Here is a 131,618-nt window from a genome sequence, read left to right on the forward strand (position 1 = left end):
TGGACCTTTAATAGACACAAGTATAAAGGAAACTATTAGTGTTAAGCAGCCAACTTCAATGTATTAAGACAGAAAAAAACACATTCAGCAGTAGTTGCAAAAAGGTGAAAAGAAAGACGAACATGTTATAAGCGCTCTACACTCAGCGGATTATCTGATGACAGGTGAGGGTTTCAGGATTATAAAAGATGCATACAATACATCTTTTGAAAAAATTTAGCTCTTTAATGGTCATCTTAACAAAGAAAACAAGTTACAGCTCAAAATTAATTATCACAACTTTCTCATTTCAACAATAAAAAAATCTTTTTCTTGTGCAACGAAGAACATTTTATAAAATGCAACTGTACCAGTAAAAACAGGAAGAGGGCATCTGTTGTCACATCTTCCCAGAGATCTCGGGAGAATGTAACTAAACAGGCACAAGGGCCCAGAATCCTCTGTGCTGCTCAGCCTGAGGTTGGTGTAGTGGTATATTTGTCCCAACACGAGTACACGAACGCATTTTTGTCTGCAAAAGATAACCATGGAGACATACTGGTCTACATTAGGTGCACTGTTTTTATTATTTGGTGTATTCAGGGACTCTTCTGCAGGTTTCTCTGGAGAACCTGGTATGCTAATTTTGTTCTACATATACACGTGTTTAATGTATAATATACCGTGTTTGCTATTTCCATCTAAAAGTGCACATTTGTTTATTCAACCGAGTTAAAAATCAGGCAGTTTAGTTCATGTTAAACCAGCTTATTTTCATGTGAGTGTCTGTCAAAATGGACCTGCCTGTGTGCCTCCTGTTATCAGTAAGACTAAGAATGTTCACTCGAGAATATGTTAAATCTTCCCAGGGAATGAGGAGATGTAGAGCTCAAGCCTGGACAGTTTATCAATGAGCAACAAACAATGTCATTAACTCACAAGACATACTTTCTGTCTGAAATGTTAACTTCTACTGCTGTTCTACAAGGCTTTGCATGTATTTCTTTCATTTTCCCCTAAGCAGAGATGCAGTGTCCTGTCCCAGATGGGCCCAGTCATTGTGGTATATTTTGCTCTCATGACAGTGACTGTCCAGGTGGTCAGAAGTGCTGCTCCATTGGGTGTGGTGTAGACTGCACTGTACCAATATTAGGTAAGATATAATCAAACTGGCAACACCCCCAGATTCTCTCCCTATACTCCTACCAGAACATTTAGCAATTTAGTGCTTTCTGACAGTGAAACCAGGTGGCTGTGGTCCCAGCTTCTACGTTGCTTATGGGAGGTCCTGCTCTCATGATGGTGATTGTCCAGGAGAACAGAAGTGCTGCAAGTCAATCTACGGTCTGAAATGCAAATACCCTCAATAACTGGACAATGAGAAAATGCAACATGCATCCTTGGATGAACTTGTTTGGTTTCTCCAATGCTACATTGATTAAAATGTTTGTGCATTACTTATATGTGTGTGGGTGTTTTTCTACTTTGCCATATGGCTGATAATATGTATTTCATCTGTATCTGTAAATGGAAATGAGAGCACAGAGCAAGGTTGTCTTACAACTTTACATTCGGCTTGATCATCTTTCCCCATGCCTTTTCTGCTCAGTCTCAACAGCAAATATGTAATAATTAAGTTGGGTCACTTTTAAATGTACTAGTGTCACAAATCTGTAGGTGCAAATAGTGAGATGGAAATGCAAAATGTCTCATACTTTTTTTTTTTTTTAATTTGCCCTCTATTAAGTCGTGTACATGTAAACTTCACTGAGTATATCATTCAATTAAAACCCAAGCAATACATACACTTTTAACCATAATCATTCATGGGACTGGGTGGGAAGCAGAATCGTGCAGTATCTGGCCTTGATGAGTCTCAAAGTGCATGCTCTTGCACAAAGATACACAGATTTGCACCTCCTGCCACTACTTCCTTTCTGCTTTTAAGCATTTGTGGCCAAATGAGCATCTGGAAAGTGGGCACATTTCTGTATAAACACTTATTGTCACAAATTTCAAAACTTCAGCTTCAAAGATAACTTCAAATGATCATACCACGCTGCTGTGTGCCTGCTGACTTTGGAAAAGTGGTAAAAAGGGAGCGACATCACTTCTCAGACGCAAGCACACAAGGTTATGGCCAGTGCTCGTACTTGAGACATGTAAATGAGGCTGGAGATGTTCATCGTACTCTGATCATGGGAAAATCCAGAGTAACTCCAATTAAGGTGACGACTATTCCCAGGCAACAGTTGACAGCTGCCGTTGTGTCAGTTGCAGCAAGCAACACCTTGAAAGAGGAACTTGGATTGGCAGACATTGATGAATATTTCTGGACCTATTCCAAAGTGGTTCTGGGATATGTAAATAATGAGGCACGTCGTTTCCACACATTCGTGTCAAACCGGATACAGAAAATACATCTGAGTACAACTCCTTAGCAGTGGAGATACGTCTCTACTAATGAGAACCCTGCAGACCTTGCGTCAAGATGTTCAACTGCAAATGAGATTCTCACATCCAACTGGCTCACAGGACCTCAGTTTCTATGGAAGAAGGAGCTACAACCAGCTGTAGATGTCATCACAGAAATGCAGATCGGAGATCCTGAAGTCAAAAGGATCCAGACACTAAACACACAAACAGTAGAGAAAATGAGGCTTATAGATCGACTTTCAAAGTTTTCTTCATGGTCAAAAGTCACTCTGTTGCTCGTCTCATCCGTTGTGCTAGAGGAGATAAGTCAACAGATCTTAGCAGAGTACAAGAACGAGAGGATGCACAGTGTGTCATTATAAAAGACTTACAGAGACAAGTGTACTCAGAAGAGATACGGTTGCTGAGTAAGAAGACTCAACTTTCTCCTCAGAGCAAACTTTACAAGATGGATGCCTTTCTTGATCAGGATGGACTCCTCAGGGTGGGAGGAAGACTGAAAAATGCATCTCTCCCTACCACAGTCAAGCATCCAGTGATAATCCCTGTGTTGTCCTCACTGCAGTGTATTAACTGAAGCTATCCAACAAGTTAAAATCTGATGCAATAACCAGGAGTCTGTACTGTAGTTAACATTTCACTGTTGTTTACTTGAAGAATCCAGCATCACATGGCAGAGTGAAAATTGCAACAAACAAAGTTTGACTGTTTTTAACATAAAGTTTAGCTTGACATGAAGTCTCATGAAATATCCTTGTAAGTACATGTAAATAAAAACGATCTTTTAAACCTATTTATTACCTTCTCTTTCAACTTTATACTTAACTTAATCCATTAATTATTTAACTTGAATAATGAAATTTAGTTACGACTTTACTTCTAGCATCGTTCACGGTCAGGAATACTTAAAGTGGAATTCACCTTTAGCCATCGTGCACTATTAACATGGATAATGTACTCTTACTTGGTATTTTACTTTAAAAAAAAAAAAAGATTTTGCGTTATTTTGTAAAATTGTATACAATTGCGTCTTGAGCCGTAATTTTCACTACTGTATTGATTGGCTCAACTAACCAGAATGCATTGCGTGTAACCAGGCCGTTGCCAACTTGCCATACCAACGCGACAAGCCGAAGCAACTTGCAGAGCGGAGAGACAGCGATAGAGACAGCGATAGAGAGATAGAGACAGCGAGATAGATAGATAGATAACGCGGACCACGCCAAGATCCGTATATGCAGTGAACACTTCAGCCAGGAAGACTACGATGACTGCTTTTCAGCTCAGCTGTTGGGTAATGCCGGTTCGCAGTCCAGAAAACTGAAACCAGGTGCGTTACCCAGGATTGCCATGGCTACATTATTAAAGTTGAGTTTTACCATAGAGTTGCGCACAGTCATCACGGTGCACTTAGGAGAAAGATGGGGATGAAACTTTGGTCATTTCGATGGCGAGATGATATTGCCTGTGTTCGATGGACGAGTAGCCTACGGCAAGTCAAAATGTGAATTCATTGTGCTCCTCCGCGATCTTGTAGCCATTTTCGGCATATTTATTTGAGGCAAAAATGAACCATTGTCATCCTCCACAACCACAACAGTTGGACTTTACACGCATCAATGCGAATTGCACACACAAATATCCGACTACGGATAGTCCAGTGTGTCAAAATACATTATGTACATCCATACTGCCATCATTTGTATGTGTTCTTGCGCCCTCTTGTGTCATCAAAGTGACATAACCGTTGTAGTTTGTTATTTTTTCTTCCGGTGATTTCATGACGCATCAAATCACCATTTCTAAAAAATGAAAAGGTTTTATATTTAATATGAAGACATAATACCCAGTGGTAGCACAATTCACTATTATATTATGGTCAAATATAGTGATTGGGCACGATGTTGTTTAAAGGGTGAATTCCACTTTAAGTAGAAACCGTTTTTGGCACATCTGAACTGAGTAGGAAGTAACTGATGACAAGGCAGGAAGTGGTAAGGAAGTTACAGGAAACCGTATCAAAATAAAAGGTGTCATTATAAAGGTCTTTATATATATATATATATCGCCCTAATGGCGACACACTCCCCGCCTGACCACTGTGAGGTCACTACACAAGCATTAACATTAAACTCAACTAAGAACTGCATCTGAAACATCAGTCCTTGCGCAGAAGCAAAACAGTTTCGGTCACTGGTCTAAGGTAAGTTTTTGATTGTCCTTGTTTTGCTGTCTTTAATTCCACCTTACGGACTCTTCCATCTGTTCCTGGAATAGCCTTTGTGACTACTGCCAAAGGCCAGTTGTTGCGGACAACTTGGTTGTCTTTGAGGAGGACGATGTCACCGTCTTGCAGACTCTGGTGGGACCTTGTCCATTTCTTGCAGCCTTGTAGGGTTGACAGGTACACTTGTCTCCAACGGTTCCAGAACAAGTTGGATAAGGCTTGTACTTGTCTCCACTGCTTAGTGAGGAAGTCCCTGTCTGTGAAGTCACCTGGAGGTGGTGGGACGCTGACTTTCTGCGTTAACAGCATCGATGGTGTGAGGATGTATGGATTCTCTGGATCATTCGATACTGGAACTAATGGTCTTGCATTCAGAATTGCAGTCGCTTCTGCCATTAGTGTGCACAGAACCTCATGAGTTAGGCGAGTGCTGTGATCACGGAGCATTGAATCCAGGATTCTTTGAGCTACCCCAATGAGGCACTCCCATGAACCCCCCATGTGTGAGGCATGAGGCGGGTTAAACACCCAGGAGCATCCTTGTTGGTGCAGGTACCTCTGCATCGCGCTGTCTGGTTGATCTGCACTCAGCCCGAGTTCTTTACAGGCCACAATAAAATTTGTGCCGCAGTCTGACCTCAGTTGTTTGGCTGGCCCTCTTATGGCTAAGAAACGCCTGCGTTTATGCAGCTTGAGGTGTCCATTGAGGTAATCACCTCGACGTGAACTGCTCTGGAGCTCATGCAGCAGAATAGTATGGCCCAGCACTTGCTCTCAGGTTGCGTCCCTCTGGTGCGTCTGGTGTGAACATGCCAAGGTCCGAAGACATCCAGGCCCACATACGTGAAGGGAGGGCAGGTTGTAAGGCGCTCTGCGGGCAAATCTGCCATTTGTTGTTCCTGCATCCGTCCTCTAAGTCTGAGACAGGTGATGCACTTGTGAATAGTTGAGTTAACAAGCCGCTTGCCTCCCAGGATCCAGAGCCCAGCAGCTCGTACAGCACCTTCTGTTAAATGCCCAAGTAACTGCTGACTCCCAGACAGCTGCTACGGCTTCAGCTTCTGCTGCTTCACGGCATATGGCTAGTGTTTCAATCTCAGTCTCTTTTTTAACTTTTTCTATCCTAGCTTTGGCTTCTTGCTCAGCATATTCGGCACGCACTTTTGCAGCTGCTGCTTTTGCTCGTGCGCAAAGTAAAGCATTGGTTGATGAGGCAGATGAATGAAAGCTGCTTCCACTTCTGCTTGATTTATTAGATCTAGTTTCCATCTTGACTCGATGTTCAATGCTAACTTCAAAGTCTTTTCACTGTGTTGTCTTCACTGCAGTGTATTAACTGAAGCTATCCAACAAATTAAACTCTGATGCAATAACCAGGAGTCTGTACTGTAGTTAACATTTCACTGTTGTTTACTTGAAGAATCCAGCATCACATGGCAGAGTGAAAACTGCAACAAACAAAGTTTGACTGTTTTTAACATAAAGTTTAGCTTGACATGAAGTCTCATGAAATATCCTTGTAAGTACATGTAAATAAAAACGATCTTTTAAACCTATTTATTACCTTCTCTTTCAACTTTATACTTAACTTAATCCATTAATTATTTAACTTAAATAATGAAATTTATTTACGACTTTACTTCTAGCATCGTTCACGGTCAGGAATACTTAAGTAGAAACCGTTTTTGGCACATCTGAACTGAGTAGGGTCTTTCCTCTCTTCGCAGTGACACCGAAAAATCGCAACCATGGCAGATTCAATGTCTCAATGTGTCCTGGTGGCGGTTTTCAAGCTTGTGTTGGTAGGAGACGGAGGCACAGGAAAGACGACTTTTGTGAAAAGGCACATTACAGGAGAGTTTGAGAAGAAGTATGTAGCTACTCTGGGAGTAGAAGTGCACCCACTGATGTTCCACACCAACAGAGGACCCATCAAGTATAATGTGTGGGACACAGCCGGTCAGGAGAAGTTTGGTGGCCTTAGAGATGGATATTATATTCAAGCTCAGTGTGCCATCATCATGTTTGACGTCACTTCTCGAGTCACCTACAAGAACGTGCCCAACTGGCATCGTGACCTGGTCCGTGTGTGTGAGAACATTCCCATTGTCCTTTGTGGCAACAAGGTAGACATCAAAGACAGAAAAGTCAAAGCTAAGAGCATTGTCTTTCACCGCAAGAAGAACCTGCAGTACTACGACATTTCTGCCAAAAGTAACTACAACTTTGAGAAGCCTTTCCTGTGGTTAGCAAGGAAGTTGATTGGTGACCCCAACCTGGAGTTTGTGGCAATGCCCGCCCTTGCTCCCCCAGAGGTCCAAATGGACCCCAGCCTGGCCGCTAAATATGAGGAAGAGCTTCAAGTTGCATCACAAACGGCACTCCCAGACGAAGAAGATGACCTCTAACCTGTTACCTGTGCGCCCCACCCCTCCCTTTCCCAGTTGTGGACAGGAAATTGTCTGAGTTTTGCCCCTTTACTGTAAAATCCCTTTTCAGATTTTTTTATTTTTGAATTTTTTTGTTTTAAAACTAAGAAGAAAAAAACTTGGTGCAAAAGTCGTGGTTCTAATTTCACTGTATGACACACCCAACCCCCAGTGTTGTTGTTGGCATGGCAACATGCTACTCTCTACGTCAAGCACCCTCCACTGCATACACCCAGCTCACATAATGCTGTTGTATGGTGTACTGGAAGCACTAAGGGGACTAAACTTTGAATAAAAACATCATCAATACACAAAAAAAAAAAAAAAAAAAAAAAAACTGAGTAGGAAGTAACTGATGACAAGGCAGGAAGTGGTAAGAAAGTTACAGGAAACCGTATCAAAATAAAAGGTGTCATTATAAAGGTCTTTATATATATATATCGCCCTAATGGCGACACAATCCCAAAGGATCATCACATTTCCAGAACAATAATAGCTCATTGTCATGAAAAGGTGCAACATCAAGGCAAAGGTATGACTATTAATGAGCTCAGAACACAGGGATATTGGGTTCAAGGAATGAACAGAGCTGTGGCAACTTACCTTCATCAGTGTGTTCGATGCAGAAAACTCAGAAGGTTCACAGAGGAATAGCAGATGGCAGATCTACCATCAGAGCGTGTGGATCCATCACCACCATTCACCTACTGTGGAATGGATTGTTTCGGTCCATTTCTCACCAAACAAGGACGCAAAGTGCAAAAACGATATGGTCTCCTTATCACATGCCTCAGCTGTCGAGCCATCCACATCGAAATGTTGGATGACATGTCAACTGATTCCTTCATTAACGGACTGCGTTGTTTTATTGCCATAAGAGGGGCAGTGCGTCAGATAAGATCTGATCAAGGAACTAATTTCATGGGAGCAAAGAATGAACTAAAAGAAGCTCTCAAACAAGTGGATGCTGATCATCTGACCACGTTTTTAGCAGAGAAACAATGTGATTTTCTCATGAACACTCCCCATGCTAGCCATGTAGGAGGTGTTTGGGAACGACAGATCAGGACAGTGAGAAATGTTCTCCGTTCCACTCTCTCACTCTCATCAAGCAGACTAGACGATGCCTCTCTGCGAACATTCTTTTATGAAGCTATGGCTATTGTGAAGAGTCATCCATTGACGGTTAACAATCTGAGCGATCCAAATAGTCCAGACTGTTTATCAAGATCCTAGAATGCTTATAATCCTAGTACATTAGCTCCTACACTTTTTTTTTTTCTCACTGATAAATTTGTTTTAAAAAAGTCTCTTCCACAAATTATCTCTGGACAATTAACTTCTTTGGACACTGTGTTGATTAGAGTTTCCACACATGTAATTCACATCAGGAGGCCATATAAGTCAGTCTCAGGAGTAGAAAAAGAAATTGGTTTATTCAAACAAGTAGAGGCTCCACGGTAGAGTGTGCAGGAGAAAGGATTTGATGCAATATGTGACCGTGTAAAGGGTTCGTGATTTGTCAATAGACAATAGTGTCTCAAGCTAATAATTTTCTCTCCTGGACATCATGAAAAACATTTTACTTGGGAACTAGCAGGGGGAAATGTCCACAATATCCTGTTGATTGACCTGTGCATATCTAAATTGTCAAGAAAAATTTCAAGGCTTCAGATAATACAGTATGTAAAAATGGCTTACATTGTTATTCCCTCTATTCTTAGTGTGACTTACGAGTCTGTCGTTGTTTTATTTTCAGTTTTAATATAAAATCAAGGAAATCAGAGTAAACACAAAAGAAGCCATTGACATTAAAGGATACAAACATCAATAAACATAAACATTTGAATACTATTTTAAATACAAACAAAATAACAAAAAGAAATTAGATCCTTTTTTGAATAACTTTGGATTAACTGATGACAGGTGAGGGATTCAGGATTAGTATAAAAGATGCATGAAATACATCTTTTGAAAAAATTTAGCTCTTTAATGGTCATCTTAACAAAGAAAACAAGTTACAGCTCAAAATTAATTATCACAACTTTCTCATTTCAACAATAAAAAAATCTTTTTCTTGTGCAACGAAGAACATTTTATAAAATGCAACTGTACCAGTAAAAACAGCAAGAGGGCATCTGTTGTCACATCTTCCCAGAGATCTCGGGAGAATGTAACTAAACAGGCACAAGGGCCCAGCATCCTCTGTGCTGCTCAGCCTGAGGTTGGTGTAGTGGTATATTTGTCCCAACACGAGTACACGACCGCATTTTTGTCTGCAAAAGATATCAATGGAGACATACTGGTCTACATTAGGTGCACTGTTTTTATTATTTGGTGTATTCAGGGACTCTTCTGCAGGTTTCTCTGGAGAACCTGGTATGCTAATTTTGTTCTACATATACACGTGTTTAATGTATAATATACCGTGTTTGCTGTTTCCATCTAAAAATGCACATTTGTTTATTCAACTGAGTTAATAATCAGGCAGTTTAGTTCATGTTAAACCAGCTTATTTTCATGTGAGTGTCTGTCAAAATGGACCTGCCTGTGTGCCTCCTGTTATCAGTAAGATTAAGAATGTTCACTCGAGAATATGTTAAATCTTCTCAGGGAATGAGGAGATGTAGAGCTCAAGCCTGGACAGTTTATCAATGAGCAACAAACAATGTCATTAACTCACAAGACATACTTTCCGTCTGAAATGTTAACTTCTACTCCTGTTCTACAAGGCTTTGCATGTATGTCTTTCATTTTCCCCTAAGCAGAGATGCAGTGTCCTGTCCCAGATCAGCCCTTCAGTCATTGTGGTATACTTTGCTATCATGACTTTGACTGTCCAGGTGGTCAGAAGTGCTGCTCCATTGGGTGTGGTGTACAGTGCACTGTACCAATATTAGGTAAGATATAATCAAACTGGTAACACCCCCAGATTCTCTCCCTATACTCTTACCAGAACATTTAGCAATTTAGTGCTTTCTGACAGTGAAACCAGGTGGCTGTGGTCCCAGCTCCCCAGTTGCTCGTGGGAGGTCCTGCTCTCACGATGGCGATTGTCCAGGACGCCAGAAATGCTGCAAGTCAATCTACGGTCCTAAATGCAAAAACCCTCGATGATTGGACAATGAGAAAATGCATCATGCATCCTTGGATGAACTTGTTTGGTTTCTCCAATGCTACATTGATTAAAATGTTTGTGCATTACTTATATGTGTGTGGGTGTTTTTCTGCTTTGCCATAAGGCTGACAATATGTATTTCATCTGTATCTGTAAATGGAAATGAGAGCACAGAGCAAGGTTGTCTTACAACTTTACGTTCGGCTAGATCATCTTTCCCCATGCCGTTTCTGTTCACTCTCAACAGCAAATATGTAATAATTAAGTTGGGTCACTTTTAAATGTACTAGTGTCACAAATCTGTAGGTGAAAATAGTGAGATGGAAATGCAAAATGTCTGATACATTTTTTTTTTTAAATTTGCCCTCTATTAAGTCGTGTACATGTAAACTTCACTGAGTACATCATTCAATTAAAACCCAAGCAATACTGTACACTTTTAACCATAATCATTCATGGGACTGGGTGGGAAGCAGAATCGTGCAGTATCTGGCCTTGATGAGTCTCAAAGTGCATGCTCTTGCACAAAGATACACAGATTTGCACCTCCTGCCACTACTTCCTTTCTGCTTGTAAGCATTTGTGGCCAAATGAGCATCTGGAAAGTGGGCACATTTCTGTATAAACACTTATTGTCACAAATTTCAAAACTTCAGCTGCATCTTTGTTGGATTGATATTAGACGAAACGATTGTTTTTGGATTACAGTATCTCTGCATTAGATAAACTTATGAATATGTGCCCTTCCTGCATGTTTACACTTTAACGTGAAAATAACTAGACCAGCAGATACCTCCAGTGCCTAAGTAACCGGAAGTTGTTCACTCTCAAAAAGGCGACTAAATCATGCCTGTAAAAGTCATTCATCAATGTGACCTCTTTATGACTGACAACATCATTCCACCTTAGGTCTGAAATATTGAGCAGTTGAGCAGAACTGCTCAATATGCTTGAGCAGTAGTAAATATCTGCTTTTTTTGCTCTTTGAGTGTGGAGCATTTTATTCATATTTTTACCAATTAACAAAACTGTTGCAATTCACATTTTCTGGAATATATTAACGATACATGCATTGCCATAGCTTATTTGATAGACAAATTCATACATATCCTACGCTATTCTATTGGGTCAGTAACAGGGTCTTGAACTAACCTCCCAAGGATTAGCAGTGCCGGACCTTTTAATTGTTCCCTGAACAGCACATGCAAGCAATAATCTACAAAATGAACCAAAGGAGCTTTAATAACCAACATATAGAACAAAAAAAAAAAAAAAATGGTGCTTTTTGCACAATTGAATATGTTTAGGATCTCCAAAAGTTAGAATGTTTGAAGTAAATTTGTAGTAGAAATTAAACAACTGAGTTGCTCTTGGACTCACTGGGCACCAAACTTTAGGAGGTTATTTTGGAACCCAGTGATGATGTTCCTCCACCCCATGGACATCAACTCTTCCTTCTCTTCATCCCAACATCGAGGTTTGAGACTGATCTTTCTTGGTTCAGGGTGATCAATCTCTGATGGTCCTGTGGCAGCGGATGAATCACTCATGGAATCCTTATGGATCATGGAGTCGTTATAAAAGAAATCTTTTCCTTCACACTTTGCTACTTTGATCGTTCTCTTGTTGAATAGCGCTCAACCTCTTCAAGGCCATGCCTCTACAGAAAAGCAGATTTAGTCTGTCCTCATATGGAAAAAATGACATCTATGTCTGAAGAAATCTACATTCTCATCTTCTCCAACACCTGACTCTACGTGGCTTTCGGTAAAGTCAGTAACATAGACACTCACATGCGTTTTCCAGGCTCGGTTTGTTCAATCAAGATCAGAAGTAAAACTATATTTATGTTATCAGTTTAATCACAGCGACAAAGATGAAGACCACATGCCTCTTTATGGGGGATTGAAGTTCTGATAAATTAAGGGTTCAGAACCTTTTTTGTTGGCCATTTGCTTGAAAAACAAACAGCTTGCAGCTACCCAAATTTTCCCAATATGTGGAGTGCCGATTTAACTGTTGGGTTTGTTTTCTCTCAGTCTGGCAGAATTGGGAACATGTTTGTCTGCACAAAAGTGGGAACTACGTAGGAAGTCAGTCATGTTTCAGCTCAGATGTGATTTATCACTGCCAGAAAACAGAACATAAATGTTTGTCAGTTTATTAAAAATGCGATTATACTAAAGCTGAGTCACAGGAACTGTACAGACTGTAACATTTCACATGCTACTCTCTCAGAATTAAGTTTAGAAGAGCATGACAGAGCACAGTGTCCAAAAACTCCAGTTACTATAAGATAAACTGAAACCTCATTAACTGATGAGTTATTAATGATTGGTATATTTCAACGAGCCAAAGCATTTTTATTATGGAAACGTTCAGACGGTGGCATATAACATTCAAGCATGCATCCAAAAGTCAGTTCAAATTACATGTATGTATGGGGGCCGTTTCCTTTTTTTTTTTTTTTTTAAATATCAGTAGTTCAAAATAAGCAATGTCTTTGCTTAAAGATATGGTCAGCAAAAAACAAACAAAAAACAATGTTCATGTCTTGTCAATAGTTTTGTCAGGTGGGCAATAAAAATCCACAAGGGACAGTTAAAAGGTCGGACTGTTAGTGCTTTTGAAATGCAATGTTTGGCTTTTGGAAACCTGATCACCGAGTCTTGGCTGAGGCTGTTTTTACAAAAAGAAAATGTCATTCTGACAGAGTCACTGTGACTTAATGTGCCATTTTATCTTATCTCACTTGGTGGGGAGATGGCAAACAGCAGGTCAGAAGCACAGAGGAAGAGTAAAGGTAACAATCTTTCTGCATGGGCTGACACATGAGTGGAGATAAATTGGTCTCAACATAACTAGAGTAATTTACTTGTTTGAAACAGTAAAATTACGTCTCAGTTATGGTATGAACTAAAGTTACTGTTTTAAACATCCTCAAAACCATCAACCCAAAACACAGATTTAGTCACCACAGCATCTCATACAGCCTTTGTTCCTTCTACTCATCAGAGAAATCCAAAGGTTTGACTTTCTATCAAAAGAGGACAAACATCTTTCTTTTTTTCTTTCTTTTTTCCCAATAAACCCAGCAGGAAATCATCCTGAATACATTAATATTGAATAAAATGATTTGTCCTCTTCCATTTGAGGTGGGAAAAAAAAACTCAAGTTGTTCTTTAAAACATTCAGTTTTTCAGTTCTTCCCTGAATATTAACTGTTTTCCAGTGGTTTCACCAAAAAGGAAAAAGTGTTTTTTTTTAAGAAGTCAGTGGGCCCTATTATGCGAACTCATAGCGGTGGCACACCCCTCATCTTGCGGATGATGTTGGCTATCCACTTCGCCAGGCCCGGGTTGGGCTCTTCTATCTGGAAGCTTCGAGTCAGTAGATTGTAGAGGGAGCCGTAGCCCACTGCCACAACAGTGCAGGTCAGGCAGATGACATTATAAGGCATGCTGAAGTCTGGAGTAGGCAAGTTGACCAGCAGAGGCTCCGTGTAGACACGCACAAAGTAGCTAGACTCCTCTTTACAAGGGAAACTGGTGGGAGATGAGGAACCTCAATGGTTATTTGATTTTCCAGACAAAAAGTGCACAAATAGCAAGCAGCAAAAAGTATTTCCACGAGTCAAAAAAAATAAAACTATACTTACAAGCTGCTGAAAAGTGGTTGTTCCTGAGTGATGTTTGTATCCATGGCGACAGCGCTTGGTACAAGAGAGCTGATAATTGAGGACCTAAATGTAAAGAAACAAATTTTTCTTGTTTTGAATGTCAGTAAGTCAACACTTTTTACTAAAAATCCCCATATCAGAACTATATATTCATATGTCGCTTCAAAGACAAAATTTCAAGATGAAGTTCAAACATGTGTCTGGAAACAGTCAAAAAATGCATACCCAACATAGAAGCCATGGTTGGGATCTGGTGTGTACTCAGTCCATTTAAGCAGAGCCCTCTCAAACTGCACCGTAACCTCGGTAACGGAGTGAGGTTACGGTCATTTGCTCTCCTGGACATCATGAAAAACATTTTACTTGGGAACTAGCAGGGGGAAATGTCCACAATATCCTGTTGATTGACCTGCGCATATCTAAATTGTCAAGAAAAATTTCAAGGCTTCAGAGAATACAGTATGTAAAAATGGCTTACATTGTTATTCCCTCTATTCTTAGTGTGACTTACGAGTCTGTCGTTGTTTTATTTTCAGTTTTAATATAAAACCAAGGAAATCAGAGTAAACACAAAAGAAGCCATTGACATTAAAGGATACAAACATCAATAAACATAAAAATTTGAATACTATTTTAAATACAAACAAAATAACGAAAAGAAATGAGATCCTTTTTTTGAATAACTTTGGACCTTTAATAGACACAGGTATAAAGGAAACTATTAGTGTTAAGCAGCCAACTTCAATGTATTAAGACAGAAAAAAACACATTCAGCAGTAGTTGCAAAAAGGTGAAAAGAAAGACGAACATGTTATAAGCGCTCTACACTCAGCGGATTATCTGATGACAGGTGAGGGTTTCAGGATTAGTATAAAAGATGCATGAAATACATCTTTTGAAAAAACGTAGCTCTTTAATGGTCATCTTAACAAAGAAAACAAGTTACAGCTCAAAATTAATTATCACAACTTTCTCATTTCAACAATAAAAAAATCTTTTTCTTGTGCAACGAAGAACATTTTATAAAATGCAACTGTACCAGTAAAAACAGCAAGAGGGCATCTGTTGTCACATCTTCCCAGAGATCTCGGGAGAATGTAACTAAACAGGCACAAGGGCCCAGAATCCTCTGTGCTGCTCAGCCTGAGGTTGGTGTAGTGGTATATTTGTCCCAACACGAGTACACGACCGCATTTTTGCCTGCAATAGATATCAATGGAGACATACTGGTCTACATTAGGTGCACTGTTTTTATTATTTGGTGTATTCAGGGACTCTTCTGCAGTTCCCCCTGGAGAACCTGGTATGCTAATTTTGTTCTACATATACACGTGTTTAATGTATAATACACCGTGTTTGCTGTTTCCTTCTAAAAGTGCACATTTGTTTATTCAACCGAGTTAATAATCAGGCAGTTTAGTTCATGTTAAACAAGCTTATATTCATGTGAGTGTCTGTCAAAATGGACCTGCCTGTGTGCCTCCTGTTATCAGTAAGATTAAGAATGTTTACTCGAGAATATGTTAAATCTTCCCAGGGAATGAGGAGATGTAGAGCTCAAGCCTGGAAAGTTTATCAATGAGCAACAAACAATGTCATTAACTCACAAGACATACTTTCAGTCTGAAATGTTAACTTCTACTCCTGTTCTACAAGGCTTTGCATGTATTTATTTCATTTTCCCCTAAGCAGAGATGCATTGTCGCAACACAATTGGGCCCCCAGGGGGGTGTGTTGATCTTTGCTCTAATGACAGTGACTGTTCAGATGGTAAGAAGTGCTGCCCCACTGCGTGTTGGTATCAGTGCGTTGTACCAACATCAGGTAAGATATAATCAAACTGGCAACACCCCCAGATTCTCTCCCTATACTCCTACCAGAACATTTAGCAATTTAGTGCTTTCTGACAGTGAAACCAGGTGGCTGTGGTCCAAGCTTCTACGTTGCTTATGGGAGGTCCTGCTCTCATGATGGTGATTGTCCAGGAGAACAGAAGTGCTGCAAGTCAATCTACGGTCTTAAATGCAAATACCCTCAATAACTGGACAATGAGAAAATGCATCATGCATCCTTGGATGAACTTGTTTGGTTTCTCCAATGCTACATTGATTAAAATGTTTGTGCATTACTTATATGTGTGTGGGTGTTTTTCTACTTTGCCATATGGCTGATAATATGTATTTTATCTGTATCTGTAAATGGAAATGAGAGCACAGAGCAAGGTTGTCTTACAACTTTACGTTCGGCTTGATCATCTTTCCCCATGCCTTTTCTGCTCAGTCTCAACAGCAAATATGTAATAATTAAGTTGGGTCACTTTTAAATGTACTAGTGTCACAATCTGTAGGTGCAAATAGTGAGATGGAAATGCAAAATGTCTCATAAATTTTTTTTTTTTTAATTTGCCCTCTATTAAGTCGTGTACATGTAAACTTCACTGAGTACATCATTCAATTAAAATCCAAGCAATACTGTACACTTTTAACCATAATCATTCAAGGGACTGGGTGGGAAGCAGAATCGTGCAGTATCTGGCCTTGATAAGTCTCAAAGTGCATGCTCTTGCACAAAGATACACAGATTTGCACCTCCTACCACTACTTCCTTTCTGCTTGTAAGCATTTGTGGCCAAATGAGCATCTGGAAAGTGGGCACATTTCTGTATAAACACTTATTGTCACAAATTTCAAAACTTCAGCTGCATCTTTGTTGGATTGATATTAGACGAAACGACTGTTTTTGGATTACAGCATCTCTGCATTAGATAAACTTATGAATATGTGCCCTTCCTGCATGTTTACACTTTAACTTGAAAATAACTAGACCAGCAGATACCTCCAGTGCCTAAGTAACCGGAAGTTGTTCACTCTCAAAAAGGCGACTAAATCATGCCTGTAAAAGTCATTCATCAATGTGACCTCTTTATGACTGACAACATCATTCCACCTTACGTCTGAAATATTGAGCAGTTGAGCAGAACTGCTCAATATGCTTGAGCAGTAGTAAATATCTGCTTTTTTTGCTCTTTGAGAGTGTGGAGCATTTTATTCATATTTTTACCAATTAACAAAACTGTTGCAATTCACATTTTCTGGAATATATTAACGATACATGCATTGCCTTAGCTTAATTGATAAACAAATTCATACATATCCTACGCTATTCTATTGGGTCAGTAACAGGGTCTTGAACTAACCTCCCAAGGATTAGCAGTGCCGGACCTTTTATTGTTCCCTGAACAGCACATGCAAGCAATAATCTACAAAATGAACCAAAGGAGCTTTAATAACCAACATATAGAACAAAATAAATAAATTGGTGCTGTTTGCCCCATTGAATATGTTTAGGATCTCCAAAAGTTAGAATGTTTGAAGTAAATTTGTAGTAGAAATTAAACAACTGAGTTGCTCTTGGACTCACTGGGCACCAAACTTTAGGAGGTTACTTTGGAACCCAGTGATGATGTTCCTCCACCCCATGGACGTCAACTCTTCCTTCTCTTCATCCCAACATCGAGGTTTGAGACTGATCTTTCGTGGTTCAGGGTGATCAATCTCTGATGGTCCTTTGGCAGCGGATGAATCACTCATGGAATCCCACTTCTGACAGTCATTATAAAAGAAATCATTTCCTTCACACTTAGCTACTTTGTTCGTTCTCTTGTTGAATAGCGCCCAACCTCTTCAAGGCCATGCCTCTACAGAAAAGCCGATTTAGTCTGTCCTTATATGGAAGAAATGACATCTGTCTGAAGAAATCTACATTCTCATCTTCTCCAACACCTGACTCTACGTGGCTTTCGGTAAAGTCATTAAAGGTGGGGTATGAGATCTTGGAAAAACGGTTCCTGCAAGCTATATTTTTGAAAATACACAACCTTGCCTCTCCCTTCAGCCCACCCCTCGAAACCATGCCTTCAAAACACATGAACGAGTCACGAGTCTGTGAACGCGCAGGGGGGAGGGGGGAGGGGGGCTGACGGTTGATTGGCATGTCAGAATCCAATAGAAGTAACTCTCATCATTACTTCTATTGGTCAGACATTTCCTCTTGCTACACCCTCTACAATGGACTAAAATATTTATTTTTTTCCAAACATTCTATTTTAGTGGGTGCAATGGGGTCGTGAGGAGGTTTTCAGACAATATGATAAAAAATGCTCCAGAAAACATCTCATACCCCACCTTTAACATAGACACTCACATACGTTTTCCAGGCTTGGTTTATTCAATCAAGATCCGAAGTAAAACTATATTTATGTTATCAGTTTAATCACAGCGACAAAGATGAAGACCACATGCCTCTTTATGGGGGATTAAAGTTCTGATAAATTAAGGGTTCAGAACCTTTTTTGTTGCCCATTTGCTTGAAAAACAAACAGCTTGCAGCTATCCAAATTTTCCCAATATGTGGAGTGCCGATTTAACTGTTGGGTTTGTTCTCTCTCAGTCTGGCAGAATTGGGAACATGTTTGTCTGCACAAAAGTGGGAACTACGTAGGAAGTCAGTCATGTTTCAGCTCAGATGTGATTTATCACTGCCAAAAAACAGAACATAAATGTTTGTCAGTTTATTAAAAATGCGATTATACTAAAGCTGAGTCACAGGAACTGTACAGACTGTAACATTTCACATGCTACTCTCTCAGAATTAAGTTTAGACGAGCATGACAGAGCACAGTGTCCAAAAACTCCAGTTACTATAAGATAAACTGAAACCTCATTAACTGATGAGTTATTAATGATTGGTATATTTCAACGAGCCAAATCATTTTTGTTATGGAAACGTTCAGACGGTGGCATATAACATTCAAGCATGCATCCAAAAGTCAGTTCAAATTACATGTATGTATGGGGGCCGTTTCCTTTTTTTTTTTTTTAAATATCAGTAGTTCAAAATAAGCAATGTCTTTGCTTAAAGATATGGTCAGCAAAAAACAAACAAAAAACAATGTTCATGTCTTGTCAATAGTTTTGTCAGGTGGGCAATAAAAATCCACAAGGGACAGTTAAAAGGTCGGACTGTTAGTGCTTTTGGAAATGCAATGTTTGGCTTTTGGAAACCTGATCACAGAGTCTTGGCTGAGGCTGTTTTTACAAAAAAAAAAGTCATTCTGACAGAGTCACTGTGACTTAATGTGCCATTTTATCTTATCTCACTTAATAATAATAATAATAATAAATTTTATTTATAAGGCACTTTACATTTACAATAAAATCTCAAAGTGCTACAGTGGGATAAAAGACAAATATTCGGTTCAAAAGCAGGGACAGTAAAATGCAAATAAAATACACAAATAAAAGTAGTGAGTCCTTTAAATGCTAAAACGAAATAAATACAGGACAGAGCATTCAAAGGGAGATCATTAAAAACATTGGGTAAAAAGAAAGGTTTTCAGGCCTGTTTTAAAGTGTTCCACAGTCTGTGGAGCCCTCAGATGTGGAGGCAGAGCGTTCCACAGCCGAGGGGCAGCGCAGGAAAAGGCCCGGTCTCCCATGGTGCGGAAGCCAGTTCTGGGAGTGTGAAGAAGGTTGGTGTTGGAGGAACGGAGAGAGCGTGAAGGACAGTGAAGGGTGAGAAGGTCTTTTAAGTAAGATGGAGCATTACCATGCAGGCAGTGGTGGGGAGATGGCAAACAGCAGGTCAGAAGCACAGAGGAAGAGTAAAGGTAACAATCTTTCTGCATGGGCAGACACATGAGTGGAGATAAATTGGTCTCAACATAACTAGAGTAATTTACTTGTTTGAAACAGTAAAATTACGTCTCAGTTATGGTATGAACTAAAGTTACTGTTTTAAACATCCTCAAAACCATCAACCCAAAACACAGATTTAGTCACCACAGCATCTCATACAGCCTTTGTTCCTTCTACTTATCAGAGAAATCCAAAGGTTTGACTTTCTATCAAAAGAGGACAAACATCTTTCTTTTTTTCTTTCTTTTTTCCCAATAAACCCAGCAGGAAATCATCCTGAATACATTAATATTGAAGAAAATGATTTGTCCTCTTCCATTTGAGGTGGAAAAAAAAAACTCAAGTTGTTCTTTAAAACATTCAGTTTTTCAGTTCTTCCCTGAATATTAACTGTTTTCCAGTGGTTTCACCAAAAAGGAAAAAGGTTTTTTTTGAAGAAGAAGTCAGTGGGCCCTATTATGCGAACTCATAGCGGTGGCACACCCCTCATCTTGCGGATGATGTTGGCTATCCGCTTCGCCAGGCCCGGGTTGGGCTCTTCTATCTGGAAGCTTCGAGTCAGTAGATTGTAGAGGGAGCCGTAGCCCACTGCCACAACAGTGCAGGTCAGGTAGATGACATTATAAGGCATGCTGAAGTCTGGAGTAGGCAAGTTGACCAGCAGAGGCTCCGTGTAGACACGCACAAAGTAGCTGGACTCCTCTTTACAAGGGAAACTGGTGAGAGATGAGGAACCTCGATGGTTATTTGACTTTCCAGACAAAAAGTGCACAAATAGCAAGCAGCAAAAAGTATTTCCACGAGTCAAAAAAAATAAAACTATACTTACAAGCTGCTGAAAAGTGGTTGTTCCTGAGTGATGTTTGTATCCATGGCGACAGCGCTTGGTACAAGAGAGCTGATAATTGAGGACCTAAATGTAAAGAAACAAATTTTTCTTGTTTTGAATGTCAGTAAGTCAACACTTTTTACTAAAAATCCCCATATCAGAACTATATATTCATATGTCGCTTCAAAGACAAAATTTCAAGATGAAGTTCAAACATGTGTCTGGAAACAGTCAAAAAATGCATACCCAACATAGAAGCCATGGTTGGGATCTGGTGTGTACTCAGTCCATTTAAGCAGAGCCCTCTCAAACTGCAACGTAACCTCGGTAACGGTCATTTGCTCTCCTGGACATCATGAAAAACATTTTACTTGGGAACTAGCAGGGGGAAATGTCCACAATATCCTGTTGATTGACCTGCGCATATCTAAATTGTCAAGAAAAATTTCAAGGCTTCAGAGAATACAGTATGTAAAAATGGCTTACATTGTTATTCCCTCTATTCTTAGTGTGACTTACGAGTCTGTCGTTGTTTTATTTTCAGTTTTAATATAAAACCAAGGAAATCAGAGTAAACACAAAAGAAGCCATTGACATTAAAGGATACAAACATCAATAAACATAAAAATTTGAATACTATTTTAAATACAAACAAAATAACGAAAAGAAATGAGATCCTTTTTTGAATAACTTTGGACCTTTAATAGACACAGGTATAAAGGAAACTATTAGTGTTAAGCAGCCAACTTCAATGTATTAAGACAGAAAAAAAACACATTCAGCAGTAGTTGCAAAAAGGTGAAAAGAAAGACGAACATGTTATAAGCGCTCTACACTCAGCGGATTATCTGATGACAGGTGAGGGTTTCAGGATTAGTATAAAAGATGCATGAAATACATCTTTTGAAAAAACGTAGCTCTTTAATGGTCATCTTAACAAAGAAAACAAGTTACAGCTCAAAATTAATTATCACAACTTTCTCATTTCAACAATAAAAAAATCTTTTTCTTGTGCAACGAAGAACATTTTATAAAATGCAACTGTACCAGTAAAAACAGCAAGAGGGCATCTGTTGTCACATCTTCCCAGAGATCTCGGGAGAATGTAACTAAACAGGCACAAGGGCCCAGCATCCTCTGTGCTGCTCAGCCTGAGGTTGGTGTAGTGGTATATTTGTCCCAACACGAGTACACGACCGCATTTTTGCCTGCAATTGATATCAATGGAGACATACTGGTCTACATTAGGTGCACTGTTTTTATTATTTGGTGTATTCAGGGACTCTTCTGCAGGTTTCTCTGGTATGCTAATTTTGTTCTACATATACACGTGTTTAATGTATAATACACCGTGTTTGCTGTTTCCTTCTAAAAGTGCACATTTGTTTATTCAACCGAGTTAATAATCAGGCAGTTTAGTTCATGTTAAACCAGCTTATTTTCATGTGAGTGTCTGTCAAAATGGACCTGCCTGTGTGCCTCCTGTTATCAGTAAGATTAAGAATGTTTACTCGAGAATATGTTAAATCTTCCCAGGGAATGAGGAGATGTAGAGCTCAAGCCTGGACAGTTTATCAATGAGCAACAAACAATGTCATTAACTCACAAGACATACTTTCAGTCTGAAATGTTAACTTCTACACCTGTTCTACAAGGCTTTGCATGTGTTTCTTTCATTTTCCCCTAAGCAGAGATGCAGTGTCCCTACATACATGGGCGGCCCGTGCATTGTGCTGAACTTTGCTTTCGTGACAGTGACTGTCCACGTCGTCAGAAGTGCTGCTCCAATGGGTGTGGGCATCAGTGCACTGTACCAATATCAGGTAAGATATAATCAAACTGGCAACACCCCCAGATTCTCTCCCTATACTCCTACCAGAACATTTAGCAATTTAGTGCTTTCTGACAGTGAAACCAGGTGGCTGTGGTCCCAGCTTCCCAGTTGCTCGTGAGAGGTCCTGCTCTCACGATGGTGATTGTCCAGGACGCCAGAAGTGCTGCAAGTCATTCTACGGTCTTAAATGCAAACACCCTCAATGACTGGACAATGAGAAAATGCATCATGCATCCTTGGATGAACTTGTTTGGTTTCTCCAATGCTACATTGATTAAAATGTTTGTGCATTACTTATATGTGTGTGGGTGTTTTTCTACTTTGCCATATGGCTGATAATATGTATTTTATCTGTATCTGTAAATGGAAATGAGAGCACAGAGCAAGGTTGTCTTACAACTTTACATTCGGCTAGATCATCTTTCCCCATGCCTTTTCTGCTCAGTCTCAACAGCAAATATGTAATAATTAAGTTGGGTCACTTTTAAATGTACTAGTGTCACAATCTGTAGGTGCAAATAGTGAGATGGAAATGCAAAATGTCTGATACATTTTTTTTTTTTAAATTTGCCCTCTATTAAGTCGTGTACATGTAAACTTCACCGAGTACATCATTCAATTAAAACCCAAGCAATACTGTACACTTTTAACCATAATCATTCATGGGACTGGGTGGGAAGCAGAATCGTGCAGTATCTGGCCTTGATGAGTCCCAAAGTGCATGCTCTTGCACAAAGATACACAGATTTGCACCTCCTGCCACTACTTCCTTTCTGCTTGTAAGCATTTGTGGCCAAATGAGCATCTGGAAAGTGGGCACATTTCTGTATAAACACTTATTGTTACAAATTTCAAAACTTCAGCTGCATCTTTGTTGGATTGATATTAGACAAAACGATTGTTTTTGGATTACACCATCTCTGCATTAGATAAACTTAAATGGTAAATGGTAAATGGACTGTACTTGTATAGCGCTTTTCTAGTCTAGCTGACCACTCAAAGCGCTTCTAACTACATGCCACATTCACCCATTCACACACACTCATACAGCACGTCTATGTCTATACACACACTACGTGCTTTCTAATCATTCACACACACATTCATACACCGATGGATTTATCGGTAGGCAACGTGGGGTTCAGTGTCTTGCCCAAGGACACTTCGACATGTAGCCCGAGGAAGCCGGAGTCGAACCACCGACCTTCCGATTGGTGGGTGACTGCTCTTCCTCCTGAGCTACAGCCCATTTGCTTGAAAAACAAACAGCTTGCAGCTATCCAAATTTTCCCAATATGTGGAGTGCCGATTTAACTGTTGGGTTTGTTTTCTCTCAGTATGGCAGAATTGGGAACATGTTTGTCTACACAAAAGTGGGAACTACGTAGGAAGTCAGTCATGTTTCAGCTCAGATGTGATTTATCACTGCCAGAAAACAGAACATAAATGTTTGTCAGTTTATTAAAAATGCGATTATACTAAAGCTGAGTCACAGGAACTGTACAGACTGTAACATTTCACATGCTACTCTCTCAGAATTAAGTTTAAAAAAGCATGACAGAGCACAGTGTCCAAAAACTCCAGTTACTATAAGATGAACTGAAACCTCATTAACTGATGAGTTATTAATGATTGGTATATTTCAACGAGCCAAAGCATTTTTATTATGGAAACATTCAGACGGTGGCATATAACATTCAAGCATGCATCCAAAAGTCAGTTCAAATTACATGTATGTATGGGGGCCGTTTCCTTTTTTTTTAAAATATCAGTAGTTCAATATAAGCAATGTCTTTGCTTAAAGATATGGTCAGCAAAAAACAAACAAAAAACAATGTTAATGTCTTGTCAATAGTTTTGTCAGGTGGGCAATAAAAATCCACAAGGGACAGTTAAAAGGTCGGACTGTTAGTGCTTTTGGAAATGCAATGTTTGGCTTTTGGAAACCTGATCACCGAGTCTTGGCTGAGGCTGTTTTTACAAAAAGAAAATGTCATTCTGACAGAGTCACTGTGACTTAATGTGCCATTTTATCTTATCTCACTTGGTGGGGAGATGGCAAACAGCAGGTCAGAAGCACAGAGGAAGAGTAAAGGGAAGAATCTTTCTGCATGGGCTGACACATGAGTGGAGATAAATTGGTCTCAACATAACTAGAGTAATTTACTTGTTTGAAACAGTAAAATTACGTCTCAGTTATGGTATGAACTAAAGTTACTGTTTCAAAACATCCTCAAAACCATCAACCCAAAACACAGATTTAGTCACCACAGCATCTCATACAGCCTTTGTTCCTTCTACTCGTCAGAGAAATCCAAAGGTTTGACTTTCTATCGAAAGAAGACAAACATCCACTTTTTTTCTTTCTTTTTCCCCAATAAACCCAGCAGGAAATCATCCTGAATACATTAATATTGAAGAAAATGATTTGTCCTCTTCCACTCAAGGTGGAAAAAAAAAACCTGAAGTTGTTCTTTAAAACATTCAGTTTTTCAGTTCTTCCCTGAATATTAACTGTTCTCCAGTAGTTTCACCAAAAAGGAAAAGGTTTTTTTTGAAGAAGAAGTCAGTGGGCCCTATAATGCGAACTCATAGCGGTGGCACACCCCTCATCTTGCGGATGATGTTGGCTATCCGCTTCGCCAGGCCCGGGTTGGGCTCTTCTATCTGGAAGCTTCGGGTCAGTAGATTGTAGAGGGAGCCGTAGCCCACTGCCACAACAGTGCAGGTCAGGCAGATGACATTATAACAACTCAGAATACAACAGAGACCAGAGCGGTTTAGGCCCAAAATACATCTGTGATATGTTCAGAGAATATAAACCCAGCAGAGCTCTTAGATCCAAGGACTGAGGTCAGCTGGTCCAGTCCAGAGTCCAGACTAAACATGGAGAAGCAGCATTTAGCTGTTATGCTGCAAACAAGTGGAAACTGCCAGTGGAGATTAAACTTTCACCAAATGTAGACATTTTTAAATCCAGGTTAAAGACATTTCTTTTCTCATGTGTCTATGCATGAAATATCTTTTAACTTATCTAGACTGTTGCCTGTTTTTAAATTAATTTAAATGATTTTATTTGTTTCTCTTTATATTCTTTTATGTATTTTTAATGCTTCTTGCACTCCCTGCTGCCATGCTTTTATTTTATGTAAAGCACTTTGAATTGTTTGTACATGAAATGTGCGAAACAAATAAATTTGATTTGATTTGATTTGATAGAGGCTCCACGGTAGAGTGTGCAGGAGAAAGGATTTGATGCAATATGTGACCGTGTAAAGGGTTCGTGATTTGTAAATAGACAATAGTGTCTCAAGCTAATCATTTGCTCTCCTGGACATCATGAAACACATTTTACTTGGGAACTAGCAGGGGGAAATGTCCACAATATCCTGTTGATTGACCTGTGCATATCTAAATTGTCAAGAAAAATTTCAAGGCTTCAGATAATACAGTATGTTAAAATGGCTTACATTGTTATTCCCTTTATTCTTAGTGTGACTTACGAGTCTGTCGTCGTTTTATTTTCAGTTTTAATATAAAACCAAGGAAATCAGAGTAAACACAAAAGAAGCCATTGACATTAAAGGATACAAACATCAGTAAACATAAAAATTTGAATACTATTTGAAATACAAACAAAATAACGAAAAGAAATGAGATCCTTTTTTGAATAACTTTGGACCTTTAATAGACACAAGTATAAAGGAAACTATTAGTGTTAAGCAGCCAACTTCAATGTATTAAGACAGAAAAAAAACACATTCAGCAGTAGTTGCAAAAAGGTGAAAAGAAAGACAAACATGTTATAAGCGCTCTACACTCAGCGGATTATCTGATGACAGGTGAGGGTTTCAGGATTATAAAAGATGCATAAAATACATCTTTTGAAAAAACTTAGCTCTTTGATGGTCATCTTAACAAAGAAAACAAATTACAGCTCAAAATTAATTATCACAACTTTCTCATTTCAACAATAAAAAAATCTTTTTCTTGTGCAACGAAGAACATTTTATAAAATGCAACTGTACCAGTAAAAACAGCAAGAGGGCATCTGTTGTCACATCTTCCCAGAGATCTCGGGAGAATGTAACTAAACAGGCACAAGGGCCCAGAATCCTCTGTGCTGCTCAGCCTGAGGTTGGTGTAGTGGTATATTTGTCCCAACACGAGTACACGAACGCATTTTTGTCTGCAAAAGATAACCATGGAGACATACTGGTCTACATTAGGTGCACTGTTTTTATTATTTGGTGTATTCAGGGACTCTTCTGCAGGTTTCTCTGGAGGACCTGGTATGCTAATTTTGTTCTACATATACACGTGTTTAATGTATAATATACCGTGTTTGCTATTTCCATCTAAAAGTGCACATTTGTTTATTCAACCGAGTTAATAATCAGGCAGTTTAGTTCATGTTAAACCAGCTTATTTTCATGTGAGTGTCTGTCAAAATGGACCTGCCTGTGTGCCTCCTGTTATCAGTAAGACTAAGAATGTTCACTCGAGAATATGTTAAATCTTCCCAGGGAATGAGGAGATGTAGAGCTCAAGCCTGGACAGTTTATCAATGAGCAACAAACAATGTCATTTACTCACAAGACATACTTTCTGTCTGAAATGTTAACTTCTACTGCTGTTCTACAAGGCTTTGCATGTATTTCTTTCATTTTCCCCTAAGCAGAGATGCAGTGTCCTGTCCCAGATGGGCCCAGTCATTGTGGTATACTTTGCTCTCATGACAGTGACTGTCCAGGTGGTCAGAAGTGCTGCTCCATTGGGTGTGGTGTAGACTGCACTGTACCAATATTAGGTAAGATATAATCAAACTGGCAACACCCCCAGATTCTCTCCCTATACTCCTACCAGAACATTTAGCAATTTAGTGCTTTCTGACAGTGAAACCAGGTGGCTGTGGTCCCAGCTTCTACGTTGCTTATGGGATGCCCTGCTCTCATGATGGTGATTGTCCAGGAGAACAGAAGTGCTGCAAGTCAATCTACGGTCTGAAATGCAAATACCCTCACTAACTGGACAATGAGAAAATGCATCATGCATCCTTGGATGAACTTGTTTGGTTTCTCCAATGCTACATTGATTAAAATGTTTGTGCATTACTTATATGTGTGGGTGTTTTTCTGCTTTGCCATATGGCTGACAATATGTATTTCATCTGTATCTGTAAATGGAAATGAGAGCACAGAGCAAGGTTGTCTTACAACTTTACATTCGGCTAGATCATCTTTCCCCATGCCTTTTTTGCTCAGTCTCAACAGCAAATATGTAATAATTAAGTTGGGTCACTTTTAAATGTACTAGTGTCACAAATCTGTAGGTGCAAATAGTGAGATGGAAATGCAAAATGTCTGATACATTTTTTTTTTTAAATTTGCCCTCTATTAAGTCGTGTACATGTAAACTTCACTGAGTACATCATTCAATTAAACCCAAGCAATACTGTACACTTTTAACCATAATCACTCATGAGACTGAGTGGGAAGCAGAATTGTGCAGTATCTGGCCTTGATGAGTCTCAAAGTGCATGCTCTTGCACAAAGATACACAGATTTGCACCTCCTGCCACTACTTCCTTTCTGCTTGTAAGCATTTGTGGCCAAATGAGCATCTGGAAAGTGGGCACATTTCTGTATAAACACTTATTGTCACAAATTTAAAAACTTCAGCTGCATCTTTGTTGGATTGATATTAGACAAAACGATTGTTTTTGGATTACAGCATCTCTGCATTAGATAAACTTATGAATATGTGCCCTTCCTGCATGTTTACACTTTAACGTAAAAATAACTAGGCCAGCAGATACCTCCAGTGCCTAAGCAACACGAAGTTGTTCACTCCCAGAAAGGCCAGTGAATCATGCCTATAAAGGTCATTCATCAATGTGACCTCTTTATGACTGACAACATCATTCCACCTTAGGTCTGAAATATTGAGCAGTTGAGCAGAACTGCTCAATATGCTTGAGCAGTAGTGAATATCTGCTTTTTTTGCTCTTTGAGTGTGGAGCATTTTATTCATATTTTTACTAATTAACAAAACTGTTGCAATTCACATTTTCTGGAATATATTAACGATACATGCATTGCCTTAGCTTATTTGATAGACAAATTCATACATATCCTATTCTATTGGGTCAGTAACAGGGTCTTGAACTAACCTCCCAAGGATTAGCAGTGCCGGACCTTTTAATTATTCCCTGAACAGCACATGCAAGCAATAATCTACAAAATGAACCAAAGGAGCTTTAATAACCAACATATAGAACAAAAAAAAAAAAAAAATTGGTGCTTTTTGCACAATTGAATATGTTTAGGATCTCCAAAAGTTAGAATGTTTGAAGTAAATTTGTAGTAGAAATTAAACAACTGAGTTGCTCTTGGACTCACTGGGCACCAAACTTTAGGAGGTTACTTTGGAACCCAGTGATGATGTTCCTCCACCCCATGGACATCAACTCTTCCTTCTCTTCATGCCAACATCAAGGTTTGAGACTGATCTTTCTTGGTTCAGGGTGATCAATCTCTGATGGTCCTGTGGCAGCGGATGAATCACTCATGGAATCCTTATGGATCATGGAGTCGTTATAAAAGAAATCTTTTCCTTCACACTTTGCTACTTTGTTCGTTCTCTTGTTGAATAGCGCCCAACCTCTTCAAGGCCATGCCTCTACAGAAAAGCAGATTTAGTCTGTCCTTATATGGAAAAAATGACATCTATGTCTGAAGAAATCTACAGTCTCATCTTCTCGAACACCTGACTCTACGTGGCTTTCGGTAAAGTCAGTAACATGGACACTCACATACGTTTTCCAGGCTCGGTTTGTTCAATCAAGATCAGAAGTAAAACTATATTTATGTTATCAGTTTAATCACAGCGACAAAGATGACGACCACATGCCTCTTTATGGGGGATTAAAGTTCTGATAAATTAAGGGTTCAGAACCTTTTTTGTTGGCCATTTGCTTGAAAAACAAACAGCTTGCAGCTACCCAAATTTTCCCAATATGTGGAGTGCCGATTTAACTGTTGGGTTTGTTTTCTCTCAGTCTGGCAGAATTGGGAACATGTTTGTCTACACTAAAGTGTGAACTACGTAGGAAGTCAGTCATGTTTTAGCTCAGATGTGATTTATCACTGCCAGAAAACAGAACATAAATGTTTGTCACTTTATTAAAAATGCGATTATACTAAAGCTGAGTCACAGCAACTGTATAGACTGTAACATTTCACATGCTAATCTCTCAGAATTAAGTTTAGAAGAGCATGACAGAGCACATTGTCCAAAAACTCCAGTTACTATAAGATGAACTGAAACCTCATTATCTGATGAGTTATTAATGATTGGTATATTTCAACGAGCCAAAGCATTTTTATTATGGAAACGTTCAGACGGTGGCATATAACATTCAAGCATGCATCCAAAAGTCAGTTCAAATTATGTATGGGGGCCGTTTCCTTTTTTTTTTTTAAATATCAGTAGTTCAATATAAGCAATGTCTTTGCTTAAGGATATGGTCATCAAAAAACAAACAAAAAACAATGTTCATGTCTTGTCAATAGTTTTGTCAGGTGGGCAATAAGAATCCACAAGGGACAGTTAAAAGGTCGGACTGTTAGTGCTTTTGGAAATGCAATGTTTGGCTTTTGGAAACCTGATCACCGAGTCTTGGCTGAGGTTGTTTTTAAAAAAGAAAATGTCATTCTGACAGAGTCGCTGTGACTTAATGTGCCATTTTATCTTATCTCACTTGGTGGGGAGATGGCAAACAGCAGGTCAGAAGCACAGAGGAAGAGTAAAGGGAAGAATCTTTCTGCATGGGCTGAAACATGAGTGGAGATAAATTGGTCTCAACATAACTAGAGTCATTTACTTGTTTGAAACAGTAAAATTACGTCTCAGCAGTAAAGTTACTGTTTCAAAACATCCTCAAAACCATCAACCCAAAACACAGATTTAGTCACCAAAGCATCTCATACAGCCTTAGTTCCTTCTACTCGTCAGAGAAATCCAAAGGTTTGACTTTCTATCGAAAGAAGACAAACATCCACTTTTTTTCTTTCTTTTTCCCCAATAAACCCAGCAGGAAATCATCCTGAATACATTAATATTGAAGAAAATGATTTGTCCTCTTCCATATGAGGTGGAAAAAAAACTCAAGTTGTTCTTTAAAACATTCAGTTTTTCAGTTCTTCCCTGAATATGAACTGTTCCAGTGGTTTCACCAAAAAGGAAAAGGGTTTTTTTGAAGAAGAAGAAGTCAGTGGGCCCTATAATGCGAACTCATAGCGGTGGTACACCCCTCATCTTGCGGATGATGTTGGCTATCCGCTTCGCCAGGCCCGGTTTGGGCTCCTCTATCCGGAAGCTTCGGGTCAGTAGATTGTAGAGGGAGCCGTAGCCCACTGCCACAACAGTGCAGGTCAGGCAGATGACATTATAACAACTCAGAATACAACAGAGACCAGAGCGGTTTAGGCCCAAAATACATCTGTGATATGTTCAGAGAATATAAACCCAGCAGAGCTCTTAGATCCAAGAACTCAGGTCAGCTGGTCCAGTCCAGAGTCCAGACTAAACATGGAGAAGCAGCATTTAGCTGTTATGCTGCAAACAAGGGAACAAACTGCCAGTGGAGATTAAACTTTCACCAAATGTAGACATTTTTAAATCCAGGTTAAAGACATTTCTTTTCTCATGTGTCTATGCATGAAATATCTTTTAACTTATCTAGACTGTTGCCAGTTTTTAAATTAATTTAAATGATTTTATTTGTTTCTCTTTATATTCTTTTATGTATTTTTAATGCTTCTTGCACTCCGTGCTGCCATGCTTTTATTTTATGTAAAGCACTTTGAATTGTTTGTACATGAAATGTGCGATACAAATAAATTTGATTTGATTTGATAGAGGCTCCACGGTAGAGTGTGCAGGAGAAAGGATTTGATGCAATATGTGACCGTGTAAAGGGTTCGTGTTTTGTCAATAGACAACAGTGTCTCAAGCTAATCATTTGCTCTCCTGGACATCATGAAAAACCTTTTACTTGGGAACTAGCAGGGGGAAATGTCCACAATATCCTGTTGATTGACTTGTGCATATCTAAATTGTCAAGAAAAAATTCAAGGCTTCAGATAATACAGAATGTTAAAATGGCTTACATTGTTATTCCTTTTATTCTTAGCGTGACTCACGAGTCTGTCGTTTTATTCTCAGTTTTAATATAAAAGCAAGGAAATCAGAGTAAACACAAAAGAAGCCATTGACATTAAAGGATACAAACAGCAGTAAACATAAAAATTTGAATACTATTTGAAATACAAACAAAATAACGAAAAGAAATGAGATCCTTTTTTGAATAACTTTAGACCTTTAATAGACACAAGTATAAAGGAAACTATTAGTGTTAAGCAGCCAACTTCAGTGTATTAAGACAGAAAAAAACACATTCAGCAGTAGTTGCAAAAAGGTGAAAAGAAAGACAAACATGTTATAAGCGCTCCACACTCAGCGGATTATCTGATGACAGGTGAGGGTTTCAGGATTATAAAAGATGCATACAATACATCTTTTGAAAAAAATGAGCTCTTTAATGGTCATGTTAACAAAGAAAACAAGTTACAGCTCAAAATTAATTATCACAACTTTCTCATTTCAACAATAAAAAAATCTTTTTCTTGTGCAACAAAGAACATTTTATAAAATGCAACTGTACCAGTAAAAACAGCAAGAGGGCATCTGTTGTCACATCTTCCCAGAGATCTCGGGAGAATGTAACTAAACAGGCACAAGGGCCCAGAATCCTCTGTGCTGCTCAGCCTGAGGTTGGTGTAGTGGTATATTTGTCCCAACACGAGTACACGACCGCATTTTTGTCTGCAAAAGATATCCATGGAGACATACTGGTCTACATTAGGTGCACTGTTTTTATTAGTTGGTGTATTCAGGGACTCTTCTGCAGGTTTCTCTGGAGAACCTGGTATGCTAATTTTGTTCTACATATACACGTGTTTAATGTATAATATACCGTGTTTGCTGTTTCCATCTAAAAATGCACATTTGCTTATTCAACCGAGTTAATAATCAAGCAGTTTAGTTCATGTTAAACCAGCTTATTTTCATGTGAGTGTCTGTCAAAATGGACCTGCCTGTGTGCCTCCTGTTATCAGTAAGACTAAGAATGTTCACTCGAGAATATGTTAAATCTTCCCAGGGAATGAGGAGATGTAGAGCTCAAGCCTGGACAGTTTATCAATGAGCAACAAACAATGTCATTTACTCACAAGACATACTTTCTGTCTGAAATGTTAACTTCTACTGCTGTTCTACAAGGCTTTGCATGTATTTCTTTCATTTTCCCCTAAGTAGATGTGCAGTGTCCCAACATAGATGGGCCCTTGCATTGTGCTGAATTTTGCGTTGATGACAGTGACTGTCCAGGTCGTCAGAAGTGCTGCTCCAATGGGTGTGGGCATCAGTGCACTGTACCAATATTAGGTAAGATATAATCAAACTGGAAACACCCCCAGATTCTCTCCCTATACTCCTACCAGAACATTTAGCAATTTAGTGCTTTCTGACAGTGAAACCAGGTGGCTGTGGTCCAAGCTTCTACGTTGCTTATGGGATGCCCTGCTCTCATGATGGTGATTGTCCAGGAGAACAGAAGTGCTGCAAGTCAATCAACGGTCTGAAATGCAAATACCCTCACTAACTGGACAATGAGAAAATGCATCATGCATCCTTGGATGAACTTGTTTGGTTTCTCCAATGCTACATTGATTAAAATGTTTGTGCATTACTTATATGTGTGGGTGTTTTTCTGCTTTGCCATATGGCTGATAATATGTATTTCATCTGTATCTGTAAATGGAAATGAGAGCACAGAGCAAGGTTGTCTTACAACTTTACATTCGGCTAGATCATCTTTCCCCATGCCTTTTTTGCTCAGTCTCAACAGCAAATATGTAATAATTAAGTTGGGTCACTTTTAAATGTACTAGTGTCACAAATCTGTAGGTGCAAATAGTGAGATGGAAATGCAAAATATCTGATACATTTTTTTTTAAATTTGCCCTCTATTAAGTCGTGTACATGTAAACTTCACAGAGTACATCATTCAATTAAACCCAAACAATACTGTACACTTTTAACCATAATCATTCATGAGACTGGGTGGGAAGCAGAATCGTGCAGTATCTGGCCTTGATGAGTCTCAAAGTGCATGCTCTTGCACAAAGATACACAGATTTGCACCTCCTGCCACTACTTCCTTTCTGCTTGTAAGCATTTGTGGCCAAATGAGCATCTGGAAAGTGGGCACATTTCTGTATAAACACTTATTGTCACAAATTTCAAAACTTCAGCTGCATCTTTGTTGGATTGATATTAGACGAAACGATTGTTTTTTGATTACAGCATCTCTGCATTAGATAAACTTATGAATATGTGCCCTTCCTGCATGTTTACACTTTAACGTAAAAATAACTAGACCAGCAGATACCTCCAGTGCCTAAGCAACACAAAGTTGTTCACTCCCAGAAAGGCCAGTGAATCATGCCTATAAAGGTCATTCATCAATGTGACCTCTTTATGACTGACAACATCATTCCACCTTAGGTCTGAAATATTGAGCAGTTGAGCAGAACTGCTCAATATGCTTGAGCAGTAGTGAATATCTGCTTTTTTTGCTCTTTGAGCGTGGAGCATTTTATTCATATTTTTACCAATTAACAAAACTGTTGCAATTCACATTTTCTGGAATATATTAACGATACATGCATTGCCTTAGCTTATTTGATAGACAAATTCATACATATCCTACGCTATTCTATTGGGTCAGTAACAGGGTCTTGAACTAACCTCCCAAGGATTAGCAGTGCCGGACCTTTTAATTGTTCCCTGAACAGCACATGCAAGCAATAATCTACAAAATGAACCAAAGGAGCTTTAATAACCAACATATAGAACAAAAAAAAAAAAAATGATGCTTTTTGCACAATTGAATATGTTTAGGATCTCCAAAAGTTAGAATGTTTGAAGTAAATTTGTAGTAGAAATTAAACAACTGAGTTGCTCTTGGACTCACTGGGCACCAAAGTTTAGAAGTTACTTTGGAACCCAGTGATGATGTTCCTCCACCCCATGGACATCAACTCTTCCTTCTCTTCATGCCAACATCAAGGTTTGAGACTGATCTTTCTTGGTTCAGGGTGATCAATCTCTGATGGTCCTGTGGCAGCGGATGAATCACTCATGGAATCCTTATGGATCATGGAGTCGTTATAAAAGAAATCTTTTCCTTCACACTTTGCTACTTTGTTTGTTCTCTTGTTGAATAGCGCCCAACCTCTTCAAGGCCATGCCTCTACAGAAAAGCAGATTTAGTCTGTCCTCATATGGAAAAAATGACATCTATGTCTGAAGAAATCTACAGTCTCATCTTCTCGAACACCTGACTCTACGTGGCTTTCGGTAAAGTCAGTAACATGGACACTCACATACGTTTTCCAGGCTCGGTTTGTTCAATCAAGATCAGAAGTAAAACTTTATTTATGTTATCAGTTTAATCACAGCGACAAAGATGAAGACCACATGCCTCTTTATGGGGGATTAAAGTTCTGATAAATTAAGGGTTCAGAACCTTTTTTGTTGGCCATTTGCTTGAAAAACAAACAGCTTGCAGCTACCCAAATTTTCCCAATATGTGGAGTGCCGATTTAACTGTTGGGTTTGTTTTCTCTCAGTCTGGCAGAATTGGGAACATGTTTGTCTACACTAAAGTGGGAACTACGTAGGAAGTCAGTCATGTTTTAGCTCAGATGTGATTTATCACTGCCAGAAAACAGAACATAAATGTTTGTCACTTTATTAAAAATGCGATTATACTAAAGCTGAGTCACAGCAACTGTACAGACTGTAACATTTCACATGTTAATCTCTCAGAATTAAGTTTAGAAGAGCATGACAGAGCACAGTGTCCAAAAACTCCAGTTACTATAAGATGAACTGAAACCTCATTATCTGATGAGTTATTAATGATTGGTATATTTCAACGAGCCAAAGCATTTTTATCATGGAAGCGTTCAGACGGTGGCATATAACATTCAAGCATGCATCCAAAAGTCAGTTCAAATTATGTATGGGGGCCGTTTCCTTTTTTTTTTTTAAATATCAGTAGTTCAATATAAGCAATGTCTTTGCTTAAGGATATAGTCAGCAAAAAACAAACAAAAAACAATGTTCATGTCTTGTCAATAGTTTTGTCAGGTGGGCAATAAGAATCCACAAGGGACAGTTAAAAGGTCGGACTGTTAGTGCTTTTGGAAATGCAATGTTTGGCTTTTGGAAACCTGATCACCGAGTCTTGGCTGAGGTTGTTTTTAAAAAAGAAAATGTCATTCTGACAGAGTCGCTGTGACTTAATGTGCCATTTTATCTTATCTCACTTGGTGGGGAGATGGCAAACAGCAGGTCAGAAGCACAGAGGAAGAGTAAAGGGAAGAATCTTTCTGCATGGGCTGAAACATGAGTGGAGATAAATTGGTCTCAACATAACTAGAGTCATTTACTTGTTTGAAACAGTAAAATTACGTCTCAGCAGTAAAGTTATTGTTTCAAAACATCCTCAAAACCATCAACCCAAAACACAGATTTAGTCACCACAGCATCTCATACAGCCTTAGTTCCTTCTACTCGTCAGAGAAATCCAAAGGTTTGACTTTCTATTGAAAGAAGACAAACATCCACTTTTTTTCTTTCTTTTTCCCCAATAAACCCAGCAGGAAATCAACCTGAATACATTAATATTGAAGAAAATGATTTGTCCTCTTCCATTTGAGGTGGGAAAAAAAACTCAAGTTGTTCTTTAAAACATTCAGTTTTTCAGTTCTTCCCTGAATATGAACTGTTCCAGTGGTTTCACCAAAAAGGATAAGGTTTTTTTCGAAGAAGAAGTCAGTGGGCCCTATAATGCGAACTCATAGCGGTGGCACACCCCTCATCTTGCGGATGATGTTGGCTATCCGCTTCGCCAGGCCCGGGTTGGGCTCTTCTATCTGGAAGCTTCGGGTCAGTAGATTGTAGAGGGAGCCGTAGCCCACTGCCACAACAGTGCAGGTCAGGCAGATGACATTATAACAACTCAGAATACAACAGAGACCAGAGCGGTTTAGGCCCAAAATACATCTGTGATATGTTCAGAGAACATAAACCCAGCAGAGCTCTTAGATCCAAGGACTGAGGTCAGCTGGTCCAGTCCAGAGTCCAGACTAAACATGGAGAAGCAGCATTTAGCTGTTATGCTGCAAACAAGTGGAAACTGCCAGTGGAGATTAAACTTTCACCAAATGTAGACATTTTTAAATCCAGGTTAAAGACATTTCTTTTCTCATGTGTCTATGCATGAAATATCTTTTAACTTATCTAGACTGTTGCCAGTTTTTAAATTAATTTAAATGATTTTATTTGTTTCTCTTTATATTCTTTTATGTATTTTTAATGCTTCTTGCACTCCCTGCTGCCATGCTTTTATTTTATGTAAAGCACTTTGAATTGTTTGTACATGAAATGTGCGATACAAATAAATTTGATTTGATTTGATAGAGGCTCCACGGTAGAGTGTGCAGGAGAAAGGATTTGATGCAATATGTGACCGTGTAAAGGGTTCGTGATTTGTCAATAGACAATAGTGTCTCAAGCTAATCATTTGCTCTCCTGGACATCAAGAAAAACATTTTACTTGGAAACTAGCAGGGGGAAATGTCCACAATATCCTGTTGATTGACTTGTGCATATCTAAATTGTCAAGAAAAATTTCAAGGCTTCAGATAATACAGTATGTTAAAATGGCTTACATTGTTATTCCCTCCATTCTTAGCGTGACTTACGAGTCTGTCGTCGTTTTATTTTCAGTTTTAATATAAAACCAAGGAAATCAGAGTAAACACAAAAGAAGCCATTGACATTAAAGGATACAAACATCAGTAAACATAAAAATTTGAATACTATTTGAAATACAAACAAGATAAAGAAAATAAATGAGATCCTTTTTTGAATAACTTTGGACCTTTAATAGACACAAGTATAAAGGAAACTATTAGTGTTAAGCAGCCAACTTCAATGTATTAAGACAGAAAAAAACACATTCAGCAGTAGTTGCAAAAAGGTGAAAAGAAAGACGAACATGTTATAAGCGCTCTACACTCAGCGGATTATCTGATGACAGGTGAGGGTTTCAGGATTATAAAAGATGCATACAATACATCTTTTGAAAAAATTTAGCTCTTTAATGGTCATCTTAACAAAGAAAACAAGTTACAGCTCAAAATTAATTATCACAACTTTCTCATTTCAACAATAAAAAAATCTTTTTCTTGTGCAACGAAGAACATTTTATAAAATGCAACTGTACCAGTAAAAACAGCAAGAGGGCATCTGTTGTCACATCTTCCCAGAGATCTCGGGAGAATGTAACTAAACAGGCACAAGGGCCCAGCATCCTCTGTGCTGCTCAGCCTGAGGTTGGTGTAGTGGTATATTTGTCCCAACACGAGTACACGACCGCATTTTTGTCTGCAAAAGATATCCATGGAGACATACTGGTCTACATTAGGTGCACTGTTTTTATTATTTGGTGTATTCAGGGACTCTTCTGCAGGTTTCTCTGGAGAACCTGGTATGCTAATTTTGTTCTACATATACACGTGTTTAATGTATAATATACCGTGTTTGCTATTTCCATCTAAAAGTGCACATTTGTTTATTCAACCGAGTTAAAAATCAGGCAGTTTAGTTCATGTTAAACCAGCTTATTTTCATGTGAGTGTCTGTCAAAATGGACCTGCCTGTGTGCCTCCTGTTATCAGTAAGACTAAGAATGTTCACTCGAGAATATGTTAAATCTTCCCAGGGAATGAGGAGATGTAGAGCTCAAGCCTGGACAGTTTATCAAAGAGCAACAAACAATGTCATTAACTCACAAGACATACTTTCTGTCTGAAATGTTAACTTCTACTGCTGTTCTACAAGGCTTTGCATGTATTTCTTTCATTTTCCCCTAAGCAGAGATGCAGTGTCCTGTCGCAGATGGGCCCAGTCATTGTGGTATACTTTGCTTTCATGACAGTGACTGTCCAGGTGGTCAGAAGTGCTGCTCCATTGGGTGTGGTGTAGATTGCACTGTACCAATATTAGGTAAGATATAATCAAACTGGCAACACCCCCAGATTCTCTCCCTATACTCCTACCAGAACATTTAGCAATTTAGTGCTTTCTGACAGTGAAACCAGGTGGCTGTGGTCCCAGCTTCTACGTTGCTTATGGGATGCCCTGCTCTCATGATGGTGATTGTCCAGGAGAACAGAAGTGCTGCAAGTCAATCTACGGTCTGAAATGCAAATACCCTCAATAACTGGACAATGAGAAAATGCAACATGCATCCTTGGATGAACTTGTTTGGTTTCTCCAATGCTACATTGATTAAAATGTTTGTGCATTACTTATATGTGTGTGGGTGTTTTTCTGCTTTGCCATATGGCTGATAATATGTATTTCATCTGTATCTGTAAATGGAAATGAGAGCACAGAGCAAGGTTGTCTTACAACTTTACATTCGGCTTGATCATCTTTCCCCATGCCTTTTCTGCTCAGTCTCAACAGCAAATATGTAATAATTAAGTTGGGTCACTTTTAAATGTACTAGTGTCACAATCTGTAGGTGCAAATAGTGAGATGGAAATGCAAAATGTCTCATACTTTTTTTTTTTTTTAATTTGCCCTCTATTAAGTCGTGTACATGTAAACTTCACTGAGTATATCATTCAATTAAAACCCAAGCAATACATACACTTTTAACCATAATCATTCATGGGACTGGGTGGGAAGCAGAATCGTGCAGTATCTGGCCTTGATGAGTCTCAAAGTCCATGCTCTTGCACAAAGATACACAGATTTGCACCTCCTGCCACTACTTCCTTTCTGCTTGTAAGCATTTGTGGCCAAATGAGCATCTGGAAAGTGGGCACATTTCTGTATAAACACTTATTGTCACAAATTTCAAAACTTCAGCTTCAAAGATAACTTCAAATGATCATACCACGCTGCTGTTTTCCTGCTGACTTTGGAAGAGTGGTAAAAAGGGAGCAACATCACTTCTCAGACGCAAGCACACAAGGTTATGGCCAGTGCTCGTACTTGAGACATGTAAATGAGGCTGAAGATGTTCATTGTACTCTGATCATGGGAAAATCCAGAGTAACTCCAATTAAGGTGACGACTATTCCCAGGCTAGGGTTGACAGCTGCCGTTGTGTCAGTTGCAGCAAGCAACACCTTGAAACAGGAACTTGGATTGGCAGACATTGATGAATATTTCTGGACCGATTCCAAAGTGGTTCTGGGATATGTAAATAATGAGGCACGTCGTTTCCACACATTCGTGTCAAACTGGATACAGAAAATACATCTGAGTACAACTCCTCAGCAGTGGAGATACGTCTCTACTAATGAGAACCCTGCAGACCTTGCGTCAAGATGTTCAACTGCAAATGAGATTCTCACATCCAACTAGCTCACAGAACCTCAGTTTCTATGGAAGAAGAAGCTACAACCAGCTGTAGATGTCATCACAGAAATGCAGATCGGAGATCCTGAAATCAAAAGGATCCAGACACTAAACACACAAACAGTAGAGAAAATGAGGCTTATAGATCGACTTTCAAAGTTTTCTTCATGGTCAAAAGTCACTCTGTTGCTCGTCTCATCCGTTGTGCTAGAGGAGATAAGTCAACAGATCTTAGCAGAGTACAAGAACGAGAGGATGCACAGTGTGTGATTATAAAAGACTTACAGAGACAAGTGTACTCAGAAGAGATAAGGTTGCTGAGTAAGAAGACTCAACTTTCTCCTCAGAGCAAACTTTACAAGATGGATGCCTTTCTTGATCAGGATGGACTCCTCAGGGTGGGAGGAAGACTGAAAAATGCATCTCTCCCTACCACAGTCAAGCATCCAGTGATAATCCCAAAGGATCATCACATTTCCAGAACAATAATAGCTCATTGTCATGAAAAGGTGCAACATCAAGGCAAAGGTATGACTATTAATGAGCTCAGAACACAGGGATATTGGGTTCAAAGAATGAACAGAGCTGTGGCAACTTACCTTCATCAGTGTGTTCGATGCAGAAAACTCAGAAGGTTCACAGAGGAACATCGAAATGTTGGATGACATGTCAACTGATTCCTTCATTAACGGACTGCGTTGTTTTATTGCCATAAGAGGGGCAGTGCGTCAGATAAGATCTGATCAAGGAACTAATTTCATGGGAGCAAAGAATGAACTAAAGGAAGCTCTCAAACAAGTGGATGCTGATCGTCTGACCACGTTTTTAGCAGAGAAACAATGTGATTTTCTCATGAACACTCCCCATGCTAGCCATATAGGAGGTGTTTGGGAACGACAGATCAGGACAGTGAGAAATGTTCTCCGTTGCACTCTCTCACTCTCATCAAGCAGGCTAGACGATGCCTCTCTGCGAACATTCTTTTATGAAGCTATGGCTATTGTGAACAGTCGTCCATTGACGGTTAACAATCTGAGCGATCCAAATAGGCCTGTTTATCAAGATCCTAGGCTGCATATAATCCTAGTACATTAGCTCCTACACTTTTTTTTTCTTTCTCACTGATAAATTTGTTTTAAAAAAGCCTCTTCCACAAATTATCTCTGGACAATTAACTTCTTTGGACACTGTGTTGATTAGAGTTTCCACACATGTAATTCACATCAGGAGGCCATATAAGTCAGTCTCAGGAGTAGAAAAAGAAATTGGTTTATTCAAACAAGTAGAGGCTCCACGGTAGAGTGTGCAGGAGAAAGGATTTGATGCAATATGTGACCGTGTAAAGGGTTCGTGATTTGTCAATAGACAATAGTGTCTCAAGCTAATCATTTGCTCTCCTGGACATCATGAAAAACATTTTACTTGGGAACTAGCAGGGGGAAATGTCCACAATATCCTGTTGATTGACCTGTGCATATCTAAATTGTCAAGAAAAATTTCAAGGCTTCAGATAATACAGTATGTTAAAATGGCTTACATTGTTATTCCCTTTATTCTTAGCGTGACTTACGAGTCTGTCGTTGTTTTATTTTCAGTTTTAATATAAAACCAAGGAAATCAGAGTAAACACAAAAGAAGCCATTGACATTAAAGGATACAAACATCAATAAACATAAAAATTTGAATACTATTTGAAATACAAACAAAATAACAAAAAGAAATGAGATCCTTTTTTTAATAACTTTAGACCTTTAATAGACACAAGTATAAAGGAAACTATTAGTGTTAAGCAGCCAACTTCAATGTATTAAGACAGAAAAAAAACACATTCAGCAGTAGTTGCAAAAAGGTGAAAAGAAAGACGAACATGTTATAAGCGCTCTACACTCAGCGGATTATCTGATGACAGGTGAGGGTTTCAGGATTATAAAAGATGCATAAAATACATCTTTTGAAAAAAATTAGCTCTTTAATGGTCATGTTAACAAAGAAAACAAGTTACAGCTCAAAATTAATTATCACAACTTTCTCATTTCAACAATAAATAAATCTTTTTCTTGTGCAACGAAGAACATTTTATAAAATGCAACTGTACCAGTAAAAACAGCAAGAGGGCATCTGTTGTCACATCTTCCCAGAGATCTCGGGAGAATGTAACTAAACAGGCACAAGGGCCCAGAATCCTCTGTGCTGCTCAGCCTGAGGTTGGTGTAGTGGTATATTTGTCCCAACACGAGTACATGACCGCATTTTTGTCTGCAAAAGATAACCATGGAGACATACTGGTCTACATTAGGTGCACTGTTTTTATTAGTTGGTGTATTCAGGGACTCTTCTGCAGGTTTCTCTGGAGAACCTGGTATGCTAATTTTGTTCTACATATACACGTGTTTAATGTATATTATACCGTGTTTGCTGTTTCCATCTAAAAATGCACATTTGTTTATTCAACCGAGTTAATAATCAGGCAGTTTAGTTCATGTTAAACCAGCTTATTTTCATGTGAGTGTCTGTCAAAATGGACCTGCCTGTGTGCCTCCTGTTATCAGTAAGACTAAGAATGTTCACTCGAGAATATGTTAAATCTTCCCAGGGAATGAGGAGATGTAGAGCTCAAGCCTGGACAGTTTATCAATGAGCAACAAACAATGTCATTAACTCACAAGACATACTTTCTGTCTGAAATGTTAACTTCTACTCCTGTTCTACAAGGCTTTGCATGTATTTATTTCATTTTCCCCTAAGCAGAGATGCAGTGTCCCAACACAGATGGGCACGTAGGGCCCTTAGGGCCCGTAGGGCCCGTAGGGCGGTGTGTTGATCTTTGCTCTCGTGACAGTGACTGTTCAGATGGTAAGAAGTGCTGCTCCACTGCGTGTTGGTATCAGTGCGTTGTACCAATATTAGGTAAGATATAATCAAACTGGCAACACCCCCAGATTCTCTCCCTATACTCCTACCAGAACATTTAGCAATTTAGTGCTTTCTGACAGTGAAACCAGGTGGCTGTGGTCCCAGCTTCTACGTTGCTTATGGGATGTCCTGCTCTCATGATGGTGATTGTCCAGGAGAACAGAAGTGCTGCAAGTCAATCTACGGTCTGAAATGCAAATACCCTCAATAACTGGACAATGAGAAAATGCAACATGCATCCTTGGATGAACTTGTTGGGTTTCTCCAATGCTACATTGATTAAAATGTTTGTGCATTACTTATATGTGTGTGGGTGTTTTTCTGCTTTACCATAAGGCTGACAATATGTATTTCATCTGTATCTGTAAATGGAAATGAGAGCACAGAGCAAGGTTGTCTTACAACTTTACATTCGGCTAGATCATCTTTCCCCATGCCTTTTCTGCTCAGTCTCAACAGCAAATATGTAATAATTAAGTTGGGTCACTTTTAAATGTACTAGTGTTACAATCTGTAGGTGCAAATAGTGAGATGGAAATGCAAAATGTCTGATACATTTTTTTTTTTAATTTGCCCTCTATTAAGTCGTGTACATGTAAACTTCACTGAGTACATCATTCAATTAAAACCCAAGCAATACATACACTTTTAAGCATAATCATTCATGGGACTGGGTGGGAAGCAGAATCGTGCAGTATCTGGCCTTGATAAGTCTCAAAGTGCATGCTCTTGCACAAAGATACACAGATTTGCACCTCCTGCCACTACTTCCTTTCTGCTTGTAAGCATTTGTGGCCAAATGAGCATCTGGAAAGTGGGCACATTTCTGTATAAACACTTATTGTCACAAATTTAAAAACTTCAGCTGCATCTTTGTTGGATTGATATTAGACAAAACAACTGTTTTTGGATTACAGCATCTCTGCATTAGATAAACTTATGAATATGTGCCCTTCCTGCATGTTTACACTTTAACGTGAAAATAACTAGACCAGCAGATACCTCCAGTGCCTAAGCAACCCGAAGTTGTTCACTCTCAAAAAGGCGACTGAATCATGCCTGTAAAAGTCATTCATCAATGTTACCTCTTTATGACTGACAACATCATTCCACCTTAGGTCTGAAATATTGAGCAGTTGAGCAGAACTGCTCAATATGCTTGAGCAGTAGTGAATATCTGCTTTTTTTGCTCTTTGAGTGTGGAGCATTTTATTCATATTTTTACCAATTAACAAAACTGTTGCAATTCACATTTTCTGGAATATATTAACGATACATGCATTGCCTTAGCTTAATTGATAGACAAATTCATACATATCCTATTCTATTGGGTCAGTAACAGGGTCTTGAACTAACCTCCCAAGGATTAGCAGTGCCGGACCTTTTATTGTTCCCTGAACAGCACATGCAAGCAATAATCTACAAAATGAACCAAAGGAGCTTTAATAACCAACATATAGAACAAAATAAATAAATTGGTGCTGTTTGCCCCATTGAATATGTTTAGGATCTCCAAAAGTTAGAATGTTTGAAGTAAATTTGTAGTAGAAATTAAACAACTGAGTTGCTCTTGGACTCACTGGGCACCAAAGTTTAGGAGGTTACTTTGGAACCCAGTGATGATGTTCCTCCACCCCATGGACGTCAACTCTTCCTTCTCTTCATGCCAACATCGAGGTTTGAGACTGATCTTTCTTGGTTCAGGGTGATCAATCTCTGATGGTCCTGTGGCAGCGGATGAATCACTCATGGAATCCCACTTCTGACAGTCATTATAAAAGAAATCATTTCCTTCACACTTAGCTACTTTGTTCGTTCTCTTGTTGAATAGCGCCCAACCTCTTCAAGGCCATGCCTCTACAGAAAAGCCGATTTAGTCTGTCCTTATATGGAAGAAATGACATCTGTCTGAAGAAATCTACATTCTCATCTTCTCCAACACCTGACTCTACGTGGCTTTCGGTAAAGTCATTAAAGGTGGGGTATGAGATCTTGGAAAAACGGTTCCTGCAAGCTATATTTTTGAAAATACACAACCTTGCCTCTCCCTTCAGCCCACCCCTCGAAACCATGCCTTCAAAACACATGAACGAGTCACGAGTCTGTGAACGCGCAGGGGGGAGGGGGGAGGGGGGCTGACGGTTGATTGGCATGTCAGAATCCAATAGAAGTAACTCTCATCATTACTTCTATTGGTCAGACATTTCCTCTTGCTACACCCTCTACAATGGACTAAAATATTTATTTTTTTCCAAACATTCTATTTTAGTGGGTGCAATGGGGTCGTGAGGAGGTTTTCAGACAATATGATAAAAAATGCTCCAGAAAACATCTCATACCCCACCTTTAACATAGACACTCACATACGTTTTCCAGGCTCGGTTTGTTCAATCAAGATCCGAAGTAAAACTATATTTATGTTATCAGTTTAATCACAGCGACAAAGATGAAGACCACATGCCTCTTTATGGGGGATTAAAGTTCTGATAAATTAAGGGTTCAGAACCTTTTTTGTTGCCCATTTGCTTGAAAAACAAACAGCTTGCAGCTATCCAAATTTTCCCAATATGTGGAGTGCTGATTTAACTGTTGGGTTTGTTCTCTCTCAGTCTGGCAGAATTGGGAACATGTTTGTCTACACAAAAGTGGGAACTACGTAGGAAGTCAGTCATGTTTCAGCTCAGATGTGATTTATCACTGCCAGAAAACAGAACATAAATGTTTGTCAGTTTATTAAAAATGCGATTATACTAAAGCTGAGTCACAGGAACTGTACAGACTGTAACATTTCACATGCTACTCTCTCAGAATTAAGTTAAGAAGAGCATGACAGAGCACAGTGTCCAAAAACTCCAGTTACTATAAGATGAACTGAAACCTCATTATCTGATGAGTTATTAATGATTGGTATATTTCAACGAGCCAAAGCATTTTTATTATGGAAACCTTCAGACGGTGGCATATAACATTCAAGCATGCATCCAAAAGTCAGTTCAAATTACATGTATGTATGGGGGCCGTTTCCTTTTTTTTTTTTAAATATCAGTAGTTCAATATAAGCAATGTCTTTGCTTAAAGATATGGTCAGCAAAAAACAAACAAAAAACAATGTTCATGTCTTGTCAATAGTTTTGTCAGGTGGGCAATAAGAATCCACAAGGGACAGTTAAAAGGTCGGACTGTTAGTGCTTTTGGAAATGCAATGTTTGGCTTTTGGAAACCTGATCACCGAGTCTTGGCTGAGGCTGTTTTTACAAAAAAAAAAGTCATTCTGACAGAGTCACTGTGACTTAATGTGCCATTTTATCTTATCTCACTTGGTGGGGAGATGGCAAACAGCAGGTCAGAAGCACAGAGGAAGAGTAAAGGTAACAATCTTTCTGCATGGGCTGACACATGAGTGGAGATAAATTGGTCTCAACATAACTAGAGTAATTTACTTGTTTGAAACAGTAAAATTACGTCTCAGCAGTAAAGTTACTGTTTTAAACATCCTCAAAACCATCAACCCAAAACACAGATTTAGTCACCACAGCATCTCATACAGCCTTAGTTCCTTCTACTCATCAGAGAAATCCATAGGTTTGACTTTCTATCCAAAGAAGACAAACATCCACTTTTTTTCTTTCTTTTTCCCCAATAAACCCAGCAGGAAATCATCCTGAATACATTAATATTGAAGAAAATGATTTGTCCTCTTCCATTTGAGGTGGAAAAAAAACCTCAAGTTGTTCTTTAAAACATTCAGTTTTTCAGTTCTTCCCTGAATATGAACTGAACTGTTCCAGTGGTTTCACCAAAAAGGAAAAGGTTTTTTTTTTTTGAAGAAGTCAGTGGGCCCTATTATGCGAACTCATAGCGGTGGCACACCCCTCATCTTGCGGATGATGTTGGCTATCCGCTTCGCCAGGCCCGGGTTGGGCTCCTCTATCTGGAAGCTTCGGGTCAGTAGATTGTAGAGGGAGCCGTAGCCCACTGCCACAACAGTGCAGGTCAGGCAGATGACATTATAAGGCATGCTGAAGTCTGGAGTAGGCAAGTTGACCAGCAGAGGCTCCGTGTAGACACGCACAAAGTAGCTGGACTCCTCTTTACAAGGGAAACTGGTGGGAGATGAGGAACCTCGATGGTTATTTGACTTTCCAGACAAAAAGTGCACAAATAGCAAGCAGCAAAAAGTATTTCCACGAGTCAAAAAAAATAAAACTATACTTACAAGCTGCTGAAAAGTGGTTGTTCCTGAGTGATGTTTGTATCCATGGCGACAGCGCTTGGTACAAGAGAGCTGATAATTGAGGACCTAAATGTAAAGAAACAAATTTTTCTTGTTTTGAATGTCAGTAAGTCAACACTTTTTACTAAAAATCCCCATATCAGAACTATATATTCATATGTCGCTTCAAAGACAAAATTTCAAGATGACGTTCAAACATGTGTCTGGAAACAGTCAAAAAATGCATACCCAACATAGAAGCCATGGTTGGGATCTGGTGTGTACTCAGTCCATTTAAGCAGAGCCCTCTCAAACTGCACCGTAACCTCGGTAACGGAGTGAGGAGGAAGTTGGACCAGCATCTCCAGCAGGTGGGGCCGAACGCGGTCCTTAGATGGCTGGTAGTGGATGTAGCCTGGCAGAGAGACACCATTCATTAATGCATTTCTCTTCCATACCCGCTTCATCCTATTCCGGGTTGCGGGGAGGCTACTGCCAGTGCATCGCAGGGCAAAAACAGGGACAAATGAGACAAGCAACCTTGCATGCTCACACTCACTCCTACGGTCAATTTAGAATCACCAATTAACCCAACATGCATGTTTTTGGAATGTGGGAGGAAGCCGTAGTCCTGAGAGAGAACAGGGAGAACATGCAAACTCCACAGCTGGGATTCAAACCAGTAACCTTCTTGCTCTACGAGTGACCACGGTAACACTATTTCAAAGGTTACACAATCCATTATTTACTCAAATGTTATACAATAACAAAACCATCCATTAAAAACCACAGTTCTAATGAATCTTGAGCAAAAAACGGGCAGCTATACAGAATAAAAAAATACAAGAACGTGTTCCAGCAAAGCACGACAGAAAACATGACTCAAGCTCTCCCCCTTGTGTTGAAAGGAAGGAAACTGCATGGAATTACAGGAAGGAAGGAATCCTGCTGGGAAAATTGTCTAATACTGAACCGTTAACAGACGAGATGGACTTCTACAAAACATTCCCACAGTATATAATAGCAAACAATGGCTGTACAGTAATATATCAGTAGGAAACGATTTAAAGCAACCACTTCAAATATTTGCAATATGACTGCGTGACAAGAACTGGTTGACCCTGAAGATGCAATCACAATGTTGAAACCTTAGCTTGAAACAGTTATTTTGTGCCTGAGTGGTGTACGCAAATCACAGAGGAAAGTAAAGCAAACCTTAAGTACTGAAACTAATTAGAAAGAAATTCTGCACCGCTGTGTATGACCCGATGGTCTTTGTGTCAGAGATGCTTGTTAACCCAGCAGTACATAAAATTACATTATCTTTCTGAGTCTGATTTGGTTCAAGTGACAGAGTGAGCAAGAAAGACAACATGATGCAAAAAGTATGCTGCTGTCATGCAGCCAGCTTGTAATTTGGTCAAAAACAATTGGATCTTCCAGAAAGAAGCTCCTGAATCTCAGTTTCTCTCCAGTTTCACATTTTTATGCAGTCTTCGTGTTAAATGATCCTTCTTAACGATTAGCTGTTTCTATTGTTTCACTTTTATACCAGTCGTGTCACAGAAATATAATCAGCACACACTCGCTTGTTGTGGAGTCTATGATGCACATCTGGATACAATCTGACTTTATGCTAACTTTGTACTGGAGAGTTGAGAAATCCACACATTGTCAATGTGGACAAATTGTAACTTTTTGACACTTAAATGTAAATTTCACACCTTTACTTCAAGTTTGTCTGCACACATACGTCTCATCCGTCAAAAAACAAAAGAAACAAGAAAGACTCACTGGGCTTGTTATCTTTTCCCTTGCTGGTGACAGTGAGTGTGTGGACGTAGAGACGCAGATACCAAGGCACCGAGTCCAGCAACAGCACGGGGAAAGACCTGAAGGGGTGGTTGTTGTACATTAAGGTGTGAATCTCTCCCGTCTGGAGCCCGTATCCGGCTACGTAACGCTCAGCATGGAGCAAAGGGCGGAGCATGTCACCTGCAGGCAGAAAGTGAGTGACGAGTTAGATGCACGCGGGCACTGTAGAGAACTTTAATGAAGACAATTATTTTCATAAAGTAGAACAGGTGTACGATGTACGACCACTTCATGAGACGAGACTTCAAACTGTTTCTCTTTTAGATTTTATCAAACATAGTTTAAGATTTTAAAAAATAGGGTCCTTATTTGGATTCCGTTGGCTCTAAAATATGTTCTGGTGATCACATGATGCAACAGAACAGTACATTTATTATACATTACAGAACAATGTAAACACAGACAAGACTGAAAGCTGATGAGCAGTAGTTCTAAGCTGAAATTGAACAAGGGAGGTATACCAAACAGTACCAATAAACACTTTTTTTTTTTTTTTTAAAGACTGTCTTGCTGCATCATGCAAAATGTCCCTCACAAGTGTTCCGGCCGTTTTATAAAGCTGTGTCATTCTTCACTCCTGACACTCACCTTCACTGGATTTCCAGCGGATCAGCAGGTTGAGGGAGCGCATGGTGCCAAAGGTGATTGGTTGGGTCAGGTCGTATACAGAGAAGGTCCGTCTGTCCCCTAGCACCACAGCCTGGCTCAGCAGGGAGGTGGCTGGGCTGAGCTCAAAGTGCTCCTCCTGCAGAATAAAATCCCATTTGTTCCAACTGCAGCATTTCTTTTTTTTACCCCATTATCTGTACATACAAGCATTACAACTTTAAAACTGATAGCTGTTACACCAGTTTAGATAATCTTCACCTTGACTCTGCTTCAAACATTTTCTTGAGGTTAATCCTTTGCATTCTGGTCTTTACATTAAGGGGAAACTGACTAACACATGGAGTGGATGAAAATAATCCAACCTGAGGGTTGTCTGTGATGTCGATGTATATTTTACTGGAGGAGGCCAGCGGACATGCTTCTGACAGGGTCCGAGAGAACATCTTGAACAAAGACCACTCTGAAGGGAAGAGGAAAAGCTTGAATTAGCAAAGAGCAGAGGCGTGTCATCAATCTCTGGCTGAATGCAGGAAAAAAAAACTTGCCATTGCTCACCTCGTTTACTCTGTCCAGAGGTGTGCAGGTCAAAGACTACATTCAGTGTCTGTCTCAGCTCCCAGGATGTTGTTTTGCACTGCCAGTCCTGACATACTGGTCTTATATGCACTGCCTGGGAATGAAAACTGCTGTGGAAGAGTTTCTCTGACTTCAACAGCACGGCGAGTCCAGCCTGCAAAGACAGAACCAAAAACATCAGAAGAAATTCTTGGCTTGAAAAGAAAGTAACACAGATGGCAGACAAACACACGGATATATAGAAGATCACCTTGGATCCACATGGCAGGAGCTTCTTCCAGGGTGTCAAATTCTCAGTGCAGACAATTTCTCGGGGCAGGGTGGCATAACGAAGGAATCGATGGTCTGTCACTTAAAGTTCAACACAGTAAATAAAAATCAGTGTGCATGTAATTAACTGCATCCTGCACAGAAGGCTTGGTTGGCATCTACAGTGGTGTGAAAAAGTAGCCGACCCATTTGGGATTTCTTTGATTGTGCTCTGTATCTTATCTCACACATGCATACCCTTTTTCAAAATAACATTTTGAGATGGAACTCTTACAAAGTAGGACGCACACGCGTCACATTTTTAACGAGGCATGACTGCGAACTGCTGCAGTCATTAAAACAGATGGACACACACGGCGATGATGGGTTCATTTCCTAAACAATCAGCTGTTTGGTGGAATATGACAGGTCGCACTATCAAACGGCGGAGCTGTTCAAACAAGTGCAGAGTCATTTCTTTCCTCAGCGCCTGAGTTCAATTAGAAAGAAAAACGCGAACTGCAGCTGAAGTTTCTGCGGTCTGTCTGAGCCGCAGCCCAAACTCAGTCCACTGTGCCAACAAAAGAAAACTGCAGAGATGATGAAGGCAAGACAAGCAGGAGGCACTTCATATTCACAACTAAGGCAGTTAAATCTCAAGGTTATTAAGATAAGATAAGATAAGATAAGATAAGATAAGATAAGATAGTCCTTTATTGATAGAAAAATAAAAAATAAGATACCATATTAAATATGGAACAAATCACTTTAGCGGCCAGAATATATCCAAATGGAATAAGTAAGGATAGATATTTACAGCGTCCCAGTGAACGTACATGGAGATATACACATGATACGGATAAATTGCACATTGTCCCGTTTTTAAGCTAAGCTATATAAAAGTATAGAGTGTTTACTGCACTGAATGAGTCTGCAACAACCTTTCAGTTCAGAAACGTTTGAATACTTTATGGGAGTGAACATAACAACTGAGGGTTATGTAGCTCGGTCAGTGGAGCAACCAAGATTGATCAGTAAATCTAATAAAGCAGCTAACAAATACACCCATGCGCCTTTAGTTATGGATGCAATATGTAATCTGTGGGCACGAAGGAGACATACATGATTTATGTTGTGTGTGCGCTGCGGTGGAGTTGTTTATTCCCAGAGGATTCTCTCTGATCAATCAGAGGTCTGCAGTGTTTTTACATCATTGTATAGTACTGGCTCCGCTTGATTTCAAGCGCGGCTGAGGCAGTGCAAAAAAGAGAATCAGTCTCAATAAAGTGGGACTACCTGCAACGGAAAACCAAACAAAAAAAGAAAACCATAGGGTGCCATTTCACGGAAACGCATCACAGGGAGCTTCACAAAATGCAGAAGGCGACTGTAGAAGCATTACTGTACCGTTGCCTATTCCCAGCGGTTTGAAGGAAGCGCTGGGCTGAACAGTGTTGGTGGAGTCAATGAAGTTCAGCGAGGCACAGAAGATGCCTGATAAAACATTGGTCAGCTCCTTCCACGTGGCATCCACACTGAAAATAGCAGAGAAACATCCGGAAAATGAATGACGGACACAAAACCCAATGGAAAATATCCAAATATTACAAATTGTACTGAAAAAGCACAGCTGGTAATTCTCACTCTGGAGCTGTCGGGAGTATCTTTTTTCATCTAAAAACCCACCTGCTATATTTAACATAATGTATACGAAAACTCAAGATGTCATTGCATGTCAGCTGCTTATCTGTTTAAATGTTGACTGTGCATGTAAATCTTAATTGTTACGTTTTATTTGGGGTGCTCACAATATAATATTGGGATATTGATTTTTATGGTACACCCAGACAAAGCAGACAAGATACCAGTAATATATATATTTTTTTCTTTCCATCCGTCATAGTTTCAGAAATGTCAATATTTTAAATCTATTTAGATGGAAGTATTGCATCTACTCTTGGTGGTTTAATGTCCAAAAGATGATGAAAACAAGGCTAAACTTTTTTTTTCTCTCTTATTGCACCTCTAAATCTCTGTGTTTACCGGGGGGCTGCACTCACTCTGTCACAGAGTCCTGGAACCAAACCCAGAGCTCAGCTCCCGGAGGAGAGGGGAGGAAGGGCTGTCCCCACTGCATGGTCCTCCAGTAGCCCTGGGTGAAGGAAATGTGCAGCTCTCGCACCGAGAACTTGGAGATGACCTGACCCAGAGACTTGGGAAATAGCCTGTAGTGGGACACTGAGACATTGAACAACACAGTTTAGGCAGGTTGCAAAAACAAAAAAAAAGCGTCAGCATATGATTAAACAACAGAAAACCTCCTTTTCGTTTAATTCATGGGATATATTTATTCATATAAATATCTATCAAGACGGAGGGAAAACATGCTAGAGGATAAACTGCTGTTTCAATATGTTAGATAACTGGAACATAACCTAAACAAAAGGCTGCAATGATGGGCATTAATCTCCATTCATTTAGAAATGTTAGAAGTACATCTGTAATTCATCATTTAACTATAAAAACCCTTTCTCTAAAGAAGTTTAAGAGCACCATATAAAGCACTATAACGAATCTAAATTAGACTAAATGGAAAGATCAACAACTCATTTAGATATCTAACTGAAAACAGAACAAAGACAAATAAAATGTTGAAAGTAAAAAATGTTACGTTTTTTGCTCAGCTTCATTTTTAGCCACTTTTACACATGAAGACCTGAGAACTCGTGTTATTAACAATCCAATGTGGACTCTTTCCCATAATAACAGCTTTTACATGCATTTCACAGCAGGAAATAAATGTTGCAGAGTGTGCCTGTGTAGAATACCCAAACAGTGGTCCTTCCTTGTTAAGATTCACACTTATAAGTGTGCAAAATGCTTTCAGCGAGTGACAGGTCTTGATTGCCAGCACACCACTTTAGCAGCACAGTCCCTCACCATTAACCCATGCTGTCGTGACATATCGACTGTGGTTAAGGGTCGTCTTGCTTAAATAAGCAAGGCTTTTTGCAGAAAAAGACGCTGTTTGGGTAAGTAGTATATGTTGCTCCTAAACCTTTTATCCATCTCTCAGAATGAATGGTCCCTTAAGAGATGTGCAAGTTCTCCATCATGTGTACTAATGGATCCCAAAACCATTAGAGATGGTGGCTTTTAAACTGTGTGCTCAACATTATTACTGTAATGTAGTGCTACCTAAAGGCCAACGTATCTTGAACATTAAATATCAGTTTTCAGCTTTGCCTTGTAGACTTTCTGCATTTATTTTAATAGTATGCATGCATCACGGATGATGAAATCCTCACATTGTGTTTCACTTAGATGTGCACTGATTTTATCTTTGGGGAATTGGCACCATGTGAACACAATTTACCTGAAATATTCTTAATTTATTCAATACTTTTGACGATGCTGCTTGTCCCCTTGCAGCTCATTTATAACTAATCGTATTATTGTCCCGTTGCAAGCAGTGCACAGCTTTTTCAGTTGTTTGTTGTCACTATCCCAACTTTTTCTAGACACAGATATTTCCAGTATCAACATTTGAAATGTTTGGAGTAATCTAAATCAAACAAAGGGTTTTTAAACTATGATGGCAATCATTGCATTTTGCTTTTATTCAGCATCTAAAAAGCGTCCTCCATTTCTGGAAACGGGGCCATGTTAGCATATGGAAAAACTAATACGTGAATGTTTCTGATGCAAACTTAACATGTTTATTCATTGCTATCAGCTAGCTTGCCTTTGTTTCCTCTCATGAAATCTGTTTCCCACAGGGTGCGGAACTGGAAGCTGGCATAAATGTCTCCGGAATGCAGCGGTCTGATTGCCAACTCCTCCCGAAAGTCGTCTTTAGGTTGTGGAATTGATGTTAGGACCTCGGCGTTAGACGCAGAAGTGTCCTGTTTGTGGTCTGCAGCATCGTCGGGAATCGCTTCTTTGACGTCGGTTGCTTCCCAACGCCTCTCCTCCGCCGCCGGGTGCTCGGCCGTTTGTTTCGCCGCCTCGGCCGCTACTTGTCGATTATCAAGGACACTGGCATGGCTATCATCGGTTAGCCTCGTTTCTTGACTGTCTGAAATGAGAAACACTGACAAGCTAAAAAGAAGAAACAGCCAAACCGACTGACTGCACCTGTGGGCTGCCATTTTTCTTCCGAGGCGGTGATTCACTTCCTTGTTCATGTGTCATACGAGGAACCAGCCAATGGGCTGCTCCCATATGGAGTCCCATAGCTGTGGCATAGAAACGCTTTGTTTTCTGCAGAATATTTGCTTTCTATATTTTACAAGCAAACGCTCTAATCGATTGCTCAATTATTGGTCCATTCTGCTGATAAAACTGCATATCTTTAATCCATTTCTAAGTTTCTTACTTTCCTATCACCCATTTTGATAATGTCATAAATGTATTGCTAAAATTGGCGTTTACTGTTGGCATTAGGTTCTTTTAACAATATCCTGACTATGTGTTTGGGGTTTAGCAACATCATTGAACATTAGCAAATGATGCTCATTTTAATTATAGTAATAATATTAATAATGATAATATACCCACCTATTAAGCGGGTATAGAATGGATGAATGAATGAATTAATAAATAACAATAATTATGATAATGATGGTAATGATAATGATATGATAATGATAATAATATGTCTATATGTCTAAAACAGTAGGATAAACGCACACCATCAGCTGATTACATCACATATTATTGGAGGTCATATTGTTTTATCATATATCCATTTATGCAGCAGCTACTTAACCAAATATAAGAAGTATGTAAACTCAATTATCTTTTGCTCTTTATTGTGCTTACTCTACCTCATCTGGCATTACTTGGCTGACTTCAAGTATAATAAAGCTTATAGACCCTGAATAACTGATACAGCAGAGGTGCACAAGGTCTGGATGCACTGAATATAAATATGCAATAGATTTCAGAATGATAGACTAATGTGTGCAGCATGCAGGTGTATTAAATGTTTACTTGTGTTGCTGGACAGGGATGGGCATCATCAACCCGTTGGCATAATCGGGGGCATATCACCCCTCCCATATCCACACGTCGTCGCACACAGCCTAGACACACGCGCGCGCGCGCGCGCATACACACACTTGTGCGCGCGGAATTTCAGCCCAGCCATGGCTCCATGGTAGATGCTCAAAGCGGCTGTTGTCAGAGCGAATTAAATCTACTCTCGCTCGCTGCTTTCCTCCTGACCTTGCCTGCCTCCGGTTGGGTTTTCAATATTTTATTCAGGATTCCTGCGCTGTCTCCCCAATGGCTACATCGGATGGACTAGACGGCTGTCTGCAACGAGGCAGATCTCAAAGTGACCCGAACATACTCACCGAACCGGGCATCGATTTGGCTCATGACACAGGTATGTTGGTCTTGGAATTATCTCTTTATTTTTATTTATTGTTTTGCTATTTAGACATGTGTTTTCATGCTGCTGTTGCTTTGATGAAGCGAAGATGCTCGCTTGCCCAGTGGGATGTCACAGCACCAAGAGACAATTAGCGCATATGCTTCCAACACTGGTTGTTGAATATAGACTGGAACTCTAAATTGTGGAGCTGCAAATTGAAAATTAATGTGCCATATCGCCGTCCATAAATGGCTGCATTCCTCATCAGATTTGCGTATTTTAAAGACGCCTGTAGCTCTCTGTGCTGATACTGATGCAGGCAGCATTTTGGCTATTCAAAATTGACATTGATACGTACAAAATTTACTGTATCTTGTATAGTAGTATTCAAGCTATCTGCTTGAAGCCAGCCTCCATTGGTAACGCATGTATTTAGCATCACAAAATCCGCATGTAGATGATGCCAGGCTAAGCGTATTTGTTGTCTTATCTGAGCCCCTGCTACAGTCCTATGAAGGGGACACATCAGGTTTGGCTTCAGGGTGTAATGTGTTGCATTTTAAAAGGGCACATGCACATCTAATGATAGGATGCTTAAACCTTCGTCTCTGCGTACTGACAGCGCTGACATCCCCACCCCCGTTCTGCCTCCCCTTTACTGTACTGATGACTGGTTGTGATCAATGCCCTATCGTCCACGTGATGGAGGCTTTAGATGAAGACCCCCCCCCCCCAAGAAAATTATTCATGGCTCCTGCAGGTGTTCTTTCCAACATGGAGCCCCTGTTTGTCTCTCTGTGGCCTGTTAGTCATTTTCTTGCATATGGCAGAGGCTAATGAAATGATCATTCATTAATAACAGAACACCAGGGAGCAGTCATGTTCCTCACTTCTCTGATGAACTCTTGAAGATAATGAAATTCTTGAGGTGTTTCTTGTTCTTAAATTGTTCATATAGGCTGTCTGAAAACTCATGGCTTGATTTTTACGTAAGCGAGGCTATTTCTGGCCATATTGTGTGGGCTTGGAAAGAGTCATTGCTTCCTCCCACACGTGGTGAGTTTTACGCACATGAAGAATGCTTGAGTGAATGATTCAGAAAAAAAGCAACGTCGCTCACCTTTCAACTCTTTACTAATGACACTGTTTTTTGTTTTTTTTTCACACCTGCCTGTACTCATCAGCTGGCCATAGCACATTTTTAATGGACCCTTGCTGAACTCAGCCCTCCCAAGGATGGTTTAATTCACACATAGGTGAATGTGATGATGTCACACTGGGTCTTTGACACACCTGAATAAACAACACGGCAGTTTGGCAGATCAGCCATGCCAGTGATGAGAGCTGAAGCTATCAGCAAGCACTAAAAATCTGCTGCTAAAACAGCAATATGCACAAGGGCTGTCCTGTATAAGATCTGAACAGACTATGCAAATGAGAGACAGAGTAAATACAATTGTCCCTGCAAGGACAATGTCAGTGTCTGGTGACCCAAAGTACACAATGTTGCCCATCCCTTCTCTGTGTGGATCATCACTGCACCAATGTCTGGGGCACCGGTCTTTGCCAAAGGATTACTTTGGCAAAGACTGCCTTTTTCCCCTGTACAGTGGCTTGTGCAGCTGCAGAGGCTGACACTGTATTCATCCATTGACTCAACACTGAGGAGAAGAGTCAATAGTGACAACAGCAGCTGAAGATTGCAGAGAATCAGAGCAGTGTTTTCTTCAAAATGTGCTAATCAGACAACATGACACTCCGACTCTCAAGTGAGCTACTTTAAAAAAAAAAGTATTATTACATGCAGGAAAAAAACTTCAGATTGGACACATGTTTCTTTTAATCTGGTTGTTTAACAAAAATGAGACATGTTTTTTGAGTTGCAGATATCGTTCAAACTTACTAAGAAACATAAATGCAGGAGTATAAAAGCTTGTTGAGTCAGTTCGTTTTAACAAACGTCCCTTAGAGTCCCATGATAATAAAATGCCACTTTCACTCAAAGCTCCACTTTGTCATAACAAAGTGTCGGCCAAGGTAATGGGGTGGAGAGGACACCTTGAAGCTTTGCGGGCAGGGAGCTTGTCCGGGCAGGGTTGTCCCTGTGGTTTTGTTCCATGAAGAAACTGTCCTACACGAAGATGTACACGAGTAGATAAGTGCCAGTGAACACATATGAACTATAGAACGGTGGAAAGAATTGGAAGAGACTTTTATTATGATAATGAGACTATAAATTAAAGAGTCTAGTTTTGTGAAAATACACAAATATAATCAAGATATGACAGAAACTAAAAGTATGTCTATTTTCAGCTCAGTGATATTAATTCATTCATTTTAGTACGACATGTCAAATTAGAAATGCCCATCCAACATGGCATGTAATGTCATTACATTGTTTGCTCAATCTGACTTGTCTTAATCCCAAATATATTCAGTTAAAAAAGTTACAAAACAGATGAAAAACAGTGTTATTCTCCTTGAGAAGCAGGGGATCTCACACATGTTTGATAAACAGTGAAATTAGATATTTTGATAGTTGTAATGATTAATGGAGAAAATAACTTTTTACTCCCCCAACCCTGATAAATTAAGAAACATGTTCCCAGAACTCACAGATATGCGTCATCTTGCCCAGCATAAGCGGACGGGTATAACCTAACCTCACACCGGCTGATCAGTGTTTTATAAGCCTGCTCTTCCTCCACTGTTTGTAGTGGTACCAGGATAATCCCCCCCAGATCAGACATCAGAAGAATCTCAGAGGATTTCAGGTATAAGAGGACCCCACCATAACGACTAAGGAGAGGTATCGAACCCCATGAAAGCTGATACTGAGCCATGGGGATAACTCACCCCAAAACTACAACAATTTCATGTTCATATTTCCTCTCTTACACTTAGGTCTTGATCAGTAAGTATTGGAAATTATGCATCAGAGGGGCTTACATAATGTGCTCCCCATTTAACCAGGCTTTGTTTGATGATGTACACAAAACAGGATTAATGCCACAGGAATTCCTTATGTAACAATGATTTAAAACCCAGTTTTAGATTTGAATGAGTTGCTTTAACAGTGTTATAATTGTATTCTAATCCAAAACGATAATTTATTCATGCACACTTATTGAATCAACCCAAATTTTCTATTCCTTAAACCATCCTTCGGCCAACTACTAGTTTCCGCTTTGCCTTAGTAATCTAACCTCAAGGGTTTGGAAGAGGCAGATAAATAAAACACGGAATTAGTACAGTACATTAGCCTTCACTGCTGCTGTGAATTGATGGATTGCATCAATTCACCATATGATGCATCTTCATTGTGTAATCCATATGAAAACAAAGGTGTAAAAATGATGCATTACTGTTCTACAGGATTTATGTGTCGAGGCATTACTTTGGTCTTCCCCATGTTTCCACTCTACATGCAGAACAAAACTGTCCAGTTCAGAGTGGTAGTTTCACATTAACAGTACCGTACAAACTTAAGTTTTCTCTTCTTAACGCTTAGCCAAGAAAATAATGTCGTCCAACTCTGTTATTTTACAAAATTATTAGAAATACAACTTTCCTAAAACAGACTGTGGTTGAAATAGAGACACTATTTGTGGTTTGATGCCACTGTATCCTATATTCTGTTCTGTCTGGAAGTCATCAGTTTTCTAAATGACTGTCAAGATTCTCAGAAGTCTAGAGAAAGCGTGTGAAGTTTCCTTGTTCAGCTGTTAATCGTGTGTGTTAAATGGATAATAAAGCACAGAGAGCAGCAACAACTGAGAAGGGAGACTTTTTCTCTCTAAAAAAAGGAGAGAAAAATTCATACAGGGCTCTTCACTGAGGTCAGAAAAAGTACTTAGCTATGTAGAGTCTGAGAGTGGCTTCTTGAAGCCTTAACTCAGAAGTATAACTCAGATAAGTTCAAATGAATCATCCAGATGGACCATGTCCAATGTTAATGAATTGCAAAGGACATTTTTGATAACTTTAAAGTAACTGCATTTCCACTGTGAATAACATTTGAGCAAGTTAAATTAGTTAAGCTTATTAGTTAGTAGAGTTAAAGGGAACTGTGCACTGGAAAACACAAGTTAATCAAGATAAGGGAAAAGCTTTATGACCATTAGTTTGCTTAAAGTAATACTATGTAACTTCTCATAAAGCCCATTATGGAGCTCCCCCTACAGGCTTGGAGGTAATGTATGGGTAAGACACTGTCGTAAATCTCTTTCTCTTCATTGCTTCATAGGTCAACGTCTTCTTCTGTTTCTTCGGTGCCTCTTCCATGATGATCGTACTGACAATGTTGCGCTAGCTTAGCCTTATACCTGGGAGCGTGAGAGGGGTCTATTTGTTTTTGTGGTAGGTGTGCCAGAAAGCAAGTCGAAGTACTTCCGCTCAGCTCCCGGGCCGGTCCAGCAAAGTTACATAGCGCAGTTATTCCAACTCAGACCCCCGAAGGGCATAAGAGACAGGCCAATCATAATATTAAAACTCATTCTAGCCGCACAATTTTTTTCAAACTGTTATTTTAAAGGGATAATTCGGAGTAAAATGCACTTTGGATCAATTTACGGGATGTTGGGAGTACATACGTTGAGTTGACATCAAAATCATGTCATTCGGATGTGTTTTGAGAATTTCGATTTGACCGTTTTTAGCCAAAAGTCGTTAGCCTGGAAGTGATGAGGGCATCGAGTATCGCCGCTACAAAACGCTATTTTTATTCCTCTTCTACAGCTCCAAACAACATAACACTTACATGGTAGTGAGTAGAGGGTCCCTAAAGCCAAACCGAAGTGTCCTGAGGTCTTCATGTGGTCGGATATAGAGTCCACAATGAATTTAATCAAGCCAGTACCTTTCCGGAAATGTTGCTGCTGCAGCTGCCGCTTAAGACCGTGGTGAAGTTGGTTTGATATTGGTTTGAAAAAAAAGACACCTTATTTCCTTATTGTGAATATCTGTCGAATATCCAATATCAAACGTTTGATATTATACACAAATGTATAACCTAAAAAACAGCAGTAGAGTAGATTACTGAGTGACAGTCTTGACAGACAGTAAAACAGCAGCAGTAAAACTTGCGGCAAAATACCAGATACAACTCAGTTCATGGACCATTACGCTTACAGACAGAAAATAATATGGCACGAATCATTAGCTCAAACGAACATGCACAAAAAAAACAGCAGTATTTGGAGATGTATTTTATTTTTGGGTAAATCTAATTTCAAAACATGTTGATCTAATCAGTCTGTGTGGAAAAAGCCAGGTGAAAAACTTTAATCCAAAATGCTCTGAGGTTATTGTAAAAATATCAGATGGGAACATCAAAGTGTGGAGCTGTTTGTCTTTCAGCATAAAAGCCGCCTGTTTTGATAGCCTTACCAAGGTGAAAACCAAAATTCATAGGAGTACCTTTGGGATGCAACAGAGGACAAAAATGTCATCTTGTTGATGTTCTTGTGTGGAGGATTTCAAGGCATACCTGGATAAAACTTCACTGTTTAGCTGGGGGGTTCCCCATATTGTCAAGCAGCGAAAAATAACATAGAGCCTGTGATATCCAGCAAATTCACTGTGCATTTTATGAATTTGGTCATCAAAACTTATATTCATAGATTTATCATTTAAGCCAAAGAACCTTTCTATTTTTGTAGAAAATCTGGCTTGGTATGAGTGCCCGTGCTGTCTTCCTTTCAAATGAATAAAATTCTATGTAAAGTTTTATGGGCTGCACAGTGGTGTGGTGTTAGCAGTACTTCCTCACAGCAAGAGGGTTCCTGGGTCGAATCCCAGCAGGGATTTTTCTGTGTGGAGTTTACATATTCTCCCTGTGCATGCATAGGTTCTCTCCGGGTACTCCGGCTTCCTCCCACAGTCCAAAAAAAACCAGTGCATGTTAGGTTAATTAATTACTTAAATTGACCCTAGGAGTGAGTGTGCATGGTTGTTTGTCTCGTTTGTCCCTGTGATGGACTGGCGACCCATCCAAGGTGTACACCTGGTGCCCCTCTCACCCAATAGTAGCTGGGATCACCGGTTTGTTGATCATCTAATCAAGTAATTAACATTCCTGTCATCTCTACATATTGGATTAATCATATTATCACCCACCATCACAGATTAATTATTTTTGAAGTTTGCTCATCATGACGTCTCGTGAGCATAAGCTGCTGGGATTTTATGATAATAAATGAGATGTGATACAGAATTAATATAAACATAAACACCATTATTTTCTGTTCTAAAGCAAATAAGGCTTTAAAAAGAAGTGTGAATAAAAAAGTAATTCTTTTCTCATATCAGTGTGTTTAACATAACTGGATGTTACAGAGTAGTAATGGGGATAAGCTGCATATGGATGCTACGTTCAGCTCTGCTCTATGTGGAAGCCTGCTCTGTCTTTCTGTCGCCTGTGGAAATCTAGCATAAAAATGACAACACTGACTAAAGCCCTACATCAAGCCTGCTCCCTGTGGATGCAGGAGCAGATTAGGCATTTGACAAGCCATGTGTTGCTGCGACTGTTTTTCCATGCACACACCTGTGTGCCTGGATGCTTTTTGGCATGTGCATCCACATGTGTGTTCATCTTCAGAAAAACTGGGTGGTTTGTGCAGACTGTGCACTAAAAAAAGATAAGAAAATGTGCTAGACTGAGACAGTCAGACAGTTCAACAGTCAGCCCTTGGAGAACAAAGACTTGAGCAGCCCTGAACACCTGGTTGAGAGAAAAAAAGCAGCATGAAATTGGGCTATTTAGCCTCTAAAGAATGAGGTTAAATGGAGTTTGGGAAGTTGCACGCTGTATGATGAGAAGGGTAAACTCTTCTGGGCATTAAGTCTGTGGAACAGTGGAAGCACATTTTTCGGCAGAAGAAAAGGACAGGAGACTTATAGAATGAAGTAGAGAGGAGACGAAGGAGAGAAAGAGATGAGGAGGTAGCAGCTTTTTTTTTTTTTCAAAGAAAGTCAAGATGTTATTATAATTCCAAACTGGTTGCAGTGAGTCTATAGGAGACCAGTAACAGTGGCAGTGGAGTGAGGTTTACCAAAATGATAAAGTGTAACTGAGAAACCTGAATCCATCTTTTTTGATTGACCTTTATGTTCTAGACATATTTCTTCAATATTTTTTCTCTTCTCATGACATTGCAAATTGGAGGAAATATTTTAACTCTTGACTGCTGGGATAGGCTCCAGCCCACCCGCGACCCGATCGACGGATTCAGCGGTATAGATAATGGATGGATGGATGGATTTTAACTCTTCCTTGTAGGCAAACCGTTCATAGCAACAAAGCTGGTTGTTTTTGCCAAAATACAGGACTGGACTTATTAATGATTTTCTGAATGACAAAATATACTGTACATCTCAAATTCCTAATATGTTTTGAAAATGTATGATTAGTAGTGTAAGATGTTTATGACCAATATTCTTTGTAGAAGATCATTTTTATTGTCTTGGACATCAGGTAAACCATTTATCAGTTATCACAGTCTCCATTAAAAAGCTTCTAATGTTTCTTCTAATGTTTCTTGCAATATCTTGCCCTTTACAGGTTTACAGTACTGATTCATTCAATTCCTGGAGTTAGACAAAGGTCAATGAAAAGCACATGAATGCAATGTTCAAGTCTAATCTTTTGAATCCTCCTGCTCTGACACTACTGAATCTGGAACATTTTCTCTCTCTCTCACCCACACACGCAGACACACAAAAATCGGTTCATTTTACCTGACACTTGTTCACAGCCACAGTGTCTCTCTCTCTCCTCGGGAATCTGCCAGGCTGAGTCTGCGATAGATGACGAGGGCAGAGGGATGTTCTAGGCCTCGTCAACGATAAACAGTCTGGGACAAAGAAGCATGGAAGACAGGCAGAAAGGAGGGACAGGATAAGGTGGGAGAAGGAACGTTAGGTGTGATGTATTGGTAGGGTGAAAGACTCTGAATCAACGCAGAAACAAGGAAAAGTGGTAAGAGGCCTTTTGTATCATGCTTAATAGCCACTTACAGTTCAGTCATATTGAATAGTTCTGCCAGGGCCTCTCTAGAGATGGTAAATGAGATATGTAATGCAGCTAGATCAGATAACAGCACTAGAAGGAATACAGTCATAAAATTAAAATGAAGTGAAGCTTTTCATTTTGTTGTTAGACTGACTGTGTGAGTTATAAATAGGAAAGGGAGTGAAGGTTAGAGCAGTTTTGGCTGTATTTTAATTCACGTTATAGTACACTGATTCAGAGGTTACTCGGTTTTGTAACTAAGTAAAACATTTTAAATGGGGAATCAATCCCAAATCAGTCCATTTGAGCCAGCACATAAAGCCAAGCTAATCTTTTGACAGCTTTCAATAGTTATGACATAAATACATACAACTTGACACATGCAAAACACAAAATCAAAATTGCTCTTGTGATACAATAAGCCCAAATGAAAGGGACCTGATCCTGACTTCATGTGTAATGATATTTATTGATATGAGGTTTTACATTTTCATTATTCCAAAGATGCCCAAAAGGAGTAGTAAATTCAGGTTCATGGATGCCTATGAATTATTAACTGTCACAGTGTGGCGAGTTTCAAAGGCGATGCACAGTATCCTGCGATTTTCAGAAAAGCAGAACACAAATCAAACTGTATCTGTTCCAATAATCAAATTCATTCAGTTTTTCTCTCATTATACAGGGACTTCTATACTAAGGACTTACATGATGAAAGACTAGTTAAAACAAAGTCCCCTCACTATTTCTTAAATCCCACGATGACATACTTAAAGGCTTAATGCTATCTCTCTGACTAACAGTCCTTAAATTACAATTTAGTTACATGAAGTGAAGATCAGCATCAGTCATTTTCAATTCCTGGCCCATGGATCAACATAATTGTTGTCGTCAGTGACTGTTGAATCATCACATAACTTGAATTTTTTTTTATCTGCAATATGCTGTTGAGTTGAAATGATGATAACTCACACAGCTGACTAAAATTTAATCTGGGCTTTTGATCACTTTAGTGATTCATGGTCATTCATAAATCAAGGATATAACCAGGAAATTGATAAATTATACATCCTTTGCCTCCCTGCTAAGACTGAAAGCCCAATCGGATCTTGAGATGAGTTTTGCAAATGTGGCCGTCTGTTTTTGTTATATTGTGAGTGTTTATGTGAGAGAAAAACAGTATATGATTCATACACTTGGAAATCAGACAACCAAACAACATGGTGGTTAAGATATATATCGTAGAATGCAAACAGAGGGAGAGCCTGGTCTTGAGTTTTTGATATATTACAGCGGAGTAGACTTCAGCACCATGGACAGTCCCAGGCTTCCCTCTGCAGAAGGCTGCTAAACCGAGCAGACCCGTGGTCTGTGTGCTGATAAGTCTGTCCTGGATCACAGATTCCTTGACTCAGCCGAGCCCTTGATCTGCTGGGAAAGAGGCCCAGCTTTTGTTTTTTTGTTTATTTATTTATTTTTCATGCATCAGTGACACAATAAATGCACATCGAGGCACACGTTCCTTTTAAGTTAATCATCTCATGTGATATATCCATGTATACTAAAGCTCAAATTCAATTCCATTAAAAACACTACCGGAAATGAGACCAGGTCAGAATTCACTTACTTACAAGTTATGACAGAGTGTCTTCTTGCAATTTCTCTATCAGCACTGATTCATCATATCGGATTATGTGTTATGTATAATGTAATGTATTTCATATCATAGTAGCATCCTAGAGAAGCTTGTGTGATCACACTAAAGAATATGTTTCAGATACTGGACAAAATCTTTTTTAGACAGTTTTCCTGTCTGCTATCAAGAACACTCTGCCTGTCCCTAACTCTTGTTGCCATTTATTTTCCTCACAAAGTGCTATAGAAACTCCAAAATTTGCTGTAGTGTTATTAAAGCACATATGGCCACACCATGAATGTTAGTGTATTCTACAGTATATACTCTATTGTATTCTTAGTTTTGAACAGCTTCAGTAGTATTTTATTATGTGTTATCACTGTTGTTGTTTCTTACCTCTTCCAAAATTCCTTTGCACTCTACCTGTCTATGCGTATACAAATGGCATAGAAAACCTCTTGAATATTAAATGTTATCAGTCTCATGCAGCTCCTACAACAGATTTGACTGATTCCTGGACTGATTCAGTTTCGAGAAGAGCAATTTTTGTCTTTTTTATATTCATTTCACAAAAGAGGCACAGAAACTCAACTGATTTGTGGATCTACTTGACATTAAATAAGTTGGTTGTATTAAGATTTGACTTATCTTTGTCTAAAAACAGCTTAAGGAGCAGAGGTTTAGCTTTAGCTCTCATTCAACTGTTTATGTGGACACATTTCATTCCAATATTTCTCTAAAACTAGCACGCAGTGCATTTGTATAATTCCGTGTTCTTGGTGCACCTTCGTTTCATCTCATGGCTATTAGGTGGTATAATCACCAATTTGATCATGCTCGTGAAACATCTGTTCATTTCATTGTATTTAAGTTGCAGATTAAGTTTCAGGACAGTTAGAACATTCACTTGTGTCTGTACAGTTTTGCATTAGAAAAAAGTTGCTGGTTACCATTGATTACTGGTTACTGTTCCTCCTTGCCTTGCATCACCTATCTGAGGTCCACATGAATACAGTTGTTCTGACAATAACACAGGAAGAAATGTCATGCTATTTTTAACCCAGCTTTGTGATTCCCTTGAGGAGTAGCAGCTTTTCACACACCACTGTACACTGTGGTTTTCCAGAAGAAGTACAAGTCTCTGCTCAGGTTGTTTATAACGGGCCTTGCATTGCTGCACACATGTGGGAATATGAATGTAACAGGTTTCCTTGCTGTGAGAACCTGTTTATACCTGGCAGTGCTAATAGTAGTGAATTTCACTATTCCCTGCACGCCTTCCACTGTCTTGTGCTCCTCTCCCTGCAGATCAGTGGGAGCACATTGCAAGCAAGCTATCAGCCTCTGCAAAAAGTGTAGACACAAAGCCTCATGTGCTCCAACACATTGAGGATGCAGTGAACATTTACTCCCATATGCTCTCTTTATCTCATTCAAAGACAAAATCAGTTTGCAAATCATTCAGGCACGATCCAAAATCAGTGGAAATAACAAGAATGAATTACACACCATTTCTCGCCCACCTGCCACTGAAGTTTATACTTAGCCTCATTGACTGAGCCCCATTGTAGACCAGCAGCTAAACTCTATGTGCGTAAACTGTGTGAGCTCTGGTTGCTTTCAGGAAGATATGACTGCTCGTATTTATGTTTTGCTGTTATTTTTAGGGACTTATTGGGACTTATTAGAGCAAATAGTAGCTCAGGATATTGTTCAAGGACACTTTTCAATAAGTCGCTAAACATATTGGCTGTCTCAGATATGACACAGATCTTTTGTTGCTGTGAAAGACTTCAACGCAGGGCTGCCTGGCACTTTTCACCCAGCAAGGCTCAAAAGTGTAATTTTATGATTAAACCATCTCAGCAAAGAGGCAGGTCTTTTGCACGAAGCATATCTGAAGACATAAAAGGAGCTGATTGAGTGAATATGGATCTTGCAGTTTCTCAGATTAATGCGATGCAGAAAACCCAAGATAAAGGGGGAATCAAGACTCCCATTACCTAATTGGAAGCAGAGTTTCTGATGGAAGAATAAGATTTTTAGGTCTAGGGAACACAGCCAATAAATTAACTATGGACTGAAATTCTTATTGGATACACGGGTGAACAGGTCTCGCTCTTCTTCTGGTGCTTGAGGTAAGGAGAAGAGTTTGAAATGACATTTTCTGAGGCTTACCCTGGTGTGTGGGTGACAGGAAAAGCACTTTTAGCAGGAACATTTTCTGCTCATTGATTGGCTGTGAAGGCTGCAGAAGGCTTTCACAGTCAGTTTCAGATAGCTTCTTTTTTTTTGTTGCATGAAATTCAGAGGTGTGTCTGTGTGGAAATGTGTTGTGTATATGTGATTGTGCAAGTGCTTGTGTGTGTCTCAGAGTTATCCATAAGGTATTTTGAGTGGTCCTGTACAGGCAGTGATACCTATTTCCAACATCAAAAGGAAAAAAAAAACTTTCTCTCTTTTACACTCACTCGTGCTGTTTGGGTAGCTCAAATATTTAAAGCACACAGCAAATCTTCAAATTTGCTAAAACCACACCCACACAGTTGATGTCTAATGAGCCAGATTTGCAGATTTTCTTTTTTTTTCCATCAGTAAAATAATTCATAATGAACAAATAATAATAAAACTCTCACGGAATGCAGAAAAGACAAAGAACATATCTATGTAATCTGCCTTTAAAGCTTTACAGTTGAGCTACTTTTCTGATATTTAAAATTTGAAATTTTAGCATAATTAACTTCATGTCAGATAAAACTTTTATTTACTTATGCATTGATGAATTCATTTGCAAAAAAAAAAAGAAGACAACTTGCAGTTGTCTGAATAAAAAGAAAAATTCTATTTCGAATGTTCAGCTATGGAACAGATTCTTAACTGTTTGTATGAGTCAACCTCAACAACAGTTCATGGCTTCAACACTTTGAAATGTCACCACATTATTGAGAAAGCGTTGTGTTAAAAAGCTGCTGGTTTGCAGCTCAACACGCATAACGCTGAGGCTGCCCAGAGGTTGTGCGCCATCAGACGAATACTCCTCATACACTGAACATGTCACAAGCTATTACAATGTGCTGAAAACTTATGCAAGTATTTGAATTTTGGCAAAATAGTTATAGAGCCTTCTGGCAATGACCATGACAGTTTATGAGTTTGCTCTTGTTCTCACATCTATCTGTTCAATGGAGCTCATGACAGTCGAAATAGAGTGACAGTCTTTCATCAGAACATGACGTTCCAAGTCGTTCTCACTGATGCTGCAACGACGGCTTACATGCAAAGCCACCCACTAGTCCTATTTCTCAACACTAACATATGGTAATAAACAAGAGCCTCAGGCATTTCCTATTGGCTGCTGGCCTGGCTGACATCATTTCACTCTCTTGTTGCCAGTAAGCCCACATGCCGGTGTTTCACACTTGCCTGTAATCACTTTGATGATCTGGAGGCTTGACCTTTGCAGACTCATGTAGTCAAACAGGATGATGCTCTGTTCTCTCAGAAATGTATTTCACTCACAAACACGTCCCAGCACAATGGATAGCAGCAAGATAGAATCATATTCGCTAATTTATCTCATTAGTACATCGTTTCAGCTTGCCCAGGCCACAACTTCTTTTGTGAAGTTAATATGGATCATTTGGCAGGGCTCAGCCCCAAATATTTTGTTTCCTTAAGGCAAGATAGTGAAAATGCTTTATAGTAAGAAATGTTTTCTGATCAAAAATGTTCCCAAATTTTCTGAAATAGTCTGAAATAGGAATAAAAAAGCTTTTGCCATTACTCTCTGCCCTTGAATTTATGATGTTGTAGACTGGGTTACCATGCGAAAAATGACCAATCTTTCCCTTTCTAATGAAGTACATTGTTGAATAAACATTAAGGTATGTTGATTGAAAAATGGAAATCTACAAATATGGGATTGGAAAGGCAAGGACATGACCTCTATGTCCCCAGAATTGATTATAGTTCTCTGCCTAATTAAGTTATGGTTGGAGACTTGTTCAAAATCCATTTGATAATAGAAATACCCTGAAAAGAAAGATCCTCATTATTGATTGCATGTTCCGTGTGTTGCTGAGGTTCAGTTGGATGAATGTTACAGATGTTTGTTTGAGGTGCACACAGTGGGAACAAATTTGGCACATGATGTAAAATCAGTTTTATCATATATTTTTCAATGTCAATTAGGAGTAGACTTTTAAGCCTAAATTAGATTCAAATTCTGAAGTTTTTTTTTGTTTTTTTTTAAGTCTGTGTATTTCTAATATATCCCTCTACACCAGACTTTTTCTATGTCATTCTACATTGCTGGAGCCCTTGTGCTCCTCACTCTATTCCTAAGAGTTGTTAGCTGTGTGCCCTGACTGTGGCCGGGCCCCCAAGGCAGTGGGGCTACAGACAGATGGCAGCACAGTTGTAAAGCCGAGGGGTAAAGTGAGGAGGTTAGCTGGCGAAGCAGCGGGTAAGGAGGTGCTCCATTCAAGGGCACATTGTCAGTGACTTCGGAGGAGCAGGGAGGCTAAGGCGAGACAATGAGGTTCTATAGGGTCTGCAGGGAAGGCAGAAGTCAAAGCTAGATCTGATGTTATTTATATCTACGATGTGAACAGTGAAGCAAATATAAAGTACAGAGCAGGTTATGAAAGGTTTGGTTTGGTTGGCAACAGCAGATTAGTTGTCCTCTGATGCTGACACTTCAGAACTTTGGGAGATGTGCTGTAATACTAGCAAGGAAATATGATGGCATGCTTTGACGGAAAGCTACAAAGTTATAACTGTGTTCACAGTCTCACTTTAGAATGTGGACATTCTCATTGGCTGTTGGCAAAATCATTAGTTTTGTAGGTCAGAACCACAAACACGGTAGATACAGAATCTTGAGGAGATGATGGTGCTTGAGGAACTGCAAAGATATCTCCAAGGTTTTTGCATTTCATCCTGAGAAAGACTAATCTTATCACACAATTACAGGACAATGTTTTCCTGACACAGAATCCTCAGCTTGTTATACTCTGTCTCTACCTTCATTCTAACATTGGCTCCTCTCCCTTTTCAGCAACTGGGGTGGAGGCCAGATAGAATTGGTAATAAAAGGAGAGTGTGTTTGTAACACTTGTTTTGGTGAGCGTTAAAGATGCTTTTACCACTTCAGTTGAGTTTAACATCCGGCATATTTACTGGGTGATACACTGCTTAACTGATGTGCACAGTCAGCCTACCATAACTGTATATTGGTGTGTTATTGGTGTGTACTTAGTGCCTCCATTATAATTGATTTCAGTTGGGAGCGTGCTCAGTTCTTTGCTTTTGACAGAGACATTTTTGTGAAAAATTCAAACGAAAACCACGCAAAGCTGAAATAATTCAGGTGGTTACTCCATTTGTTCCTGAAAAAAAAGCATGCACTGCCTATTGAAAATATCCGTGTGGTTTCGTCTGCTTAGCAACCCCTTGATCGTGGGCTTTATTCCACCAGTGGTAACGGTTGGTTAATAGCTAGCTCACATGTGGCACTGACTGAAACTATTGTAGTTTTAATCAGGAAACCCTTGTTTCATGTCACTTAGCCAGACATATCAGTCAGTTTGGTGGATTAGTCGGGCTTATAAAGGTTTTGACCCAGGAAATAGCCATGGATCTTGAAATGTTAAGGTATCAACAACATCTATAGCATTCTACTGCTAAGGAGCATGAATGTATGTAGCAGATTTTCCCACATACCTGGTAGATGCAATACTATTTTTGATTGCATTCATGAAAACTAAACTTTGCACTCATTTTAATGACCTATAAACAGGTTTCTAGAACATGAATGTCTGTATTAAAATTCTTGGCAATATACAGTTTGCAGTTGCTGAGACAAAACTGAAGGACTGATGTGGAAAGAGACGCATCATGCTGCAAGGAAAATTAAGCCATAATTTGTTATTTTAGAATATTCATTACTTATTTCAAGGCCTTTTCTTTAGTCTTGTTCCAGACATCTGAGTGCTAATTCTGTTTGAGAGACTTAAACATTTGCTTGTAAATTAAGAAGTTGTAATACAGTCGAGTAATGTAAACTCTGCTGCAAAGATTAGTTTTGCGGATAATTCTTTAACCAGAAAGGAGAGGGGGAGAATACACAGTTGAGACTTCGAAATGAATGCTTTAATACGAGCAAGCAGCTTGGCTTACAACAGAACAGATACATGATTAAACAGTTCATGTTCAACAACCTATTTGCTTATATAGGGCAGTCAGTTGTCCTTGTGTTTCCCTAAATGCTCTAAATCTAACTTGTCTTGCTTTTGCTGATCTGAGCATCTTGATGCTGACGTTGCTTACAGAAACAGCTTCCCCATCATGTTCTGGCCTGCTGTCAGAAATAAAGTGTTGACACTTCCATATATTGACTGCTTTCCTGTCATACGTGCACATAGGGAGACAGTCTCTACAAATGTTTGTATCTTTACTGGTGCCAAAACATGGAATATGCACATGACAAAATCAAATCCTAACATCTATTTTCCATTTTTATTCCAATGAACAATTACATTGGTAGTACAATGCTGTTTAATTAGCATCTACTTTTTTAATGCCACATAGAAAGCTTCACAAACACAAGCATCAGATAAGTCTGTCAGGTGATTCAGAAACGCAAGGCTTTGCCTCATACAACCTCAGTGCTGAAACTGTGCCCGCTAATGTTACTTTACCACTCAGGGCAACTCCCTTTCATTGAATCTGAAGACGGCACAGATTTCATGAGTGTGATGGGTGTATTCATTTCTTCATTTATTCCCCAAGTTACATTTTATTCATAGACTACCTAACTTGTAACAGTGGAGGGTTTTTTGTTGGTCTGTCCCAATTTGTGAACTTGGGAGGGGGGATATGCTCAGTGTGGGGAGAGATCTTACAGTCCTGAATGTGCTGACAGGCCTGTCTGGTGGGGTGTGGTTCCTGGTGGCACAGTAACGTGCTCTGTTTTAGTTTTCTTGCCCAGTCACATAGTCACATTACTTACTTTGTTCCGCTAAATCATCAAATCATTTCTGATTTTGAACTGCGATAACGTTATGAAGAGTTTATCATCTGCTCGTTGAATTTCCCAGCATTCCTTCAGTCTATAAAGAATTTAATCTTATATCGTGTATAAATCTATGACACCAACCCCTGATTGTAAATACATTCTGTACAGACTTTTCTTGGAGAGATGAGGACTACAAACTGACTGTTGGTCCATGCATGATCGTGACACATAGATTTAATAAATCTTATTTGCATTAGCATATTAATTAGAGTCACACATCGTTGCCACATGGAACATGTAGTCCATTCAGGCTTATCTGACACACATTTGATACATCCTCATGCAGCAGATGAAAGAAAACTCATTGCTCATGCATATATTTTCACCTAATTCCTTTGCTCTAACCAGACTGCTGTCACTTTCTCTGAATAACCACTCCTTATATGAAAAATGAAGTTACTTGATATGCATTATAAATAGCGGTGCTGTGATTGGACGAGGCCAGATTCTACTGCAAGCTCTTCCGTATAGCAACAGCCCCCACCCATCTCTTCTTCTCGCCTTTTCTCCCTGGAATCCCCCTTTTCTCCTCCCCCCTCCCATCTCCTTTCCTCTTTTCAAAAATGCAGACAGACCTCCATGTGGCTTCACCACTTTCCCACAATGCATCGGGTGCTGCCACTGGTTTTAGATAGGTGTATGTGTAGTGGGGGCTGCTCTCCCCTCTTCACCCCTCCTTTCTCCTCCAAGCTCTAGCCAGACTTGCTCCCCCCCACCAGCTCCCACTGCTGCGGCAGCATCTGGATGTGGTCACCATGGAAACAACAACGGGTCTGACCCCACCCCCTCTCTCCTTCCCTTCTCTCTCCACGCAGACTCTCTCCCTCTTACACAGACACAACGCCTCTGCCCCTCCTATACCCCCTCTCCTTCTCTTAAGCTTTTTTTTTTTCCTCTGTGTGCGCCTAGCTACGCTTCCTTCAAGCTTGACCTGGATTCTGCGTGTGCCATCTTGTCTGTGTGACAATGATACAGAGAGAGGGGTGGACATGGTCAACTGACCTGCTTCCAGGAACTGGATGGGGTCAAAGTCAGCACTTGAAATGACCTCCTTTCATCTGATCTATTCTCCTGTACTTCTTCCACTGTTATCTCTCTCCTCACCACTATTATTTTCATTCAGTTTTTTTCTAATATCTTCTTCTCTTCTGTTTTTGCTCTAATCTCCTCTTTTCTTTCATCCCTATCTTGAATGCACACTTTACTCCTTAATACTCCTAAATTTTCTTCTACCCGACTTTCCTCCCCCAATCACTGCTTTCTACTCCCTACCCATGCACTTTAGGAAAAAGGCAAGTGCTTTAAAAGCATGAAAAAGAGAGTCAGCTGTGTCCTCCCTCCTCCATCACTGTACTCAACATCACACCCTGAGCCACTCTGCAAGCCCATCTCTTCCTCCACAACCCCTTCCATCCCAAATCCTCGTCTCCCTCTTCAGCTGATTGTTTGTACAAAGATAGCAGCATTATGATGACATTTTTCTTCATATTTTTTTTTTTTGTTTTTTTTCCACATTGACGTATGTAGCTCCTAAACATGGCATTTACTGTGCATTTCCGTTTTCTTGGCTTTTTTAGAGGCTGGCAGCCCGGCAGCAATGTACGCACATGAATCTGTAGACCCACACTTTGCCTGATATGAGTCATAGCCATCATTCATTGAAATACAGGTTTCTTCTATAGACAGAAGAGGCTGCAGGGGTAGCAGCATGAGAGATGAGGGCTGCTTATCTATCAGAAAAGACAAATTATTAATCCTGGATTTTCATTTATTCGTTTGTGTCTGCTTTATCTAAAACATCTTTTGTGTATGGAAAAAAAAATGTCTTTGCTTGATTTGTTTATTTTTTTTCTGTTAACAGTTTCATTTGCAAAATCAATTAATTAATTTCTGATGTTTACAGTACGTGTGATTATTCCCTCCTGAGAGCTTTTGAGCTCTTGTGTATTTTATTTTAAATTGTGTGTGCCCGGGAAGATCAGCAGGGATTTAACAGAAGCTAATGGGATTCCAAAAATAGAATGAAAAATAGTTTTCTGCATGCAGAACACAACACAAACAAAAGAGCATGAGGTTCAACCAGTCTCAGTCATAAGCAACCTAAACAGACAAGGGCACACCTAAATATTTATGTCTTTTAAAGCTGAAATGACAAAACGTCAGATGACATTGTGGATGTTTTTGACTCCTGAAAACACTGAATGCACACTTTAGAGTCACACTGTAATGTGAGCCAGATCTAATGTTATATATATCTAGTAGGAGGGTTGTACATTATGGAAGTGGAGGCAGACACAATAGCAGCCGTCCCTGTTTTACCAGGCAGCAAAAACTGATGCCGTTTCTGGTAAAGCAGTAAGGCTTACCACCTGTTGGTTAACAAGGGAATGTATCTTATATTAGGCAGTCTTAGTGCTTTCATTTTCATATTCATGTCTCACAACTTGGGAGTGTGACAGCTATTTACTTTGATACATGATGTACGGCTTGCAAGGGAGGGAAAATAACAGCCCTAAGAGAGTGTGCCATGATCAAATTAGTCTTTCTAATTCAATCTGTTCACAGCATTTGGACTCCATCATGGTTTATTCAGTAAGGTGAGCATACTAATTGGGTCCCTGTTTTTCTCTCCCTCCTTTTTTTTTCTCTTTTCACCTTCTTTTGCACATTGGCTGATACCCCCCGACCTCCTTTCCCAACCTCCACACACCCCTTTGCCTGCTTGCCCTGCTTTTAATCTTGTTCACCCACCCTGCCCTTCCCTGTGTCATCTTCTTGTAAAACCTTTTCGAACCCTTCTCTGGGCTTCTCTTCTATCTACTCGGTCACTGTAGTAGAGCTTGTGGACCAGCAGAGGGTGCTCAGAACAGGCTGCTTGGTGACAGGGGTTCACACTCCGCCCGTCCGCCGCAACAGCAAGCTGGCCACCCTGGGGCGAATCTTCAAGCCCTGGAAATGGAGGAAAAAGAAAAATGAGAAGCTCAAGCAGAGTTCCACAGGTATGATGGAGGGTGTCACGGTGGTGGGAGGCCAAAGATTTCCACACTGACACCCATGAAACCACATTTGTTCTCATGCATTCTCAAGAGAATCAGAGGGTGTTGGTGAGGAGATCCAGCAAGATCATTTTCATTTTCAATCTCTAAAGATGCATGAGAAGAGTTTTATGAATTTATTCTCAATTGAGTCCACATAGATTCCCTATACAGTGTAATTTATATGTAAAAAAAAAAAAACTGGAAAGGAAAAAATGCACAACTCGCTGTGTCCTTACTCGTATTTTTAGAACAAAGGATAATTTTCAAGGGCTAAACATCGCTCTCTTACCTTTATTAGAAAAAAATTCAACATCATCTCTGCAGATCAGATATAAAAATTGAAAAACAAACACGGGAGGCCACCTAACAAGACAAGCTGATGTTTGCAAGTCATAACTAGAATCATTATAGAGTCATCTTACCATTTAGCAGAAATGCAGCAGCACCTACTGTGCTGTCTCTCAAGGTTAAATTTAAAGGACGATTGCATGTGTTGTTCTTCTTTTGGCCAACAAAGGGAAAATATTTGCATGGCATTTTATTTGAAAATAGACAAATCAAATGTGCTATGATGAAATTATTCTTTGGGAGTTCTGGAAATACGGTCACAACAGTGGTAAGTGTCATTAAGGACCTTCTTTACGCTGACACATAAGAGACAAAAGCCCCGACCGCATCAGACAAAGCTGTAACACAAACTCCGAAATTCTAAAACTTTGTGAAATGATTGCACGATTTGATCAGATTCTCATTGTATCATGCCGTTTGAAGTTGATAAACATGATGGATTTGCCACCTTGTATGTCTGCTTTTAAAAGCAGCGGTGTAGTTGCTGGACACAAAACTAAATGTGATGCTCTTGCTGTAATGGAGAGGGCTACTGAATGAAGGTGACTTTCAGAGTGAATGTCATTTAGTGAAATCTGTTCGTGACATCATTGTCCATTTAAAGGCTGCAAGCTGATTGGTTCATTGGTTTCCTCAGATAAACTGGGTGTAGCTTTTTATCATGTGTATATTTTTGATCAAAGATTGTATTCTTATCTCAACAACTAGCTGAATAATGTAAGTGTTCCTCCACCTGATCACACTGGATCACTTATATCTGATCCAAGAGTAAATTGTGCTTTCTCCATTCCCAGATGTAGCGTTGTCCAGTGGACTTCTGTGCCACAACCCTTGCTCTCCTACCCAGGGCTGCTGCTCAGATGGTGCAGTCTTGCTTGGAGGATTTGGGGGGCCTTTGAATCAAAACCTCACAGTCAGCAGTGTGGAATATCTTGGTCCTGAGGAGGATCTTACACCATCAGGTAGCCGGTCGCTCAAGTACAATCATTATAATCAGAGGACATCACAGAACTGCAAAAGCAACAGATATAGGGATAATAGATTTGTGAAGGGTCAGGGTGTCTTCAGCTGAACTCTGAACGATAAGAATGAGATTGTCGAAGACTGCTGTAATACGTTTTATATATTGGCTCAAACTGCTCCAAATAATCATTTGTTTCCCTTCAGCAAAAGCTTGAAAAATTCTGTTGATGTTATATCATTAAAACAGTGCTTTATGTATTTATGAAAAGTGAAGGTTTGAATTAGCAGGCTGACATTATGTGGTAGCTTCCTCAGATGAATTCGTTTGTGTTTGATTTTCACCACTAGAGGGTAGCAAAGACAACTGAATGCCATTCTCCACTCTTATCTGCCCTAAGAAGCCTGTCGTGTGTTGTACACGTACAACATATGTAAGAAACAGTACAGCATTTTAGAAATGGTTGTCATTGTGCATCTGGTCCATCAGGCATGTTTATTCTAATTACTTTCCAAAAATTTGCCTGTCACCCAATTCTTTATTTTATTTTGGCTTGTAGTGTCCAATCTTTTTTTCCAATATGAACTTTGTTGGATGTTTTGTCATTAGTGATATTAATTAGAACATGGTGCTAAAGTGGCTGGTGCATAGGGGCCTACTCATGCAGACACTTTTTTACAGTTACAATATATGTGTTATCTATGCTGTAAAACATTTACTTGCATTTTAAATGTTTTTTAATTGTCCCTCAGTAGCTGCACCTCTCCAGGATTGTGAACGGGTGGAGGAGAATGCACCACAAACGGAGGAGGAAGGAGAGGAGGAGGGGGACCCAGCTGGGGATCTACCTGAGGGGCTGCAGGACATGGAAGACCAGATAGAAGACAGATCTGAGGAAGAGATTCCTCCAGGAACTTCACCACCACAAGTACCTCCAAAACTTTTGCCCCAGCTGACCGCTGGAGACGGTGAGTGTCGGGAGCCTTTTCATTCTAATTTAAAGTGAAAGTGTATACACATAATAGCTGCGTAAAACCTGTTTCTTCTTACTTTGAACTATATATGGGCAAACATTTTAAAACGTAATAAGATTGGAGATAGATGAGATGAGACATACAGATTTGTATCTGAAAACGTCTTTGAATGCCTTAAGAAGTGTAAAAATGGTGTGGCTTTAACAGTCACCGGATCTCTATAGAATAAAATGCCATTCTCATATTTTAGGGACAAGTGCTACAATATTTCAGTGTTTAAACATGTCGTTACACATAAAAGTCCTGCAGAAACTAACAGAAGTATAGTTGAGTCAGCAGCACATGTTAAAGTACAGCATAAAAAGTCAAAATACTTATGTGACTCAGTTTGTCGACAGTAATATGACATCATTTTGTGAGCAGGATTTCACTTTTGAAAACTGGTTCACATGCAGTTGGGTAGTTTAGTTGGTCTGCCTATATCTAAATATAGACAGACATATCTAAAGATTAGGAACCTCCAAAAAATCATATGATACAATAAGTTTGAGAGCTCACGAGAGGATGAAAAAAAAATGAATCTGACTTAACTCCAATCTTTGCTTGTTTTTTTTAACCTTGGCTTTTATCGTAGCAGTGATACAGGACAAAAGACAAGTTTGATGTATTCTTTTATATAAACTCCTAATGCGAAAACTAACTGGTAAGTACGATGTGTATTAAAAAATATATATCTGACGTTTTGAAAAAATGTATTGAATACATGAATATTCTACTTCATGTAATGAAGTAGAATATACAGTATATCCCCATTGAAATAAGATATATCTTGAAGGGCAAAAGCACAAAATTGAGAGGCTCAAAGTACACAAACTTCTATGTACTTTGGTAAAGTACTGGACAAAATGTACATCTTAACTTGACACCACCATCAAAACTGTATATGAGGGAACATGTTTTGGAAGAGTGGTGTTTATCGCTCAAGAAAAAAGCTATAGATGCAGCTTCATAAGAATTCTCTCCCTGTCAAAGGCCAGCTTCCCACTAATTTTAGCCATAGACCTTGTAGACCACCTGCTTGAGAGTTAATGACCCATGCGTGAAGCAGCCTTCCTTCAATTTAGCGCTTGTATGTTGCTGAAGTTGTCTTACATTTGGTGCAGACATCACTGTCACATTTTCAGACAGTTGACAGAACATACAGTCCAAAGAAGAGTCTAAATCCTCAAAAGTAAATATGGAAAGTTGTCTTCAAACAATTAGCTAATCATCCCAAACCTGCTGACAAATATAAAGAGAATACAACAAGTATAATATATTGAAATGATTAATAATCAATGTTGATGTGTTCATCCTCTCTTGACAGATTCAGGACCTATGTCACTCCCTGCTCACCTGCCCAACTCTTACCTCCCTAAGGAACCTCCACCCAGGGCCACAGAAAGTCTAACTTCAGTGACGCTGCAGCTACGAGGGCATCTGACCAACCCCTCAGGGTCCCCACACCTAGGCAATATTATGCACCCTCCCATGCCCCCCAGCTGTATCATGGAGGAACTGCAGAGAGCCTTTGCTTCCAAGAATAGGCAGGAGAGGTGAGTTTTCACATTTGTGTTTACATGAAATGATGCTTCGTTACCCTCAATGCTGGGTTGCCACAAGGCTCTGTTTGTGGTAAATTACAACAGACATTAAGCAGTAACACCCTTCTTCCATCTCTGTAAGAATGTCCGTTTGTTGAAGATTTTATGTTCCTCGGGCTGACTTCTGTCCACGGTTGAACTTTCACTCAATAGTCATATTCATCATTGAACTCAAAGTATGAAAACTAACTTCTTTCGCATCATTTAAGGCAGTGTTTCTTTTCAACTAAAAAAAGCTGTCATCCTGTCAGCAGTTGGTACTTCGTTTTGAAAGACCCTGCGCAGTAACACTACCTTATCATTACTCCAGAAGCCAAAACCAAGGATGGCCAAGGATGGCAGTAACAGTCAATGTTCGGACACAAGTATGGTAGGTGTGTCCAAACTTCTGACTGGTGCTGGACATCCTATTACTGGGTTTATGTGGCCTTTGCCGTGTTATGACTGTCTGCAGATTGTGTAGTCTGATTATGACCGATTTATATTCTCGGTTAGGTCTTGGAAAATAGATATTTGTCTAAATGAGAATATTTCACAAAAAAATTGGTGATGATAACAGTGAAAAACAAATATCTATTTCTGAAAGGCTCATATACTATACAGATTTTACAGACTATGATCAAATTTTACTGCATTTTGTGATAATTGGTTTGGTAGCTCTGGAGACATTTGCCTACAAATGTCTCATTTCTTTTAGTGCAACCACTCAAACATCCTATTTAAAAAATTCCCCCCAAATATAAAATGTAACATTTGGCTACTTTTGATATTAGTCCACCATTTGTCCTCCTCTGTGTGTCTCTTCAGTGTCCATGAAGGGTGTGAGCAGGGCTCACCCCCACGACTGTGGTGTTCTGATGGACGACTCTCTCGCTCCTGCAGCTCTGAGAACCAACACACGTCTTCTTTTGGGGTTAGCTGCGGGGGAGTTGGGTCCGACTGGCCCAAGAAGGAAGCGGAGGAGAACAAGGAGAATGTACGGCTGGACCAGTGCTTCTCCAACTCCTCAGGCCTCCCTTTTGACCTGGAGAGCTGGAACGACTCTGTCATTTCTGGTGGGTTGCAGAACTTTAAAGAGGCACTTAAAATGCAAACTGTAATCATTTGCATATTTGTATATTCTCCATTTTGTTCTTATTGGTTTTGAAATTGATACCAATGAGATTGAACATGAACATATTACAGTGTCAATTAAAGCCATGTCATTGACTCACTGCAGTGTTATATCTAGAGGAACCAGTGCCAAGCAATACTACTTGATGCCTCTTAGCTGCAGATTTGCTGTTACGTTAGTAAGTTTGTGGAATTTAATTACAGAAAGCAAAGGTGTTGGGCAACTTACAGTTTGAAACTGCACAAATATGAAATGTGTAATGCCAAAAGATTTGTTCAGGAGGACACAAGATTTAGCACTCGCACTGGGTGTTCCTCTTACTTCTACAAAGTGTCCCTCTCAGTCCCTGCTCAGCACAAAGAGGCACACAGGCAAAGTTACAAACAAGCTGGTGAAAACAATGACGCATTCATATGCTTTAAATCTCAATGTCATGGCTATAGACCAAAACGGACTTAAAAGAAGAGTGAAACTTGATCTATGTTTCCTTGTTAGATTGACACAGGGTAGTTATATTTCTGGGGAGGTTCACATTAAGGTTGCAAAAAAGCTAAAGCATACACTAAGGCCCAGTCCCAATTCTCCCCCCTTGGCCCTGTCCCTCAATGTGCCCTTTTTCTATTTTTGGACATGGAATAGTGGTCATCTCAGTTTTGATGGCTAAATAACCACTGCTTCTGTGTCTCCGGGGCCAGGTGATGGGGCAGAGGGATGGAATTGGGATTTGGCCTCTGATAAAGGGTATACAGCCACAACATATACTCTTTATATATCTGACTTTGGTGCATAAATTAAGCTTTACAGGACATGAAACATAGTTCCTCATGAAAGTTAATGCTTTCCTATATGTTTTCAGGTTCACCGTAACAACTTCATATTTCGGCCAAAAAGTGGAAAAAGCCACATCAAATACCAAATACTCCCAAACCTCACCATAAACAGTTAAAATTTTGTGTGGACATTTGTTGAGAGTAAATGGTTTTTGGTGGTGTTCTATTGGAATGCTCTATCTGTTTATAGGATGTCTTTGCCTGTTGTTGGGATATGAAGAAATGCTTCTAAAGCTCCACAAAAGTTGATAATAAGAGAGTGTTTTGTGGTCTGATGTGTGTGGATTCAGGCACACTTCCTCGCAGGCTAAGGAAGGAGTTGCTAACGGTTAAACTACGGAACAGGCCCAGCAAGCAGGAACTGGAGGACAGGAATATCTTCCCAGTACGGAGCGATCAGGAGCGGCAGGAGATTCGCCAGCAGATCGAGATGAAACTTGCCAAGTAAGAAACAGAGCCGAAGTTTCTCTAGATTCCTGTGTATGCCACAGTAGTATTATGAATGAACCAGGCTGGATAATGAATTTAGTGTTGTAAAAAGAAGAGATTTTAACTCCCTGAGTTAAACAGAGCTACAGGCAGTTAGCAATTTCTGTGTTGTTAATGCTCCAACAATGAAATCTCATGACAGATCTGCATAATGTTTTTTTTTTTTACATCTGGTAAATCTATGGTTTATGCATAATTACATGAGTTGCATAACACCTAGGACGAGGAGGGGGAGGAGGAGGAGGTGAGATTTTAAAAAAAGAATCAGATCTAACAGGATTATGAGACTGTTTTACTCAGTGTTTCTTCATCTTGGGCAATCTGCTGCTGCTCAGAGGAGCCTGTTGGAATATCATATCTTTTTACTCCAGGCAAGTCCTCATTCTGAGACGCCTCTTTGTGATATTCCATCCCACAAGTGAAGAAGATTCCCAGTGGGAGCTGTGGGAGGGGGGACTCTTTTGCCAACTTTCAAATTACCATCACTCTGTTGTTTTCAGAGCACTGCTTCCAGAAAATGCTTTTGTAGAAGAAGCACCGTGGATGATTGTGTGTGCCCCTCACAACAAGGACATTAATACAGTTAATTTTTTCCTGACCAACTGAGTTACTTCTTTTCCACCGACTGACAGTAGTGATCTATCTTGTGTGAATGTGTCACAAGGCTCGGGCTCTTTAACACCAGAATATCAAACAAAGGGCACACCACAGTGTTGCATAACCTGCAGTGCAATAATTCACAGCCAAGCACAAAGTGCCACCCACACTTCCAAGAGATGATAATCCATCGTCTGTCTGGAAGAAAACTATTAATACAGCCTATTCCTCTATTCTTAGATGCACTGGAGGAAAAGATTGTCTTATCATTTGAACAAAGGTATTCACTGGTTTGCAAGCAAACAGCAGGACGAATACATGCAGCGTGAGTGCAGCTTGCATAAGAAGCAGCTGGGTCAGTGTTATAAAGCTGAGAGGTTCCGCTCGCAGCAGAGCAGTAAAAGAGGCCGCAGCTTATGTAAAGACCTAGTTCTAGAAAACACTCAGTTTAGCTGATGTTCTCTTTTTAATCTTTGGCATACATAACATTTTTACTTGTACAAAATTGATGATCTGGGATAGAGTTTTCAAGACAGTGTATGTGTATTGCAGTGTAACAGAATTGTGGAGGATAATCCTTGCTAGTTATATGTAATATAGGTTAGATGGAGTAAAATAAAAATAAAAGATCTGCCCCATATTTAAAAAGAATGACAGAATAACTCCACTAAATTTCTGATTCCAACCATCACTTTATATTTGATCTTCTTTCTCCATCTTAACCTACACCGACGGTACAATTGTTGCAGATCAAGCAGAAAGGGGACTTATGATGGATAATGACACGCTGTCTCTCCGCTGTATCAATGATAGATGACCTTTCTATCTTTAGAGGCTCCAGACCTGGCACAGTGCTACAGCTTCGCTCCACTATTTCTAATCTTAGCTCCTGACTCTGTTCAATAATGCATCTCCGCATGCGCCCCTCCCATCCACAAATGTCGGGGAGTTATATCAGCAGAAATAATGGCATGGCAGAAGAGGCCCCGCTACTGTATTTGAAGAAAGACTTGACAAAGAGTGAGAATGACAAATTCTGCCTCCTTGGTGCACTTGGCAGCTGAAATAAAGACTGAAACCCACCCACACATTTTTTCTTGATATTCTTTTGTTTGGAGATTTCATTCCTCCTCTGGCTGGTATATTTATACATTTTTAGTCCCACTCACTTCGTCACAGGACATCCTTAGCGATCAAAAGGAAATATTTTCTGGCAATGTTTGTTTCCTGTGCGTGTTCATGGTATTCTGGGAATATCTGGTAAAATCTTACAATTTTTGTAAGATTCTGTGTTGAAAGCAGTGGGTGTAGGTCCCTGCAGTGAGTCAGTGTAGAGAAGGTAGGGAATTCTCAGTTACCCGCATAAACCGTCTTCTGTGACCTGACAGCAGCACTTAATACTGTTAGAATAGATTAACATGGCAGTGTTTTCTGCTAAAATAGTGTTTGATTTATTCACCTTACGAAGCAAGACTAAAAAAAGACAGCAGTTTGTTTCTAAAAATAGCCGCAGGTTCTCCTGTAAAACACATACAACGCTGTGTGTCGTAGTGAAATCCCCCTCTCCGTGTTACTAGGGAGAAGTGAGGCTTTCTGCGGGAAGGCTACATTGTCTTCAAGATACCAAGTGCTGTTGCTAAGCAACTCTCCGACCCGGTCAATACTACAGTAGATGCTCAAATGTGCTGGCGCTTTGGTAGTGATTTTCCGTTGAATCCGTTTAAAACACAACATTGTTGGAGCTGCGGAAACACTCTGTTTCTCAGTTTGTTTATCAGAGTCGTCAGGCAAAAGAACCCTCAGGTTTGGCTGTTTACCACATGATGAGATTTAGATAGCAGCACAAGCGCCTGATTTGATATAAATCAGCTTTGAATAAAAGGGCGAGCTTTGAACACAGACTAAAAGAGAAAGAGAGGGAACAATTTGCTCTTTAGTGGGTGTTTTTTCATTTTCATAGAAAACACACACGAGACAATGATGGAATACCTGCTCAGTTTTTCATTCTTTTCTTTTGCAAAATACTCCTATGTCCCTCCTCTAATCACACCTCTCCGAAGAAAACTCATCAGGGGACTCATGCTGTTGAATTAATCCTCATGCTATTTATGGATGTTTAGCCATCTGCGTTAATTAACCAAGATTCAGGGCTTGGCTGTATGTCTCATTATACAATACTGTATTGAACAGAAACAGTATTTGGGCGGGGCCGGAAACAAAATAGTAGATATCGCGGCCAATTATGTAAAGAAAACCGAGACACATGCCAGTTTACGCAATACAGCTGAGAACTGCTGTTGGTGGAATTTGCTGTAACACAGATATTGTTCAAGATGGTTCAAGTCTTGTTCTAGTTCCATTAACAGATTTTTTATTTATTTAAATCGCATGAGTTATGGTCCTGTCTGTGGTAAACTGACTCACACAGACAGTGCATAAAGGGCCACTGTGCATTCTTTGTGTATGTGTTGTGTGCATCCAGGTCTCACTTCATGTGACCTAGCTTTGATCTTTAACAGAGCAGCACTATAAAGTGTCCAAGTCTTTGCAGGGGTGACGGGATAAAGTGAGTCCTGCTGTGTGGTGGCATTCAGTCTTTTCTGTACTTTCCACCTCTGAAGGTGTACTGTGGTGTGTCCCACATGCTGTCTGATTCTGGAGCCCTTTATGCAGCTCACATTTATTATTTACACTAAGAACACACACAGTGATTCCGGGAAGAAGAAAAAAACGGGATTTTAGAGACCTTTTTGAATGCGATGATGGTGATGGAGCACCTGACAGCTGTGCTTAAACTTTGGCAAAGAAGCCAATAAAGGCATTTTATTGCAGTGAGGTTTAATCATTTGTTGAATGGCTTTTCTACATATTTTTTTCTTTCCTTTAAATAAAAAAGATATATACTGTATATATTGAACAAACTGCAGTTAACTGAAATGAGCTGGAGCAACAAAGTAATAAGACAGTGCCAGCGATGTTCACGGGGAGAAGGTTGGGGATGCCTTGAGTGGGAGCCTGATAAGCCCCGCCTCTAACCAATTATGCATGCAGTAACCAGGGAGACTAGGAGAGTCGCGCCTCACCAGCCCATCACGACTCACTTCAAAAGCGCCTGTGGCGTGGATAGTAGAGAGGAGAGCCTGCGCCTGTGCCGTGGCAGTGTAGAGATTTTGCTGCTGGACCTGAAATGCCGCTCGGTGACATCGGGAAATAATCTAGTTGAGAATTCTCAAACAGGAGAATTTGCGCTTCTTTGGCTATTCCAGATGTGGGGAGCTCCTCTGCCGAAGCATCACAGCCGCGGTTTGGATGCGAGATGGAAACATAGGGGATTCCTCTCGAGAACGCGCACAGTGAAGAAACTGCTGCCGGTTTAGAAATAAAAAAAAAAGAGAGGAGAAGACTGGAACAACTTAAGCGAAAATGGTTCAAAACGTGGTTTTGGTGTTTCTTCGCAGGAGGCTGAGCCAGAGACCGAATGTGGAGGAGCTGGAGAGTCGGAACATTTTGAAACGTGAGTTCAAACTACGGCACCACCTCCCCGATACTAGCATACTCTTTACTACTCCTCATTTTAAAAAAAAACAAAAAAACAGAGGAGACTGGGGTAGCATTAAAGATAACGCAGACCTAAAATATGCATACAGTTGTCATGGATTTTAATGTCCGGTCTTTTTTTTTTTTTAATTCCAGAGAGAAATGATCAGACAGAACAAGAGGAGAGGAGGGAAATCAAACAGCGGCTAAACAGAAAGGTACACTACTTTGTGATTTAGTGGACATTTAGACTCTGCTTACTACACGACCCTAACCGCTTATCAAATGCATTTCACTTTTCAGCTCAACCAGCGGCCAACAGTAGATGAACTCCGGGACAGAAAGATTCTGATCCGCTTCAGTGACTATGTGGAGGTGGCCAAAGCTCAGGACTATGACAGAAGAGCAGACAAGCCTTGGACTCGTCTCTCAGCAGCAGACAAGGTGTGTGTTCGCATGGATTACACAGTGATATAATGACCTTTATGACCCGACACATATCATGTGGATTTAGCGCCAAAACAAGTTTATTATTTAGGTCAGGGATTACAAAAAAAATCCCCAAATTCTGTGAGCTATCCCTCCAGACTACCAGCATTGGATGTTGTGGTTAATCACATAATCTCACCAAATCCCCACTTCTCTTGGAAATAATTTAAATTTTAGACTGATTATGTTTTGTTTTTTTCCTTGCTCTGCTCTCACTTTAATGTCCATGTTTTGAAGCAGCCATGTGGCTGGTGATGCACACTGACGGTGTTTTTCCTCTTCCCCACAGGCTGCAATCAGAAAAGAGCTGAATGAGTTCAAGAGCACCGAGATGGAAGTGCACGCCTCGAGCAAACACCTAACGAGGTCGGTACTCTGAAGTGTACGTCACGCTGTAGTGTTGGGGAAATGCATGCGTTCTCTATTCTGGGATGCAGCAGTCTAAATATAGCTCTCCTTGCTCATCCGCAACGCACTAGTGAGCTAAAGATAGATGGGGGTTCTATTTAACTGTGGAGGTTGTCCCCTGGAGAGCTTGATAATGATGATTACACGCCACCGTGTCCTCGGCTGAGCTTGTTTGGTGAGTCCTCGTGATTTGTACGAGTGACCCAGTGGGAGGACAAGAGGAGAGTACGTGCCCAGCCCCTCTGCACATGTAATTACTGTGCTAAAAATAGCTCCCCCAGTAGTGAACCTCCTATAAGCAGGTTCGATGACAAAGGCTGCCTCTGCTCTCACCATTTTTTATTTTTAACAGTTTTTCTTCATTTTTTTTTTGTCTTCCCAGGTTCCACCGACCATGAAAGTGGGCTTTCTTCCGTGAAGAATTGCTGAGCTTAGAAATTTCCTGAAGCTGCTCGACGCTGCTCAGTGGTGACCGTTCAAAGAGCCTGGAGCCCTTTCGTCTTCAGCGTGTCTTTAATTTTCTTCCAGCACCCTCATATTATCGGTATGAGGGAGCGGGTGCAGGAGAAAAGATGATGGTGACGCTTGCACCAGCGTGTCCCGGAGACTGCTGGATGCAACGCGGACGCCGGCAGGTGGAAGAGACTTTGGTGGAGCCTCTGACTCTCAGGACAAGAGTGGAGGAGAAAAAACAATCTTGTCATTCAGTCATTGTTGTTTTGTTTTTTTTAAACTAATTCATGGACTTCTTTGACAAAGCGGCGTGACTCCGTGTAGTGTGAAGAAGTTGTGCATGTGACCGGCTTCACTTTTTCTTAACCGATGAATAATGTGTCACTTGGACTGTGTAGACTGTGCAGTCCAGGGAGTTATTTGATATGAACTGTACATACAGTATGTCAGTTGGATTGGGACCGTCAATGTCTTCACTGAAAAGAGAAATACCTTTGTAAGCACTACTTGTCTTCAAAATACATCTTTTTTTAAGAATGGCTTCTGCAATTTTTTTTCCCCCAAACAGTTTTATTTGCAAGCAGGTTAATAAGTTATAAAAAAGCAGTAGATACATCAAAGATCTTGAATATTTTAGTCGACACTTTTTCACTATTTCACTTAACTACATGAATCAATCAGGATTATATATTAAAAATACCATAAATTCACAATCAAACTTAAAACCTGCATGCACTAACACCAACAATTATACACCTATAAGCAAGACATTTTCCCAAAAGCTCAGAAAAACCTAACATTAATAACAAAATCCGATACATTTGAACAACAAATCCAGCTCAGAAACAAGCACATAAACGTACAAAAAAGCAGAACCTGGAGAAATAAACACTGCGTCTGAACGCCGACTCAAAATGAACACAACCGAAATGCATAAGACGATGTGCACAACACGCTGAAATATACAACCTGGCTCAGTGTGTGGGGACTTTTTGCAGGACTTTGTTCAATTCAAAACCAGGTTCAATCAGGGGAAAAACAACGCGCGCAGTCCTCTCTTCACACTCTGGATCTCCCCCTCTTGCTACAAATGGTGCACAAGCACCGAGAAACATTCAGGAAAAGACAATTAACCTAAAAAAAGTCACAAATCATCCGAGTTTCAAATAACACTGGATCTTACATACAGGCTTTCAAAGGAGCACTGTTCCGCTGACAGTGAGGAGGACAAAACGTGAAAGACAGCCGGGGTAAAAGTTCAAAAGGTCACCTGTGCTAATCTCAACTCACCATTTCGTTGAGGAGTCTGTCCTGGACTGACTTCATGTCTTTTCTAATCAGGCCCATCTGACAAGAGAGGAGATTTTAGGGAGGGTGACAGAAAATGACAGTGAGGACCAGCAAGGGGTGAACAGATGAGATAGGCAAAATGTTGTAGAGGCCACAGAGCAAGAAGATGATTGCACAGACAGCGTGACAGGCAGAGGTTGACGTGCTCTGCTTTTATGAACTGGTACTGATTACACATCAATGTGCTAACTAACTTTTGGATTTACACAAAACTATATACATAAAACATATTCAACGTGAGCCTGAATGTCAGACCTCTGATGTGAATATTCCCTCCTCGTACTCCAAGCTGTGACAAGCGCTACTCTGGAGGGCTCTTCTAAAGGTTTCATTTCTGGGAGGGTGAAAGACAGAAAATCACACAACCAACCAACACTAAAGTACTACAGTCAAGATGAACACAGGTTAAGGGAAAAAAAAAAAAAAAAAACCCCCTTATTTCTATAATATTCAATGGAATGCTAAGACTGAAAGAGCCACCATGAATCACCTTCACTGCATATCAGGGATTACGAGTCAAACATTAATAACAATGAAAGCAGATTTCAAAACCACAACATCGACATCATTTATGCGACCATCAAGTGAATCGCTCGGGATAAAACTACAAAGTAAGATGATGCTGAACTGAGCACTGGCGAGACATGGTGAAAAGTCCCATTCAGTTCATCAGTTCTGTACGACACCCATTTAACCCCATCGCTTGTCAAAGTCAAGGTGGCGGTAAGACGGTCAACAAAGTGCAATGCCTGTCCGCAGCATGGACATCATATTGAATGGGGTCAACTCAAAAAGAGCATATTTGGAGCAATATCAAAACACTTATTATTTTTGTCCTTATCAAGGGAGAAAATATTTGGCATGTTGGTAAATTTGGGTGCTTAAAATCTGGGTTATGGACGGATAACAGTCAGACACCCCATGCTGGCAAATCATGTGTAAACCCATATTAGTTATGAAAAGAAGCATTGGCTACATCTCTCCAAAAACAAATAGCTTGTGCCGTAGGGTGCATATCTCGTTTGGGACGCTAACCCTTAGGGGAAAAGGATTTTCCAGTTAAATCTTTTCATCCCATGTTCCAAATACTAAAGAAGTGTTTTATTCAGTGTCTTAAAGAGAATTAGGGTTTAAGTCGGTGGTAATGTCACTGATTAGAGTGTGGAAAAATAACAAAAAGGCTCTTTCAGTGCTCACAAACACACACACACACACACACACACACACGTCTGAAACAGACCTCTTGGTTTCCCGATTGTGGTAAGAATGGAAAGCCATCGTCTGCTTCTTCCAGCACATCTGCGACAGAAAAGGGGCCAAACGATGATCAGATACCCATCAAATAAAAGAAAAACGTTCATCTCACGAAATAAAACTGCATCATATTTTAATGATATCACTTTCTACATTCTCTCCACAATGCTTGTGTGTGTCTGTATGTATGGGACAGAGCGGTCTGAGTGACCCACTGTCAGGTCTTTCTCCATGCTTTTCAGGACGTTGTCATCCTGCTCCATTTTGTTGATCTCTTCCAAGAGGACTTTTTCAACCTGCTCAAGCCTCTGAGTTCTGTGCAGGGCAAAGAGAATCAACCACAGAAGAAGAAATCAGAAGCTAGCACAGTGTTCTCGGACTGTGAGAAGCACGAACCCTTCGGATGTCATAAATCAAGTTTGGCGATAACAAATGTTAAATTTGCACTTTAATTTGGTTCAAATCCTCTGAAAGAAAGGTCAGCGTTACAAAATACACTTACTGACCTGTATTTGGTAAGTTGCACACTGATGGAGGAGATGTGTTGCTGGACAGTCTTCGAAGACTGCTTGTTGTAAATCTCCAACATCTTGCAATGGTTCTGAACACATTTAGTATGCAGTGGTTCAGTGAGGGTAAAGTCATAAAATGTATTCACTGCTTTCTAAAACACTGTTTTCAGTCTTTCGGTTTCAGAATCAGGGCACTGGCACCAAGGATTGTGCTAAAACGTTTCTTCATTTGCAAATGTGTGTGAGTGTGTCCAAACCTGGAACTTGTTTTTCAGCTCTGAGCTCAACTGCTGACACAGGTCACTTGGGTTTCCATCAGTTTCTGTCAACTCTAAATCCTCGTCCACGTATCTATCCATCCCTTCAGACTCGCAGTGGCTGGAGCTCACGTGTGAGGAAGACACCACACAGCTCAACCCACCCACAGCAGACACCTCAGCGACTGTGGGTAGCAAATACATTTAGGGATTTTTCAGGAAGTCAAATTCTCTGAAAATCATTAGAATTATTAGTACTTTTTTCTTTTACAATGCTTTTACAATACAATCATTTCCCTCTGAACTACTTTGCTCTTCAAAAGTCTGGCCCTGGTGATTAGGTGCGTCTGTGGAAATATATGTCGGGATGAAGCGAAAAACTAACGCGATGGCATGGACAATTCTTTTTGTGATTAATGTCTGTGTTGTTATTCTCTTTCAGCATTCTTCAGAATTTGGCTATTTTAGCCCAAGTGGAAGTCAAAGCACCGGCAGTATGTCTTACAGGACTTAAACAATTTCCTTGGTTTCATCCGAGGCGAACGCTGTCCTCTGATCTTGCTTTTTTTCTTCTCTTCTTCCTCCGAGTCGCTGGACGAGGAGTTGTGGCGTTTGTGATTGGGTCCTGTTAAAAAAAAAAGAAAAAGAAAAAAGAATCACACGTAACAACTTTTTCCTGATAACAATTTCCTGTAATATTGTGCAGTGATTTCATTGTGGTGCACAATTTAAGTGAATTTGTGCTCATTAGATACATTTTATTAGTTGCAATTTTATAATGAACTGCAAGTTTGTTTGGGTGCAGATTGCTGCCAGGTTCGATACTATCGAGAGGGAAATCCAGTACCAAAGAACAAGTAGAATACAACAGATATTTTACAAGTTATTTTTACCTGAGATAAGAGTCTCTGTAAGCTCAAGCTCTCTGTCTGAAAGTGGTGTTTTCTGTCAGGAAGGACAGTGAAGAATTAGTCATTTCTTTGATGCCTACATGTTGTTACAAATCCTGATTAATCAGTAAACCAGTTGTGGAATTTCAGAGCTCACATCCATCTAGATAGCTATGCATCCTCTCATAATAACTTAGCTATAAAGAATGAAGTTCAGGAAATAAATCAAACCTCTGATTTGAGAGACACAGACAGTGCAGCAGTGGATCTGGCCTTAATTCTTTTACTGAGTACTGATGACTTAGTGGATGACTGGCTCAGTGAAACAAAGGATCCTGTAGACACTTTACTGAAGTCAAGATGGCAGCCATGGCTAATGGTGTCTTCAGGGAACGTTGACTGAGGTGAAGAGGTTACACGTGCGCTGTCAAGCTCAAGTAACGTGGATGTTAGCAGGGGCCGACTGGACAGAGTTAAAGGAGACTGAGGCGCTGAGAGTAGATGCTGCTGGACCGCACACATCTAAAAACAAATGATTTGAGAGTGACAAAAATAAAAAAAAACACGAAGAAACATGGCAACGCCACTCATCTGATCAACATGTCTGCGAAGGATTAGTGGCAGTAAATGACGAGGATAGGCACAGATGAAGAGTAGCAGTGCTATTATCTGCTCGGCCCGGAGTTAAATAGGTCACTTCAGTCATGCCTCTAAACTGTTAAGAAGCATAAAAACGGCGGTAGAGGGAGAGAAGCATTAACTTCTTACTTCCTCTACACACATTTTCTCAGTTAGTCTGGGAATGTCAGCCACTCATGTTCAGGTCAACGACCCCACTTTCATGAGTTCTGGATTACTGGTAAGAGCACTTTCAGTCATCTAATAATTCATACCACCATTCATTTTAGTCCAGCGATTCTCACATGGCTGCGAGGTGACGTCTACGACTAACACAAGGAGCAAAAATATGCTAAATTCCAGCCTCAAAGAGGAGCGGTCTCGTTGCTACAGTAGACCAAAACATGGGCTAGGAAAGTGAGGATCATTCCAAAACAATATCTCATCTGTATATAGGAGTTTACTTTGATGCCGTTTCTAACACCTTATAAATGTCTCACTGGAATGTTTCCCCTTAACAAACTTAAACAGAAGACATAAAAATAAAGACTTTTATTGAACCATTGAAAATTCCTAAAACTGTTGCACAACACAGGTTATTCAGCAAAACTAAAAATGTCTGATCGTTATTCTAACCTTTGATACGGAATCTTTGAAAAAGAGCCCTAAGATGGGAGAAAGGTTGTGTACCTCTGCAGCAGTTGGTTGAGCCGGAGGACTGGTTGCAGGGGACTCACCCCCCAGTGAGCAGGGAGACGGGGCCGACGGGATGGACAGAGTCTTGGCTGAGCCGTGGTTCTTTTCTGAGCTGTAGAAAGAAGAGGGCTTACATTTTCCTTTACTGCTGACTGCAGAGCGAAGTTTGGGTAGCAACGGGATAGGCGAGGGGGTGTCCTTGCAGGGAGGCCTTGGGGAGGTAGGGAGTGGAGACACCAGTGGGGTGAGGACAATGGAGCGGGTCAAAGCCAAGGTTGGGGCTGACCCTTCTGCAGCTATGAAGGTCCAAAATAAGCACAGATGTTCAAACAGCTGGCTTCAGAAGTTGGACAGAGAACAGAGGGTCAACATATACACGCATTTCAACATCCATTCACAGTTAAAAGTTTAGAGAGCAGAAGGGTTCTTTGCGTCCCACTTTTTAGAGTTAAAATTTAATCACATTAAACTCACATTGCATCTTCTGAGTCTACAGAATAATATCAAATAGGTGCAACAGCTTTGGTTTTAGGTGACAAATCTTGTGAAACTTCATACACATATCCATTTCAAGTAAGATTTCAAATCCTTTTTTACCCCCTTGTTTGAACATCAAGACTCCATTTTACCGGCAAATCTGAGGACTTGACAGTGTTTATTCGGCCGTCAATAAGCCCGAATGATCTCTGAAATTGAGTGCCTTTGATATGAAGCCCCTGCCTCTTTAACCTCAGAAGTTACTGCATAAACATGCACACTTGTTGTCCTTAATGAAACCCAAAGATGATTTTATTATTCCACTGAATTAATGTAAAATGCAGACAAAATCAACAAGACATTTTTCGAGTCAAAAGCCTTTTTAGCAATAAATGTGACTGCTGATGGAATTACCAAACTATTTGACTCATTGAACATAAACATCAGCTGACGTCAAAGTAGTCAAATGACTGTTATCCAACTCTGATGTTAGAGAGTAGTTTTCCACAAAATCTTACCTCTCATCTTCTCGATGAAAGGAGGGGATGGACAGAAAGAGGACTGGCAGGCAGCCAAGGAATTCTTCAAAGCACCCGTCTGTTCTTGGGCAGGGACCATGTTTTCCTTATTCAACTTTGAAGTTTCTTGAAGAACATTACCCGGTCTAAGCTGCAGAATAAAAGGTGTTTCCAGAATCTGTCATTAGCAATAAACAAGAAGATAAAACCACAACATGCATGTGAACGATAAAAACCATACATGTGTACATTACCAATCAAAAGTCTCGACTACGCACTACCCCTTCGTAAAGGGACTGCTGCTTGGTATTAAGTGTATATAATACTTACATTATTTTCTTTGCAAGGTGAAATTAGAATTTTCCCACAGGGACTAAAAAGATTTATGTCATCATAAACTAATGAACTTAACGGACAAAGCCTAAAATGTTTAGAAAATGTAAGCTGGACTGTCCTAAATAGAAGGCTGAACTCTCACCTTAAGGCCGGAATGCTTTTTCAGATCTGACCAGCTGTTGCCGTCTTTTTTCCTATAATCATCTGCACATTGGTCAGATAGTGTGTTTTTTCTTTTCTTTACTTGTGGAGCATCTGAACGGGTCTTCTCACTCTTCCCCTGCTGACCTACAGAATACGTCTGTGACAAAACAAAAGTAAATGTTACAGTGATGCACCGATCTACCATTGCAGTGGCAGTTTAATCACGCTGAAAAGAACATTGGGCCTCATTCACCGACATCTCCTAAGACCACATTTGTTCTCGAGTCCTACCTACGCACTTTTTAAGAAGATTGAGGAATTCTCCAATGTTTTCCTTTTTATACGCCAAACGTGACCTGCTTACAAAATAGCGTATCTGCTGCTGTGACACGATACCGCAGATCGTGCCCTACGGAAGGAACAAATCTTTAATGACCACGCAGATCTATTTGTGATGATTGACGAGTACCTATTTGAACGCTTTAGACTACCGAGAGCCGCTCTCATGGGCCTTTGCAATAGTTTGGAGCCCGCGCTGCAGTGCCATACACAACCGTCCAACTCCGTTCCACCTACATGTGCAGGTTTTCTCGAACTTGGGCTTTTTGGCCACTGGAAGATTTCAGCGGGCGCTGGGAGACGAGGTGGGCATATCAATAAGTCAACTGCCCACACAATACATAAAGTTTCCTCATACAGCTGAAGAATAAGTCGCAGTAAAGAGGGGATTTAATTCTATTACCGGTCTTCCTAACATCATCAATGTAATGGACTGTACACGTGTGCATTAAGGCCCCTCCCCAGATCTATTTCCATACCTCAACCACAATCAATATCACTCCATAAATGTCCAACTCATTTGTGACTCCCAGAACCACTGACTGAATGTGGTCTCCCGCTTCCCAGGAGGAGCACATGACTCCTTCATCTAACAGAACAGCTCTGTGGGCACGCGCCTCGAACAAGGAGCAGCTGGTGATGCATGGCTCAGTGGTACATAACTTTTAATGATCAAAATGTCCTGCAACAGAGGATTCTTTATTATGATTTTTTTATTAGCAGATCTAGGATAGTCTCCCTGGCTAATAACACCACTGACCAACCCTCAGACTCACCAGAAGATTTTCTTTAATCCGATGCACGCACACACTTGCTCTACAATCGAGCGCACCAAAGGCAACTTAAAAGAATGCTGGATGTGTTTGCACATGGCCCATCAGTCCCATTTACTTTACCTTTGCAAATTAGGGACGGCTGTCACGCTCCTTTAATTTACAAAGAGACTGGCATTCATCAGTCTAAGAGCAAAGATGCAAACAATTTTGCAGCCTAAGAACACGTTCATGTCGTAGGGTTTACTTAAGAAATTTCTTAAGAGCAACTTAAGAAAGAATTGAAGAAAATTCTTAAGAAGATTTTGGAGAACGAAGCCCACTATTAGCAACTAAGGTGAACATATTCCACAAAAAAAGACAGACTGAAAAAAACCTAAAATATGTAAAGTGTGTTTACTAAAAGTTTACAACGACTGAACTTTTCTTTATCTTGAACAAAACCGTTTCTATGTCCTATACCTTGTTGTCATTATTATTCACATTTCTGTTCATCTTGAATGAAGGTTCGTTAAAATGGTTGTGGCTAAATTCACGGATACTTTTTAGCGTGCAGAACAGACTCCTCTACCTTGGAAGTGGGTGGCATCTCTGCCACAAACTCCGGCTGTTGCTTCAAATACATTCTGGATGGTTGTTTGCTGGCAGGCTTTTTCTTCTTTGTCTGAGCGGCGTCACGTGTTTTCACCGAATTCTCCTGATGATCAGTGGATGAGGGTTATTTTTAAGGGACCAAAAAAGGTGTTACATTGGGAATCTGACAAGCCAAATAATAATTATAAATTCATCTATATATATATATATATATATATATATATATATATATACACACACATATATATATATATATATATATATATATATATACACACATATATATATATATATATATATATATATATATATATATATACACACACATATATATATATATATATATATATATATATATATATATATATATATATATATACACACATATATATATATATATATATATATATAAAAAGTAATTTTTTGGTGTTGAGTATTTTTCCATTTTTGTACAACAAATAAGTCATATGTGTTTTTATTCATTTTTGTTCAGAAATTCTATCGTGACACTCACAATTTGCTAGCTATTTTCACTTAGCAACTTTGTTAACTGTATAAGATTTTAAGAAAGGTAAACACAAATATTATGAATAGGACGAATCATCCAAGCGAGTACAATGAGCACAGTAGGTATAGATTGTTTGTTCCGCAGAGTGACTTAAAAAGAAAATAACATAAGAAATACAGAAGTTGTTTGCCTTTGGAGCAGAATGCCTCTCTGCTTCAGACTGACTGTCATCGGTATCTGGATCTCTGTAGCTTTTGGCAGAGGTAGCGACAGCTCTCTTTGGCCTCTTGCCAGCTGCATGTGGTGCTGCTGCTGCTGACTTCACTGTCTGTAGCTTATCCACTGCCTTCTTTGGCTGATCAAGTGCCTTCTTCAAATAGGGTTTCTTCTTATGCAACAATGACACACTGTGGCTTAGTGGGATAGTACATCATTGACCTACTGAATATCCTTTATACAAAGCACTCCCTTACCTTAGAGAGTTTATCATCCTTTACAGCTTTTGGAGAGGGTGGAAGCTTATCTGGGGATTCATCTGCAATCGAAAAAGCACACTTGGCCTAATTCCAGCTTTGATGTGATGAATTACAGATCTTGAGCCTGAATGTGGCTTTAATGACCTACACAAAGAAAAAGTGGCAACTTTGGGTTTGATGAGCGCCCGTCTGGAATATTTGGTAACTTTTGGTTTCGACTTCCTGCTCGATTCTCTCAGCCAGCTGGCCTCAGTCGTGGCATTGTCGGTGTCTGTGTCACTGAACAGATGCCTTTTCACATATCGCTTGTTCTGCAACGCGCAAAGTTGTAGATGACGGTTACAGGTGTGCTCTCCACCACGGGCAGACATGCAGCCAACGTACAAATACGTTTCGACATACACAGAGAGCGGGAGAAACTTCTAGAAAAGGTTCTCTTTTAAAACCTTACATAAAATACTGCAGTACAATGAGAAGTGTACCTTTGCCACGGGTTGTGATTTCTTGGTTGTGCTGGAACATACAGAGTTGTGGATTCCATTGTAAAATAAAAAATAAAAAATAAAAAAAAGAAGAAATATATCAAACTAAAAAGATTTAAATCCAAAACTGTACTGACTTACCTGCTCAACGTAGCAGGAGTCTTGGTGAAAGTTTTGTTCTCCCCCTGAAGTGCAAATAAAGATATTTACAACACGTATTCAGATAAGATACATATAAACATATAAAATAACAATAGAAATATTTACCTCAATACTGAGAGGTGAATCTATGTCGAATGCAAAGATGTCTTTTCTGCACAACAGAAAGGACATTAAATACATTACAAGACAACGATCAATCCAAAATGCTTTAAAGTCTTCTAAAAGAATGATATTACCTCTGCCTGACCGAGGTTTTTGTGCTTTTGTTGAGGGATTTAATTAGGCTTACGGCCCCAGACATTTCTCTCTGTAGCAAATAAATAGAATCTTCCTTATAACAAGCATGGCAAAGCTGAGTTAAGGTTCATGATCGTTCAAGAAATTAACTCGGTGATTATCACTTACTTTACTCGATAACCAGCTCATATTGAAGAGTGGCCTAAAACAAAGACATAACAGTCATACAAGGCACGTGTATATCAGTTTGATTCTTTAAAACCGTGGCACTGCATGGGCGTACTTGTTGATGATCGGAGGAAGCCAATTATGGGCAATATTTTCCACAGTCTCTTTTCCCGAGGATTTGCTTTTCATTTCATAACGGCCAGAGATGAGCTTCACCATGCTGCCTGCAACCTCCGTGTCTCTCTACGTGGAGACGACAGAACAAGTAAGAGTGACATTTAACAATTAAAAAAAAAAAACACGATCAATTGTCTTAAAAATGGACATTAAGCTGCATAAGCATAACAGAATCCCTACTTTCTCTTTGTTTGGAGGGACCGTCTTAATTTCATCCTTAACCTTGGGAGGTATTCTCTTCGGCGCTGTTTTGGTTGCAGTGGCCCTGACTGAAGATTTAGTCGGAACAGCCTCGGCCTCAAATGACATCTTGCCTTTACTTGTCCCTTTGGTGTGGTCATTTCTCTGAGCCTGCTGCCCTTTGGGAGTGCACCATGAAGAATCACGCTGGTTTTCTGAGCTTCTGTCTTTAGAGTCCCTTCTGGTATTGGATGTTTTATTCTGGAATGCCGTTGGCCTCTGAGGTGGAGGATCGTGGTTCCTCTCACTGACGACCTGCTGTAAGCGCTGAGTGAGCTCCTTGTGGAGTTGCTTTTGGATGACAAGGTTTGAGTCTGAAACGGACAATTTCTGTGCCGAGGGTGGGCAGCGCTCCTGCTCTCTTGCCAGGCTTGAACGAGGCTCTTTAGAGGAAATAAAAAGGATTGTAATTTTTTTTTTGAAACCATCTAAATTTTGCATGCGTTTCTAGCTTTCAAATGTTAAAGAAATGAGTTGACTGAAAATATTGTCATAATTTTTTTCTCTTTTACCAGATCTTGGCAGAGAACTGATTTTCTGTGTTGGCATCATAAGCATTTCAGTCACAGAAAATTTGTGCCAGCAAGAAGATCTGTAATTTGAGCACATAAATATATTTAGACATGCTTTCTGCACACACATAAATATATATATACTACATTAGCAATTAGAACATTAGCAACCAAATGACAGAAGACTTGCCAACAGATTGGAGGTTCTTCACAAGACTTACGTGTTTCGTCCGGATGTGGGTTGGGTGTCGGGTACAAAATAATTCTCTGTAAGGTAAAATATAAGGGAAAGCGTTAACAGGTTGACGAATAAAAAAAAACAATAGCTGTAAACTAGACTTAGGCAATACGATACCCAGGGACTTTTCTTCTCCCTGCCCAGCTACAACCACATCTACTGCCTCTGCCACAGGTGTCTTCTGCAGGAAAAGCAGACAAAAAATGTACTCAGTGATACTTTATAACCCTAAAAGTTAAACATCCGAATCAACAGCTGAGGAGAGTCGATTTCGTAAGGAAAACTATTGTGATTGTGAATATGGGGTAACAACTTGACAAACTATAAATTAGAAAATGTTGTTTGGATGTTGTCCCCTTGTGGGAGGAGTAAAGGTTTATCTTAAGTTCTTTCACAAAATGATATAACCAACAAAATATTTGTGCTGGAGGCAGAGAAGGGGAATGGAAACTGAGAATAGCAGAACACCAGAAGACACTAATTTGACTTTGTCTTAGCTCTGCTGCTGTTAATGTATTTTTGTCAATGAAGTCAAACTATACTTCTTTTAAAAACTGTGGCTGTCCTTTGTGGTCGACACTTGAACCGACTCCAACGGAAGACATGACCAGGACACATCTTAACGCCACTGAGTTGATGCATTGGTTTGAAGCGACTAGCCAACATGTGATTCAGGGACTTTGATAGGCTGAGTTTGGACCACATCCATCAAATGTTATCTGGATCTGGGATTATCTGACTTAGTCTGAACAGTAATATCTAAAATTAAAAAGAAGAATATAAATCAGTATCATGTTTAAACAATTCTAGCTACAGTGTGTATGTCATATTGAGACAGTGACTATTAAATAAAGTTACTCTAACTTTAACTAAAGTTAAACAAAGACTAAATACATTTTCTTATCACAAAAAGGTGCCCGATTTTGTTTTTTTTCTATTGAGAACCATTCTGAGCTCAAAACTGCAACTGCACAGTATTTTCAACACTTGTACCACCTGTGTAGCATCTTATATGCAGTTTACTTCGGTTCGGTTTTGACCATACCTGCTCTTTCATGCCAACTGCATTTGTGCTGCCAAGCGTTGTGATATGACTGCAGGTCTTAACAGCCGTGTCACGTGAACAAACCCTCTCCAGAGGTGGCTTATCTTTGTCCCTGGCTGGAGTATACAGAGACGGAGAAAAACTAAATGTAACATGTCAAAGCTGAATTTACATGCCCTTTATTTTGATGGATAATAAAAACAGTAAGACAAAAAGAATGTGATCATAACAAAGTGCGTCAGGTAACAACGCTGTGGATGTGGACATCTGTAAAATATACGAGCTGCACTGAATCAAATAGCCTCCTGTAGATTTTAATTTAGCCAAACATAGCTAAACAAACAAATGTGCTGCATAGCAACATATCAACCCAATCATTTATTAGGTATAAAGGGCTGTCATTGGACCAGCTCTTCTGCCAGAGCAATGAAACACAAGCTCTCAGAATAGTCTATTTACAAAGTTAATATCAGCTCATTTTAAGCTGCTAATCTGTTCATGATATAAAATACGAAGAATAAAAAAAACTCAGCACAGAGAGCTGTGAATAAAAAGCACAGTATTCAGATTTCTCTGAAGTGTTACCTACCCGATAGCTTAGATCCAACAGAGCTGCCACTATGCAAAATTCTTCCTCCACTGCTGCAAAAGAAGGTTATGGACTCTGACATCTTCATCTTGGCAGGGGTCACCATCTGGATGGAAAATTAGATAGTCTGTAAATCTTTTGATTGGCCTTGAAACAACACAATTTAAATGTGTGTTTTTTTGGGTTTTTTTTAGCTATTACACGTGTAATTTTCCGACATAAAACTAAGGGATGTGCATGACAATCTAATAAAATGATGAGAAGTTGTCACCACTTCAGTATCAGCAATTTTATGTTTGGCGAATGCATGTCAGCTGAGACTTAAACTTAACGCGGTCAGCTCGCCAGCCAAGCTCCCTAATATCGGCAACCAACTATTTGGACTTCCCGCATTATTTAACCAACTAAAGCGACTATGACACAGGATGACTTTGTTGAGTTTTGTTTGCACTTTTGGGGGTTTTTGGGGCTCTGTTTTATAATGAGCTTTACCTCCCACCTTATTTCGGAAGCAGCTCATCCATTGTGCTTTTCTGTTAGTTTTGCCTCCTGTGTTTGTTTGCTCCGTGTCAGTTTAGAGTTTTGCTACACTTTTAGTTTGTTTATCTTTGTTGTACATCAGACTGGTGATTCCTGTGAGCGTCTGCATCTGGCGTCCTTATCAACTTTGCATGCTCAAGGCTGAGAATGATGCATAATTATAATTGGAAATTAGATTTCTCAGTTATCTCATTTGATTTCAGTTAAGATAACTTGATTTGTCTAAAACTTAATTGTACTCACATTGAAGTTAGACACTCTAATTGTATGTGCTTTGTTATCCTTCCCTGAAAATATGCACTGTTGAATTATCATTTCTAAGCTTAGAACATGAAGGTTTGATAGAGTGGATTGTTAAATTAAATGATTTTTTGCACAAGAGAACATTAATTCAAGTATTATATATTAGATACAGAGTAGATAGAGTACTTAATTGCATCTTACTTTTGCTAATGACAGTATAACACAACAAAGTACTGTTTTGCATGCAGTGACTATGAATATTCATAAGCTCACTGAACTGTGAAAGGCGTTTGTAAAACAAGGCATGTTTAAGTATGGAGCCTTACCTGTGCGGATGCAGCTGTGGCAGATAAAATGTAGGGGGCAGTATTTTGTTCACTTACACCAAGGGACACCTGACTCTCAGGAACAACCTGTGCAAAGGGTGGCATGCAGTACGAACAAATGATCACTTCATAGCTAAAATGCTGGTTTCGCTTAAAAAGTATTTCTCATGCTACAAAATGACATTAATGGAGACCTCACAATAAATAAACAGCTGTTATTCAATCTAGGCTCATTATAAACCTCAGCCAAACCCAAAGCGTTTGCTGCCGCTTCAAGTAATGCCTACTAAGTACACTTGAACTGTAATGGCCACACTGATCTGATCACAGCTGTAAAATGAAATAACGATGTTGATAAGCCAGAGTTTACCTGGGTGCTGTTCCCCTCTGTCACAATTTTAGCTGCACCTTTCCCAACAGATGTGCACTGTCAGAAATAGATATTAGTTCATGCAAATGATCTACTTGTTTAAAGATTGCCAAGTTTTCTCAATGTCATGATTGCGCATCGTAATATCTACAAGTCATGAAGGTACTGAGCTAGAATGTATAAATACAATAAATGCTTTAAGGTTTGCAGTTGATAAAGAATAAGCCAAGGAGTGTACTTTGTTTTTGCTGAGTCCATAGACGTTGCGAGCAGCCTGTAGGATCTCCAGGGAGGAGCTGAAATGGATGGTAAGAATGGATCCTTCCACTGCACCAACAACCACCACCTCTGACAGCTTAATCCGTAAGACTCTCCTCTCGCCCTCCTCTGGAGATAAAGAACACTCTGTATTTGAACAAATACTAAGAGGACATGTCCAGTGACAAAAAAATTCAAAGTGATATTATCTTTGTGAAGAGCTCTTGATTAATCAGTTGAACGCTTATCTTGACTACAGCAAAGTCCATCAAAGACAAATTGAAGAGATCAGGTTGCTTTGTGCATCAAAACGCTTGCAATTTAATAGTCAAGTAATGTTTTTGTACACTTCCTTGAGTGGAAGTCATATTACAATAAATCAAGCATGTATCATATATCTGTCACTGTTGACAAGCTGAAAATACAAGGAGAGCAGCTGTCTGTGCACTTTGTTTACCAGTAACAGTGTAGCTTTGGACTTCATTTTCATTGATGCATATCGTTTCCCAGTGGCCATCCTACATGAAGAGAAAAACGTGCTTTATTAGGTCCAAATGGATCTCTGCCTTGAACAAGGATTTGATCTGAACAAAATATCTTTGTGTAGATGCAACTGTTTTTGATTTGCACATTAATCATTTTGAGTGACTCAGAACCTCTTCCTCTGGTAAGGAAAAGTAAAAGGAGATGCTGCGGCTGCTGAGGTTGAAGTCGATCCAGAATTCCTCAAGCTTCTCATCAGAAGGCATCAGCAGCTAACAAGACAACCAAAATAATTCACAACCGCCACTAACAGTCTTCAAGAACACAATAGAGACTGCGACACAACGTAATCAAACCTTAGAAGAGCTGTTAACTGATTAAAGACAAAGGGTTTTTGATAACACATCCCTAAAAATCCCATTCATACTAACCTCATAGTTTCCAAGATATACTTCCAAACAAGGGTAAGAGTTCACTCTGCAGCACAAAAAAGGACACCGTTATTCAGAGACTAAATCTTCAAGGTCACCACTGCTGTATGTGTTCTTGGTCCAATCATGAGGGCCCAAATACTGGATTTACCTAAGAGAGTTTGCTAAAAGATATTGTAAGAAATCAGTTGCACCAAAACCTCAGTGATATTCATGTTGGCGGGAAAGAGGCATGATGCTGACTGAAACGGTCATTCCAATTCATTCCAATGAATTTAGTATGCAACGCAACAGGCAGATAGAAACTATTCACTTTTCAACTGCAGCCCGGAAAGGCCCTTTAGTTCCACAGACCACGTCTTAGAAAGTGCTGAGTAATGGTATGTTTGTACCTTCTCTTGTCTCCCTGCATTCCGTTCACCATGTTCAGAAACCTGCGACAAGCCTAAAGAAAAAATCCCACATTTACATTCAAATCTACATTAATTAGTGTTAATGTTATCACAATAAATTGTCACAGCAACGCCTCAAAATGTAAATGCGTAAAAAAAAAAAAAAAAAAAAAAAACGCTTCATCTTACCGTCTCAAACTCTGAATCACTGATCTGGGCAAATGCACAGGCCACGTGACCCATGGTGAACCACCGATCTGCTAGCTTCCTCCTCTGGTCAGGAGGGGCCATTCGGCATAATGCCTCCATTAGCGATGACTGCAAGTCATAATCTGAAAAGAGACATGTTTTTTTCTTTTTTCCTTTCCCCTACTTTATTCTGGAAGAAGAGATGCTGTAAGATTCATTGATAACAGGAAAAAAAAACAAAAAACAAATCCTACCACCACCCTCCAATATCCGACCAGCGAGTTTGGCCCTGTGGGAAAATGAACACACAACAGTTCAAGAGAGTCCGGATATTTTACAATTTAATGTGAATAAATCAAACTTTGTTTTGAGGAAATCTCCCTGACACACATTATATCTGAGGCCTCCTGAGATGCAAGAATCTTCCTGTTTTTCTTGAACTCCACTGGGATTTTGTCCAGAATCAAGTTATATTTCCGAACTGCCTGTAAAAACATTATCACCAAGTCAATTAATGGAAAACACCTTCGTTTATAAAACTCAAAGCAAGGTCCCAAAAGAACAAGTTACGCAAAAAAGTTTTTTTCCAAACCTCTTTCTGGATCAAGATGTAGATTCTGGGGTCGACGACCAACCGACCGACAGGATACAGGAAGGACTCTGTGATTTTGTATGTTCCTGCAAATCATGTCATGAGACAAAATGTTTCTAATATAGATTCATCTTAAAATCGCTTTGAACTCATCTTGTTGTTACTTAAGTATATTCCGACAAAAAAAGGAACAGAAGTACCTCCAAATGATTAAATCCCCTGATTTTAAAGCATTTCTTTTTGTACAGTAGCATTTGGTGATTACATACTGACAAATAATGTCTCAAAAAATGTCGCTTTTCAGTTTGAATATAGTTTTCGTTCCTACACTACGTGGTTTCTGACTGAAAACAAAACATATTGATTATGGAATACAAATGAAGACAAGTACAGACATACCCTCTTTGCAGGTCTCATGAACTGCCTGCAAGAGAATGAAAACGAAAACACTTTTACATTGAAGACACTAACCCATTGCATGATACAAAATGTGTTTATTTGAAGACATTAGCTCACCATTAAGGCATTTAAGAAGTTTTCAGAGAGTGTGAACAAAGTCTCATCCCAGTGTGGGCCATGCTGGGTCCATATTTGCCTGCATTTTTCAAACCACTGCACCATGTGCACAAAAAAACACGATTCAATCAAAGCCAAAGTTAATTTTCGTTTAAAGCCCTGGAATACAAAATGCTGGTACAAAAATACACTTATCTTCTTAATCAGTCCTTGAGTTATTAAAGCTGACAGTCCTTGACCACCACCAGGTAGCTTTAGGTTTGTCCCACACTTGTAGAGACTCGCGAAACCCAAACCGGCTGATCTGGCGTCTTTTTGATCCAAACTCTAAAAAAAATTAGCCACAGTTTCACTGAATAAAAAAAACCGCAAGATCCTTGTGTGCTGGTCAGTGTATTTGGCTTCATCTTACCCGACTGATAAGCTTATCCAGTTTGTTCAGAAACTGTTGAGAACATTTCATCACTGTCTTTTCGTGCGTGTCCCTCTCTAAGAATACATCAAGTGCCTGGATATGCCCACTCTTTATCACTTCATCAATCACATTCTCCAGCTGCATACAAAAGGGTTCTATTACTGTCTGCTAAATAATTACACAAACAACAAAATGACCTTGGATTTATTGACATTAATATGGTAATCCGTTCATTCACACCTGTGCGCCCTGACTCGGTGCCATTCTTGCTACAGAGAAAAATCTTCACTGCCACTTAGTGGCCCGTGCCGTCCTGGAAATGAACTGAAAATGAAAACATAAACCCACTGATTACAGCGTCAGCTGAACAAGGAATTAATTTCCATACATGGGCGATGGTGGCCATAATCGGGCAATCTGCCAGGCTTATTTTGTTAATTTTGTCAGTCATGTAAACTGGTTTTAGCAGTTATCTGTAGCGGGATAATAATATCTGTTATACTGGTGAGGACTAGCTGACTATATAACAGTTAAAGTTATTTGTGAACACTATTAACATACAACTATTGTAGGAGCTTTACATTACCATTATTGTTTGTAAAGTCTGACTTAAATAAAATCATGTAAACTGACATCCAACATGCTACTCCTAACTCTGTTTTAGCTAGCTTAATAATATTTGTTGCCAAATGTTGCTAACTCTACCGATAGGTATGAGATTACTTGTCAACAATCACCTTCAGCGGGCACCGAACTTGTGAAAAATTTGGGGGAAATGTATGTATAAAATTTTTGTTTTCTTACAAGTTACTTACTTTTACACTGCATTGCAGCACAAAAAAAGACGTAGCTTTCTCTCCGAGTTTTCAAACGGTCAAGTGTGTAAACGCGCGAAGTCTACGCTGATCACGCAAGCGCGTAACAGCCCAACCAATTACCCTGTTACCATGGATATATGGGAGGATCACTGGAGGTGTAACGTTAATTTCTGTATCCAGTAACATTCTGTGACCCAGGAATGTCAACTGTGAGGCTGTCCAAGTGTATTGCCATTGCATAAATTCATCAAACTTGTCTCCACCTTTATGACAGTAGGTGTTACCAAAACATGGTTGTGTGGTATTTGATTATGGAGACAAATTTTAATAGCTGTTAGCTATAAATGTATACAACGTAAATTACAGAAAGGGTATTTTAGTGTCTGAATATGTCAGGCAACAAATTAACAAATCCCACTTTAAAACGTGTCACCCTTTGGCACCACCTCTAACAATCACATCTGATACGAAACGCTCTCACACACGTCTTAAATAGCTGTAAATCAAAACTGGGTCACTGAATTTTATGTAACAAAACATTTTGACTTAAAAAGTCATTTTTACAGAAAGGCTTATGTAAGAAGACAAAAAGAAAAACCCCAGGCAGTTAACAATAGCAATGTTGTACTTCAACTTTTAATGAGACTATAAATTATTTTACAACAAAATGTTGCAACATAATTTATTGCTACACAAAATAAGCATTTATCTCTACTTAGTGAAAAGATTCAGCATCACACAAATTCTTATCTGTTACATACTGTGGAGACCTGGTTTGACAATGCTTGAATCAAGAATTCATTCTCAATAAAGAAATAAAATTGCCCGGACGAAAACATTCCTGCATTCCATGAAATTACCATCTCTGCCAGTTATCCAACTGGAAGCCAACAGTGGATTAAAGTGCATTCCTTTCATACAATAATTACATAATCATTTGTGGGTGTCCCATCTAAAAGATGTCCCTGCAGTGAAGTGCATTTTCTTTTTGAATAGCAGAGAAAATCTTACATTTGAGTGCAATTTTTAAAACCACAAGTGCACTAGTGTTTGTTCATTTCACTCTGGGCAAGCCAGTCCAGACTTAACCCTCAACTCGATTAGAAAATATTATCTTATTCTCTTAACATCACGAAAATGTTATGTTGCCCTGCAGTTAGGTCTTGCTATCAGCAGTAACAAAGTGCTCAAAACAGATCTCTTCTACCTTTAGATCTCTAAACCTTTACTCTTCTACCTTCATTCTAAATGAAGTGCACCATGCTATCCTCACATTCTTTAGGCACAGTGAGTTTGTAGTTTTGGCACACTAACTTATAATTCTCTCCCTCATTGTTGTCCCAGTATTCAGTCCCACAAACTTTGTACTGAATGGCAAACTGTAACAGTGCTCCTGGCTTCAGAAACGGCGGGACTGGCAAATGGAAACGAAATGTATCACAAGTAATTTGGCTCCCTCCTTCTTCTAAGGTCATGATGGACACCCAAGAGGCTTTTGTCTCGGAGCAGCCCTTCCACTCTGTAAATGAATAACGAGCTATAACTTCTTTCTCAAAGTCTAAATTGAGGACTTGAGCGATTCCAATAATCCCTAGTTCAAAACACAAGACTCTCTCCAGACACACTTTCTGCACATGGAGGCGATGCAGGAATCCTGGCTGATCTCCGGGTTGTTGTGCAAAAACTGGCTTCAGATACGGCAAGGAAATCTCCAGGTGCTTTCCACCTGCCATCTCAGCACCAAGCAACAACCTAAAGGTGACATGATGTGGCACAAACGGATCCTCTCCTGACTTAAAAACCCTGACGTCTTCCAGATCCAGTCCCAAAGAGTCAACGAACCGCACACCAACATTTCTGCATTTCTTCTGTTTCTTCTCTGTGGCAGAAGGCAGGGAGCGAGATCGTCGTCGGATGATGGGTTTAGGTGGGGGTTCACAGGAGAGAAACTGGTGGAACTCTTGTTGCTTTGGCTGAGCAACTCTGGGGCTCGGTGGCCGTATTGGGACAGGCTTCTTTAATGCAGTAGGTTTGTCAGCTCGAAGCATTTTAGTTACATTAATAGTCATGCGTGGCCCCGAGACACTGTCGTGGCTTAATACTGGCTGCTCTGATTTTGAGGGGAGAATCTTCTCATGTCCAATAAACCACCCTTTATCCATGTTCTGCAACAATAGGGACTGTGCTCACCTGTATCAAAACAGAAAGAAAAAAAAAAACATTTTGAAGCATAATAAGTTCGTATATCATATTTATCCCCTAAACTTTACTCTAATCACAATCCTACCCACTCAGTTGTCACAGTAATCCTTTGTTTAAAACCAAAGAAACGCATTATATTGCTTTACAACTTTGACGAGCTGTTATAAAATTGAAAGAAAGTGGGCGTGTACTCTGGGACTACGTGCCTGATCGCACAGTTTAGGCACAATCACTGACCAAACATCTGCAGCAGTATTAAAAATACTCTAATATGAAAATAATATTGCTGAATAACATTAAGCGTTGACGTCACCTCACCATGTAAAGATCTGGAGCATTCGTTGCTTGCAGGCTGCAGGACGTAGCCGAAACTTAATTCTCCATTTAAAGTAATATTCATCAGAGCTGCGCGTTTCCGTGCGTCAGGAAATCCTCGCCACTGTTTTTAATCATGTCTACTGATTGTAAGTGAGAAGAGCATGCATGTTACTGCCGTGAAATCGATGGAAACCAGCCTACATGCGCGCAGTTAACAGGAAACTACATACCATGCCAGAACTTCCCTGACGTCGCATGGGTGATTGAGTAATTTATGGTTACCAGTTACATTTATGTCCAGTATGTTTTCACTCCTTTACTCAGTCACAGAGATATTCGTTACTCCGCTCGTGTCTCAAATATGTCTGCGTAATAAGTAGTCTCTCAAAAACACGCTTGCACTTTATCTGAACGTTTACTGGCGAGCTCGTACTACAAGTCCCGTGATGCACTGCTGGCGCTCGCTTCGACACAGGCAGCGAGCCAGTCAGCCGCAGGTAAACAAACCTATCCGACTGTGGGAAGACGAGCCAAACAAAGCGTCTGCGCTGTTTGACCGTGTTGCATTGGTAATGGCGAAAAGGATGACAGTCGGGTAAGACGCGCGTCTGGTGTCACCAGTTCATTTAAATATAATTACAGAATCTCGGTTGAATAACGAGGCAGCTCCACGATAAATAGGACGTGTTCAACCTGCAGCGGAGGGGAGGCTGATAACTGCGCACGATGCACTGCAGCTCTTTGGAGAAAATGGGTGTTTTGGTCCATATTCTCAGACTAGAGTGTCTGATCCGAGATGTCGGTTGGCTTCTTTAGCTACCGTGTGTTTTAAGACCCGTGCTGAACTCGAAACAACGTCCTCTATGGTGCAACATGGGGCCCATCATGCAGGAACGCACTGCATCCACGACACTGAAACGCGTCGTTTCCAAGGAGAAGATACGGGTCAAGAATACTGAAAATAGCGGCCAAGTAGCAAGGTAGGCCTATTTTTTACAGTGATACTATTGAGACGAATTGCCATGTTTTTCCACTGGCATTACAAAGCCTTACAAACCTCTCCTATGTGTCCACAGTTCTAAGAAAGGTAATAAGATGAAGAAAGCAGTGGGTCAAATGAAGAATGGCCTTCCAGGACCAGGTCAGGATAAGGAAACAACGACAGCATTTCACAGGGTAGGATTTTGTAAGATGTCATGTGGCTATATACTAAACAGGAGTAATGAAGGAATTATTAGTTGACATAATTCTTGTTTTACAGGGTGCACAATCTAAAGGTGGCAGGCTCAAGCCCAGCACTTCCCGGAATACAAGCAAAGTCTCCAGGTAAGAGATGAGAAGGGTTCACATTATTTCTGAACACTTTACTTAAGCTACAGTAACTCCTTAAATCCTCAGCAGCTTTCCCCGAAACTCCTCTGTCTCTTTACAGTCCCGATGAAGAGGGAGATTTGAGACCTCAACTCCGAAAACTCTCATCGACACACAGGAAAGAGGAAAAACGAGAAAATCAGCGGATGTCACAGTGCGGCAGTGAGTTCCCCCCAAACAGTCAGGGTATGGGGAAAAGTCGGCGAGCTCTTTCCCTGCCCCTGTCTCCAATATCAGGGCTACGAAACTCCCCAGCTCAGCCCCTATCACACTCCCCGGCCCCCACCCCTGAGGCACTACAACATCACTACAATCACAAGGATGACGATACCGACAGTGCCAGTGATCTGTCCGAATCTGAGAGGCTGCCTGTTCTGCCTTCACCCTGCACCCCCTGCACGCCTCCTCACCTTAACCTTCGGGCAGAGATTATCAACACTAGCGACTTTCCCCCAGACTTTCCAGGACCCCATGGGACAGCAGGTGATGAAGATGAGAGCGAAAAACCCAGCTACAGTTACCCGGACTTTCTGCCTCCTCCTTTCAACAGCTGGAGTCTGAGGCAGCTGGCAGTGTTTCTTCACACGGAGGGTCGCGGTGCCCCCCGGCCCAAGCCTGTGGGGTCCTTAGAGAAGTACCTGGAGAGGCTGCTGCAGCTGGAGTGGCTTCAGATCCAAACAGTACAAGCAGAGAGCAGCCGTCCACCTGGGAGCCGTCCGAGGCCGCAGGGCTTCCCGTCTGCCACTGCTGCTCACCCAGCAAGGCCTCACACAGCCCCGCCATCCCGACTCAACTCCCCCAAAGGGCTGCGACACAGCCAGCGAGCCTTCCCCTTTACGCCTGTAAACAATCCTCCATCACCTGCCTCAGCCCAGCTGTCCCGCTTTCCAGTTTGTCCACACTGTCACATTCGCTATCCATTGTGTAATGGAAGCTGCTCTGCCAATGCCTACCAGCGCCACTCACGGCTCAGCCCACTGCTGGAGCGCAGAGGGGCAGCGGGGGCAGCAGCGAAGAGGAGCAGCAGCGAGACCCGAGCGCCCTCCACAGAAGGTCGGAGCCCAGGAGGACAAGGCGGAGGTGGAGGAGGAGGAGCTCAGACCCCCGTTAGCCCCTCAGCTGGGAGGAGTCATCTGAAGCACATGCAGGCCGTAGGCAATGTTCGTAAGCAACCTCAAGAATCTGGCACTAACCAAAACAGCAGAGGTCAGATGAGGAAAAGCCGTGTCAGGGCTAATTCTGAGACGGATGTTAAAAAGGAGCCGGGTGGAGTTAAAGCAGCAGCTGCAGAGAAACGCAGTTTTGCTGCAAGTAAGAGAGATATAACCACCTCTAAGCGAGAGGAAAAGAACTGGCAGAGGTCAGAAGCAGGAGGTCAGGCTTCTAAAACTGCCATGAAAAGAGCTGCTAAAGACCCAGCATCTCTCTCTAAAGCGCCGCTAAATAGTAAGCAGAATGGCAAAACAAAAAACGTGCACTTTGTAGTAAAGTAACCCTTACGCAGCCGTAGTCTAGTGCTTTACTTAGTGGTAACTTGGTGAAGGAGCTCAAACTCATGCTTGCTTTCTGTGTAATCTGTGTAATACTAACATGTTCTAACTGTTGTATAGAAGTCCAAACGAGTCAGTGGTGTACAGCCCTCAAACAGCTGAAAACTATCAGCAAGTGAGCAGTAAGATTGCAAAGAGAATAAAACACAATGCATTTAATTCCAATAGTACAGCTTTGTTTAGACAGAAGGCTCAGTATGAACCTGGACACTGCTAGGAATATAAACATCTTTATGTCAACTGAATTCTACTGCACCTGCACAGTTTCTCTGTATTCTACTAATATTGAAATATAGATAGAATAAGCATCTACTGTACCGCTTGACAGCTTTGAGAATAAGTAATCTATAGTAGTGTTTAACCATGGTCATTGCATTTCAGTCATCAAAAATTTAGCAACTTTTGATGTTGGAATATATTTACTTTCATTTTCAGTCTTACTTTGCTTGATGTTGATTTTTCTTCTTTTGTGCCTCATGTTTTAAAAGGTATGCTACGTTCAGGCATCTTTAGCTGAAAGGGTGGCACGTGAAGTCGTGGGTTGTTTCAGACAAATTGTGCGATGGTTTTGCAGTTTTAGTTCCAAGGGCTTTTCATCTTTGAACAGCTTGAATTGTAGTCTATGATAATATGCTGTATTATGCATAGAGCTGAGCTCTCCCTGTCTTTGAAGACGGTGTAATGTTTGCTACGAATGTAAATGCATATTTTTCGAGATTTTATATACCATAGTTATATTTATGAGAAGTGTTGTGGTCCACTTGTATTTATCATTGTCATCATTATGTTTACATTGTCACGCACAATAAGAGAAGAATATTTAGTGAAAGAGCTGAATGTAACTTTGTCTCCTTTGCTGTCATTCCAATGATTCAATGGAATTTGAACACATCATAGCTGATAGGCTGTAACATGGTGATGCTCTATAAGTCACCGCCACATTCCACTGCATACTTGACATCTGTATAACACGGTTTACATTAGAGTGCTTTATCTGTTTCTTGTGATTTAACGTGTGTACCTGATTCATGAGAAGACTGCATTAATGTGATGTATTCTGACTGCACCCTCTTTACTTACTATTCATGTAAAGTATCAAAGCCATAAGTAAGGAGCCAGATCAGGTGATATTATTGTAGATGTGTACACAACATTGACATGCACGCTGAAAGATTGTGGTATGTATTTTCTCAGTATTGAATGCAGATATTTGTAAGGCATAGAAATAAATGTTTTACACACAAAGGAGAACGGTCGTATGGTCATTCTTCGGGAAAAAAATAACAAGAAAGTATGATCATATTACAACTGGCATCGTTACTGACACCAAAATCCATGCAAATATTTAAATCATAACCACATACATACGTTTGTCTTCCTTACTAAATTCATGAACTACATTTTTATCCTTGTGTACTCGTCTTCGTCTCTGAGCTTCACAGAACGCATGGTCTTTATTAAACACATTGAAATATTCACTTTGGAGCCGAGGTTGGAATAAAATGAGATAATCGGAAAACTAAATTTGTATGAAGAAACGCAAAAGTGTGGATTCGAGTTCAATGGAGAGTGTCTGCTCCCACCGTGATGATAAAAGTGCGTCACACCAACTGCTGAAGAAGTGAGTTAGAAACTCTAGATGCGATTACATCTTCTTCTGGAATAGGAATGGTTTCAGAAGTTGGCGAAGCTGCTTCTCTCTGTCATTCACACACCCTGCACCAAAGAATAGGAGTATCATTCCAGCAGTTAGAAATAATGGAATGATTCAGACTGTTTCATACAACCAATGATCAAATACCACGATCTTAAAAGCATCCATGTTTTTGTCAGACTGCCTGGAATTTTTTTTTTTTAATCCTAGAAATGGAGATTCTTGTTGCCTCATTAAGTTTGCATTAACTGCACCGCTTGGTTACCTAAGTTAGTGTTGGCTGTGAAACATGAACTGCCAAATGTTTGTAGGTTGACATCCTCTCTGTAGACAGGCCCATCATTCCACATGAGATCATAGCCTCCCACTCTTTTCTCCTTGCCAGTCAGTCTAATGAGAAAAAAACAGGATGCTTATCTCTTGGACAGCATTCATCAGGGATCTGTTAACATGGCACAACAGTATATGCTTTTTTACATCCACAGTGGGTTGTTTCAAACTTTTAAATATGCTATATGAGCAAGCTGAAAAGTAATAAGAAAAATAAATCTTGTTAAATATCTGTATGTGTATATCTACAATGGATTAAAAGACATAAAACACTATCATCTTGTTCCCTCGTGACATAGAGACAAATGCATGGTAAGAATGAGCTATTTTACCTTCCCTCCATATCAACAACATTCAAAGTGTCCTCCAGCAGTTTGCACTTCATCTCGTAATCCTCTTGACTACTGGGTGTCTGTGATGGAGAGGCATTCACCTCAATTAGCCACCTGTGAAGAGATTGAGTTAGACAATGTCAAACAAACCTTTACTTGGCCTTTCAAGTCTGGGCAAGTGGAGCAGCAAAGAGTTCACTGAGAGTCGTAGGCATTTGTATTTCACAGAGCACATTCATTAACTTGTGTGTTATCATTTACAGTAATTTCACTGCTCATTTGCCAGTTTAGTAAAAATACTAAACATGTTCATGACCCATGCACAGTTATTTGTGTGACCTAGCAGAGTTACTGCTTTTGCTTTTAGGTGTCCACGAGGGCAACTCCAACATGTGCCATAATTCGCTGGTCTGCGTATCTCACACATATTTATGGTAGTGTATGCCTTAAAAGATCATGTTTCAAAGGAAAAATGTGTAGGTAAGGCGATGTTCCACAATGATAGCTTACACCGGAACTTACGGTTTCAGGTTCTGATCCAGTAGTATGTCGTAGCCATAGATCTCAAAACAGTGTTTGTCATTTATAATGACCTTCTGCACACTCTGTAGGCTTCGGATGAAGATGTTATCCATCTCTTTAAAGAGGGTTTCGACCACCTCTCTGCCATGCTTGGCAGTCAGGTATCTTCTGAGCTGTTGCAACTGCCATTTGCAGCCCTGTTAAGCGATAGATGTTACCAAAAAAAAAAAAAAGGAAGAAGAAACAGCAATGGAGACATGGTAAAAATGGCTAAAAGAGCGTACTAACACTAAAAACAAGCAGGATATTTTACTTCTGTTATGTTTTTGGAACACAAACCTTTTCAGGATCATAGTCAGGTGCTGTTTTCTGAACAGACACATTGGTGAGGTGCATGTCTGAAAAATGGCACTGAGGAGAATTTAGAAACCGTAATGAACAACAGCCTCAGAACTGCAGTCAACCTGAGCTATACCGGAGTTTTCTTGAGTATTTCATAAGCAAAAATGAACAAGATGACCTGTCAAGGCAATGCTTTAAACTATCATATGCGTGTATCGACATTCACATGTTGGTGACAAAATTCTGTGATGCTAAAAAAAGGATACACTTGTCATCGATGCTGCTGAGGGAAAATCGAGTGTTTGTAAAGCGGGCAAAGCCATCTCGATACAACCAGGCTTTCAAAGGAACATACTGAAATTCAAACACACGTGCGGATACACCGATTTTAAAATATAGCAACATTTATACATTGTTTATGTGGTTTTCAATTTACCAGTTTCAGCACATACCGATGTGACAAGGACATAAACTCTCAAATCAAATTTCCTGCCTGTGGGGAGAAAAAGGCACAATTTAGAAATTATGTTTCTAAAAGAGTATTTATAATCATTCATATTGTTAATTCAGATCATTACCATTGATTAGGTAAGGGTTCTCTACATAGCGTTGTGCCACATAGTTTTCCACATGTGCTGCATCCTTCTGTTCCTCTGTGCGGGAGCCATCCTGTGTGGAACAGCATCATCAATCTGATTCAAAAGGAGTGCGTGTAGAATGTCTGTTTTCAGGTTTCTCATTTACAACCAGTTCCTTGAAAAAAACTAAATACAAGTTACCTTCCTCCATTCGATAATGTCTTTCAGTTTCCTGAACAGGAAAATGCCTTTGCCTTGAGATTTTGCTACCTGAAAAAGAACACTTTTAGTTTCTGTGGTCATCCAAAAACAGTGTAAAAACTTCCTTGTATTGCACTGTGCGACATCTGCAGTTTACTTTCGCTCACCGGTTTCATGATCCAGGTGCTGCCAGGGCTTCTATTGAACTCCTCCACGAAGAGATGATACTCGCTGGGTAGTGCAAAGGTGCAGGGGAAAAAATCACATTTAGACGCCTCCATGCGGCCAGTATCCCTTTCAAGATTTTTCTGGTACCGTTTGAGGTTTTTCACCATGAGATTTTTGCGTGTCAGCTGTGATGTAGAAAACACAGGATATGGCCATATATCTATTACTGCTAAATCTTCGGTTTGTAGTCATAGCATGCCAGACTGATGCCGTCTCACCTCATAATGGTTGCGAAAGTGGTTTATTCTGACATGTTCCCCCATGTATGTATGGTCAAAATTCTCCCTGAGCCAACCCACATCACACCAGTAGAAGTCCCACTCTGCATCACTGCAAATAGGAGAAAGGGTGTTGCACAGGCCATAAAATAAACAAAGAAGCCAACGTAGCCAACATCCACACAAGCCAACATCCATACACTATACTCTACTTACTGCAAACATTTTTCCACAATATCCACCAACTCACTCTTTTACTTCTACCCAGTTTGGCCTTTGGCGCAGGACATCTTGTATAGTATTCAGCAGGCCACATCTGTAACGCACACAACTTCTTCCCTCCCTGAAGAGACACAGTAATTCAGTTAATGTTGCCAGTACCTGTGAAGCACAGGTAAATCACAACCAACTTAGAAATACCCACCGTGCCTCACTTTTGTCACACAAGCCTTTGTATCCAGACATCTGTAAAGGTAGAGGAAGCAAATCAAGTCTTAACACTATTTAGTTGTTAATTATAACTAAGCATGTTTAATCAAGTACTGTGAATAAGTAGAAGCCTGAGGTTCTAGTAACCTGCTTTACTTTAGTCTTTTTATAAAAAAAAATTCCTTGCTACATTTTCACATTTCACATTTTATTGCATTACATTTATCTGAAAAACCTTAGACACCCATTACTTTACACATAGTGATTTTTGCACGTAAAACTAGCAAAATATGATATATTTTGATCAATCAAATTGCTGAACAGTTCATACCAGCAGAACTGAAACAAATGGTCGATCAGTATACTGACAGAAACTGTGACAGCAGTTCTGACTACTTTCAGAGGTTTTTACAAAACAAAATAGTTAATCGTGTCATCGAGAAAGGTAATCAGCAGATAAATCAGTAGAAATGATGAATAACTGAAGCTGGATACAACACAGTCCATAATGAGCTCCTCCTACACAAATAGTGACAGAAAAAACAAAGTGCAATAAAAATTGACTTTTGATTTTAGTGTTTCGTATACATTTTTTTTACATACATACGTCTTTAACATTTAATGTAAAAGTAATAAAAACAAAATATACATTTAAATATATATGTGTGTGTATACCTGTTAAACATACTTTAACTACACTTCAGCTAACAACTCCACCGGCCAACTAACTGCTAGCTAAGGTTGCCTGTGGTTATTGAACCTTAATAAATAGCCCTTGTTTTATACATTTCATGAATGACACAGAACCCTAACCCTGCTAACTAGCCAATTATTTCCAAACACGTCTGAGTTTATTGCAACTACGAACAGTGGTTCTTTTTTTTATTTTTTGCTTAATTGACTCATGACATTAAGTGCTAATATAGAAGAGCTTCGCTAACGCGCACAAAGTTTTTTATATTTGCCTTCTGTGAAAGGAAAGCCTACATGACTGCAAAATGCACTCCAGCTTTTCGTTTACCTTGTACTTTGACATGGGTGCGCTCACCGAGAAATAGAGGGGACTATACCAAGGACATTGAAAGAAACACGTAAATGGCTACGGCTTCCTCGCTTGGGAAATCGTCTTCAATGTTTTGTAGAAGAGTTTCATAACGGCTGTTGTCATGGTAACCCTTAAATGACTGAAATGAAGATTGTCCTAGTGACCTTTCCGTAGCATTCAGAATCCGTGCTGACATTTATAACGCGTTTTTACATGTCTTCATAGTGTTTTTGAAAGGTTTTTGATCCCTATGATCATTTATTGATGGCTTCATTTCATGGTGCTGTGTTGAGCAACATACTAAAAAAAAAAAAAAAAAACCCACAATGAAACCCCAGAAATCTACCAATAAAGAAAACTTAATATATTTTTAGTGCATCTAATACATGAAATACACTCTCTATAAATCATATCATGGAAATACGAGTGTGTCATCATAGGAATGTAAAGCAAGAAAGTATCTTCCTTTACATTTCTGAGTATTGTCAACCCTTATCGCCACATGGTGGCACCAAAACCTCACTTAATATAGCAAAATGGGGCTCATTCTAATTTTCCTTCTGGTCTTAGAAAAGTTGTGTAGATTTTGTAGAACTCCAAGATGATTTTTAACCTCCGACTCTCTGATATCTGTTTAAATGTAGAATTATTTAGCAATGTATATAAACAACATATAGTTATCAAGAAAATCATACACGTGAAAGAAAACACTCTTACTTCATTTTGCAGCCACTGATGATAAAACATGCCCCACGGATAAATGTTCCAGTGATTGAAAGCATAGATAAACTGTGACAGAAATATAATAAAAACAAACTGGTTTGCACTTGTCTTTGTTCCCATGCTATAGTAGGATTAACACCCAGTGCGGCTCTTTGAGAAAACCCACTATCCTGCATATTCAGCTAGCTAAATCAGCCAAAGGCCTATGGATTTGACTTAATCTGTTTACTGTTCTTTGTGACTTAAGTCTGTGTATTTTCAGTCTGCATAGCATTCCTCAAAAACTGTTTGCAGGTATGTGTATCATTGATCCTTTGATTGTGTTTGTTTGATAATGCCACGGTAGATTGGGGTACACCATTAATTCTTCCTCTGAAGTCTAGATCCCTACCCAGTTCAGAAAAACATTTACAGTTATTGTTTTTAACACCTTGTTGTAAATTATGTTAGAAGAGCTTACACCTGTCTCAAATTCCTACGTGAAGTAAAATAAATGTTCATCCATCCATCCATCCATTTTCTATAACTGCTGAATCCGTCGGTCGGGTTGTGGGGGGGCTGGAGCCTATCCCAGCGGTCATTGGGCGAGAGGCGGGGTACAACCTGGACAAGCCACCAGTGTAAAATAAATGTGTAGATCACAATTTCTTTATTTCTTATAGATGCCTTTTTATTCCCGTCTCAGCGACCCACCACTTATCGAACAATCTCCCATATTCAAAAACTCTGACATAAACCTATAAGAATGGGCTATAATTAAGATGGCTGAAAATGGAATCTTAACATGTGTGTGGCCTGTGGCCAGTGTCTGCAGTGGTAAAGATTATAGGGTAGAGTCTCAGCAGTGTGTAATAAGGCTGCTTGTATATCTGAGCCAAAACCTCAAAACTTCCCTACTGTGCAGATAGGCTCAGCTATCATGAAACATACTTAGAATGAAAGCAAAGCTATTGTGAAACATAATATATGGTGTGAACAGCAGATCGACTATCATGTGATGTCATAATAAGATTTTTTCATTTAACAATATCATGATGATGAACTGACAATAGAGTTAATTTGGTATGCTGATACATTTCAAATAAAAAAAACAGATGACTGCAAGATGGGATCAGTTTTCTTTTTAACTTGATCTTAGACAAACCTCTGATAAGAAACCTGAAAAATATACGAGTTAATTTCTTCTCGAAGCACCAATAAATAAATTCTGCTTGTTTGGTGATCTAATAATCACTGGCTGGAATATGGAGAGTACAATAACAGCACAATGGCGTGTTGCGGGACCAATAACAAACAAATTACTCAAACACAGATACACATATATGCACATACACACAATTCTAAGAGCTTGAACAGAAGGCAACTAGCGTCCAGTTACCTTCTATTCAAGCTATTAGGATTTCCGTGACCTGAATGACCTGAGAAGCTACACCAACGCACATCCACACAGACTGCATATTTATTGAGCATTTTTTCTATTCCCAATCATTAAACATAGTGTGTTCACATTACTACTTTGTTCATTCATAGATTCCTATATCTTCAAACGTCAAAAGTTAGCCTTTAACCAGCAGTCCCCATTTACGTGACCAAGACAGCACTGCAAATCCCATTTTTCGAGTCCAGTGGTTTATGTTTTATGACAGACATTTTTCTCCTCAAAGCTTTTTTTTTTTCTGTGTACCTTCAAAATCCTGCTTCTCCAAAACGTTCCTCTTTATCCCCAAGAGTTGGCTAAAGCATAGGTGCCTTTCACAGGTCAATCTCTTGTTTTCAGACAGATTCCCTGTATTTGTGTCTGTGTAACAGTTTAAGGTTTGGCTGCAATCCCTTGAGGGCTTTGCTATCTGTCTCTAGTAGTAGCTGTACGTGTTGTGCATTTAAATTTGGTTAACCACATATCCTGATCACCAGTGTTTTGGAATGAAAATTGTTTTTGAGGATGAACACACGATGGGGTTCATTCCTTTTAACACTTAGCCCATGTTTTCTGAGGATATGAAATACAATTTGAACTTTATTGTCGAGTTTAAATTGTCATATTGAATCTCGAGTTTTATTTCATTGTGCCTCTATGTCTATGACTGGCTTAGTCTGACAATGCTGGTTTTACCACTGCGTTGGATTTTCATAAATCTCAAAAACCACCACTTATTGTGAAGCATCCCACATCTCATACATTTTTTTGGGCAGTGATTGTCATTGCAGCTAGACCACAAAGCAGGAAATCTGCGAGATTCAGGGCATCAGCTGCAATCCATTTGAGAGGTATGTTGCTGACTTTTGAGAGTTAATCCTCACCTTGGAAAGATGTTCTGTTTGGTGGAAAGTTCAGCCCTAATATATATATATCTACACACATATATATATTTCTGTGGAGTCTTAGTTAATGTGTTTCCTCTGCATATGGAAGGCCTGAACCAATTTGTCACAGATCCAGGTCAACACAGCAAAGGTAAAAAGGGCGAACAAAGTACTACAAGTAACCAGGAAATGCTTTACATCAGAGAAAATTTAACCACTAAGAAATGATTACATTCATGATATATTTCTTTTGTCTTGCCTGTTTGTAAAGGTGCCCATTTATTGATTACTGTTAGGCCTGATATACTGTAGTGTGCAACAGCAAGAGTAAATAGTATAAAACTGAGCTAGATAGAATGTACTGAGTCTTCTGCTGTAATTTAAAAAAAAAAAAGGTTGCAGTAGTTCCACAACACTGTTCTCCTTCTCTCCCGTGGTTAATTTTCCTCATCCTTATGAGATACATTGAGCTATACATCTATTAGCTACAACTACACTGTACTTTTAGAGGGTCACCGCCATCCCAGCTCGCGCTACAGCAAGAAGTGAGGTACAATCTGGACACGTCACAAGTCTGTCACATGGCTAACACAGAAAGATAGACGCCATTCATGCTCCCAATCACACCTTTGTCAGCAGTCAATTACACTAGCATGTCATTAGACTATGGAGTAAGCTAGAAAACCTAAATTATAACCAAAACAAACAACACAAGCTCGACAAAGAAAAGTCCACACCATTTTTGAGTCTACCGAGGGGACGACTGTTCCTCCATTAGACGTTACTTCATACTCATTTCAGGAGGTTTACATATATACAGCCTCTAAGATATTAAGGCAACCTGTTTATTGTTTCTCTACCCCCTGCCCCAGTAGCACCACAACACTCCCAAGGTAATGAGTGTGCAAATCCCCTGGCTCGGAAGAAAAAAAAATGTTTTCTAATAAAACATAAGAAGAGGCCCAAAAAAACAGGTTGGATTGGTAGCTGGAATGCTTCTGGGGTGTATTAGATTCTCTCATGTTTCCCAGTTCCTCTCAGGACTGTTATGACGGGTTTTCCTCTGCTGAGAGGGCAAATATAATCAACACCTCACAAGAAGATCTATGCAGCAAAGAAAGAGAACACAGAGCACCTGCATTATGGAGAAAAACTATGGGCCTGACCTCTTGTGTCAGAGCTGGTGAAAAGTGGAAGGAACAAAGGATTCTGTGAAATTATTAAAACAGTGTGGAAAATGCAGAGAATAAACTATTAGGGAAAAATCTTGTGATTTTTGTAACGGCGTAATTGACAAAAAAAAAAAGAACAATTTAAGCACTGAAATGCGCTGCAGAATGCAGGGAGAATAAAGTGAGAGGTTTAACAAGATAGGCCTACCATTATATTTCGAACAGTCAATCTATTTTTATTGCCTTGATTAGCGATGCCAAACCAAGTTGTCCCAGTAGATTTTGTTCCATGCTTGTATAGTTTTGAGTGGTAAATAACCAGCAATGAACCCACACTGCAACAGCTCCAATAGACCAGGATGGAAGAGGTCCTTCACAGCTTGCACACATCCTGGGACCACTAAACCACACAGAGTCGACTTTTTAAAAGCATTCTGTCTCCATAACTCTGGTAAGAGAAAGAAAACACAATATGGTCTTAATTTATCTGGAATTTTCTCTGTTTCTCAACTTGGGGGTCGTGCCAGAGAACTTGGGTATGGCACAAAACCTTAGCCTTAGGGAATTTGGGAGGGGACCAGAGGGCAGTCATGAGTCAGACAGATTTGGCTTTTCTGGATGCCTCAGTTGAAGAGAACAAATCCAGGACACTTACTGTTTGTAATCCAGAGAGTCTTCTTAGGTGTATATGTATTTCTGTGGTTGACTATACCACTTGGAAGTGTCTTGCATGTCTGTCATCTTTGATATTCACATCTGACTGCACTGGGTCTCATTTGTGGAAATAATTTCTCAAAATAAATCCGAACAGATTAGCAGGTTTCCTCTGCACTTCACCGTTGCAAGCTTTGTGGCAGCCTGAAGTGAGAGAGTATTGATTGCTCCCAAAGGGCCACAAAACTGAAAGGGACTTGCTGTTGGAAGCTCAAGGAGCTAAGCATGTTTTCATAACATGCTGTCTGAGCATGGCTGTAGGTGCCACCCCACCCACCGTCATCTTCTCTGTTCTTCCCTTTGGCTTGTTTATTTTGCCACTTCTGCTATTTTATGCTCTATCAACCACTCACCAAAGCATCCATCCATCAACTGGTGGGGTGGTGTTTCCATTTAGCCCAAGTGATTCCTTAATGTGATTAAAGAAAGCTACGTTTATGAATTTGCTGGTGACACCCCCGTAAGTTTGAGACCGGGTGGATGTCCATCCATCTATTTTCTGTAGGGCTGGAGCCTGTCAGGCTGTCAGAAGGTGAGAGACAAGCCACACCCTGGAGAGAAGTAGTCCATCATAGATGTAGTTGATGTAAAAATGTTTATTACGTTGATCATTTTCACATACAGCTGTTTTTGCAGCAATAACACCACAATCTGGTTTGAGCACCAGGAACAGGGCAGCAGCAATTTCTCATTTGAACCCAACTGACATTTTTATCTAGCTGCAAATAAATCCATGGCTCGCATTCATCACAATACACTTCTTTTGGTGAAGTTGTATTTGACTTTTTTTAAGCGATTGGCTGGACTAGTCCATAAAATTCCTGTGTTGATCAATAAAACACTAGTTGATTTGGCTTTGTATTAAGGATCGGTGTCCATGCTGTACAATCTTCACCTTGTCAATATCCAACAGATGAGATGGTCTGCCTTGGATCACGAAGTGCCCCAAAACCATTGCTTACTTTCCACAATCCAGCATATAGAAATAAGTGCATACAAGTGCATCCTGGTCTTTTGCATTCTACTCAAGGAGGCCTTTTGAACTTTCGAAGTGTGCATTTAAAAGTGCGCCTCGCAAAATTCTTAGTGTAAAAACAGTTCAATGTTTTCAACAATTCCATCATGTCATTTTGCCGTCACTACCATTAAATACTGATGACAAGTGGGCTACTGGAACAAGAGACCAAAGTTAAGAATCTCACATTGATGGATTGCTACAAATATATATATATACACATACACACATGAATACATGAATGCAGTGATGTTTAAGCTTTTACAATATGCCTTCTTTTATCTTCAATCTTCCCTCTTATGGACAGGAAGCCTGGTTCCTACTGCAAGCTGACATTTATTCAGCGGACTGTCATGGAGGCCAGTTGTTGTGGCCTAAGCTGTTGCAGAGTGTCTGGTGGTGCCCTCTATACCCTTTGGGTAAATAATATACATATCATTCATATTGACAGCAGTGGCTTCAGTTTCTCAGGGCTAATTGAAAGAAACAACAGCAACCCCTACCACTGCATTTTTGAAAGCATATTGACAGCCCCCCCCCCCCTTTTTTGTTTGCCTTTTTGTAAAAATGTAAAGGATGGGTCGTGCGTATATTGTGAAACGAATGATGAGCGCAATTACAAAAACAAAACATACAAACCTACATCATTGACTGTGATTGCTTGCAGTTTATCTGACCTGCCAAAAAGAAAACACTGGCTTGAGACAAAGGGCACTTATGCAAACCGAACAGCTTTGATGCTGCAGCACTCCAAAAACCAGACAAAGTTAGACTTCAGCTAGATATACAGTGGAAACTTGACTTTAATGTGCCTGCACCAGGTGTATTATTACCAAGAAGCAGGTTTGCTTGGAACAGATGGATTACAAACTTCAGTAGTGTGAATGATAATAGATGGTAATCTGGAGCTGGAAACTAATGCATGAACTGATCCTCTGATGATGACAGAGTCACAGTTAGTTACACTGACGGATGCATCATTCCTTTTTCATTAAGTCAGGCTGATGCTTAAAAACACAAGAAGGAAGTTTATGCTTAATTGCTTTCCCCACACTTTCAGAGAGTGATAGTGTTGTGAAGGGTTTAGTTATTCTTTAAGTTAATTCAGTCAATTTAATCAAATCTGTCATGCGCGCTATTGGAGATGATAGAGGCGCCTGCTTCATGTGTTGAGCAGTCTGCTGCTGCTGCATGTGACAGAGTATATAACCAGGAGTGGTAGGGGAGGTGTGGGCGTGTACCCACGATTCTCCAAAGCTCTACACCTTTGATTTGGACTCTCAAAAGGCGAAGTGAAACCGAGGATCATCGTTTCTCCCTTTGCACCAGAGAACTCATTTATATTGAGAGGAAGGCAATTTCCAATGTCTCTAAAGGAGGTAGTTTAAAGTTGAACGTCAGGGCGTAAGTTACAAGGGGAATGATTTTATAGGCATCTGATTGACTGAGCAACACATCTTTTCCGATCAGTTATTCGCTTCTGGACCATGTGAGCTGCTCGAGGACCTATATTAAATTTAATGGATATATATCATCATCCCACTATGACTGATTTTGGGAATATCTGACATGACAAAGATGCTGCCTTCCCTCGCGAGAGTCATGCTTGTCAAAATGCTGACACTGATTCTCTTACACGGTAGGTTTATATTTCTTTCTTTATAAAAAGGAAGGAAGAAAGAAAAAAACTTCTTATCATCAATTCGTTATATCGCAGTTTACTCAGTTGTTTACTTCTAATAAAGGTGTCTTGATGTCCCCCGTGAAATCCGAGCGCAATCCCAGAAGTCTCTCAGACTCCAAGGTGTCCGGCTCCAGGACTCCAAGGGGTACACAGCTGTCTGACACCACAAAGTCCAGACAAAAGCGCTGCACCTGTTATTCCTACACAGACAAGGAGTGCGTGTACTACTGTCACTTGGACATCATCTGGATAAACACTCCTGAGTAAGACGCGTTTTAACCTCTAAAACAATATGCAATAGAATAGCAATATGTAGACTTGTAAATTCTAGGATGTGCATTGTGGTGCAAACATGTTCTGCACTCTCGCATTATCCGCGGGATGAAATTAAATAGTTGATACGCTAATAGGCCTGTGACAGCTTCGAGGAATTCAGAAAGGACCTATTCACTTAAAGGCGGGGTAGGGGATCTTTTTCTGGAACTTTTTTTTTACATATTGCTTGAAATACTCTTCACACCCCCATTGCAACCAATTAATTAAAAGTTTTGACACAAATATGAAAAGTTTTAGTGGCCTCTAGAACGTACAATCTAGGAAAAACAGTATCCAATCATTGTGAACGGACCGTTCACAATGATTGGATTCTGATGCCGTCTATCAAACTGCAATCTGCTCCTCCCTCCCCCTCCTTCCCCCTGTGCGCGTACCCTGCTCCGTGAACGTCCAGAAGCTTGGCAGGAAGCTAAACTAGAGCCAGCTTGGCTAGCACCTAGCATTATTAAACGTATAGTTAGCATAAACTAAATACTAAATACTAAATACGGCAACGATCGATGCTTGCTGTCAGAACAGCGCTCGTGCACCTTCGTGCTCGTGCGCGTTCATGTACTCTAGAGGCGTGCCTTCGGGGGAAAAGTGAAGAAAAGGGTTGGGACTTTTTACCTGTGTATTTTCAAAATGCAGCTTCGCTGGACTCAAAATCCAGGATCTCCTACCCTACCTTTAAGGCTGTAGACCGCTGTCAAGTCACGCCCAGCAATGCGCCGGGAGGCGACTGGCGCCGTCACAGTTCAAGTGATGGCAAGCCCAATAGAGAGCAACTCCCCCTGCCACTGTCTGAAATCAAACGTTAGGCCTTTCTGTTATTGTTTGGTCCACTATCTAAGTCCTAAACTGATTAACTATTATGCGGTCAAGATATGATGTATATCTGATTATTTCAATGACGACAGTGGCCATTGTGGTATTTCAAATTCCAGGAAAAAAGTTAAATCAATCAAAAGATGAAAAGTCTGAAACTTTAAGAAATACATCCTGACTTGAGAAACAAAAGTAATGGGTACAGTAGGAAACTGGGTGACATTGTATAAAGTTTGTTCTTCGCGATAATTAGGTTGCATTCATTTCATTTGACCATTTGTAAACAAATCAAGCCAACATATACTATTAAAAAAGGAAAATGGTTAAGCCATATGTGCCCCTTCAAGAAATTTGAGAATGCGTCAAAAGATGATGTTAAAAGTTTTTAGTCCATCAATTCACTTCATACAAAACAGAAAATACTAAAATAATATAAATAACTGCCATCAAAATTGCACTTGCTTTTTTTAAGACAGTTTTTCTTGTACTTGGCACTTCAAGGACTTTTATTTCTGATTAAGATGGTTCGTTTGCTGTTGTTGTCAATTGCTCGTCAGATAAGAATGTAGTCACCTGAAGTGCCTAAATCTGTTCACAACACTATAAACACAGCTGAAATGAGCAAAAAGTCTCAGTGATCCTTAGCAGTTGATACCATGACACTACCGTCAGGAAGTAGTGAGGGTTACTAGATGGAGTGGAAAGAGAAATAGTTAAATTTCCACGTGAATAGATGAGGAATGTTCTAATTACCAACAGTTTTCCACAATTTTGTGGTGTATCCTGAATGGGCCTGTGGTTGAAATGTAACCACCTTTAAAACACCCACAGTAATTTAGATTAGATACATAAACTTCTTATGGCTTGTGATGTCACATCAAGTACTTTTACTCTGACCACAAAACAGTCTTATTTTAATCTTATGTATAGGTAGGCAGCAGTTTCTTCAAATGTTGTCATCCGCAGAGCGTGTTTAATATGTGGACAGGATTACCGCAGACAAGGAGCACTACCTTGAATTTTTACGTCAAGCACATTTGTCAGGATTAACACCTTCACTGACATGACTGCAGGAAAGTGCTCCTTCTCCGTCTGTCTTCTCATGCTGAGGAGATTGCTGAAGGCTGTCCTAGAAAAACTATTTATTCTTTTACTGCTTAGCATGTTGGAACAAATTAACATACTTTAAATGCTTAGTTGGGCATTGAGACATAACATAGTCAATGTTAGAGCAAATAACGCATTTGTAAATACACGTTTAAACTTTGTGAGGGTCTCTGTGATAAGACGGTGGATAAAAAAAAACAAATACATTGAATTCCTTTGATCTAAAATGTAAGGAAATCTCATTAAAGGTAGTTAACAAGAGGGTGTCATTGCCCTCATGAAGTGAGAACAATTTTTACCACTAATGCTTAAGGGCTGCTAGCTTTTTAAGTCTTTCATGCAAGTATGACCTCTTCTCTTGACCACAAGTATAATTAAAAAGCTTGAAGCAAGTTTCCTCAAAGTTCTCCCTCCACCAACAGTTTCTTCTTAGCTTACATTAGCATTCTACAGACCATCTGGTGATACATTAAGACTTAACTCTGACCTGCAGCTGTCACTTCAGACTGAACAGGTGGAAAGGTTAAAAGGTCTTTTACCCTCTGGACAATCAGGTATACAGTTGCAAACAGGCAGACTGAGGGAGCAGGCAGGCACGACAAACTGGAAGCAGCAGGCAGGATGTTAGCAACACTGCAGGTATTTGATCAGACACAGGCAGCACGCAATCTGACATATTCTGACAAGTTCACGAGAGAAAGCTATTTATCTGTCAATTGAGCTTTAATTTCAAATGACAAATGTAGCCTATTCACCGTCATGTGCAGACCTTCCTGCACTTTACCTGCTGGGATACTCCAAAGCAGATTGTCTTTCTTCTTTGAACTTTTACACCCTACAAGCTACAGACACATTTGTATTTATTTAGTTTAATTCTTTTTTTCTTTGTAAAATAAATCACAGATGGTTGAAAACAGATGAGACAACAGAGAGAAAAATACCAGCATAACAGTGTAAATGTTGGTATCCAGATGGGAGAGCTGGCAAGATCAATCAATAGTGACGGCCTTTCTGACTTAGTAAAGTTGATCTATGGAAGTCATATGTCAGAGTTATTCTTTTTCACCAGCTTCTCTGGTCTGGCCGCTTTTAGTTTTCCATGACCAATTCCACACTTGTCATTCAACTGAAAACAAATGTTCAAAGGTATAAGGACATATAAAAAGGTAAGACATTGATCCATAATGGAAAGTAATGGAAAATCAGACAAGCTTAAAGATTATTAAAACAGATGATTAAAATTTAGGATTTTTTTAAGATTAATCGTGACCTTATATGATTTCATCCAAGTTGTAATAAATCCTTTTGCATTCCTTTTAAAAAATGTATTTCTTTTTTGTTACTGAAACCAGGTCTGTTTGTTTCTCATCTTAGGCGTACTGTGCCCTATGGTATGTCTAGCTACAGAGGACGGCAGAGACGCAGACGTGCTGTTGGGGAACGACCAATTGAACATGACGGGCCAAAGACACAGCGCTGCATTTGTGCCGGGATTGATGCAGACCCTGAGTGCCAGAACTTTTGTCTGTCAATGTAAGCCTGACTTTCTATGTGAAATATTGACATTTTTTGTCTTAACATTAGCACATTGAGGTTAATGTCTTAAATGGAGATGAAAAGAATAATTCTGATTGCAAGGAATCACCAACCATGGTCAGTAAAGAAATAAACTGCTTTGTTTGGCATTAGTTTGCTCTGTCAGTGTTGTGTTAAGCATAGATTAGTTTCTTAATATTTATGTGTTTATTATGTCTGTAAAGATATTCAGAAAAAAGGAGAATTTTTTTTAGAGAAAAAAAAAGGTAAAAAGGCCTTGGTTGTTCTTGGCTGTCAGGTGTCTTTTGTTTACGTACAGAGAAATTTGTATAAATGAAGGCAGTTTGTCATTGTGGAACACAAAGTCGGGCAGTAATGCTGCTTTGTTTGTGACAATTTCTTGTTCAATCTGTCTTTTATGTGTCCTCTCACTCTATGTATGTGCAATAATCAATTACAGGAGTATCACTTTGATATTACAGACTTAATGTGAATTATTTTCTCCAAAGCCCCCATCAGACTTTGCCAACCAAGAGTCTCAACAGAGTCCCTGGCCTTGGATGACAGTTTCTAGCTGCTCCATCTGCTGCTCCTCTCCTTGAGTGAATGGACCCTTCCCTACTCTTGAGCTCCTTCCCTTCACTCTTGCCTCCCAGGTATACACAGTCGAAGGAAGAACTTAGAAGTTGAACACTGCCAACATTCCTCAACATCAAAACTTTTGGAGCAAGTTCCATCAGGCCAAGTGGTTTCAAGAACTCGTCAGCCACTTTGATACAAATCTCTGGAAGCTATTCCCTTTTTGTTCCCTCCTAAGAGCAGAATGGGGATTACTTTCACCATCATATCAATATAATAGCCAATGATCTTGCTTATGTCAAGCTTAATCAGACCAGCCCTTTAGTTTCATACTTAGTGTTGTGGACTACACGTTATTTGATATTTTAAAACAATGAGATAAGCTGATGTTGATACCTAAGGGATATGAAATATAGTTTCACTAAAGTGCCGGCAAGCAAAAAGTGCCTGGAGGAGTTACGGAAAGTAGGAGAAAGACAAAATATTGCGTCTTTAAAAATGCTGAAAAGTGCAGGCAAAAAGGGAGGGTACGTTTTTAGCCACATATCTTTTGGGGCCGACAGAGTTATTGAGCTTGGAATTAATCTAATTATTTACACTTTTTAAGCAAATCATTGACTGTTCTGTCAGCAAAAGTGTATCATTTACTGTCTTATCAGCAGAATTATCAATTTTAGTGTAATTTTACCATTGGCCAACACTGACCCTGTATATCTGGTATGAGTCGGTCTTTGTGTCTGGTCTGAATCAGCACAGCATGTGGCTCTAATTGACTGTTTTCAGCTGTGGATTTCGTATACATTTATAAGCAAGACTGACAACATATGATTTTTTTTTCTTACTGACAGCGAATTTCATAAGATCAAAGCTTACAAAAAAAGGGTCTATGTTAAGTGGTTTTGCCTATGTAAAAGCCTGCTTTAGCGGATTCCCTTGTGCCATAGTGACCCATTGTTGTTCAGAAACTGCTATTATTATTATTATTATTATATTTAATACCAAAAAGAATAATGCATCCATTTTCTTTGAGTGAGAGAGTTCTATGGGCTTCATAAAAAAAAAAAAAAAGAAAAAATTCCAAACATACTGTTATTTAACCATATCAAATTCATAAGCTGTGCTACTAACAGGATAACATGCAGTGCTCCACCTTAGTCAAACAATTGTTTCTTGCCTCCAGTACTTTTTGCCCTCCCCATGACCAACATTTCAATCTTTTCAGTTTCCTTTGACTGGTGCGGAGAAATTTTCTCACCTTGAATAGTTTTCATAACAGATCTCGTGTTACCAGAAAATTGCAGAAAATAATTTACTCTAATGTAAACAAACCTGTGTTGTTTCTGGGTGGGTTTTTTTGTCCAAGAAAACCAAGCTGTTAATGAATTTATCTATTTTATTCTTTATTAAATTAGCGGTACTTTCCTTTGTACATCGTTTTCATCACCCAAAGCACAGTTGAAATGTGCATTAGAAATACATTTTGAAAAAAACAAAACAAAAAAAAAACAGATAAGATGAAAAGATTAAATGAACAATTGTGTTTTAGTTTATTTGTGGTGAGGGGTCACTGAGAGCATTCCATGTGAATGGAATTAGATAGAAAGAGGTGTTTCAAGACAAAACATCCCAGGGCCGATTCAGTCTTTTCTTTGGACCCTAAGGCTTAAAGTAGGATTATAGTATTTTTTTAGTAAGATTTTCACTTCATAATCATTACCTCCACAGTCATGATGGGGAATGTAATGCCGTAATGCAGGACAGTTGTCAAGCAGTCTGGAAAAAAAAAGATAAAAAAAAGATAAAAACATGGCTTAAGTTAAGCTTTGGATCTTCCAAAATGAAATTACAGCCAAAGTGGCCAAGCAATAGCTAATATAGAGCAAAAATCAACATTTTGGGATGGAACAGCCAAGAGCCCAAAAATTTATCCCATC

The 131,618-nt window shown here is 39.8% G+C and overlaps 9 protein-coding genes, 2 long non-coding RNA genes and 1 pseudogene across 15 annotated transcripts; 6 read left to right on the forward strand and 6 right to left on the reverse strand.

Moving 5' to 3' along the window:
• Positions 1-499: 499 nt before the first annotated feature.
• On the forward strand, positions 500-1,426 carry LOC142390239 (uncharacterized). 2 transcript variants are annotated; one of them, XR_012770445.1, is made up of 3 exons: positions 500-614; positions 1,001-1,132; positions 1,219-1,426. It is a non-coding gene; the product is annotated as an uncharacterized LOC142390239 (long non-coding RNA). The 2 variants fall into 2 exon arrangements; XR_012770444.1 differs by having other exon boundaries at positions 1,004-1,132.
• A 4,928-nt stretch (positions 1,427-6,354) lies between these two features.
• LOC142390240 (GTP-binding nuclear protein Ran pseudogene) lies at positions 6,355-7,389 on the forward strand (annotated as a pseudogene).
• A 6,095-nt stretch (positions 7,390-13,484) lies between these two features.
• LOC142390121 (GPI-anchor transamidase component PIGT-like) lies at positions 13,485-14,177 on the reverse strand. Its single transcript, XM_075475491.1, has 3 exons — positions 14,094-14,177; positions 13,848-13,931; positions 13,485-13,734 (listed from the first exon to the last, which is right to left on the reverse strand). Exons 2-3 carry the CDS (start codon positions 13,889-13,891, stop codon positions 13,485-13,487), a joined length of 294 nt encoding a protein of 97 aa, XP_075331606.1. The 5' UTR covers positions 13,892-13,931; positions 14,094-14,177.
• A 5,501-nt stretch (positions 14,178-19,678) lies between these two features.
• Positions 19,679-20,704, reverse strand: LOC142390241 (GPI-anchor transamidase component PIGT-like). Its single transcript, XM_075475632.1, has 3 exons — positions 20,640-20,704; positions 20,394-20,477; positions 19,679-20,280 (listed from the first exon to the last, which is right to left on the reverse strand). Exons 2-3 carry the CDS (start codon positions 20,435-20,437, stop codon positions 20,031-20,033), a joined length of 294 nt encoding a protein of 97 aa, XP_075331747.1. The 5' UTR covers positions 20,438-20,477; positions 20,640-20,704; the 3' UTR covers positions 19,679-20,030.
• Positions 20,705-26,404: 5,700 nt separating this feature from the next.
• Positions 26,405-32,953, forward strand: LOC142390122 (uncharacterized). The gene is made up of 7 exons (XM_075475492.1): positions 26,405-26,519; positions 26,906-27,037; positions 27,124-27,252; positions 30,456-30,613; positions 32,074-32,218; positions 32,608-32,736; positions 32,823-32,953. The coding sequence occupies exons 1-7, from the start codon at positions 26,432-26,434 to the stop codon at positions 32,951-32,953; spliced, it is 912 nt and encodes a 303-aa protein (XP_075331607.1). The 5' UTR covers positions 26,405-26,431.
• Positions 32,954-37,803: 4,850 nt separating this feature from the next.
• Positions 37,804-38,727, forward strand: LOC142390774 (uncharacterized). The gene is made up of 3 exons (XR_012770495.1): positions 37,804-37,915; positions 38,305-38,433; positions 38,520-38,727. It is a non-coding gene; the product is annotated as an uncharacterized LOC142390774 (long non-coding RNA).
• A 7,827-nt stretch (positions 38,728-46,554) lies between these two features.
• pigt (phosphatidylinositol glycan anchor biosynthesis, class T) lies at positions 46,555-54,407 on the reverse strand. The gene is made up of 11 exons (XM_075475633.1): positions 53,982-54,407; positions 52,297-52,474; positions 51,644-51,771; positions 50,238-50,338; positions 49,967-50,141; positions 49,774-49,871; positions 49,391-49,547; positions 48,722-48,922; positions 47,177-47,342; positions 46,931-47,014; positions 46,555-46,817 (listed from the first exon to the last, which is right to left on the reverse strand). The coding sequence occupies exons 1-11, from the start codon at positions 54,385-54,387 to the stop codon at positions 46,568-46,570; spliced, it is 1,944 nt and encodes a 647-aa protein (XP_075331748.1). The 5' UTR covers positions 54,388-54,407; the 3' UTR covers positions 46,555-46,567.
• Positions 54,408-55,371: 964 nt separating this feature from the next.
• Positions 55,372-87,759, forward strand: phactr3a (phosphatase and actin regulator 3a). Its single transcript, XM_075476481.1, has 12 exons — positions 55,372-55,628; positions 75,176-75,340; positions 76,522-76,689; positions 77,441-77,656; positions 79,029-79,257; positions 80,113-80,360; positions 81,540-81,693; positions 85,794-85,849; positions 86,029-86,090; positions 86,176-86,316; positions 86,651-86,727; positions 87,152-87,759. The coding sequence occupies exons 1-12, from the start codon at positions 55,526-55,528 to the stop codon at positions 87,165-87,167; spliced, it is 1,635 nt and encodes a 544-aa protein (XP_075332596.1). The 5' UTR covers positions 55,372-55,525; the 3' UTR covers positions 87,168-87,759.
• A 27-nt stretch (positions 87,760-87,786) lies between these two features.
• sycp2 (synaptonemal complex protein 2) lies at positions 87,787-106,658 on the reverse strand. The gene is made up of 43 exons (XM_075475493.1): positions 105,810-106,658; positions 105,567-105,707; positions 105,155-105,481; positions 105,038-105,062; positions 104,639-104,724; positions 104,437-104,531; positions 104,301-104,335; positions 104,047-104,189; positions 103,858-103,910; positions 103,466-103,511; positions 103,208-103,306; positions 103,009-103,069; positions 102,520-102,680; positions 102,294-102,350; positions 101,924-102,010; positions 100,815-100,920; positions 100,226-100,341; positions 99,298-99,361; positions 99,164-99,209; positions 98,943-99,022; positions 98,371-98,813; positions 98,129-98,256; positions 98,014-98,047; positions 97,845-97,915; positions 97,714-97,759; positions 97,588-97,631; positions 97,447-97,507; positions 96,986-97,275; positions 96,631-96,913; positions 95,958-96,083; positions 94,273-94,431; positions 93,795-93,945; positions 92,794-93,095; positions 91,717-92,007; positions 91,489-91,540; positions 91,101-91,220; positions 90,596-90,780; positions 90,333-90,427; positions 90,042-90,141; positions 89,813-89,871; positions 88,828-88,906; positions 88,513-88,569; positions 87,787-88,306 (listed from the first exon to the last, which is right to left on the reverse strand). The coding sequence occupies exons 1-43, from the start codon at positions 105,831-105,833 to the stop codon at positions 88,250-88,252; spliced, it is 5,085 nt and encodes a 1,694-aa protein (XP_075331608.1). The 5' UTR covers positions 105,834-106,658; the 3' UTR covers positions 87,787-88,249.
• Positions 106,659-106,761: 103 nt separating this feature from the next.
• ppp1r3da (protein phosphatase 1, regulatory subunit 3Da) lies at positions 106,762-109,292 on the reverse strand. Of its 3 annotated transcripts, XM_075476487.1 has the most exons (3): positions 109,138-109,291; positions 108,903-109,044; positions 106,762-108,572 (listed from the first exon to the last, which is right to left on the reverse strand). In XM_075476487.1, the coding sequence occupies exon 3, from the start codon at positions 108,547-108,549 to the stop codon at positions 107,632-107,634; it is 918 nt and encodes a 305-aa protein (XP_075332602.1). In that variant the 5' UTR covers positions 108,550-108,572; positions 108,903-109,044; positions 109,138-109,291; the 3' UTR covers positions 106,762-107,631. The 3 variants fall into 3 exon arrangements, with proteins under 3 accessions (XP_075332602.1, XP_075332603.1, XP_075332601.1); XM_075476488.1 differs by lacking the exon at positions 108,903-109,044 and having other exon boundaries at positions 106,762-108,577; positions 109,138-109,292; XM_075476486.1 differs by lacking the exon at positions 109,138-109,291 and having other exon boundaries at positions 108,903-109,125.
• An 84-nt stretch (positions 109,293-109,376) lies between these two features.
• fam217ba (family with sequence similarity 217 member Ba) lies at positions 109,377-113,073 on the forward strand. Of its 2 annotated transcripts, none has more exons than XM_075476482.1 (4): positions 109,377-109,887; positions 109,984-110,083; positions 110,169-110,233; positions 110,340-113,073. In XM_075476482.1, exons 1-4 carry the CDS (start codon positions 109,781-109,783, stop codon positions 111,769-111,771), a joined length of 1,704 nt encoding a protein of 567 aa, XP_075332597.1. In that variant the 5' UTR covers positions 109,377-109,780; the 3' UTR covers positions 111,772-113,073. The 2 variants fall into 2 exon arrangements, with proteins under 2 accessions (XP_075332597.1, XP_075332598.1); XM_075476483.1 differs by having other exon boundaries at positions 109,797-109,887; positions 110,309-113,073.
• Positions 113,018-117,780, reverse strand: ttll9 (tubulin tyrosine ligase-like family, member 9). Its single transcript, XM_075476485.1, has 14 exons — positions 117,684-117,780; positions 116,658-116,698; positions 116,484-116,576; positions 116,234-116,345; positions 115,955-116,140; positions 115,788-115,856; positions 115,587-115,677; positions 115,461-115,501; positions 115,275-115,362; positions 115,006-115,064; positions 114,667-114,863; positions 114,145-114,258; positions 113,748-113,872; positions 113,018-113,544 (listed from the first exon to the last, which is right to left on the reverse strand). The coding sequence occupies exons 1-14, from the start codon at positions 117,696-117,698 to the stop codon at positions 113,474-113,476; spliced, it is 1,302 nt and encodes a 433-aa protein (XP_075332600.1). The 5' UTR covers positions 117,699-117,780; the 3' UTR covers positions 113,018-113,473.
• Positions 117,781-131,618: the final 13,838 nt, after the last annotated feature.

Source organism: Odontesthes bonariensis, chromosome 10, assembly GCF_027942865.1.
Source record: "Odontesthes bonariensis isolate fOdoBon6 chromosome 10, fOdoBon6.hap1, whole genome shotgun sequence".
In the NCBI taxonomy this organism is placed as follows: domain Eukaryota; kingdom Metazoa; phylum Chordata; class Actinopteri; order Atheriniformes; family Atherinopsidae; genus Odontesthes; species Odontesthes bonariensis.

Coding starts and splice junctions, on each gene's coding strand:
- LOC142390121 (XM_075475491.1), bottom strand. CDS start 13,891: ATGGATACAAACATCACTCAGGAACAACCACTTTTCAGCAGCTT. Junction 13,735..13,847: donor CAACCACTTTTCAGCAGCTT/GTAAGTATAGTT, acceptor ATCTCCCACCAG/TTTCCCTTGTAAAGAGGAGT.
- LOC142390241 (XM_075475632.1), bottom strand. CDS start 20,437: ATGGATACAAACATCACTCAGGAACAACCACTTTTCAGCAGCTT. Junction 20,281..20,393: donor CAACCACTTTTCAGCAGCTT/GTAAGTATAGTT, acceptor ATCTCTCACCAG/TTTCCCTTGTAAAGAGGAGT.
- LOC142390122 (XM_075475492.1), top strand. CDS start 26,432: ATGGAGACATACTGGTCTACATTAGGTGCACTGTTTTTATTATTTGGT. Junction 26,520..26,905: donor AGGTTTCTCTGGAGGACCTG/GTATGCTAATTT, acceptor TTTTCCCCTAAG/CAGAGATGCAGTGTCCTGTC. Junction 32,219..32,607: donor AGGTTTCTCTGGAGAACCTG/GTATGCTAATTT, acceptor TCCCCTAAGTAG/ATGTGCAGTGTCCCAACATA.
- pigt (XM_075475633.1), bottom strand. CDS start 54,387: ATGGCAGCCCACAGGTGCAGTCAGTCGGTTTGGCTGTTTCTTCTTTTT. Junction 49,548..49,773: donor ACATCACAGACAACCCTCAG/GTTGGATTATTT, acceptor TTTATTCTGCAG/GAGGAGCACTTTGAGCTCAG. Junction 48,923..49,390: donor CCGCTGGAAATCCAGTGAAG/GTGAGTGTCAGG, acceptor TTCTGCCTGCAG/GTGACATGCTCCGCCCTTTG.
- phactr3a (XM_075476481.1), top strand. CDS start 55,526: ATGGCTACATCGGATGGACTAGACGGCTGTCTGCAACGAGGCAGATCT. Junction 76,690..77,440: donor GGAGGATCTTACACCATCAG/GTAGCCGGTCGC, acceptor ATTGTCCCTCAG/TAGCTGCACCTCTCCAGGAT. Junction 85,850..86,028: donor GAGTCGGAACATTTTGAAAC/GTGAGTTCAAAC, acceptor TTTTAATTCCAG/AGAGAAATGATCAGACAGAA.
- sycp2 (XM_075475493.1), bottom strand. CDS start 105,833: ATGGCACCGAGTCAGGGCGCACAG. Junction 100,921..101,923: donor CCACAGCTGCATCCGCACAG/GTAAGGCTCCAT, acceptor TTTTCCATCCAG/ATGGTGACCCCTGCCAAGAT. Junction 90,142..90,332: donor GTGCAACTTACCAAATACAG/GTCAGTAAGTGT, acceptor TGCCCTGCACAG/AACTCAGAGGCTTGAGCAGG.
- ppp1r3da (XM_075476488.1), bottom strand. CDS start 108,549: ATGGATAAAGGGTGGTTTATTGGACATGAGAAGATTCTCCCCTCAAAA.
- fam217ba (XM_075476482.1), top strand. CDS start 109,781: ATGGGGCCCATCATGCAGGAACGCACTGCATCCACGACACTGAAACGC. Junction 109,888..109,983: donor AATAGCGGCCAAGTAGCAAG/GTAGGCCTATTT, acceptor ATGTGTCCACAG/TTCTAAGAAAGGTAATAAGA. Junction 110,084..110,168: donor CAACGACAGCATTTCACAGG/GTAGGATTTTGT, acceptor CTTGTTTTACAG/GGTGCACAATCTAAAGGTGG.
- ttll9 (XM_075476485.1), bottom strand. Junction 115,502..115,586: donor GAACCCTTACCTAATCAATG/GTAATGATCTGA, acceptor TTCTCCCCACAG/GCAGGAAATTTGATTTGAGA. Junction 115,363..115,460: donor TTTATGTCCTTGTCACATCG/GTATGTGCTGAA, acceptor TTTGAATTTCAG/TATGTTCCTTTGAAAGCCTG.